General features: G+C 56.4%; 4 protein-coding genes and 1 long non-coding RNA gene across 11 annotated transcripts; 3 read left to right on the top strand and 2 right to left on the bottom strand.

The window, feature by feature from the left end:
• The first annotated feature begins 19251 nt into the window (after positions 1-19251).
• On the top strand, positions 19252-86516 carry DAGLA (diacylglycerol lipase alpha). 4 transcript variants are annotated; one of them, XM_054439106.2, is made up of 20 exons: positions 19252-19402; positions 58952-59090; positions 59520-59731; positions 61719-61820; positions 62294-62432; positions 64871-64958; positions 67035-67169; positions 67813-67890; positions 70493-70617; positions 74033-74186; positions 74745-74828; positions 74923-75000; positions 75454-75534; positions 76366-76508; positions 76870-76938; positions 77310-77382; positions 78644-78840; positions 79638-79767; positions 80337-80524; positions 83040-86516. In XM_054439106.2, exons 2-20 carry the CDS (start codon positions 58996-58998, stop codon positions 83998-84000), a joined length of 3132 nt encoding a protein of 1043 aa, XP_054295081.1. In that variant the 5' UTR covers positions 19252-19402; positions 58952-58995; the 3' UTR covers positions 84001-86516. The 4 variants fall into 4 exon arrangements, with proteins under 4 accessions (XP_054295081.1, XP_054295080.1, XP_054295078.1 ...); XM_054439105.2 differs by lacking the exon at positions 19252-19402 and adding an exon at positions 19615-19730; XM_054439103.2 differs by lacking the exon at positions 19252-19402 and adding an exon at positions 57555-57827.
• Positions 86517-92216: 5700 nt separating this feature from the next.
• On the top strand, positions 92217-128208 carry MYRF (myelin regulatory factor). Of its 3 annotated transcripts, none has more exons than XM_054439101.2 (27): positions 92217-92400; positions 105366-105453; positions 105699-105962; positions 108972-109033; positions 109958-110237; positions 111238-111488; positions 111567-111690; positions 113725-113920; positions 115819-115895; positions 116084-116194; positions 116548-116638; positions 117024-117224; positions 117499-117610; positions 118164-118273; positions 119028-119188; positions 119263-119335; positions 119608-119696; positions 119988-120056; positions 120480-120560; positions 120710-120795; positions 120889-121080; positions 121325-121576; positions 123230-123317; positions 123551-123625; positions 123980-124085; positions 125500-125574; positions 125762-128208. In XM_054439101.2, exons 1-27 carry the CDS (start codon positions 92355-92357, stop codon positions 125840-125842), a joined length of 3441 nt encoding a protein of 1146 aa, XP_054295076.1. In that variant the 5' UTR covers positions 92217-92354; the 3' UTR covers positions 125843-128208. The 3 variants fall into 3 exon arrangements, with proteins under 3 accessions (XP_054295076.1, XP_054295075.1, XP_054295077.1); XM_054439100.2 differs by having other exon boundaries at positions 123215-123317; XM_054439102.2 differs by lacking the exon at positions 120480-120560 and having other exon boundaries at positions 120707-120795.
• On the bottom strand, positions 108123-116847 carry LOC129007818 (uncharacterized). Its single transcript, XR_008492395.1, has 3 exons — positions 116709-116847; positions 113737-113905; positions 108123-108485 (listed from the first exon to the last, which is right to left on the bottom strand). It is a non-coding gene; the product is annotated as an uncharacterized LOC129007818 (long non-coding RNA).
• Positions 128209-128821: 613 nt separating the features above from the next.
• Positions 128822-132367, bottom strand: TMEM258 (transmembrane protein 258). The gene is made up of 4 exons (XM_054438252.1): positions 132231-132367; positions 130193-130302; positions 129485-129621; positions 128822-128933 (listed from the first exon to the last, which is right to left on the bottom strand). The coding sequence occupies exons 1-3, from the start codon at positions 132231-132233 to the stop codon at positions 129495-129497; spliced, it is 240 nt and encodes a 79-aa protein (XP_054294227.1). The 5' UTR covers positions 132234-132367; the 3' UTR covers positions 128822-128933; positions 129485-129494.
• FEN1 (flap structure-specific endonuclease 1) lies at positions 130956-136928 on the top strand. Of its 2 annotated transcripts, none has more exons than XM_054438251.2 (2): positions 130956-132004; positions 135030-136928. In XM_054438251.2, exon 2 carries the CDS (start codon positions 135051-135053, stop codon positions 136191-136193), a length of 1143 nt encoding a protein of 380 aa, XP_054294226.1. In that variant the 5' UTR covers positions 130956-132004; positions 135030-135050; the 3' UTR covers positions 136194-136928. The 2 variants fall into 2 exon arrangements, with proteins under 2 accessions (XP_054294226.1, XP_054294225.1); XM_054438250.2 differs by lacking the exon at positions 130956-132004 and adding an exon at positions 132438-132703.
• The last annotated feature ends 1029 nt before the right edge of the window (positions 136929-137957 follow it).

Below are 137957 nucleotides of genomic sequence, written 5' to 3'. Positions count from 1 at the left end.
TCTAAAAAGGGGAGGCATGAATAATCCATCCCTTATTTAGCATATCCTCAAGAAATAACCGGTTGGGCATGGTGGCTCACTCCTCTAATCCCAGCACTTTGGGAGGCTGAGGTGGATGGATCACCTGAGGTCAGAAGTTCGAGACCAGCCTGGCCAACATGGTGAAACCCTGTCTCTCCTAAAAATACAAAAAATTGGCCTTGTGTGGTGGTGGGTGCCTGTTATCCCAGCTACTCGGGAGGCTGAGGCAGGAGAATCTCCTGCACCCGGGAGGCAGAGGTTACAGTGAGATGGGATCACAGCATTGCACTCCAGCCTGGGCAATAAGTGCGAAACTCCATCTCAAAAAAAATAAAGAGGCTGGGCTCGGTGGCTCACGCCTGTAATCCCAGCACTTTGGGAGGCCGAGGTGAGGATCAAGAGCTCAGGAGATCGAGACCATCCTGGCTAACACTGTGAAACCCCATGTCTACTAAAAAAATACAAAACATTAGCCGGGCATGGTGGCGGGCGCCTGTAGTCCCAGCTACTCAGGAGGCTGAGGCAGGAGAATGGTGTGAACCCAGGAGGCGGAGCTTGCAGTGAGCTAAGATCGAGCCACTGCACTCCAGCCTGGGCAACAGAGCAAGACTCTGTCTCAAAAAAAAAAAAAAAAAAGAAAGAAAAAGAAAAAGAACCATAAAAATGGTTAACCGGCAGCCCTTTTGTTCTCTTATTTTTCTAATAAACTTGCCTTCACTTTACTCTATGGATTCGCCTCAAATTTTTTCTTGCACAAAATCCAAGAACCCTGCCTTGAGGTCTGGACCGGGGCCCCTTTCCGGTAACAAAAGGAGCAGGTTGGGGCTACAGTCTTCAAAAAGTGGCTGGAAAATTGGCAAAATTGAAAGGAATGACAATACCAACTGTTGGCAAGGATGTACAGCAACTGAAACCCTCACACATGGTTGGGGAGTGTGTTAGGCCGTTATTGCATTGCTGTAAAGAAATACCTGATGCTGCATAGCTGATAAAGAAAAGGGGTTTAATTGGCTCATGGTTCTGCAGACTTTACAGGAAGCATGGTGCTGGTACCTGCTCAGCTTCTCATGAGGCTTCAGGGAGGTTTTTTCATGGTGGAAGGTGAAGTGGGAGCAGGCACATCACATGGCCAGAGGGGGAGCAAGGGGAAAGGAGTTGCCACAAATTATGACAGAACAGAGGCTGAGTGCAGTGGCCCACGCCTATAATCCCAGCACTATGGGAGGCCAAGGCAGGTAAATCACTTGAGGTCAGGAGTTTGAGACCAGCCTGGGCAACATAGTGAAACCCTGTCTCTACTAAAAAAAAAAAATACAAAAATTAGCCGGGCGTGGTGGCAGGTTCCTGTAGTTCCAGCTACTTGGGAGGCTGAGCCAGGAGACTCTCTTGAACCCAGGAGGTGGGGGTTGCAGTGAGCCGAGATCGTGCCACTGCACTCCATCCTGGGCAAGAGAGCAAGACTGTCCCCCTAAAAAAACCAAAAAAACAAAAAAACAAAAAAAAACCCAAAAAACAGATTTTGGGGGAACTCACTCACTATCAAGAGGACAGAAGCAAGCCATGGGGGATCCACCACCCAAGCACCTCCCACCAGAACCCACCTCCAACATTGGGGATTACATTCCTTTTTTTTTTTTTTTGAGGTGGAGTCTGGCTCTGTTGCCCATGCTGGAGTGTAGTGGCCGTGATCTTGGCTCACTGCAACCTCTACCTTCTGGGTTCAAGCGATTCTCCTGCCTCAGTCTCTGGAGTAGCTGGGATTACAGGCATGCGCAACCACACCGGGCTAATTTTTGTATTTTTAGTAGAGATGGGGGTTTCACTATGTTGGCCAGGCTGGTCTCGAACTCATCTCGTGACCTCGGGTGATCTACATGCCTTGGCCTCCCAGAGTGCTGGGATTACAGGCGTGAGCCACTCCACCTGGCCGCCTTTTCTCTTATTAATCAGCTTTTTGTCAGTTGATTTTTCAGCAAACCTTCAGTGGGTGAAGGGGAACTTGTCCCATGGCTCCTACAAAAGACCAAAAGGACAGGATTTCGGACAGTTGAACACCTGGAGTTTCCTGTAGAGTGGCGTCTAGGGGAAAGCATGGAAGCTCAGAGCCCATACCTCACCCAATGCATCCCTTTATCTGTGTCCTTTGTAATCCTCTATAATAAACTGGTTAACGTAAGTTTCCCTGAGTTCTGTGAGCCGCTCTAGCAAATTAATCGAGGAGGTCAGGGAACCCCAACTTGAAACCAGTCGGTCAGAAGTTCTGGAGGCTTGGACTTGCAGGTGTCTGAAGCGGGGACAGTCTGATGGGACTGAGTTCTAACCCTGTGGGATGTGATGCTATCTCCAGGTAAACAGCATCAGAATTGAACTGAATGAGAGGACACCCAGCCGGTGTCTGCTGCTTGGTGTGTGGGAAAAAAAACCCCACGTATTTGGTCACAGAAGTATTCTATGGTGTTGAGGTGTTGACTGTGGTTGTGTTGAGTGAGAGGGCAGAAAAACACTTGTGTGTGTGTTTCCTGAGAAATACCTGGTGTGGCCGGGCACGGTGGCTCACGCCTGTAGTCCCAACACTTTTGGGAGGCCGAGGTGGGCAGATCACAAGGTCAGGAGTTTGAGATCAGCCTGGCCAACATGGTGAAACCCCGTCTCTACTAAAAATACAAAAATTAGCCGGGCGTGGTGGTGGGCACCTGTAATCCCCAGCTACTCGGGAGGCTGAGGCAGAAGAATCCGTTGAACCTGGGAGGCAAAGGTTACAGTGAGCCGAGATTGCGCCACTGCACTCCAGCCTGGGTGACAGAGTGAGACTCCGTCTCAAAAAAAAACAGAAACAAAGAAAAGAAAGAAAGAAAGAAAGAAGGAAGGAAAGATGTGAATATCTGGGTGTATACATATGTGAAATAAATTCATTGGCCAGGCGCGGTGGCTCACGCCTACAATCCCAGCACTTTGGGAAGCCAAGTCAGCCTGATCACGTGAGGTCAGGAGTTTGAGACCAGTCTGTCCAACATGGTGAAACCCCATCTCTACTAAAAATACAAAAAAAATTAGCTGAGCGTGGTGGCGCGCGCCTCTAGTTCTAGCTACTTGGGAGGCTGAGGCAGAAAAATCACTTGAACCTGGGAGGCGGAGGTTGCAGTGAGTCAAGATCGTGCCACTGCACTCCAGCCTGGGCAACAGAGCAAGACTCCATCTCAAAATAAATAAATAAATAAAATAAAATAAATTAATCAAGACCTTCACTTAGGATTAGTATGTAACTTTAATAAAAAAGAAAAAATCTTTCTTACAAATAGCCAATAAGTACAGGAAAAGATGTTCAACATCATTAATCATTAGAGAAATGCAAATCAAAACCACAATGAGACACCACTTCATACCCATCAGGATGTCTATTAGAAAACAAAGCAGGCCACCGTGGTAGCTCACGCCTATAATCCGAGCACTTTGGGTCGCCAAGGCGGGTGGATCACCTGAGGTCAGGAGTTCGAGACAAGCCTAGGCAACATGGTGAAACCCCATCTCTACTAAAAATACAAAAATTAGCTGGCATGGTGGCGGGTGCCTGTAATCCCAGCTACTCAGGAGGCTGAGGCAGGGGAATTGCTTGAGCCTGGGAGGCAAAGGTTGCAGTGAGCTGAGACTGCACCACTGCACTGCAGCCTGGGTGACAGAGAGAGACTCCATCTCAAAAAATAAATAAATAAATAAATAAATAAATAAATAAATAAAATTAAGGCCGGGTGCAGTGGCTCACGCCTGTAATCCCAGCACTTTGAGAGACCGAGGTGGGTGGATTGTGAGGTGAGGAGGTCGAGACCATCCTGGCTAACACGGTGAAACCCCGTCTCTACTAAAAATACAAAAAAATTAGCCAGGCGTGGTGGTGGTCGCCTGTAGTCCCAGCTACTCGGGAGGCTGAGGCAGGAGAATGGCATGAACCTGGGAGGTGGAGCTTGCACTCAGCCAAGATCGCGCCACTACACTCCAGCCTGGGAGACAGAGCAAGACTCTGTTTCAAAAAATAAATAAATAAATAAATAAATAAATAAAATAAAATAAAGAAAACAAAGCAAAGCAAAACAAAACAAAAAACAGGAAATAACAAATGTTGGCAAGGATATGGAGAAATTGGAAACTTTGTGCCTGTCAGTGGGAATATAAAATGATGTAGCCCCTGTGGAAAATGGTAGAGTTGTTCCTTAGTAAATTAAACATAGAATTATCATAAGATCCAGCAATTCCATTTCTGAGTATTTTCTTGAGTCCAAAAGAATTGAAAGCAGGGACTTGAACAGGCATTTGTACACATATGTTTATAGTAGCATTAATCACAATAGCCAAAGGGTGGAAACAACCCAAACGTCCATCAGTGAATGAAATGTGACTTTCAGACATGGATGAAAATACAATACATATGGCCGGGGGCAGTGGCTCACGCCTATAACCCCAGCATTTTGGGAGGCTGAGGCGAGCAGATCACCTGAGGTCAGGAGTTCAAGACCAGCCTGGCCAACATGGTGAAACCCCATCTCACCAAAAACACAAAACTTAGCCGGGCATGTTGGTGGGTTCCTGTAATCCCAGCTACTCAGGGAGGCGGAGGTGGGAGAATCACTTGAACCCGGAAGGTGGAGTTTACAGTGAGCCGAGATTGCACCATTGCATTCCAGCCTGGGCAACACAGCAAGATTCCATCTCAAAAAAAAAAAGAAAAAAGAAAAAAAAGAAAATATGATACATACAATGGAATGTTATTCAGACTTAAAAAGGAATGAAATTCTGATACATGCTATTACATGGATGAATCTTGAAGACATTATGCTAAATGAAATAAACAAACCAGTCACAAAGGATAAATATTATATGATTCTAGGCCGGGCGTGGTGGCTCATGCCTGTAATTCCAGCTCTTTGGGAGGCCGAGGCAGGTGGATTGCCTGAGGTTAGGAGTTCAAGACCAGCCTGACCAATATGATGAAACCCCGTCTCTACCAAAAATACAAAAATTAGCTGCGCATGGTGATAGGCACCTGTAATCCCAGCTACTCGGGCGGCTGAGACAGGAGATTCGGTTGAACCCAAGAGGTGGAGGTTGCAGTAAGCCAAGATCACACCACTGCACTCCAGCCTGGGTGACAAAGAGAAACATTGTCTCAAAAAAAAAAATTATATATATATATAAAAAAATAATATGATTCCACTTCTATGAAGTATCTAGAATAGTCAAATTCATGGACACAGAAAGTAGAATCCTAGTGGCTGAGGCTGTGGGGAGAGAGGAATGGGAGTTAGTGTTTAATGGGAACAGAGTTTCAGTTTGTGAAGTCGGAAAATTCTGGCATTGTATGGTGGTAATGATAGCACAACAATGTGTTTTTGAGACAGGGTCTTGCTCTTTCACTCAGGCTGGAGTGCAGTGGTGTGATCTTGGGTCACTGTAGCCTCAACCTCCTGGGATCAAGCTGTCTTCCCACCTCGGCCTCCCAAGTAGCTGGGACTACAGGTGTGCATCACCATGCCTGGACAATTTTTGTATTTTTTTTTTTGTAGATACAGTGTCCCACCATGTTGCCCAGGCTGGTATCAAACTCCTGGGCTCAAGGGATCCTCCCACCTCAGCTTCCTAAAATACTGGGGTTACAGGCATGAGCCACTGCACCCAGCCCAAACTCTACACTTAAAAATGTTTAAATGGGCCAGGTGCGATGGCTCATGCCTGTAATCCCAGCACTTTGGGGGGCCAAGGCAGGAGAATCACTTGAGGCCAGGAGTTTGAGTCCAGCTTGGGGAACATGGTGAGACCATAACTTTACAAAAATAAAAATGTAGCCAAGGTATGGTGGCTGAGGCAGGAGGATCCCTTGAGTCCAGGATTTCAAGGCTGCTGTGAGCTATGATTACATCACTGCACTCCAGCCTGGGCTACACAGGGACACCCTGTCAATTTTTTTTTTTTTTTAAAGGTTAAAATGGCAAATTTAATGTTATGTATATTTTAGCATGATCAATTTTTTTTTCTTTTTTTTTTTGAGACGGAGTCTCCCCCTGTTGCACAGACTGAAGTGCAATGGTGCGATCTCAGCTCACTGCAACCTCCACCTCCTGGGTTCAAGCAATTCTCCTGCCTCAACCTCATGAGTAGCTGGGATTACAGGCACCCACCACCACACCCGGCTAATTTTTTGTATTTTTAGTAGAGACAGGGTTTCACTATGTTGGCCAGGCTGGTCTCGAGCTCCTGACCTCAGGTGATCCACCCGCCTTGGCCTCCCAAAGTGCTGGGATTACAGGCGTGAGCCATCATGCCTGGCCTCAATTTCTTTTTTAAAGCTACAAAGAAAAAGGTTCTGACAGCTGACGCTGCCCTGAGATTTCCTGGATTTCCCCCTCCTCCTCTAGCCCATCCTGTTCTTTGAGACCCCATCACAAACCTGCCTTCAGTGCCCTGGAGTTCAAGGGCTTGCGGATCCTTCTTGACATCAACTTTCCAAGGCAGAAAAGTATCTGAAAGGTGCTTTGGCCCCTTTGGGGGCCCATTAGGAAGCCATCATCATTCATGAATTTACCAAAAAGGCCACCTTCTGGCTGACACCTCAGGAGAGGATGGCATGACATCAGTTTGCCCAATCAAGGGATCAGCCTTGAGTTTCTGCTAACTGCTCAAGCTCAGCCTTGAATGTTGCCAGTACACCAGGTCAAAAGCTTAGGGAAAGCACCTCGACTGAGTACCTACCATGCACCAAGCACCACACCTAGAATCCTTACCAGCACCCAAGGAGGACATTATTGAACCCATTTCCCTGATTAGGAAACTGAGCCTCATAAAGAGTCCCACAACCAGAAAATGAGGGATTCACAGTTTAGAGCCAGCTCTAAATCCCAGTTAGGGACCTTCCAGACTCATGGCTGGCCTTGGGGGGTGCAGCAGGCTCTCTGAGCTTAGAGGCAACAGCAGCCCTTTCTCAGAGATAAGAGGCAGGAGAGAGAGGGCAAAGTCCACTCTCAGCCCCCTCTGCGAGGCCTATCAAAATAGAAGCCCTGGCTCCCTGCATATCCAGCAGGGTCTCTTCACCCAGGAATCTTTCAGGTAGAGGAGGCTTCTGGCTAGAGGGACTTCTGTGTCTCCCACAGGATACAGTTCTCCTCCCCTTTTTGCCTACCTCCTTGCCAACAGCCAGGGTCACCCTGATCCTTTCCAGAAAGGGAAGCTTTGGGAAGAGAGAATGTACGCGTGTTGGGGTAGTGAGCGTATCTTTTTTATCTTTTTTTTTTCTTTTTTTTTTAAGATGAAGTCTCGCTCTGTCATCCAGGCTGGAGTGCAGTGGTGCGATCTCAGCTCACTGCAAACTCTGCCTCTCTGGCTCAAGCAGTTCTCCTGCCTTAGCCTCCCTAGTAGCTGGGATTACAGGCTCCTACCGTTGCACCTGGCTAGTTTTTGTATTTTTAGTGGAGACGGGGTTTCACCATGTTGGCCAGGCTGGTCTCGAACTCCTGACTTCAAGCAATCTGCCACCTTGACCTCCCAAAGTGCTGGGACTACAGGAGTGATCCACCATGCCCGGCCTCTGGGGAGCTATCTTGATTGGAGAAGTTGATGGCTCAGAACACGGTGAGAGGGGTGGGGAGAGTGGGCATAGGAGTCAGGGCACTCCTAGTGCTCTTGAGTGGAAAGAGGCCTGGAGTGGGAATCAGAGCCGTGAGTTTTATTCCTAACTCAACCCCACCATGCTGTGCAACCTGAAGCAGGTCCTGTCCCTTCTCAGTGTCTCTGTTTTCTTATCTGTACAACACTAGGATTGGCGTTCATGGTTGCTAAGGGTTCATGTACTGGTTACACAAATATTGATTAAGCCCCTACTTCACGCAGCAGCCAAGCTCCGGGGATACAGTTTGGAGCAAGACTGACCTGTCCCTTGCTCCAGAAGTTCATTCTAGTAGGGAAGACAGATACTGACAAGTAATCACAAGGACACTGCACTCTGGAGAGAAGTCTAGGGCACTGCAGGGGCCCACAGCTGACAGATCCAATGCAGCCTTAGGCATTGGGCTTAGAACAAAGCAGCAGCTCAAAGAACAACTCAGCTTTTGCTTGGGCTTTGCCTTGGAGCCCCACATAGCTCTTTCTTCCCCAATGCTCCAGATCCCCAGTACCCAGAGTCAGTACATCAGGGGCTCAGATCCTGAGTTGGGGGCTCCCATCCCTGCTTTCCCGATGAGTCTGAAGGTAGACATAAACTGTCATCCTTGGAACTGGAAACTCCTCGAATCAACCAGAAAGGGGTGAGAAGGTCAAAGGCAGAAGGGTCCATCCCAGGGAGGTTTGCAAATGGGAGAGCTGGGACAGACTGTGGAGCTTCCTGAGGCTCCTCCAACAGGTGAAGGCAGAGCCCATTCCACATTAACAGCGGAGAAGCAAGTCTTCTGTCAGAGGCGTTCAAACCAGAGCGACTCCATCTTGATTGAGGGCTAGGAAAATGAGGCTGGGATTTGCTGGGCTGCATTCCCAGAAAGTTAGCTATTCCTAGCCTCTAGATGTTACGGTTAAGGAAACAGATTGATAACGTTTACTAAACAGACCCAGACTTAGAGGAGTGTCCTGATATCCTGATGCCTTGAGAATAGAAGCATTCCTAATTTTGCTTTGAAGATAATAATATCGATTCTTGCAAAATACAGTAATTAAGAAAAGTAATCTTTTATCACAAACCATTGTAGCAGAGCACATCTCCCCATGATCTTTTTTTAATCCTATATATAAATGAGTATTGTACCTAGGGTGGACACATTCCTCTTTTTGCTTTCGAGAACTCTCTACTCTGTCAATGGAGTAGCTGTTCTTTCACCACTTTACTTTCTTTCTTTTTTTTTTTTGAGAGAGAGTCTCGCTCTGTAGCCCAGGCTGGAGTGCCGTGGCATGATCTCGGCTCACTGCAACCTCCACCTCCTGGGTTAAAGCAATTCTCCTACCTCAGCCTCCCGAGTTGCTGGGATTACAGGTGCCCACCACCACGCCTGGCTGATTTTTGGATTTTTAGTAGAGATGGGGTTTCACCAAGTTGGCCAGGCTGGTCTTGACCTCAGGCGATCTGCCCGCCTCTGCCTCCCAAACTGCTGGGATTACAGGCGTGAGCCACCACACCTGGCCTTTACTTTCTTAATAAAATTGATTTCACTTTTGCACTGTGGACTCGCTCTGAATTCTTTCTTGCATGAGATCCAAGAACCCTCTCTTGGGGTCTGGATTGGGACCGCTTTCCGGTAACACTTCCAGCACAGTGGTTTTCACCCTCAGCTGTATGCTGGAATCAGGAGTTTTAAAACTCCTGATGTCTAACCCCCAGAGTTTCTGAGGTAATTGGCCTTGGGTGCAGCCGGGGCAGGGGATTCTAATGTGTTAAGTTGGGAACAGTGGCCTGCCTGAAGGCTGGAGTATCCTCAGAGGTCAACAAGGAAGGAGGCCAAACAGGTCAGAGGGTGGCCAGCTCAGTCCAGGGAACAAACAGGCTGTGTTTTGGGTAGCATGGGCAGGGTCCCTAGAAAGGACTGCTTGGTAGTGTAGCAATGATTATCCCCACCACCACCCTGAAGCCCTACCCCGACCCCAGATAAAATACAGAATGCCCAGGGAAATTTGAATACTGGATGGACAGGTAAAATTTTAGTATAAGTGTGTCCCTTGCAATCTTTAGGGGTAGACTTATATTAAACAATTATTTGTTGTTTATCTGAAATTCAAATTTAATTGTGTGTCCTGTTTTTTGATTTGCTGAATCTGGCAACCCTACCTCACCCCATCCCTGAGCAGGGAGTCAAGAGTCCCAGTTGCGGGTCCCAGCCCTCTGATTCTAATGGGTTGGTGACCTTGGGCAACTCACTGCCCCTCTCTGAGTCTTGGTCCCCTCACCTACTTATGATGTCCCTCCTGCCTCAGGGACAGGGCCAGCTGTTCCGAAGGACAGTAAGCATGGATCACAAGATCCCTGGAAAGGCATCGAGTTGTCTATAAAGGAATACAGGGCCGTTCTCACTAAGAAATCAGCATTTTCCTTCTGTGGTTTGATCCCATCTGTCCATCCATCCATCCATCCATCCATCCACCCACTCAAGATTCTTGAATGGTTTTCAAGAATCTTCTTGTCCTGGGGATGCTGACCTGAGACTAAAGCTGAGGGCAGAGGTGATCTCCAGGGTGTAAGTTTATTTATTTATTTTTTTTGAGACAATGTCTCACTCTGTCGCCCAGATTGGAGTGCAGTGGCACGATCTTGGCTCACTGCAAGCTCCGCCTCCCCGGTTCACACCATTCTCTTGCCTCAGCCTTCCGAGTAGCTGGGACTACAGGCGCCTGCCACCACACCGGGCTAATTTTTTGTATTTTTAGTAGAGATGGGGTTTCACCGTGTTAGCCAGGATGGTCTCAATCTCATGACCTCGTGATACGCCCGCCTCGGCCTCCCAAAGTGCTGGGATTACAGGCGTGAGCCACCGCAACCGGCCTCCAGGGTGTAAGTTTCTCTCTCTTTCTCCCTTCTCCTCTCTCCTTCCTTCCTTCCTTCTCCTCCCTCCTATTCTCACGCTCTCTGACATCCTCATGCATCCAGTTGACAACTCCCCCTCCCTACCAAACAGAAAGAGTTCACCTTACATCGAGCAAGTGGCTGTGGTGGGCCTACTATGTGCCAGGCACACAGCCTACTAAGTGCTGAGGATACCATGGTGGCTCAGTCCCTGCCCACATGAAGCTTCTAGTCTGAAGGTGGAGTGTGAGGGGACAAAGTTAAATAATCACTGAAGTGAAGATGGCATGGCAAACCTTGGCAAGCGCCCTGAAGGAAAAGAACAGAGCACTGAGAGAGTACAAAACAGAGAACCTGGCCTTGATGCCTTGAGGGAATATTCTTTGAACTGATAACTGAAGGGCAGGAAGGGGAAAAGGCACCTCAGCAGATGGCACTCACATGCAAAGGAGACCTTTGAGGAATGGCGAGAAGGCTGGCATGGTGGGAGTGCGGACGGTGGGGCAGAGAGTGGCAGGAGATAGGGTGGACATGTTGGCAGGGCTGGCCGTGCTGGGTGGTGGAGACCATGCAAAGAATTAGAGTTTTGGCCAGATGCTGTGGCTTACGCCTGTAATCCCAGTACTTTGGGAGGCCGAGGCAGGCAGATCACGAGGTCAGGAGATTGAGACCATCCTGGCCAACACGGTGAAACCCCGTCTCTACTAAAAATACAAAAATTAGCCAGGCGTGGTGGTGCGTGCCTGTAGTCCCTGCTACTCGGGAAGCTGAGGCAAGATAATTGCTTGAACCCGGGAGGCAGAGGTTGCAATAAGCCGAGATCATGCCATTGTACTCCAGCCTGGGCAACAGAGTGAGACTCCATCTAAAAAAAAAAAAAAAAAAAGGAGTCTTTAGCCCATTCCAGGACTCAGCAATCCTACTCCTAGGCTTCTTCCTGTTTCAGTTTCCTATTGCCATCATAACAAATTGCTGCAAACTTGGTGGCTTAAAACAAATCTACTATCCTACAGTTTCGAAGGTCAGAAGTCAGAAACTGGGTGTCACTGGGCTGTCATCATGGTGGCGGCAGGACTGCTCCCTCTGGAGGCTCTAGGGGGAGGACCTGTTTCCTTGCCTCTGCCAGCTCCCTGAGGCTGCCTGTGCTCCCTGGCTTATCCTCAAAGCCAGCAATGGCCGGCTGAGTCTTTCTCACGCTGCCATCTCTCTGGTCCTCTCACTCTGCTGCCCTCTTCCACTTATAGAGATCCTGTGATTACATGGGGCCCATCCAGATAATCCAGGATAATACATCATCTCGAGGTCAGCCTATTAGCAGCTTTAATTCCATCTGCAACCTTAATTTCCCTATGCCAACCAGGCGTGGCAGCTCATGCCTGCAATCCCAGCACTTTGGGAGGCCGAGGCAGGCAGATTACCAGAGGTCAGGAGTTTGAGACCAGCCTGGCCAACATGGTAAAACCCTGTCTCTACTAAAAATACAAAAATTAGGCAGGCGTGGTGGTGGGCACCTGTAATCCCAGCTACTCAGGAGGCTGTAATCCCAGCTACTCAGGAGGCTGAGTCAGGGAGAATCACTTGAACCCGGAAGGTGGAGGTTGCAGTGAGCTGAGATTGTGCCATGGCACTCCGGCCTGGGCAACAGAGCGAGACTTCATCTCAAAAACAAAAACAACAAAACAAACAAACACCCCCAAAATTAGCCAGGTGTAGTGGCATGCACCTTTAATGCCAGCTACTTGGGAGGCTGAGGCACAAGAATTGCTTGAAGCCGGGAGACAGAAGTTGCAGTGAGTTGAGATTGTGCCACTGCACTCCAGCCTGGGCAATAGAGTGAGACTCTATCTAAGAAATAAATTAATTAATTAATTTAAAAAAATTCCCTATGCCGTGTAACCTAACACATTCATGGCTTCTGGCAATTAGGACACAGTCATCTTTGGGGAGCCATTATTCTGCCTACCACACTAACTCAAGAGAAATAAGTATAATATCTACCAAAAGACTTGTATAAGAATGTCCATAGCAGGCTGTCTTAGTCTGTTCCTGCTGCTATAACTAAATAACTTAGACTGGGTAATTCACAAGTAACAGAAATTTATTTCTCACCATGCTGGAGCCTGGGAATTCCAAGATCAAGGCGCTGGCGGGACTGGTGTCTGGGGAAGGCTAGCTTGCTGTTTTCAAGATGGTGTCTCTTGTGTTCTCACATGACAGAAGGGACAGAAGGGACAGAAGTTCCCTTGTACCCTTTTATAAGGGTACTAATGCCACCTGCCCTTATGGCCCAATTACCTCCCAAGGGCCTCATCTCTTAATACCATCACTTTGGGGTTAAGTTCCAATGTATGAACTTTGGAGGGACACATACATTCAAACCATAGCAAAGCTTTATTCATAAGAGCCCCAAACTGGAAAAAGCTCCAAAATCCACCAACAGCAGAATAGATTATCAAATTATGGTGTATTCATCTCACGAAATATTACACAGCAATAAAAAAGAATGTACTACTGATACACACAATAACATGGATGAATCTCACAGACATAATGCTGAGCTATAGAAGCTAGACACAAAAGACTGCATACTAGATGATGCCATTTATAGGAAGTTCAGGAGCAGCAAAGCCAACGCATAGCACAGAAATCCAAATAGTGGTTACTACTTGGGGGTAGAAATTGACTCTGAAGGGCACAAAGGGCTGGAAATTATCTGCATCTTCATCTGGGTGTGGTCACAGGTATGCACATATATAGAAGTTTGTCATGCTGCATGCTTTACTGTCAGTGAGTTGTAACTAAGAAAAATTGAAGTCTGTATTTCTTTTTTTAGTAGAGGTGGGGTTTCACCATGTTGGCCAGGATGGTCTTGATCTCTTGACCTCGTGATCCGCCCGCCTCGGCCTCCCAAAGTGCTGGGATTACAGGTGTGAGCCACTGTGCCTGGTTGAAGTCTGTATTTCAAAACAATGGGAGATCACAGCAGGGTTTCAAGCAGTGACTTGACATAATCTGGTGTTCACTTATAAAAGGTCACTCTCTCTGTTGGGTAGAAAACAGATGAGAAGTGAGAGCAGCTGCTGTTGCCCTGAAGACAAAGGTGCCTTAGGCTTAGGAGGTACTGAGGGAAATGGACAGAAGTTGGTGGTTTCAAATATATTTAGGAGGAAGAATCAATAGGACGTGATTTAGGAGACACAGTAGTTGAATAGATGGATGGACGGGTTGAGAGGTGGGTGAATGGATGGATGGATGGATGGATAGGTGAATGGATGGATGGATGGGTGGACAGATGGATGGATAGGTGAATGGATGGATGGATGGATAGATGAATAGATGGATTGATGGATGGATGGATGAAGGGATGGATGGATGGATAAATGGATGGATGGATGGATATGTGAGTGGATGGATGGATAGGCAGATGGATGGATGGATGGATGGATGGATGGATGGATGGATGGATAAATGGATGGATGGATAAATGGATGGATAGGTGAGTGGATGGATGGATAGGCAAGTGGATGGATGGATGGATGGATGGATGAGTGGATGGATGGATAAGTGAATGGATGGATGGATGGATGGATGGATGGATGGATGGATGGATGGATGGATGGATAGGTGAATGAATGGATGGACAGATGGATGGATGGGTGAATGAGTGGATGGGTAGGTGCATGGGTGAATGAACAGACTGGGTGGATGAATAGGTGAGTGGATGGTTGAGTGGGCAGATGGGTGGGTGGGTGTGCAGGTGTGTAGATGGGTAGATGGGTGAAAAGGTAGGGGGGAGAATGAGTGTGTGGTGAATGGGTAGATGGGTGAAAAGGTAGGGGGGAGAATGAGTGTGTGGGTGAATGGGTAGATGGGTGAAAAGGTAGGGGGGAGAATGAGTGTGTGGGTGAATGGGTGGATGGAACACCTTCAAGAGGACAGACTCTCTCCTCTGGTTGTTGGTGTCCAGAAAGTGCAGATGAATCACACTAGTCAGTAAATACCCCAGTTTTCCTTTGAGACATCTGTGTTTACTCTCCCACAGCTCCCCAGTGCCCCAAGGAGAAAAACTATTTGCTACCATACCCATCAGCGAGCAGACACAAATAGGCTGGTTTAATGAGATGCAAGGATCTCCCAATCCTCTGGGCATTTCAGGGGAAATGCTGGTGATACCCAAGCTAATGGGGATTAGGCAGAGGTGGAAAAAACTCCCAGAACTTCTCCTAGGAAGCCATCAGTCCTTGTTCTCCTCCCTCTTGTCATGACCACCAAACTGCCATCACTGTCACCACCTCCAGCATCTCTTATGTCACCACCCCCATTACAACCACTACCACACAGATTTTTGAGACTCTGACTGCAAATTGTGTTTACCAGGTAAAAGATAGGGGCTCACAGGTGCCCCTCTGGCAAGAGAGAACAACTTATCTCTTGGTGGTGGCTAACATTTTAACCCCGGGGCTACCAGCAAAGCCATGTGGTCCAGTTCCCACTTCCAGCCTGTTTGGTCCTGTGATCCATTCATGTTACCTTATAGCATGAGGGACAAGGAAGGCAGGGAGAGAAAAGTTCCGGCAGTGCAGGGAGAGTCGCTGTTTTCAGAAGCAAGAAGGTCTGAAATCCTACCAGGAGAAGCCCTGGTGATCCAGAGCTGGCTCCAAGTGTCCCGAGGTCCATTTCACATGGATTTCCTAGACCTTGCAACTGGCTAATTTCTCCCTCTGTGGGAGTCTGCAGCCCAGCCTCCAGAGCTTTTCTCTGGCCTCCCCAGACAGGCTGACTTTGTGCTATTTGGGTAAACAACACTCCCCATGGTTGTCAGAGACAGACTTATTTACCTGGTAGCAGTTCCTTCCTACCCACCTAGTCAGACGCATCAGGACTCAGGGTGGGAACCAGCACTCATCACACTCAAAGGTGGAAGACCCAGCATTGGAGGGGTGGGCGACAGACCTCACACAGACTGTGGGATCTAGAGCTGTGTATTGCAAAGTCACATTCACTGTTTAGCTCGGAGGCCTCTCTGGACTTTCTATGTCTGGGAATAAGCTAGGCTAAAGCTATCATGCCCCAGAGCTGTGATTTCATCCAGTTATCCTATACGCTGCATCCAAGCTAAAATATAGTCACTGTATCTCCCTCGGCCATGAGCAGATACTTTATACTTTAAAATGCTGCATGCTTTGAATTCCCCTGACTGCTTAGCCAAGGTGTCATATTGGCTCCCCCTATCTCAGGCAGTGGGGAAAGGTGGTCACTCAATCCCTGCCTCCACAGGGCAATGCAGTCAAGGGGTGGTGCTCAGCTTAGGAATTCCGCAGTTGTCTTTCTGCAGGCAGCTCTACCCTACTGCAGTTACTGACCAAGCCATCCCATCCTGCAGCTGCTGGGAGCTGAGTCGGGGCAGGGTACAGCTGTGCCAGCTGTCGGAGATAGATTACACTATGAAGCTCAGCCGTGACTCACATTCCAGCACAGGGGAAATGCGCAGAAGTTCTCTGCTGTCTTTGGGGTGCTAAAAATCATCCTAGCTTTGTCTTGCAAGATGTTCGGCTTGCGGAGCATGAGGCAGATGGAGGACCCTTCCATCTGGGTCCTCCATGGGGAGGAGGCAGGAGGCAGATCTGTCTCCAGCCAACTGCCTGTCACACAACTGCCACAGCTACTAATAACAACACTCAGCATTTAATCAGCCCCTTTGTGGATGCAGACGCTGTCACACTCATTAATTAGTTAATCTGCACAGCCCCCCTGGGAGGAAGAGTCATGTTATTATCCCCACTGGGACTCAGAGGGAAACTGAGGCCCACTCCCAAGAGTGGGAACTTGGCACAGAGCGGAGGGAGCACAGCCTGACAGCTGGACTGGGACCAGTCTATGATTTGTTGTCTGTTCTGATGCCCTCGCTCTTGTCCCCCTCCCCAGCTCCTGTCTGCTCACAGTGCTGGTGACTGTCTCCAAAGACACCTGGCCAAATGCTGTCAGAACTGGGCCTGAAGATGCTCAGAGAGAAGGCGAGACATGGCTTTGGCGTGGAGAGGATGCAGCTCCGGTAGCTGGACCAGGTCAGGCCTGTGGGGAGTGTGTGCTCTGGAACAGCCACCCTTTCTGATATGTTTCTTCCAAAGCGTCTTGGAACTAGAAATAGAAGTGATGAGGGTGCCTCTCTCTCATCAAAATGCCTGTTTCCTGTGCAGGCGGCTCTGGGTTTTGATTGTGTGTCTGGTGGTTTTAGAATGGAAGGGAGGAACAAATCCATCAGGAGGCACCATTATGGTTCCACTACAAACTGGGACTGGCCATTTGGGGATCTTTGACATACACAGACACACACACACACCATGGGTAGAACCCACCCCCCGTGAAGGACCTCTTACATCATTGTACCCAGTGGTCAATGTCGCTGAAAGCCTGCTGAGATGGCTTACAGCCACGGCTCAGCCCTCAAGAAGAAGACTTAGGTCAGTCTGTCAGGCAAAGAATCCTGACCGAATAAGATGCAGGCAGGAGACCTGCAGAACACAGAAACAAGGCGTTAGAGGATGGAACTCGCTAGTACCTTCTAGGAGTTTGTGACCAATTGCAAAAATAAAGACTGCAGTCCCTCCCTGTCTTTCCTTGCTTGTTACTAGAGTTGTTGAAGATTAAATAGTTAACTATTTCCGCCTTTAAGAAAATATGAATCACAATTTGAAAATGTTTTTGTTATCTTTCCTTTTCCTTTCACCTAACATTTATGTATGTATGTATGTATGTATGTATTTTTTTGAGAGGGAGTCTTGCTCTGTCGCTGGAGTGTAGTGGCGTGATCTTGGCTCACTGCAACCTCCGCCTCCCAGGTTCAAGTGATTCTTCCGCCTCAGCCTCTTGAGTAGCTGGGATTACAGGCACCCGCCATCATGCCAGGCTAATTTTTGTACTTTGGTAGAGATGGGGTTTCACCATGTTGGCTGGTCTTGAACTCCTGACCTCAGGTGATCGGCCTGCCTCTGCCTCCCAAAGTGCTGGGATTACAGGCATGAGCCACTGCCCCCGGCCAACAGTCTTTGGACTGGCTGTTCAGGTCATGATTCTCCTCCTCTGGGAGTGTCTCTCAACAGGGAAAAGTGGACTGACATGTTTGTATCACAAAGCACTTTCTGCCCTGGTCATAGCTGATTGACCGTGGCCTGATCTGGACTAATAAGATTCTTTTTTTCTGGGAATCTGGAACTTTGAACCAAGAGACATCCAGTCTGGCAGTTTTGATTCTGATGAATGGCAATGATCTAGAAAGAAGATCCCTAAACTGATAACTGCTACAGTTGGCCCTTAAAGCCTCCCCGATCTCTGCCCTTCCTGAGCCTTGAGAAATTCAACTCCTCCTTGAATCCCCTGAGGTGCCCCACTGGGTATATGTGCCCACTCCTCATTTTCCTTCTTACCTACGTGAGTTTGCTTTCTAAATAATCACAGGTAACACAGAACTCCTTCCAGAAGTGGCTCCATCTGCTTCAATAAAAGGCAGTCCTGGACTCACAGTCTCGTTTCCAACCCAAATGTCCACGTAATTTTCGGACTGAGGCTTCTGCTCAAGCCGGGCACCTCACTACTCACACCTCCTTGTTCACCTATGGCTCCCACTTGTACTGAACTGCGTGATCACTGTGATTTTGGGGGTGGCAACAGGGCCTAGGAAACATTTTAGGGGCACTTCTCTTGCCTGAAAGAAAACTTTCTTCCCCTTTTTGTCTCTGATGAATCTTTACTGGATCTTTGGGACCCAGCTGAGTCATCCCGACCTGCAGACTGGACTCCCACCCCCAGGCTTAAACTCCTTTCCAAGGGCTCTGTCTGTCCTCTCCGCTTAGCTCCTATGTTAAAACCCCCTCCGTCTGCGTCTCCTCCCCAGCAGAATGAGCTCCTTGAAGTCAGGGCCCGCCTTCTGCTCCTCTCTGTCCTCCACTCCCCCAGTTCAGCACAGCGCTCCCAGGGAGGTGTAAGCGACTTACGGTGAATGAATGGGCGTGAAGGGTAACAGGAGGGGCGGTTTTCTTCATTTACCAGAAATTCAAAATTGACCAAGCAAACCCCTTTGGAGACCAGGCACGACGCTGGGCACTGGGATCGCGGGTGGGGGTGGGGGGTAGGGGGGTGGTAGGGGGGAGGGGGTACCCAGGGTACCCACGGGCTCTGTCGCCCGTGGGGAAGGATGGGCATTTTCCTTTCCCATTCATCAGGATGGGAGGGCCACAGACTCCCCCCATGGCAGTGCCGGGTAGCCCCCTGCATCACACCATGCCAAGGCCCTTTCTCACAGTCACGCCAGGAATTCTAGCCATGCTCCGACTTCTCAGGCAGAGTTCAGTCACCCCGAGGAGGTGGGACCCGTCTCTCTCCTCCCCACAAATGAACCAGTTCTCCAGTGATCCTACTTCCTTTTTTCCCTCTCCCACGCTAAAACTGGTCACGAGGGACCTAAAGGAGGGGCAGGCACCCAGGAGGCTCCCTTCCCCGCACGCAGCGCGGCCAGTCCAGCCCCTCCCGGCCGCCCACGGGGCCCCCGCCGCGGCCTGAGCCGGGCGCCCACCGCCCCCACGCGCGGGGCCTGCGCCCGGGGAAGACTCGGCTCTCTCGGGCCTCGACTCCGCTCCCCTCCCTGGCGCCAGGGGGCGCTGCCGCCCCACGACCGTCGCCATGGTCACCGCTGGCGGCGGAGAGGGGTTTACGTAAAGGACGCAGCGTCCCCCGGGGGGCGGAGGCGGCCTTCGCGCCGGCGCCGGCGCCCTGCGGAAGCGGCGTTAGTGAATCGGGGCCTTGGGGAGCCCAGGATGGAGGTGGCGGTCGCGGCGGCGGGCCGAGCCCTGCGGCGGGCGGGAGGTAAGGGGGGCCTCCGGCGCGGCGGGCCGGTCCCGGGCGCGGGCGCGGTGCGAGCGGCGCGGCGGGCTGGGCAGTGTCCAGGGCGCGCGGTGGCCGGCCCGACGGGTCGGCGGGCGGAGTTGCAGCTGCCACGCGCGCCCGTGGCAGGTGTGAGGTCTGTGGAGCCTCTGGCACCGGCGTGGGGATGGTGACACGCGTGGCATGGGCGTGGGCAACGTGGGTCCGGCACAGGCAGCGTGGTTTTCCTGGAACGGGTCTCAGAAGACTCGCCTCCACCTTGGTGCGGTGGTGGCCGCGCAGGTGTGAGGTAGTGCAGCTGTCTGCACAGGTAGGTGATGGGTACGGCCTTCGGACTGGTTCTGGGGTAGGTGGCCAGCTCGTGCCGGCATGGTGGTGCCGCTAGCATGGGTGTGAGGAAGTGCTGCCATTGCCTGGGTGTTGAGATGGTTCTGGCCTTGGGCTTGACATGGTCTAGGGTGATAGCACTGGGGGCTTGAAGAATTGGTGTCCTCAGCATGGCTAGAGTTCCTGGCGTGACTGTGAGAAAGGGCCTTGGCACGGTGTGGTGCGGGGGGCTAACCGGCACTGCCGCGGGGGGAGTCCGTGGCCCTCCCATCCTGATGAATGGGAAGGGTAAATGCCCATCCTTCCTCACGGGCGATGAAGGGGACACTGCCTCTGTCATGGGGGTCCAGTTTTAATGCCTGTTGGGTACACTGGACTGAGGAGGGCAGAAGGCTGGGAGAAGGTTGGTGTCTTTTATAATGGGCATAAACAAGAGATGCCAGGAGAAGCCTCTACCACAAGGGCCCTGATGGTAACCCAGATAGAGACCTTCCAGGCACTACCGTTGTCCTGGGCTAAGGTAGAGAGAACCATTCATCTACCTTTTCATCTAGCTTTGGGAACGAAGGGAGGGGTGGATGATTTTCAGTGGTGATCAGTGTCCCAGAATATGTCCTGAGAAACAAGCAGGACCGAGAGGTAACCCGGGTCAGCGAGTGAGGGAGTGGTATGGCGCACCATCTATCTGTAGTCACGGGGTCCTGCCTTCTCCCTGGGTTGATGGGTTCACTCCAGGGTATCTGGGAGTTGCCCTTCTTCTTTGATGCTGGGGAGCCTTTGGGTCCAGAGGATTGGATCGATTGGGGTATGCTTGAAAGATGATTCTGCAGCCACTGGGAATCTGCTGGGGCCACCGGGACTCCCACCCCCAGGCTTAAATTCCTTTCCAAGGGCTCTGTCCATCCTCTCTGCTTAGCTCCTATGTTAAAACCCTCTCCATCTGCGTTGAGATTGTGTTTGCTCTCACCAGTCCTTTGGGAAGCTTTGGGTGAAGGTCTCACTCAGCATCACCTAGTACCTTACTTTACAGAGGAGCAATTTGCAGCTCCCCCTAGGGAAGTCTTACAGTGTAGGGGAAATCTTCAGTTCTTTGTGGATCTCTTGGGGGAGTGAAATCAGTGGTAGGAGAATCACAGGGTTGAGCTTGTGCTGGGGAAGGCACTTATGAGTCCAAAAAGATGATGTTGAGGATATTGGAGACTAGGGTGGCAGGTGGTCGCCAAATTGCCAAGGTGGGTGCTTGGAGATGCTGATGAGTTCCCTATAACCAGAGCACTGTCCAATGCCTTTGGAGCCATATCACTTTAATTCCAGTGTTGGCTGTGTGACCTTCAGCAGGTGACTTCACCAATCAAGGCATGTCACATGGTGGTCTGGTAGTAAAGAATGAAAGGAAATGGTGCACGTGGAAACACTTTGCAAACAGCGAAAGACTGTACAAAGGTCAGAGAGTCTCATCAAGTAAAGAGACCAGGGCTGGAGGCAGGAGCCATAGGAAATGGTGGCGTGGGATGTGATTGGGAGGAAGGGAGCCGGAAGGTTGAGGGCCTGTCATAGGGAATTAGAGGCCCTGAGCGCACATGCTCCCGGTGGGGGCAAGTGGGATCTGTTGACACTGTGAGTCAGCTGCTGAGCTGGAACCAGGCCCCCGGTCTCCCGAGGACGGTCCTGAGCATGGCCCCGGCAGCTGTGAAGTCCTGCAGGAGTGGCCCAAGCAGGAGGAAGCACTTTGCTTGGGCGGCAGACGTGCCTCATTGCCAGGGTAGGTCTGGGAGGTGTCTGTGGCTGACAGATCTATGGTACCTGTGTGGGAGGAAGACTTGGGAAGTGTGTGTGTTTTCTCTTGAGAATTTCCTTTGGCTCTGGGTTCTGAGAACGGGGGTGGGGAGCAGTCACATCAGCATCTTTTGGGCTGTGGCCTGAAGGAAATGAAGTGGGTCAGAGCATCCACAGATTGATGTGGCTCAGGTCTGGATGGTTCTGCGGGAGGTCGAGGCTGGATGGCAGGGGGACCAGGGGGTGTGGAGGATGCCCTCAGACACATGGGGGAAAGGAAAGGGGGCTACAGGTACCTCTGAGGGCAGACAGGTGTGGCACCTCTCCCAGTGTGGCCCCACTTCTGGCTGAAGTGCCTTCCCAGGTGGGGAGGATGAGGGTGGCTGCACAGTGCTTTGCTCTCTGCCACCAGAAGCCTAATTCCCAACAACAAGCTGCAGAGCCTGAGTTGCAGACCCTGCCCCATGGCGCTGGAAGTCCTGTTTTTCTCTCACCCAGGCGGTTTCTCCAGCATTCCATGCGGGTGTCTGCCTTAGCCAGCAACCTGTTTCACATCCTTGCTCCCTGAGGAAGGCTTTTGCCCTGTGCCCAGGCTGCAATGTCAAGCTATGTGGGTGGAAGGAGGACACAGCCCTCCCAGACCCAGGGTTTTGGGCTGACTTTTCCATGCTATGGACTCGCCCTGTCCCCGTTGCTGCCACCCAGACACTGTCCAGCATTGCAGGTGCTTCCCTGGTCATTCCCATGTTGCTCTGAGGGGTGTCCATGGCCCGTCTCACCCGCTCCCTGCAGTGCCTTCATACCTCCCCCGAGAAGTTGCTGGGCACTTCGGCTCATGTCTGGAAAGCTCTCTTAAGTGCAGAGTCCATTAAGGAGGAAGCCTCCAGCTTCCCTGTTGTGAATATTCAGTATTCAAGTCTCCTCAGCTCACCCTCCACACCTCCTCCTGTTTGTTCTGATTTGTGGCTCAGCCTTATGGTTTGGGGCTCCAGGAGCCCTTTTCAGCCACCCTTTGTCTTCTGCTTGGGATGCTGGGACTACACAGCAGAGCTGGGTGGCAGGCAGGGCAGATCTGAAGACACCGAGAGGAGGAGTTGGCCTCTGTTCCCCAAAAGGAGAGCTGAGCTTTCTTCCCAGTCCTGGGGTTTTGGGGCAGCAGGGAGCCCAGCCAGGTTAGCACTCTTGTCATTGTGCACAGATGCTGATTTCGAGTAAGTTCCAGCTGAGGCAGGGGGCCAGTCACTTAGGAGTGGACCTCGAGGGCAAGCAGCTCCCTGGAGCTACAGTATCTCAACTCTGGTCCCCAGTCATATTCCCATTTTCCTTGTCCATGTTTCTCTGAAAGTTGCTTTACTCAGCTCCTGGCAATTCCTCAGCTGCCCCATAAATCACAGTGCCTGGCTGCTGTGCTTTAGGGGTGCCGGGGAGCCAGGCATCTGTGGCCAGAGGATGCTGGACCAGAGCTGACAGCAGCAGGCCAGAAGGCCGCAGCTGAAGGCACAGCCTGTCGCTGGAAGCCACTCCTCCCCCAGTCCCTCTCCTCCAGACCAGAGGGGAACCTCAGTGTTTAATCACCTGTTGGCCCATCACTCCATGATTTCAATTTCTCACCGGAATAGCTTTACATTACACTCCAGTGGACTGGGCAAGTAGCGCTGGGGGAAATATCAATGAGCATGTGGTCAGAGGAAGATAAATCTTTTAGAACCGCGGAGCCCAGGACATTGCAGGATGCGGTTACCTCCCCAGCGGGCAGGGCTGAAAATGGTTTATTTTGATTTTCTTTTTTTGTTTCTGATACTGACTTGGGCTGGGCGTGGTCTTTCTGGGTTGGATGGGAAGTGTGAGTGTGGATGTGGATGTGGGTTGTGTGTGTGGGCAGGAAAGACCCAGGAAACTGCCTTATCTGTGAGGACCTCTTTGCTGCTGAGGAAGGAGTCCAGGGAGATGCTGTGGAGGGGATCGGTGTGACCACGGGTAAGGGTGTTGTTTTCATGGGGCATTTGGCAGGAACGCCCAAGTCCTCTAGATGGGGATGGGGCTGTTATCACCGCGGGGCTGCCCGGGGAGTGCATGTGTGTAAAGTCGCTTGTGCCCGTAAGTGTTTCTGTGGGAAGTGAGGGCAGAGGGGGTGTGGAGCGCCTGGTGGTGTGGGAGCACACAGGCTCCTGTGTCTGGCTGGCCTGGTGTTGGTGGGTGTGCAGAGCCGGGGGTTGCTGGGCTCTTCACAGCAGGAGGGAACAGTGGGAGTCGGAGGAGGCTGCCTTCAGGCTGTGGGAGGGCAGAGGGTGGGTTTCATACCTCATGTTATGACTCTTAACATGAGGAGCTGAGTGCTTTCTCAGTATTCCTTAGAAGGAAGCTGGGCTGCAGGCGGGGCTCTCACACACCCTTCTGTGCGCTACCTGGGGGTGTCTCACACGCCTGCTTCCATGCTCCTCCTTGAGCCACCTGGAAGTCAGCTGGGGACAGTCCCCTCCCCCCATGACAGAAGATAGCATTGTAGCCCATGGGTGGTTATGACTTCAGACTCTGGAACCTCACGGACCCAGATTGGATGCTGGCACACCTCAGTTTCCTAATCTGTAAGATGGGGACAGTAAAACCTCCGAGGGCCGAATGGCAAGAATTCTCCCAGGTAATGCCTGGCGCATAGAGAGATCCTGATGAAAACATGCACTGAAAAAATGTTTTTGCTCTTGCGGCCAGAATCCTTTCCATAGAGAAGTGGTTATGTCGTGATCTGCATATATTAGCAGCAGGGAAGATGTAATGGGTCTCATTACTTGATAAGAAGTTAGCTCCCCACATCCTTGGGATAGACAGAATCTTGCGTATCCGTTAACAGTGTCATCAGCAAGAGTATATCTTAGCCTTGAGGAATGTTTCCACTTGGACATAGTTGATAGTTATTTCTTGAGCACCTGCTGTGAGTTGGGGGTTAGTGAGGGCATGCAGATGAGGTGGGCATACCAGAGCCTATAAGGTGTAGATTCTGACCTCAAGTTGCTTAAAATCTGTTGAGAAGATATAATTAATTTCTAGAAATGAGTGACGCCAGAGGTCAAAGGAGGGAGAGTGACTCGAGCCAGGGAGGTCGGGGAGACTTGGGTGGCCACGGCCTTTTTATGTGGGCCATGGGGACCGGTGGGAGTGAACAAAGGAAGGTGGTTGTAGAGGAACTGGCAGCAACGGGGGCGGGTTGTGGGGGGTGACTGGTGGCTGGGAGGGGAAACTGCTGCCCGTCTGTTGTATGCTGTAGGGTGCATACAACAGAAGTGGTGAAAGCTAAGGTTGGAAAAATGAGCTGGAGCTGGGTCCTCGGGAGCCATGACGGCAGGGCTGAAGGTTTAGTCTCCAATCTGTGAACACATGGGCATTTACTGAAATGTTCTGAGCAAGGGTTTGGGGGCTGGTGCCACCCACCAGGAAGAATGGTATGGCAGCAGGTGCCAGGGTACTGAGGGACAGGAGTAGGGGGTGCCCAGGTACAGAGGGCTTGAACCAAGGCAGTGGCCACTCTGCGGGGGAAAGGGGAGAGACAAAGCCTGGTTGATTATGGAAGGGAGACAGAAACCATGAGACTGGTCAGTGTGGCCACTAGGAGGGGAAGGGGTGGGAAGTGGGCCGGGAAGCTGAGCTGGGCCTCGGAATCGCTGCCTAGGATGTGTTGCCCACACTTGACTTTCAGCGGGTCTGACTCCCATCAGTGCTGGGCGGGAGTGTGAACGGCAGGCTTTCAGGGCTGCCCTCGAGGCCGTTCCCATCCCCGAGGACCCACTGAGGGGGTTCCAGTGTTCACAGCACTTATTTCCAGGCATTTGATCATTTTCTCACCAAATTACCCCTTGAAATTTCGCCTGCCTGAGTTCAGCCCAAGAGGTTACTATTCTGGGAAGTTTCATCAAAACCCTTTCAGTGTTTGGGAGTTCTCTGAGCCTGGAGGAGGATGGGGGAGAACAGGGCTTGCCCTCACCTGTGTTTGGGGGCTGCTTCTGCGAACCAGTCCTACACCTGGAGACGGTCCTGGCCAGGGAGCCTGCGGCTCTGGGGTGGAGGTCGGGACGGTGGCCCTCCGCTGTGTAAGGTGAGACAGGATGCTGCCTCAAATTCATCCCGAATGGGCCCCTCGTCATTGTCTCTCCTGGAGCCATTTAATTAATTGATGATTGATGTTCCTGGACTTCCTTGAGGTTAATCTATTATTGATGTCCCTTCGTTTATATAATATATGCTGCACCTCCCAGCCCCTGGCTGCTCCTGATGGGCAGGCCACACCGTGGAGTGGGCTCCCTGGGGCTGCACCTCTGTCTCCTGGGGACAGGGCCCTGCACTTAGCTTTCTCAAAGCCTTTCAGGTTTGGGGTCAGGGAGGGCACCAGGGCATGTCTTTAGGAGGCTTTGCTCAGCCACAAAATAATAGTAATAACAATAACTTCCATTTTCTGAATGTGGATGAACTGAACCCAGGAGAGTGTATAGAGGATGTCATTTACTCCTTGCAACAGCAACCCCCTGCACACTCCCATCCATCCAACCTCCGTCTTACAGGCGGCTTAGGGAGCTTGCATCACCTGCTCAGGGACACTCAGCGAGGCAGGGAGCCAGGATTTGAACCCAGGATGGGTTCTTTTTGGTGTCCCTGTCCATACCCCACCTCTCCCTCAGGTCCCACAGAAGCCCACCTCCTCCATGAGGCCTTTCTCCGTGCTCCACTGACTCTAGCACTCTTTTTTCTTTTCTTTTTTTTTTTTTTTGAGACGGCGTCTTGCTCTGTCGCTCAGGCTGGAGTGCAGTGGTGTGATCTCAGCTCACTGCAACCTCCGCCTCCTGGTTCAAGGGATTCTCATGCCTCAGCCTCCCCAGTAGCTAGGGTTACAGGCACCTGCCACCACGTCCGGCTAATTTTTATTTTAGTACAGACAGGGTTTCACCATGTTGGCCAGGCTGGTCTCGAACGCCTGACCTCAGGTGATCCACCCGCCTCGCTCGGCCTCCCAAAGTGTCGGGCTTACAGGCGTGAGCCACCGCACCTGGCCAAACAAAGGCATCTTCTAGCACTCTCTTATCTGAATAGCGCTGGCTCCCCTCAGAGAGAGCATGTGTGTTCCCCTCACTGATCTGTATCCTCATTGAAGCATAACAATCATGGTGAAATAACATTTAGAGAGCACAGGTGCCAGGCACCAAGCTCAGCACTTTTTGTACCTTCTCTCATTTAATCCTCATGACCATAACAAGGAGCATGGGACTGCTGGGCCTGGAGTGTTCCTGGCTCTGCTGGGCAGCTGTGAACAAGTCACTTTTCTTTTGTTAGCCTCAGTTGCCCTGTCTGTATAATAGCAGCAATGATATTTGTCCTGTCTCCCTCACTGTTCAAAGGCGACACTGGATGGGAAAGGCCTTTGGGAAAGACATCGTACTAACAAAGGATTAGGGATGGCCGGGTGCAGTGGCTCACACCTGTAATCCCAGCACTTTGGGAGGCCGAGGAGGGTGGATCACGAGGTCAGGAGATCGAGACCATCCTGGCTAACATGGTGAAACCCCATCTCACTAAAAATACAAAAAATTAGCCGGGCATGGTGGTGGGTGCCTGTAGTCCCAGCTACTCAGGAGGCTGAGGCAGGAGAATGGCGTGAATCCGGGAGGCGGAGCTTGCAGTGAGCCGAGATTGAGCCACTGCACTCCAGCCTGGGTGACAGAGCAAGACTCTGTCTCAAAAAAAAAAAAAAATAAAATAAGGATTAGGATTGCTCATACATGAGATTCAAGAGCTGGCATGAAGGCCGGGAATACTTAAGACTGGGCACATAAACCCAAGCCAAGGCATCTGCACCCACCCTCTAAGCCACCCCAGCCCGGCAGATTAATTCTGCAGCTTGCCAGCTGCCAAGAACTTGCTTGAGGAACCTGTGTGGCCAGGAGAGGGGCGGGAGATCCTTAGAGTGGCTGCCGGGCCCTGGTCTGTTGTCCTGGCTGGATGAGCAGTGCCTGGGTCCTTGGAGGCGGTCCCTCCCACTCTGGGCGCCTGGATTTTGTGGAAGTTCAGGGGGCCCGCGGGGGGTTCTGGGCCCTGCTTCCTCTCCCATCTCCCACATGCAGCCTAACTAGGTCAGTTCAGGCTGGGTGTGGGGAGGAAGGAGGATAGCTCGCCAGGCAGCCGCCCAGACCTCCCCTCACCCCTCAACACATGCGGAAAGCCTTGTGAGGAGGTAAGCCCTGTGTCTGTTCCGGAAAGCGATGGGGCCACCAGCCTCACAGTGGCAAGTCTCCCAGGGCGCTGGCTGGGAATCCTCTGCTTTCTCATCAGCTTTACTCGGAGCGCATTTCAGTGCTGGGCTGGGGCTGGGGAAGATGACACGTGCTGCCAGGGCCTGAAGAAAAGGGCGGAGCCCTTGGACTTGTGAGTGGGGGCAAGGCATGCCTGCCATCGCTCATTGGAAATTGTGGCCAGGCTACCGTTAGGGGATGTTTTGTTTCACTTCCCAAGTTTCCGCCTTCTGCGGGCCGGGATTACATCAGGCTCCCCTGGCACGCCCTTTAGCCAACTCCCACTTCATCCAAGCTCCTCCACTGCCCTGGGACAGCTGCCCCGCTGCAGTTTTGGGGCAGGCTGCAGAATCACTGCACAGCCCTAGGCCCAGTGGCTAAGGGGACTGTCTTGGCCTTTTCAGCCTCAGCTGCAGAGGCTGGGAACTCCCAGTGCCCTGCCTCCTATTTAGCACCTGCCCACTTCACCCACTCGAGTCTGCCTGGTCTCCAAGATTATCCACTTCTGATTCATTCTCTCTCCCTCTTTAAATTCAGCATAGCATAGGCCTTCAGACACGGGTTTTAGCATAAAGACAGAGCTTTATATGAGACCACTACTACTTGTGCAAGTCACTTGACCTGTTTGAGCCTCAGTTTCCCCATCTCTTTTTTTTTTTTTTTTTTGAGACAGAGTCTCGCTCTGTCGCCCAGGCTGGAGTGCAGTGGTGTGATCTGGGCTCACTGCAAGCTCCACCTCCTGGGTTCACACCATTCTCCTGCCTCAGACTCCCGAGTAGCTAGGACTACAGGCGCCCGTCACCACGCCCGGCTAATTTTTTGTATTTTTAGTAGAGACAGGGTTTCACCGTGTTAGCCAAGATGGTCTCGGTCTCCTGACCTCGTGATCCATCCGCCTCGGCCTCCCAAAGTGCTGGGTTTACAGGCGTGAGCCACTGTGCCTGGCCTCTTTTGGTACCACTTCTATCCCCTGCCTTTTCTTTGTCTAACTTTTCCTCTCTGAGGCCTTTGGGGGAAGCCAGTTTCTTCCTCAGACTCTCTGAGTCTCCCAGCACAAAGCCCCTCAGCCCCTTCAGCTGCCCTCCTAAGAGTTGGGGGGTCATGACTTGGCCTAACAGAATTCCATGCCAACCTCTCTGGTCTGGGCAGCCTCTCCAGGGCAATGCGAGCCCAGCCCACCGGGTCTGCAGAGCCCCAGCTGAGGCCTGAGCTTCCAGGCACCGCAAACTCTCCTGGGCTGCAAGGCCAGAGTCAGCCCCAGTGCACCCCCAGGGCCAGAACACCAGCCGTATCCAAGTCTCTTTCCCCCTAGGAACTTAAGGAATTTTTCTTAAGGGTTGTTTCAGTTTCATACCTTTGAAAAGAACTTGGTTCTCCTTTGACACCTTTGCTGGGACTGGGGCCAGACTGTGGAGCAGAGAATAGTTTTGCCACATGTAGTCTCCCATCTCCCCATTTATTCAAGGACATTTATTGAGCACCTACTTGCTAAGCCTTGTGCCTGGAGCTGGGAATAATGGTATCACTTCATCCTGAGGGAGTTCCTGGGTTGGCATAAGCGGACACTACCACTCTACCAGCAGCCACAATGGCAAATGCTATGTGGTGAGTCCTCTCTGCTACACAGTGCTTTATGTGTAGGGACACATTTAATGCAATGAACAGTGATGGCTTCCATTTTCTAGACACTCACCCCTCTAGGCTCTGTGCTCAGGACAGTCCCATGGCACCCATGGAAGAAGCATTCGTTTCACAGCAGGGGTCCAGGTCTAGGACCTCAGCTTCCTTGGGGAATTGAGGGACTCTGTTAGAGGCTGTGTGTTTGTAGCTGGGACTCAGGTCCCGTCTGTTTGGCCCCTGCTTTCAGGGTGTTCTCATTCCCCTCACCTGGCATGGGGTTTGGAGATCCTCTGAGCCACGGGAGGAACAGCCTCCTACAAAAGGAAGGCCCCCTTTGGCTGTCCTCTTGCTGCGAAGGCCAGGCCCCGCTCCCAGGAAGCCCTCGCCGCTCCCCACGTGTAGACCCGTCTGTGGCTTGCACCACCTTGTTACTCCCATTGTCCAACCGACTTCCACCGACCCCGTACCTTGCCGGCCGTGGCAGGCGGCTTTCAGGCTTGCACGGCATGGCTCCTCTCACCCCACATGCCCCTGCCATTGCCACTCCAGATTGTTCTCTTTGCTGCCTGCCTGCTACACCATGCAGTTTAGAACACAGCCTAATGGAGGGCTCGGGGCACCTGAGCAGCTGCCTTCTCCATTTCTTCGCCCCTTTAACCCCCTCCCTTCCCCAGGTGAACCCTATTCAGCAGGCTTCCGGCAGCAATAACGAAGCTGGGCGCCCAGCCCACCAGCTGCTCAGTACTTTATAAAAGTTTAACCTTAATGGTGTAATGAACTCCCATCATAAAGCAGCTGGAGCAGTGCATCCTGGGATGTATAAATTATAGGAACCCTCTGAAATTGTAATTGGAAATGGCAGCAACAAGAAGGTTGAAAGTGGCTGGCCTCATTGGGCCGAGCACAACTATTCTCTGTCTCCTTTCAAAAGGCACACGAAACTGAGTCTGGCTGTGAAGAAAGAATATCCTCAGCCCAAATCGAGCTCCTGGTTCTTCCGCCCCGGTTCCCACTTCCTGCCTCCAACTGTGTCTGCAGAGCCTGCAGCCTTTGGAGGTGGGACCCCCCCAACCTGGCCCTGTGCTCTGGCTCTGTGCCCGCAGACAGAGTGGGCTGAGAGGGAACAAACACAGCCACAGGGGCAGGCTCCACCATGCTCCAGGGAGCGCTTTGGAGCAGTTGTTTGACCTCCTCGAGTCTCCATAAAGTGGAGTGAACCCACCTTGGAGTGCTGGTGGTGATTGAATGGGAAACCGCAGGGGGTGTTGGGATGTAGGGTTGAGAGCTCAGGCCAGACGGTCTGGCTGCCTGTTGCAGCTCCTGCTGGGGGTAGTCTTGAGTCCTTAACCAGGTCCTTTCACCTCTCAGCTGCAGGTTCCACCTGTGAAATCAGGGAATAATTGGCCTCTGAGGAGTGTTAGGAGGTGACATGAGATGATGCTGGCTTGTGACAGACTCAGCATCGTGCTTCTTTGATGGGCACACAGATCACTGGGGAGCATGCTAACGCAGATTCCAGTTTAGGCTGGCTGGGCCCAGATGTGCGTTTCTAACAACTCCCAATAATGCTGCTGCTGCAGGCCCTGGAGCACACCTCACCTTGAGTCTGGAGGGCAGAGTGTTTGACCTGTAGTCAGTGCATTAGAGCCTGCTGTGATCGTACGTCCAGGCAGAACCCAGGGCCTGCACAGGTGCCCACGTGGCCCATGAGCCGGCAGCTTCAGCATCTCCTGGGACCAGGTTAGAAATGCAGCATCTCGGCATCCCTTCACCACCACCCTCCTTCACATCAGAATCGCTGGGAGGGGAGCCTGCAACCAGCTCTGGAAGTTCTGCTTATGCACACTTGAGCAGTCCCGGCCAGGACTCATCCTTCAGAGCAGGATTTCTGAGTGCAGATGGGTTAACTCGAGCCTCAGAGTCTCCTGGGGTTGGCCATGGTAGAACTTGGAACCTAAAAATATAGGTTCCTGAGCCCTGCCTTGGGCTTACTGATTCAAAATTGCTGGGTGGGGCCTGGGAGTCTGCATAAGTTTGAGAGTCACTGGCGACCACTCACTGCCTGAGAGATGGGAAGAAGGGCAGAATCCCCACTCCCCACTCCCACCCTTTATGCATAAACCTTTGCCTCTGCCAAGGGGAGAAGGAACACCAGGCTGGGGTCAGGAGTTCCGGGTTCCTACAGGATCCTGTCACCAAAGCCCAGGACCCCAGAGCTACTCTGCCTGGGGCCCAGCTGTGGGGTTTTCTCACACTGAGAAGAGAGAAACAACCCAACATCCCCCAGTAGAGAGTTGGCTGAATGAACTTCCCTACATCTTGTATGTGGACTACTCCACAATAATGAGGAAAGATGGCGGTAGGAAAATGTTTAAGGAGAAGTGCTCACCTTTTAGTTCAGTAAAAAAAAATGGTAGATGCCGAATGGTCCCACAATTAGATAGAGGAAAAAAAAGACTAGAAGGATGTTAGTAGTTGATAGTTTTCCTAGAGGGATCATGGGTGATTTATATTTTCTTCTTTTTGGTTTCTATTTTTTTTTTTTTTTTTGAGATCGAGTCTTACTCTGTTGCCCAGGCTGGAGTGCAGTGGTGCGGTCTGCCTTCTCAGTTCAAGCCATTCTCCTGCCTTAGCCTCCCAAGTATCTGGGACTATAGGTGCCCGCCACCACATCTGGCTAATTTTTGTATTTTTAGTAGAGATGGGGTTTCACCATGTTGGCCAGGCTGGTCTTGAACTCCTGGACCTCAGGTGATCCAGCCTCCCAAAGTACTGGAATTACAGGTGTGAGCCACTGCGCCCCGCTAGTTTCTATTTTCTATAGAGAACATGTATTTTTGTAATAAAAAGGTAAGTCTTTTTCTTTTTCTTTTTTTTCTTTCTTTCTTTTTTTTTTTTGTTTTGAGATGGAGTCTCACTCTGTCACCCAGGCCAGAGTGGAGTGGCGCAATCTTGGCTTACTGCAACCTCTGCCTCCTGGGTTTAAGCGATTTTCCTGCCTCAGCCTCCAGAGTAGCTGGGACTACAGGCGCCCGCCACCACACCCAGCTAATTTTTGTATTTTTAGTGGAGACCGGGTTTCACCATATTGGCCAGGCTGGTCTTGATTTCCTGACCTTGTGGTCCACCTGCCTCGGCCTCCCAAAGTGCTGGGATTACAGGCATGAGCCACCATGCCCGGCCAAAGATAAGTCTTTTTCTTATGCATAAGTCAGCATGTCTGGTCTGGGGTCCCCGGTCACAGTGCACCTGCCCTGCCTGAGGTGAGGCCTCCTGCAGCCAGGGGCAGCCCAGACTCCCCCACTGGGGTGACTTTCACCATCGCCTCCCTCACCTCCAGGGTATGGCTGATGATCCCCAGGGTTTCACACCGCTTCTCCTGCTTTCTTACTTCCTCTCTGCTTTGAGTCTTCCCTGATGATGGCCAGCACTCCTCCCGTTTTACATAAGAGCAGAGGGTGGGGAGGGGACAGCTGAGAGGTGGGAAGCCCCCAGCTTGCAAACCTCTGAGGCCAAGTTTAGTTTGGCATCACCTAGGCGACTAAATCTACATTCCAGAGTCTAGGCACATAGGATATGCTCGGAGAGTAATGGCTGCATGAATGAGGCTGGGAAGGCAGCCAAGGATGGGGCAGAGGCCCAAAGCTGTGTGACCTTGGCACGTCAGCATTCCTCTATGAGTTTAGGGTACTCATCTGTAGGATTCGGGGAATCAGGGAGGCGTGGCATCTGAGTTCCCTAGGCCTCTCCAGCTCTGAACTTCTGGGGACTGTCACATGTCTTCAGTCCTGCTTCCTTTCCTGTTTTTTTCTAAGCAATTTTTGCTGCCCAAGAAGACCTCACCTGCGTGTTCCAGCTACCCAGTGAGTTTGCGCGTAAATGGCTACTCAGGGCAGGGCTCTCCAGGCAAGGGCCTGAGCAAGGCCACTGCTGTCCCCACAGCCAGGTTTCCATGCTGTGGCAGGAGGAAGGGAGACCAATGCTGGGACATGAGAGCGATCCACCACCCATAGCAGAGGGCCGGGGTGCCTGGGTGTGCTTGGACCTGACGTTGGCCTCACGTGCACCATTTGTGCCTCTGCGCCAGCTGCCTGTCGGTTGTCAGGTGTCTGCCTTTCATCCTCTCCTGGCCAAAGCTGCCTTTATTCAAGTGCCCCCTGCCAGACTTTGTGTCTGATACCCCATTTCCGGCAGCCCTGAATCTGTGGCCCTTTGAGCTGCTGTTTTCCATTGAGTGGCTCCGTGGGGAGGAAGGGTGGGAGAAATCCATTCAAGTCATTTGTTTTAAAGACATTGAAGTTAAACCCATGGGATTCATGTGGTCACATGTTTTCAGTCTTCTTTCAAAGTAATAGTTGGGTTTCTGGATCACTCGCATTACCCACTTCCCTGCCTGAGAAGAGCAAGAGGCCTGGTCTTCAGGAAGAACCATGGAGAGGGGAAGCCTGGAAGATAAAAGCTGGGGGCCTGGCAAAACCCGAACATGTGCACGTCTCCCCGCCAGTAGAAGGGCTCTGCCTGGGGAGCACCAAGCACCGGTGTTCTGGTGATTCCAGGAAGCAGCCCCACGGGCCCTCTCTGTGTGCTGGCAAGCATGTTTTTCCTAGCCCAGGGAGCCTGCAGAAACTACCTTTGCCAGCAACTGAGAGGCAGGGTTGGGAGCTAAAGTGGTGCCCAGCCTCTCTGCTGGCTGGAATCTGGCCCTGCACAAGGTGCATCTGCTCACAGGCTCTGGGGAACTGGGTGGGAGGAGGGGGAAGAGGAGGGTAGCTAGCTTTGCTTTCCCCGCTCTTTCTGTTCAACCATCAGGCACCTCTAGGAAGCTTTCTCTGTCTGCCTGGGGCTGAGCAGTGGTCCGGGCATCAGTGTTGGAGCTCTGTGCTCACTGACCCGCCCCGGTTTCCTTGTTATTCTGCAGAGCTACTTGAGGATAGGGCTTGGCATCCTCGAGTTCATGTCCCGAGAAGCTCCTGCCTAAGGGCCTGCTGAGTCCAACCCACCCCCACTTCCCAGCGGGGAGGAGCAGTGGGAGCTTCTTGTCTGGGAGCTTCCAGGTCCTAGGTCTACTATCTGGCCCTGGTCTGAGCCTCCCACCCCCCTCCAGCCAACCGGTCTGGCGAGTTTGTGGGGACCTGGCCACAGGCGCTTCTCCAGGGACAGGATGTCCTGCTGTAAGAAGGCTTTGTGCCTGGCTTTCTGTTCTTGGCTCCTCTTTGCTCCTCCTCTCTCTCTCTCTCATCCCAGGGAGGGTACTGACTTCTGGCTTAAGTCTGCTCTCCATCCTGCCTTTTTGGGGTCCAGGACAGCATATAGTGGGGGTGCTGGGCTCAGGCAGAGCAGTGGCCTTGCCTGGAAGGAGGGCAGGGGCAGGGCCCTTCTGGAATGAGGTAGGATGTGCATCCCTGCGTGCCCCAGTGAGACCCTGGAAAGCCAGATACCCAGAGTGTGGGTTGACAGGCTCCAGGCCAGAGCCCAGGGGCTATGGTGACCGTTCTCCCACCTCCTCCCCCGCTGATGTTCAGGGGTGAGGGACCAGAGGCCCAAAGACAGAAGCAGCCTGCGGAGGCCTCGCTCCAGGACTCCGCCCCCACTGAGACTCCTCCCTGCCCCCACCACCAGGCTCGCTCTCAGGGAGCAGGAAATGGGAGTGGGGGAACCCGGGTGTTCCTCTCACCCTCTGCGGGAGGGGCTGGGCACCCCGTTCCGTAGGTGTCAGCAGAACCGTCACCAGCGGTGGGCGCCAGTGCCGGGATTTCCCTGGCTGACTCACCCTCGGCCTGGCTGTGCCTCAGCCTAGGCATGAGTTCTTTGTGAAGGTGTCTGGATAGTGACAGCGATTCCCATGGAGTCCTGGGAGCGGGGGTGGGGGGGTGGGGGTGGAGGTGCCCACCACCCTGGCTGCCTGTCTTCCACTCCCGGTGGACCTGACGCCCAGCCGTCCATCAAGCACACCACCCCCACTTCCCAATGGGGAGGAGCAGTGGGGCCGGGGCGCTCCTTGAAAGATCCCCCCAGGGGCCACATGCCTCCCCTCCCCTTCCCCTGTGGGAGAGGCAGGAGAATAGGGAAGCCATTGATTCCCTCCATTCCTCCCAGAGTAAGAGGCATTTCACAGACTGGGCGACCTGGGGTTGGGGGTGGGGTGGGGTGGGGTGGGGAGCTGTGAGAGAGGCAGGAATTGGGGTCAGCACCCAGATCCAAAGACCCCTTGGAGAAAAGGGGAAAACTGTAGTCCTTTCCCCTAGTAAGATTTGCATGAAGCACATCTTTGGGCCATCCCAGCCCCCTTGGCAGCGAGCAGGCAGCGGCAGGCGCTGTCAGTGGGGCGGAGGTGTTGCAATTACGGTGTGTAGGGGGCTGGGGGAGGACTGAGCAGACAGAAATGTGGAGTGTGCGGCTTGTGAGCTGGCCTGTGGGGGCAGTGGCAGCAGAGCCGCGTGGGGTGGGATGGGAGGTGTGGATCTGGGTGGTTCACCCCAAGATCCTCACCTTCCTATCGCCAAGGGGAGGGAGGTCACCCTGACCTCCCTGGGATGGCATAGCAGGGGATGGTAGCCTCTGGGGACTGGTCTGCCAGGGCTGAGGGCACAGGGTAACATTCAGGACCCTGGCATGGTTCCGTCTTGGCAGGCAGACTTCTCAGCCCCCTACCTGCTCACCTGGCCAGTGAGAAATGAAGCGGTTTCTGTGCCCCAGTGCCATGGACAGCTCCAGTGACTCTGATGAGGCTGTTGGCTGTGCTAATTCCTTTATGGGTAGCCCCAGGGTAGGGTGGCCCTGGAAAGGAATGTGGTTGGTAGGCCCAGCCCTACCCAGCCTCCTGAGCTTGGCCCGCTGCTGTGGTCAGGAGCATAGAAGCCGGGCCAGGGCGAGGGAAGGCCTGGCCTAAACTGAGATGGGCCCTCCAGGCAAGGCCAGCATTACCTCAGTCCTCGGAAATGTGTCGCTCTGCTTGGGGGAATGGCCCCACGTGGCTGAGCCCCTGGGTGGTGCCAAGGACAGGAGGACAGCAGCCATTCCTGCGCAGGAGTGCACCAAGGCCCCAGGAGCCTGGGCTGTGGGGCAGGGTTCCAGGTTCTGCTCCCAGCCTGCTGCTGACCTCGGTGTGGCCTGGGGCAGCTGTCTACATCCTTCCTCACCTTCCTCCCTCAAATGAGCATTTGTGACTCAGTGGCTCAGAGGTTCCTTCCCACTCAGATATTCTCCTGGTTTTTTATTTTTTATTTTTAATTTTTTAGACAGGGTCTTGCTCTGTCACCCAGCCTGGAGTGCCGTGGTGCAATCATAGCTCACTGCACTCACTGCAGCCTTGAATTCCTGGGCTCAAGTGATCCTCCCATCTCAGCCTCCCAAGCAGCTGGGACTACAGGCATGCCCTGCCATGCCCAACTAATTTCCTCCTGTGATGGCCCTGGGTAGCCAGGTGTCTCTGCAGTGAGGAGCAGTGCCAGGGCCCTTTCTTGGACCCTCCATTTCCTCCTCCCCTGGGAGTCATGGGGCGAAGTGAGATAATGACTGGAAGTTCCGAGTACCAGGTCTTCTGGCAGCTAGTTGGGCTCTCACTGAGCAATGGCTGGTACTACTGCCCTTATCACCCTTATGTTTACATTATCATCAGCCTTATTGTGGAGTTGCCTTCTCAGAGCCTGTTGGGGGCTCCCTGGAAAAGGCAGTGTGACTCGTGTCCTGGGCTGGCATCCTGGCCCCCAGTCTGCTCAAGAATCGGAAGGTCAGACTGGGCCAGCCAGAGGGTCAGGGCAGGCAGGCAGGCAGGGTCCCTGACATCTCTCCTGTGGGGCCTCTGCAGCTTGGCTGAGCTGCAGGCTCCCATCTGCAGAGGGGCGGCCCAGCTCTCTGCAAGTTGGCTGGGAGACCTCAGAATGAGGAGTGCATGTTCTCCAAACATCTTGCTCACAGCAGATGGCAGCCACAACTGCCTTTCTCTCTGCAGTTCCGGTGCACTTCCCTTTCCTTTGCTCACCCCCCTGCTAACTTTGGTTTCTGCTTTTGGAGATGGGGAGGCAGCCTGCAAGCCTCCAGAGCCACTTCTGATAGTGGGTGAAGCTTGGTGCATGTAGCACGGACAGTTTCCAAAGGAAAGGAAACCTCATGCCCCACCTGCTTCCCTGGGGAAGCTCACTCTTGCCGTGCTTCCCACATGCCATCTCTGAGTCTCTTTGGCCAAATGTGCTGGCAGCGTGGTCTGAGAGGAGCAAGGGAGCTGGGCCAGGGGCCTTGTCTGACATTTCTTGAGCAGCTGCTAGGCACCAGGCGTGGTGCTGGGTGCCAAGGACACAGAGATGCAGAGTGTAGTCCTGCCCTCCTGGAGCTCCCAGCCCAGTGGGGAGCCCGGAATGGAGGGGGCACTGATTAGGTCTGCCCTTGGGGGTTGGCGGGCCCTGGCAGCTTCACAGAGGAGGTTGTGTTTAGGCTGAGCTTTGGAACACTGAGGAGTTCCCAGGGGAGCAAGATTGGAAAAGGCCTTTTAGGCAAAGAGAACAGACTGTGCAAGGGCACAGAGGCATGCAGACCGCCTGCAGAGCACGCTCAACTGTGGTGCGCAGCAGAGCAGAGAAAGCAGGACATGCTGTGCACCCTCAGAAAGACAGGGCCTCCTCTGGCTGCATATGGGTGGGGGCCAGCCTGAAGCTGAAGCCCTGGATGGGAGCCATTGGGGGAACACGCCTTTCTCAGCTGAGGGGAATTCTGCCCTGAGTTTGGGGCCAGTAGACGCAGCAGCCCCTGCTGGTAGAATAGAACTGGACCATCCTTCCCTCCTGGCTGGCCCTGCAGCCACAGGCCAGAAGTCTGGTGTTGGCCTTACTGCCCTGGAGCTGAGGCCAGGGGGTCACAGATCAGCCAGGTGAGCATGCCCTGGGAGAGTGTGTGGGCCAGACCGCCATGGCACTGCCTCTCCTGCTGCGACCCGCCCTGGCTCCACCCCACACCCACAGGTGGCACTAAGCTGAGCACCCACGTATCCAGACCCTCTTCTGTGCCAAATCCTTTCTCAGTGGTCCCACATGGGCCTCATCCCATTTAACCTTCACAAAGGCCATGTGCAGTGGGCATCCCTGGCCCTGAGGTCCTTTGACTTGCTCCAAGTCACCCAGCCAAGGCGTGGCCCAGCAGAGACTCCAGGCCTAGGTCCGCCTCACCCTCTGCAGACTCATGCCCTGACTGTTCTTCCCTGCGCTGCTTCTGTCACCTCACAGTCGGGCCCCTCCGGGGAGTACAGTGGAGGGAAGGCCAAAGCATTCATCCTGGAAGACCCTCCAAATACTGTGGGCAGAGTGCTGGGGACACCAGTGGCAGTTGTGGGCAGGGCCACCTGAATGCCACCCCATAGGGCAGCGGGCCCGCAGCGTGGAGGCCCTCCGTGTTTGCTTTTCCCAGCCCTGCATTAGCTGTGCTGCTCACACCTGGCTGACTGTTTGCCCAAGGATTTCTCCCCTGGAAGGAGGGTGGGGCTGGGGAGGGTGGCAGGCAGGTGGCCGGCTGCCTCTGGGCACCCAGTTTTTCTGCAGACCCACACTGCCTGTGAATGCCACACCACCCTGCATCCCCAAGGCTGCCCCAGCAGTGCCTGGCCTCGCCCGCGCAGAGCATGTGACTTGGCAGTGCCTGGGCCTGGCATGCCTGGCGTGCCAGGGCAGCGGCAGCAGCAGCTGGACTGTCAGTAAGGAGCTGGAGAGGCCCCCAGAGCCCTCCTGTTGGGGCACTGGTCCTGGGTTGTGGGGGTGACGGGATGCATCAATGAGACTTTTGTATGGCAGGAGGCAGAGGAGCACATGATTGAATCTAGGAGTATTTATGGACACATCTGCTCCTTTCTTTTCTGCAGCAGCCTGTCTGCAGGCCCTCCTGCAAGGAGAGCCTGTCTTGATTCAACCAGTCCCTGCCCTGACCTTCTCTTCACCCTCTTTCTGATGAATCAGCCCCAGGAACTTGAACTTGGACTTCTCCAGCCTCTGGGCCGGCCCTGGAGGCAGAAGCCCTGGACCTGCCTCCCCAACACCTGCCCTCCTGAGGGTGTGGCCTCCAAGCGTCCTTTTCTGTCAGACTCAGCTCATGGCCAGTGACTCCTTGAGCCTGTGATCGTGGTCTTCAGGCCAAGGGGAACAGATTAGATAATTAGCTGCTGATGGATCTGGCATCCTAGGGAAGAGGGAGCCCTTTCTCTCCCACAGCTGGGACCCCAAAGAGGGGCTTGCATTAGCCAGGCAAGGAGCCAGGTGCCTCCCTCCCTGCAGTCCCACACAGCCCCTTCCTTCTCTTGCTGCTGTGGGGATCTGCTTAAGGAGAGCTGGCCCAGCATACCCACCTGGGACACACCCAGAGAGTGCCAGCCTGAACGGCACTGCCAATAGCCTGATCCTCAGGCCTTTCACCCTGCACCTCCCTGCTCCTCCAGCAGCAATAACGAGACCCCCTGCATGTCACTCACATGTGGCCCCAGGCCAGGCACTTGGCCACCTCACAGTGAGCGATGCCAGGAGGCTGGTGTTCTTGCAATCCCACTGACAGGTGAGGAAATCTGATTTGTGTCATGCTTTCTCCAATATCGCTCAGCTGTTGTTCATCCCCTTTTTCCAGGAACTGGGGCTCAAAGAGGTTGTGACTTGCCCACACCTCTTGAATGGCCAGGCCCCATGTCCAGCCTGGATTCTCTGACACCAAGCCCCATGTGTTTTCCACTGTGCCCTGCAGTAAACAGAAGTGCTAGTAAAGAAGCATGTTAATGCATAATTAATCCCACCTCCATCCCTTGGGTCTTTTCTCTCTCAGACTCCCTGAGCACCGCCCAGACGTGATCTCATGTGTCCTGCCAAGGCCCCAGAAGAGCAGAGAGGAGGCTGGACTCCGAGGGGCCATGGGGACTAGGAGCCAGCCTGTCCGCTGCCAGGCCCAGCCCTACTGCATGCCCGCTGCCCGCCTCTCCCTCTGCTCTGAGTAGGGAAGCTGCTGAGGCTCGGGCACGTCTTCCTCTGGTCTCCTGGATTGTATGAACCCGGAGGAGGAAAGCAGCTGGGATTCGATGAGCTCCCATGTGGTGGGGATGTGTGCGCGCAGGAGCCCAAGGCTCTGCTTAAAGGGAAGGAGTATTGCTGAGGCTTGTTCTAGTGCCTTCCTCTAAGGAACCCTCAGTATATCTTGTTTGTTCTCACATTCGAGGGAAGTTGGCAAGGGGCAGTTCTGTGTCACAGGGAAGAGGGTGGATGAGGACCCCGAGAACCTGCCCTTTACCGAGTCTCACCCCTGAGCCTGCTGAGGTCACACAGCGGCAGTCAGTGGGGGGTTAGGTTTTCTTGTTTTGTTTTTAGAGACAGGGTTTTGCTCTGTCACCCAGGCTTCAATGTAGTTGTGCAATCACAGCTCACAGCAGCCTGGAACTCCCCAGCTCAAGTGATCCTCCTGCCTCAGCCTCCTGAGTAGCTGGGACTATAAGCATGCACCACCACATCTGGCTAAATTAAAAAATTTTTTTTTTTTGTAAAAATGGGTTCTTACTAGTTACCCAGGCTGGTTTTGAACTCCTGGCCTCAGTGATCCTCCAGCCTCGGCCTCCCAAAGCATTGGGATTACAGGTGTGAGCCCCCACACCTAGCCCATGTTAGGTTCTCTCTCTTTCTCTCTCTCTCTCTCTCTCTTTAACTCTGATAATTACAAGCTGAACATGTTAGGTTTCAAACTTAGTTCTGACAGATTTCAAAAGTGGGGATCATCAAAGCACTGGGCCATGGTGTGCAAATTCCTGGCCTCTCTACCTCCAGGACAATGTTGGGGCCCAGAAGAAAGTGGGTGAGAAAGATGGTAGCACCTTAAGGCTCCGAGTCTTCTGTGGGATTATATTCCTGAGCCAGAGGCTGCAGACCCTTATAAACTGAGCATTGGGGGGTGGGGGGAAAAGTGGATCCTAGGGAAATTAGAGATCATCTGGTCAACCCCCTCATCTTCCAGATGAAGACACTGAGTCTCTTAGAAGAGAAGTCATTTCCCCAGGTCCTTCCCCTTCTCACTTACAGCCAGGCCATGGCTGAGGCGCCCTCCGGGCCCCCGGTTGGGAAAGGGCTTGAGTCTCCTGGCTGCATCCTGAGAGCGTAGCTTTCTGTGCTCTTTCCTGGAGGTGCGCCCTCCCTCCCACAGGATGCTGTACAGAGGTGGACGCAAGTCACACTCGCCCAGATGCACAGGGAGGTGGAGGGGAGCCAGGCTTGTCAATGCTAGGGAGCCCTCCAGTAGCAGGACCACTCACTGCATTACCACAGGCAAATCACCCCACAGCCCCTTCCTGCCACAGTTGCCTCATCAGTAAAATGAAGATGCCACATTTCCTCCCTGCCTCGCCCACAGCGTGGTCGTTGGTAGCCAGTGAAGTCGCATATGTGGGCAGTTCAGGATAGGGCTTTGGATCCCAGGCATGGCCAGCAGATGGTGTGGAAAGAGGCCAGGGCTGGGAGTCAGGAGCCCTGGGTTCTGGGTGCAGCTCTGCCGTGGCTCCTACAGTCTCCTGTTTCTGTCCTTCTCAGGCCATGCTCCGAAATGGTTTCTCTTTCAGGCAGCAGGGACGTGGTGAGCTCCCCCAACCTGCCAAACCTTTACTCAGTGCAGGGAACCTGGCAAGGAAGAAAACAGGCGAGACCCCTCCCCTGAGAAGCCACACCCTGGTGGAGGGAGCCAGACGGTAAACACATTAACCAGAACTTTAGATGGTGAGAAGTGCTGATAGGAAAACAGAGTCCTATGATAGGGGCGCTTGGGGTACCTGAGATTTGGCAGGCAGGTCCCAGTAGAGGATGTTTGAGCTAGGAGCTGAATGACAGGAGGGAGCCAGCCACGCAAAGCTCTGGGGGTGGTGGTGGGGTTGGGGTTCTCTCCAGGCTAGAGGAGGAGTGAGGACGAAGGCGTTCGGCACGCCTGGCCTGTTGCAAGAGTAGAGAGAAGGCCAGGGTGCCTGGGAGGCGGATGAGGGCAGGCAGAGGCCAGGCCACAGGGCTGGCAGGCCGGCGTGAGAGGGAGAGGGCTTTCTAAGTGTGATGAACAGTGTAGAATGACTGGAAATGGTGAGTGGGTGGATGGAGGATGGAGGAATGGATGGATGGATGGATGGATGGATGGATGGATGGATGGATGAATGGATTGTAGGTGCAGCTATGGGGTGATTCCTTTTCTCCCCATCATGAGGGTCATAGCCAACACTCCTGTAACAAAAGACAGGTTAACAAGAGGAAAGCATAACAAATGTATTTAATCAAAGTTTTACGTGACATGGGAGCCTTCAGAATGAAGATCCAAAGATCCAGGGAAAACTCCATTTTTATGCTTAAGTTTGAGGAGGAATGGACAACCATGAAGAGCTGTGATTGGACACAAAGAGTAAGACCCCATGGGAGCAGACTGAGTGGGGAAACCCAGCAAGGCCTGCTCTCAGATCCTTCTTGGCCTCTCTGTGCTGCATTCCTTCCTTCAGGGTATGGGGCAGGATTCCGAGTGGGGGTCTTATGATCTACTATCAAACAAAGTAGGTCAGACAATTTCTTTCTTTCTTTTTTTTTGAGATGGAGTCTCACTCTGTCACCCAGGCTGGAGTGCAATGGCACGATCTCGGCTCATGGCACCTCTGCCTCCCGGGTTCAACAGATTCTCCTGCCTCAGCCTCCCAAGTTGCTGGGATTACAGGCGTGTGCCACCATGCCCAGCTAATTTTTTATATTTTTGATAGAGACGGGGTTTCACCATGTTGGCCAGGCTGGTCTCGAACTCCTGACCTCAGGTGATCAGCCTGCCTCGGCCTCCCAAAGTGCTGGGATTACAGGCGTAAGCCACTGTGCCCTGCCTGACCAGAGGATTTCTTTATGGCCAGCTCTTACACAGAAAGGCAGGAGAAGGCTAATACTTTTAGGTTTTATGGGTGGCTTTAGGGGAAAGGAGTTCTGGTTTCTATGACCTGCCTTGGGAAAGAGGAATTCTAGTTTCTATGGCTTGCCTCTGGGGAGAGTAAGGGGTGGGGAAGAGAATTCTAGTCTCTGTGGTTTGTGTCAGGAGAGTGAGGGATAGACACAGGAAGGCAGGAGAAGGTCAGAGAAAAGCTTTGCTTCTGAGGCTGTTTGTGAGGCCTTCACTTTGGAGTACCATTTTCTGAGCCCCAACACGTGGTTGGGAGAGTGGGTGACTGGCATACGGAGACCCTCTTTCCATTCCCCTCCTGTAGTAGGTTGAATTAGCTCTGAGAGCTCCTCTGCGTAGTCCTATTCATGGTTGGGGCTAGATGGCAGGAAGAGTGGGGAGCTGAATGTTCAGGAGAAATGCCTCAAACCCCCCCAAGCACATGATTGGGAACCCTCGGCGGTGGGAGCAGAGCCCACTGACTGCTCCTGAGTGGGACTCCTGGACTGACGTCCTGACCTGCTGTGCCCGGGCTCGCCTGAGCTCGGGACTGGGCTGAGCTGAGACTGGGGGAGGGGGAGGACACAGACTTCACCTGTATTCACAGAGCCCAGGGCTGACTCCCGGAGCTGTTGCTCTGAGGGTGGGGTGGGCAGCCCCAGGCCTCCGTTCTCAAGGCGTTTCTCTGGGATCCGGTGCCCCCTCTGCCTGCCCAATTGCACGGGCCAGACAGCTGGGGTCGTCTTTGACAGCGCCAGTGTTACAGCGAGCAGTAAACATCCTTAATACCCGCCCTGTCTGTCCCCATTTTGTCTGCTGAATTTCCATCTGGGCCACCCACTTCTCTTCACCCTCGCACCCACCTTGGCTTGTCGTTCCCAGGCTCAGAGCCCAGGGCCTGGCCCTGCCAGTCTGCCTGCATTGGCCTCCTCTCTGCTGGCCTGGCCCTGGCCTTGGCTCCATCCTCCAGGCCTCCACTGTCCTCACATCCGGGCCCTGCTGCCGAGGGTATCCTCCAGTGCTTGTTCCCCGCCGCCCTCTCCTGTGGTCGCTTCCCTCTGCTAGTCCTTCAGAAGCAGCTCCAGCTCCTAGTTCTGTAGGCAGCCTCCCCGTCTGAGCACGTGTCAGAGGATTTTTCTTTGCTGTATGTGAAGGTTCACTTGAAGTCTCTTTCCTTCTGGTCTGCAGGCTCCATAAGGGCTGGCACCATGTTGGCTTTTATTTGTCACCCTCCACCCAATCCCTGGCACATAGTAGGCACTCTGCTGATTTGTGGATGGATGGATAATGGCTGCATGCACTAACTTGACTTTAACCAGATTTCACCTGTGTTCACACCACCCAGGGCCCACCCCCAGAGCTGTTTCCAGCCTTTTCTACTGTGAGAGCCTGCCCCTGCTCTAAACCAGGGACCCTGGAACCAAGCCATGGCCATCTGTGGGTGTTGGTGTCTTCACACCTGCCGGGGCCAGGACCACCTCCTGTCCTTGCTTCTGGGCCAGCCCAGCCTGGGGTTTGAGGCCTGGGCCTGTCTGGGATCTCTGGAGGAGGGAAGGGCTCACTCAGAAGCGTGCTACCAAATGGAAGAATGAAATTGTCAAGGACTCATGTGAGCAACTGCAAAACAGTCTAACAGGGCCCCTTTCGAAGTAGAGTACACCCCAGGGAAGCTTCCAGGGTGGTGACAAGTTTGGAAACCAGGCTGAATCAAGAATCGAGGACAACCGTAGGACTGAGAAGTTGGGGGCGGGGAAGGGACTCGGGATCAAATGGCTTTGGAGCCTTCATCCTTGAGCTGGGCTCCAGAGGTGGGTGGGTATGGAGGAGAGTGAATGGCAGCAGGTCTCAGGCTGAGCCAGTGGCCCTGGATGCCATGTCTCTTTCGGGTCTTGGGCTGGCCAGGGCTCTGCTCCCAGGGACCTGGTGTCTGCACCCCGCTCATGAACATGTCGAGGTGCAAGTTGGAGGAAGCTCTAGGTTTGGAAGCCATCTCCCTCAGTGTTGGGGTTTTATCTCCTGGCCGAGGGCCCTGCTCATGGTTGGGGGTGGGCTCTAACCTGCGAGGATTTTCTGGTCAGGCAGGCTCTGTCTAAAACAGGCGGGGGGTGCACCCAGGAGGCCTCAGAGCCCATGATTCTAGGTCACCTCCTACAACATCCAGAGACAGGAGTGGTATTTATAGCAGCCGGCGGCCACTGAAGGTGGAGGAGTCAGCATGAGCTGTGACGCAGGCTGACCCCGCCGAGGTCCCCTAGCTCTCGCTGACTCCCTTACCGCCACCCCCACCCCAGAGTCTTCCTAGGACTGGGCCTGCTGAGGAAGCAGGCATCAGATTGCCTCCCCAAACCCTGGAGGAGACGAGCTGCCACTTTCTGCCTGGCAGGAGCCTTGGCCTCTGCTGGTCTCACCAGGACCTTGTCTGGCTTGACAGCCCCAGCTGGGCATCCCATTAGCACTGCTGGTCTGTCTCAGACGTTGCCGTCAGCTCCTTCACGGAAAGGTTCATCCCTTGGAGTTACAGCAGCTTCACTGACCTCTCCTGGGCCAGCAGGGGTTAGCGGGAGCCTGCCTCCTCCCCACTGCAGATAGTTAGGGGGGCCGAGGGCACCAGCCCCTGGTTGACACGGATGAAGCCCTGCCAAACTCCTGCCACCTCCCTGCCATGTCCTCGTGAAGTGGGAGTGGAGTGCCACTGGGGCCAGAGGGGCTGTGCTGAGCACGTGGCCCCAACTCCACCTCCCACCACACCCTGAGCAGGTCGGGAAGCAGAGGCCACAGAAGTGACAGCGTGACAAGGCTGGGCGAGTCTCTTGGGAAGGAAAGTGATGCCAAACTCTGGGGTCAGAGGTCGAGCAGATGGGCCCTTACCTACCCAGAACAGAGTGGGTCAATGGCCCTGCTCAGGCATGGGCAGGCAGAGGCTGGCACTTGTCAGGGGCCTGATGGGGTTCCCCTCATCGTGGAGGCCTGTTCTCCCCTCTCCTTTCCAGTCTCTGTGTTGCCCGGAGCCTCCTGGCCTATTTCCCCACAGGCTGGGAGAGAGGCAGGTGGAGGCCAGGGTCTTCTTGGGACCTACAGTGTAATGGAGGAGGCGAGGCAGACACACCAGAAGCATGCAGGAAAGTGGGTCACGGGCTTACCTGGTCATTTGTGGGCTGGTTTGCCAGGGCTGGGACTGAAGGCCAGCTGGGACAGGCACCGAGCAGGCCTCGCAGGCTGTGGAGGCCATGTCGGGGCGGAGTGCCCGAAGCAAGTGGGGCCATCTGGAGAGGAGGAAGTGCCCGGGCATGGGGCGCACTCAGTGGCTGAGCAGGTGGAAAGACAGGAGCCGGGAGTGGGTGTGCCCAGCCGGCAGGGACAGAGTCAGACAAGGTGGAGGGTATGGGTGCTTGTGGCAGGCAGGGCTGGGCAGGGCGGGGTAGGGGTGTGGTTGGTGGAGAGCTTTATAGCTAATGGTTGGGAGTTTTAATTTTATTTAAAGGGCATTTAGGAGTCATAATACGCTCTTGAGAAGGGAATTTAGTTGTGTATTTATTTATCTTTTTTTTTATCGTTTTGAGACTGAGTCTTGCTCTGTTGCCCAGGCTGGAGTGCAGTGATGCAGTCTCGGCTCATTGCAACCGCTGCCTCCCTGGTTCAAGCGATTCTCCTGCTTTAGCCTCCTAAGCAGCTAGGACTACAGGTGCCCCCCACCATGCCTGGCTAATTTTTGTATTTTTAGTAGAGATGGAGTTTCGCCATGTTGGCCAGGCTGGTCTCGATCTCCTGGCCTCAAGTCATCCTCCCGCTTAGGCCTCCCAAAGTGTTGGGATTACAGGCGTGAGCCACCGCGCCCGGCTTAGGGGTTGATTTAATTAAAGCTCTATGTCACCAATCGCCTCCTCTGAGCCAGAGCCTGCTTTCAACACTTTACAACTTTTTTTTTTTTTTTTTTTGAGATGGAGTCTCACTCTGTCGCCCAGACTTGAGTGCAGTGGCGTGATTTCGGCTCACTGCAAGCTCTGCCTGCTGGGTTCATGCCATTCTCCTGCCTCAGCCTCTCGAGTAGCTGGGACTACAGGCGCCCGCCACAACGCCTGGCTAATTTTTTTGTATTTTTTAGTAGAGATGGGGTTTCGCCGTGTTAGCCAGGATGGTCTCGATCTCCTGACGTCATGATCCACCCGCCTCGGCCTCCCAAAGTGCTGGGATTACAGGCGTGAGCCACCACGCCCGGCCTAACACTTTACAACTTTTAACTCTCTTTGTCCTCCCAGCCACCCCAAGAGGGAGGCACTGTCATCATCCTCATCCTATTTTATAGACGAGGAGAGGGCTGCATTGTATATTGAAGGTCACAACTCTGTGGCTGTTTGAGTAAATCAAGGCACTGGGACCAAAGCCGGGTCCAGTCCTGTCCTCCACCCAGCAGCAGGGGGCCTTCTGAGCCCCTGCCCCTTCCTGGAGGCCTTGTGCTTGGGTCCAGCTTTGCCATGCCTGGAGTGATGGGAGGGAATAGGGAGGTCTGAAGGACAGAATAGTCAGCTATAGGCCCGGGTCTCTAAGCTTCTGGGTCAGTGACTTTTTTCTGTGACCCCTTTTGCCCTCCTGGCTCAGGCAAGGGGAGGAAATGGAAATGCTGTGATCATCGTGTGAGCTCAGACACCTGTGTGGAGCCCCCAGGCTCCCTCCTTGGCCGTTCTGCAAGTAAAACTCTAAAAGTCCAGACTAGAATGGACCTGAGAGCACATCGTGTTTAGTGGCTTTCAAGCTTTTCTTTTTGTTTGTTTGTTTTTTGAGACAGAGTCTAGTTCTGTGGCCCAGAGCTACTTTGGGAGGCCGAGCCTGGCTGGAGTGCAGTGGCTCACTACAACCTCCGCCTCCCGGGTTCAAGCAATTCTCCTGCCACAGCCTCCCAAGTAGCTGGGATTACAGGCGTGCACCACCACGCCCGGCTAATTTTTTGTAGAGATGGGGTTTCACCATGTTGGCTAGGCTGGTCTCGAACTCCTGACCTCAGGTGATCCAGAGCAGCTGAAAGCTGCTGTGGTTGACATTGCCTGCAAGCCCGCTGAAGCCTGCCCACTATAGCCACCTCCCCTCATCTGGGGTCCCTGAGGGCTTCTGGAAACCCACTGAAGAGCACTGAGATCCCCCTCATTGAGCACAGAAGGAGAGGAGTGTGACAGAGGGAGGGGACGGGGCCGCAGCCTGTGTGCCGTTGGTGGTGGCAGGTGCCACCTCCCTCTCCAGTCTCTATGGGGGCAGGGGATGTTGGCCCTTCCTGTCACATACTAGAGCTCTGCAGAACCTCTTCCCCTGGGGAAAGAGCTCCTGTTACGAAGTCACTTGATCCCTGCTTGCTTCTGAGATGCCCGGGGTACAGTCGAAGGGAAACCCAATAGCCCAAGCGGCCAGCCTGTGTCCTAGATGGCCATGCAGCTTAGGGAGGTGGCCCACGAAGCCTCCCCACCTTTGAGCAGCATGCACCCACGCCAGCCAGACCCCGAGGGCCAACCCACAGCCTGAGGAGAGGAGGCAGCAGGACCAGGGCTCAGGGTAGGCTGGGCAAGGGGGGGGGGCCCAAGAGAGGAGGTGTCAGGCTAGGTGTGCCCACTTAGCATATCATTAACAGCTTCATTAGGGGGCCCCTAATGAAGTGGAAGGTGCTAATTCTTCACTGAGGCGTTGCCAGCACCCAGACGGAGTCTCCTCTCGAGGAAGTTCTGAGAAGCCAGAGCACTGGGATTCGTGCTGGGAGCTGATGAACTGCCTGGCAGGGGGGCCATCTGGGGAGTGAGCTCCCAGCAAGTGGCTCCAGGAGAGGGGGTGACTCTGGGCGGAGGAGTAGAGGGTGGGGCCAGTGGAAAGCTGGAAGGGCAGATGGGCTTAAAGGGAGGGGGGACCACTACCTCTCAGGGCATCCTGCATTTGAGCTGGGAAGGGGTGTGCAGTGAGACACCCTGAAACTCAGACATGCAAGCAGATAGATGCGGGGCATCCTGGCAGGATCTCAGGCTTTGGAGTGTTCTAGAGTCTTGTGGCCTTGGGCGGGAACTCTGTGGTTCAAGCTGTCCCAGGGGTGTTGGGTCCCCTCTCCCTGGGTGGTTGTGGATTAAAGGAGGCAGTGCCAGTGCAGCCCTGCTGGACTCCTAGGAGTTGGAGCCCTCCCTTTCCAAGAAGGCAGGTCAGAGGATTATGCAGGCTGGAAGGGTGAGGGCAGGTGCGGGTCAGCCTGCTCACCTGTCTGTTTGGGAGGGTTGACTTAGATCGCGGAGAGTTATTGCCCCTGCCATGCAAGGTGAGGCAAAGGTTCTGCGCACACTGGGGAGACATGGTTACTAAATCACAATGATGGCAGCTCCTGTTTTCTAAGAGCTGAGCACTTTATGTGTGTTATTTCGTTAACTCCTCATGACTCACTCCCTATGGAGTGAGTACCTTCATTATTCCATCTTACAGATGAGGAGACTGACGCTCAGTGAAGTGACAGTCATAGACAACTAGAAGTGATGGAACTAAGATTCAAATTCGGGGCTGCTCTGCTCCGGGGCCAGAAGGCAGGCCTCGGTCAGCTCATTGGATGGCCACCCGCTCCAAGTCGATGCCTTTGAGAGTCGCGTTCCTGGGAGAGTGGGGTAAAGATATGTTCGGGCATGAGGGGACTGACTGAGAAGACCGCAGGGGCAGGTAGAAAGGATGTAAACCACAGACACCCTTCCCCACAGACAGGCAGGAGAAAACAGCCTGGTGCCACCCAGTGTGGGGCGGTGTCAGCCTTTGCGTGAGGGCTTGGAGATCCAGGCTACCCGGCCGCACCCTTCACAGAGGCCAGCAGAGCCTGCCTGTCTGGGCCTCTCCAGAGGGGACGTGGACATGTGGGACGAGGGCTTGTTCCGAGTTTCAGAAAAATGAATAATCTCCAAGGAAGAATCCAGAAGCCAGACCTGGCCTGGCCAGAGCCTGGGGGACTCCTTCCACTGTTGGAAAACATTGTCGGAGCACAGGACTGAGTGGGCTCTGATGTGAATTGCCCTGGGAAGAGAGGTCAGAGGAAGGCTGGGGGCAGGAGGAGGGCCCAGCCTGGCCACCAGGGAAGGGTCCTGCTGCCCTCCTGGCCCTCACTCCCCGCTCCCCAGCAGCTAGCCATCCTTCCAAAACAACCAGCAGGAAACGAAAGGCCTCAATTGATTCCCAGGGAGTTGGCTGGTGTCAGTAGCAGGGCTGGTGGCAGATGGCAAATTCTGCTCATTGTAGACAAGTAGAAAATAATTAGCGTGAGAACGAGTAGCTGGAGCCTTAGTAATAAATGGAGCCCTGGTGAAGCCTTCTGGGGAGAGGCCTGGAGCACAGGCTCTGCAACCTCAGGCCTGGCTCTGCCGCTGAAGAGCTGAGTGGCCTTGGGCAACTTATTTAGCCTCTCTGGGCCTCCATTTCTTCATCCATAATACAGGGCATAAGAAGTTGTTAAAAGGATTACATTAAAGGAAGTAATTTTTGTGAACTGCTTGTTAAAGTAACCAGCATGTGGTAAATGCTATATGAGTTTGTTTTTAAATAAACACGGTGGAATAATTGTTGGAACTGTTTCTGGGTCCGGCCCAGGCTGGCATTGCCCCCAAGTCACTGCAGCTTCTCTTTCCGTCCTCCTCCCTGAACTCTGTGCCCAGCTCCCTGACTGCTGTTTTATAGGGAGGGGTCTCTGGCCAAGAAGCACGAGGAGGGCGCAGAGAGAACACAGCAGGTAGACCTGGCTTCAGAGCTTGACTTGGCCACTCACTCGCTAGCTTCTTTAAATTCTTGGAGCCTCAGTTTCTCGATCCACGACATGCGAACAGCTAGACCCACCCCTGGGGTTGTAGTGAGGATGGTTATGTGGCTGGCACATGGTGAGGGGTGGAGGAGGTGCCTCCTCTGGTCCTTCCAGGCCATCCTGGGGGAGAGTGGGAAAGGCGTTTGTTAGCCTAAGACCCTGGGTAGCAGGTAGGAGGGGACAAATGTCAGTGGCCTCCCACTCCTGCCCCCGGCTGCACCAGGCACACTGTTTTCATCCCTAGGCCTGGGCGTGTGAGGACCTATCTCATGCTGAAATCTGGCCCCAGCCCTGGGCCGGCTCCGCTCTGCCTTCTGCTCTAGCGCAGCTGACGTGTGAAAAGCGACAGCTTTCAGGCCCCTAACTTGGGTTGCACACACCCGGGTACAGGCTGGTGGCGCACGTGGCCCCCAGCCCACACGTGCTTTCTCTCCATCGTCTCCCTTGTCACCTTCCCCTTCCTGTGCTTTCAGAGGCCAGCCTCTTGGTCACTGGGAAGAGGGGAAGGTACTGTAGCCCTGTGGCCTGGGGTGGGACCTGTGGGTCCTACTGTCTCTGTGTTTGTGAAAATAAGGAGTCAGACTGACAGGCAGAGAGGGTATTTTTTTCTTGCAAGTAATTCAAGGAGGCTACTTGAAATCCCAGCTCTGCGATGTCCTCGTGGAGGGATCTTCGGGCAAACCATTTTGCCTCTCTGAGCCTTGGTTTCTTCATCAGTAAAGTTGGGATAATACCCTGTGGCCTGATGAGGCTGGAGTTGGATGACACATAGTGTTTCTAGTGCCGTGCTCTCTCCCGACTCCACAGCCTGCTCCGTGGAATTCCCCTGGGCTCAGTTTTCCTCATCTGCAGAGTGGGTCCAGTGCTATCCCACATGATGGTAAGTCCGAAGCTAGATGAAGACCCAAAGAGCTCCTCAGTCTGTAATAAGAGGTTTAGAGCCAGCTTTTGAGTTCAGGAACAGGCATTTAGCTGAATCCTGCTTCTCAGAAGCAGCATGCAGAGGTAAAAACCTGGGTTCTGGGCCTAGGCTGTGTTGCTGTGGGCAAGTCACTTCAGCTCATCTGTCAAATAAGGGCTGTCAAATAACAGAGCTGTTATGAGGACTAGGTGAGTTCATGTTTGTAAAGGGCATAGATGTGCGCCAAGACCTTGTAGGCAATTCATAAATGTTAGGAGAACCGAAGCAGCCCAGTCCCCGACTTATAGATGGCTGAGATCATTCTGTCCCTGTCACCACCCAGGATCCGGGAGCCTGCAGTTTCACCAGTGCAGAGAGGTTAACTCGCTACCACAGTCCTGCAGCCGCAGTGAACAGCTGGAATCTCACCACGACCAAAGCCTGTGCTAAAGAGAGCAGGACCCAGCGAGGCCAGACAGCAACCTGCTGGTGGGCCCACCCTAGCTGGGGTGGAGCCTCTGAACACAACGCCTCTGCTGGGGGGCGGGCCACCAGTGTCCTGCGGGGCACCACCGGGGGGCCCAGCCTCACTGCGCTGAGTCCCCCAAATCAGATGCCCACCCCCAGACCAGATAAGCTCCAGTGCCCAACAAGGCACATTCAGAATCGGATGGACCACGAGAGCATAGCAGGCAGCAGGCATCAGTTCCTCTCAACTATTTTGGACCACCTTCCAATTTCAAAGCCCTTTCACATAGGAATCCCATTTGTCGTGGAAATGGGAATCCTGGGCTCTCCCTTCAGGACACCAAGGGTCAAAAAACCCTGCAGAGTGAAAAAGAGCCCTTATAAACTTGCCAGTTTCCACATTTACTTTGGCAACCAGGAAGTGTGGCGTCCAGTGCTAGTTTTACATATACCAATCGTGGGGGCCCTTATGTCTCACATGCGTGCAATGGACTCATCCTCCCGGCCCTCAATTTTGATTTACTGGGGCCTAGAGGGGTCGGGACTTTCTGTCCTGGGGACACTGCTCTTTGTTCAGCACTAGGCAGCTCTAGGATGTGGCTGGACCTGGTCCCCATCACCAGCCCCAGGAGGCAGGAGTAAAATGGGGGCCCAGGGAAGGTGGCTCTCTGGATCTGTCTGAGAGTCTCCTCTCTGTCACCACAGCTGCTACAGAGCAACAGGGACTCCACTGCTGGAGGCAGGAGAGCCAGCCGCCGCAGGTGACTGAGGTAGGCACATGGTTGATGCCTCCCTGCAGATTTATCTCCTGTGAGGGAGCTTCTGTGGATTTTGCTGGCTTCTAGGAGGGTTAGGCATCTCCAAGAGCGTGAAAGAGAGGATCTCAGCCCAGGCTCCCTGTGGTGACACGCTGTTAATACTGTTGTCACTGAGGAGTTTGAGTGGGGTATGTAGTGAGGTAGAAGGGAGCAGGCTGGCTTGGGGGCTCGGGTTGTGTGTCCAGCACCCAGCAGTGACGCTGCAGGGATGGATATCATGGGAAGAGCTAGGGCCTCTGTGTTCTTTCTGAACCTCAGGTTCCTCGCCCATAAAAGGGGACAGTGGGACTGTTCTGAGACTCCTTCTAACTCTGACCTTTGTTAGGTGTGGGCTTTGGATGGCAGCAGGAATGACCTGCGCCTCCTGCCTGCCCGGCCTCTTGATCCTTGGATGGTGTCAGTCAGTCTCTGCATCTCAGTCTCATTCTTCAGTAGTAATAGTAATGGCAGTGGCAGCATTTGCTGAGCAGTTACCAGATGACAGGCGCTGTTTGAAGTGTTGACTGATTTAACCCTCCTGATAATTTGGAGGTAGGTACTCTTCTTATCCCTGGTTTAGAAGCGAGGAGACTGAAGCACAGAGAGGTTAAGTAACTTGTCCAAAGTCACACAGCAAGTAAGTGGCAGAGCCAAGACTCAGATGCAGCCTGTTTTGGAGTGCAGAGTCTTAACCACCCCTTGCACACACTGTGGAATGAGAGCGACACTGCGACCCTGTGTTACTGCTGTGAGGACTGAAGCCAGTTAGTCTAGGACTTGGGACACAGAAGGTGCTCAGCTAATGTCAGATGGATCCCTACGGCTGGACCTGGCTGTCATCCCCTCCTTCAGGCACAACCTCTATCCCATCCCCAGGCCAATGACCAAAGCCATCTCTGGCCAGATGGGAAATCTCATGGGCTGGAGGTGGCACTCACGGGGGTTCCCAAGCTCATTGTCCAGTTCCCTGTGGACACTCCAGAGGGCTGAGCCAGTACCTTCTTCCCCCCCCCATCCCCCTGGGAGCTCTTGGAGCCCCATCTGCTGGGAGTCTTGCTGCCAAGGGACTCTGCTCCTTAAAATCTGCTCCCAGGGCCAAACCCACAGGGTACCTTAGGACGAGGGGGCGAGGCCCAGCCTGGGATGCTTTTACCAGCAGCACCGGAGCACTCACGGTGGGGGCAGGCTCCTTGGTCAGGGCTTCTGTTTGCTCACTCCAGCCCTTTCCGACCAGCTGGGCACCAGCAGCACCTTCCAGACCCCAGCACCCAGTCACAGGTCACATCACAGGAGGTCCCCACAAAGCCCCTCAGGTGTCTGCTAATGCAACAGCAGCCATCAGCAGATCCTTGGGATGTGCAGGACCTGTGCAGAGTCCTGTAGTGACATCACCCCAGTCTGTTCTGACAACAGCCTTGAGAGGGATGTTGTTAGCCCCATTTTACAAGAGAAGAAACTGAGGTCCCAGAACAGTTCATCTAGACAGAGGAGGGGGAGAGGGTTCTCCCTGAGCTATCAGGGAAGGCACTGGGGTGGGAGCCCAGCCTGGCAGTCAGGAAGGGAGGGACATTTCCCCAGAAGGGAAGGGTGTGAGCTCAGAGGGGGAAGGAGCCACTGTCTCAGCCCTTGTGACTGGGAGGGGAGCTGTGCTGAGGAGGCCATGGGGTGGGACTGAGGTGCTGGAGCCAGGCACTGCAGCTGGCACCCAGAGGTGTGGCGATGGGTACTGTGAGACCCTGGCCCTGGGGACTGTCTATTGAGCTGGGGTGGGGATGGGCAGCAAGGAGTCAGCAGGTTAACCGTAACACGGTGTGACCAGGGCCACGCTGGGGGAAGGGGTCTAGGGTTCCCATAACGGAGCAGCCTGTTTCCCAGGAGGAGAGTGGGGTGCATGAGGGCTGTCAGGGAGGGCTTCAAAGAGGAGGTGACTTTTAGCTGACCTAGAGAGATGAGTTGGATTTCACCCATCAGAACTGGAGTAAGCAAAGCATGGACCCTTCCAGTGATGTGTTTCTGGGGAGCAGCACTTCGGGGGGTGTCGAGAAAGAAGGATGTGGCAGTGTTAAGAAGGTGCTGGAGAGCCTCCCCAGCCAGAAGGATTTGTCAGCTGAGGGTGGGCTCTGTGCTGGAGTCTGTCTGCACTGGGATTGCTTTCTGCTGAGGGGATAAGGGAATGCATGGATTCAGAGAGGGCAAGGCATATGCCTGAGGTTGCACTGCCTGTCAGTGCAAGGGTAACGGAAGCCTTTAGCTGCCGCCCGAGGGGCTTGGACTTTGTCCTGCAGGCCATGGGGAGCCAGGAAGGTTTTTAAAGTAGGGGGCAGCATGTGCATTTTTAAAAAGAGTTTGCATTTTTAGAAAGAGGAACTCCCAGAATGGTTAGTACTTAGTCCAGGGGCCTGAATCACCAGCAGGAAAATTGGGCTGTGTGGGTGGGGGAGGAAGGAGGCTTCCTTGGGCTGCTTAAGTCATTCCATCCATGTGAGAGGGGTCCTGGCACCCCATTCACACTTGCCTGTGCTGGGGGTCCAACCAGAGGCAGGAGGAGCCCCCAGCAATGCCCCTGTGGCCCCTGCTGGAAGGTATGCCGTGCCTGCCCTGGAAGCCCCACTGGTATGGGATAGGAAGGGCAGGCAGCGCCTACCCCCGCCCCACTGTGGCTGTTAGAGGGGAGGACCTTGTGCCCCAGGGGAGGAGAGCCAGAAGAGGTGCTTTGTGGCAGCCCCAGACCAGGAAGTAGCCTCTGCCCTCTCCGCTCCTGAGACATTTCCTCCAGATGAAATCACATCCCCAGCAGGGGAACAGGCCCTTATTGTGATGGGCTGGGGTCTCTAGAGAAAGGGCACCATTCAGGCCCTTAAAAATAGCAGCCCCAAGAGATGTATGAATTGGCCTGGAGAGTGGTACAGCCCACCCCCAACCCTCATGCAGCACAGGCCCTGCCACCCCCACCCCAGACCTTGACTTGTTGGTGACCAGCCGGAGATTCCACCAGCCCAGGCGGGAGGGGTGGCTGGTCCAGCAAGGGGTTCCCTGCACTCCCACCGCCTCGCCTCCCCCAGCTAAGACAGCTAGGGCCTCTGCAGACCTTCTCTCATGTGATTCTCACCAGGACTTTAGGAGGTAGGGATAATCGACATTTTACAAATCGACATTTTACAGTTGAGGAAACTGAGGCACGACTAATAAGTCACACAGTGGGTATGTGGTAGAGCCCAGGTTCAAAACCAGCCAGCCTGGCACTTGCGTCCCAGCCTCTGTGCCTCAGATTCTATGGTGGTGGGCCGGCCACTGGTGCAGGCCTGTTACTGGGTACCCAGCAGGGTCGGCCCCCAGGAGCCCTGCCGCATGCTCTAGGTAGGTACTGGTGTTGACCATGGCAATTGGCCTCAGGCTGGTCACCCTGAGGTGGGGGCAGTGGTTACCACTGGTCATATCCCTCCAGCATCTTGACAGTCCTGCAGCCACCTCACCTCTGCAGGGCCCAGTGCCAGGTTCGGCTCACTCCTTCCAGCATGAGAGCTAGGGCAAGCGGGCATTGTTCGGGCAGAGGAGGGGAGTGCAGAGTGAGTGTGTGTGTTGGGTGGATGGTGTGTGATCTCGAGGAGTGTTAGCTATCCTGGGTTCCATGGGGCCAAGGGTGGGAGTGAGAGGAGGGACCTCCCAGGGTGACTGAGAGGGGCCATCCATGGGGTGGACCTGAGAAGGAGATATTCTGGGCTGCTGGCAGAGGCAGGCCTGGGGGCAGGCTGGGTAAGGCCAGACCCTAGCCCTCCAGCCAGCCCCTCTGGGACAGCACTGCTCCCTCCTCCCCTGGTCTGGCCAGATCAGAGCAGGATGCGGCTCTACAGCACCTGCGGGGGCGTGCTGCCCCCCCCCCATCCACTAGATTCATTCCATTTCATTCCGTTCCATTCATGTGAGGGGCTCCTGGCAGCCCGACAGCCCCCTGAGCCCGACCCAGCGCTGCACCTTACCCTCTGTGAGCCACCTGGAGACAGGGAGGGGGCGGCAATACCAGCTGTTGGCAGCTCTGTTCTGCCCCAGCCCAACTGCCACCCGCGGTGCCCCAGCCCCCGTCCTGTCCTATCATGTCCAACCCTAATCTGAAGCTGGTGCTGTCAGCCACATGTCACAGGCACTGCTGATGCCCCGGACCCCTGCAGTCCACAGACCACCCCCCACCCCCAAAACCCAGCCACCCCATCACCACGCTCCCTCACTCTCCACCCTTCTCCCCGCTTCCCAGAAGCTGAGCTCCGACTCCTCCTTGGAGAGAGAGTGGGATGATGTCACTTCCTGAGGGTGGGGGGAGGAGTAGGCACGACCCCGGCAGGCTAGCCCGCCAGCCCGCCAGGCCACAGCTCGCCAAGTGGCTGCACCGGGGACATGCGGGCTGGCCACCCGGCCCCACGCCCTCTCGCCCACCCTGAGGGCTATGCCCACTGGCCAAGGGAGACTTGGCTGCTTCCTCCCCGAATGATGCCGGGCTCCTCGGACACACATTTTCCCTGGAGCCGCCACTGGGGAGAGGAGGATCTGCCGCCTGCCCCGGACCAGGTGCCATGTAAGCCTCTACTGGCCTTGGGGGGGCAGCTGCCCACCAACTTGGTCCCCAGCCCCCTGCAGCAGGGCTCCCTCTGCACAGTTTAGTGCAGGGCTACCCTGGAGCCCTTTATGGGTATCTCTGGGGACCTAACTCCCTGTGGGGTCACCTCCCACCCATGCTGCTTCCTTTCTCTTTGGGGTGCTGAGGAGTGAGGGCCCTGAGTTCCTGGGCACTCTTTCCTGAGCTTGCTCGGGGCTGATTTGAATTCAGCTACTTCAGAGAGTTGAAAATCCAGCTGTAAAAGCTGCATGGCTCAGGGTGGGCTTGGGAGGTACGGTTGCCAGGAGGGGTGTTACCCTGCAGGGCTTACCCCGTCCTTCCAGCAGTGTGGGGTGGAAGGTGTCCCAAGCCCTACTCCTGACCCTGCAGCTCAACCGTGCCCTTCCCTCCCTGGAGGCACAGCTGTGGTGGGGACTTCTGTCTGATGGGTTCAAAACCAAGTCATAGAGCATGCTCTTGGCTTCCAGCAAAGCAGGAAACTGAAGACCTCCTTCAAGAAATACTTATTGAGCACCTGCTCTATGCCGGGCACTCCTCACCTTCCATGTTTGTCAGTCCTAGCTGCCAACCATACAGGGTCCCTTGCCCCCACCTTTCCAAGGCCTTCAGCCTTCCTCCTGCCCTGCTGGGCTTTGTGCTGTTGGGTGGGCTTATTCTTGGTCTGGGAAGCCCCTCCCTTGACTCCAAGGACAGTGTGCACTGGGCCAGGTCTAAAGATTATAGGGTTTGAGGGCTGGGCTGAGGGTCCCACTGATCCCATGAAGGAGGAAACAGGGGGTCTTTAATAGAGCTGAACAGTGACTGCTGGGGTAACCCCAGGTAGAAGCCGATCCCTAGTGGCCAGTGCCAGTCTCAGGGGACAGGCGAGACCCCAGGGGGAAGGCTGAAGTCTGTATCCTGCTGCTGAGGTCCTTTGTGTTGGCTCCTGCCTGGAGATGGGTCAGCACTTCCAGTGGCCAGCTCCAAAAATGCCTGTGCTTCTGGCCACACCAGAGACTGGTCCCGTGGCCCAAGGAATGCAGTGGCCCTAGGTGCCTTCACCTCCTCCTCAGGCAGCTACAAGGTCCTCTGCTTTCTTTCAGGAGGTGAGCGCCAGGCCCTCTGAGCCTCTGCAGAGCCACCAGCCATGCCCGGGATCGTGGTGTTCCGGCGGCGCTGGTCTGTGGGCAGTGATGACCTCGTCCTACCGGCCATCTTCCTCTTTCTCCTGCATACCACCTGGTGAGTCCCCAGGCCCGGGGCCACAGGCCTGGGTTTGGAGAGAAAGGCCTGGAAGGAAGCTTTCTGGCCATTTGTTCCTCCCTGCTTGGGCCCAAGTCCCGACCCTGTCATGCCCCCAGCTGCCCGGAGGAGGTGCCTGAAACATCTAGCCCCTTAGGGCAATGAGACCCCTGCTACCACTGCTGGCCCTGACCCCAACACTGGGGGGGAGTTGCTGCCGCTGTCTCCCCATGGCTGACCCTGAGTCTTTTACTGGCCGCCCATGCCCTTCTAGGCATTTGATGCCAGGTGGACAATGGTCTTATGGAGGAGGCGCCTGCTGCCACCCCTCCTGCCACTGAATCCGGGCTGGGGAAGGGCCTGCCTGCTAGTGGCATCTCGAGGTGCAGGGGCCGCCTGGCCTTGCTCACATGGGCATTCCTGTGACAGGTTTGTGATCCTGTCCGTGGTGCTCTTCGGCCTGGTCTATAACCCGCACGAGGCCTGCTCCCTGAACCTGGTGGACCACGGCCGCGGCTACCTGGGCATCCTGCTGAGCTGCATGATCGCTGAGATGGCCATCATCTGGCTGAGCATGCGCGGGGGCATCCTCTACACGGAGCCCCGTGACTCCATGCAGTACGTGCTCTACGTGCGCCTGGGTAAGGGCCACCCACCCTGGGGTGCTGCCCCAGACAACTCCCACCTCTCCATTCACTCAGCCAGTATTTACTGGGCACATGTTGCGAGCCAGGCCCTGTTTTAGCACTGGGGTACAGCAGTGAACTAAGGCCTTCTATAGCTTATATTCTAGACTGGGGCCAGCAAACTGCAGCCTGAGGGCCAAATCCAGGCTGCTGTATGTGTTATTAAATAAGGTTTTAGGCTGGTGCGGTGGCTCATGCCTGTAATCCCAGCACTTTGGGAGGCCGAGGCAGGTGGATCACAAGGTCAGAAGTTCGAGACCAGCCTGGCAAACGTGGGGAAACCCCATCTCTACTAAAAATACAAAAATTAGCCAGGCGTGGTGGCACACAGCTGTAATCCCTTGGGAAGCTGAGGCAGGAGAATCACTTGAACCCAGGAGGCGGAGGTTGCAGTGAGGTGGAGGCGGAGGTTGCAGTGAGCCGAGATCGTGCCACTGCACTCCAGCCTGGGTGACAGAGCAAGTCTCCGTCTCAAAAAAAAAGAAAATAAGGTTTTATTGGAACATATCCATTCAGTTAGGTATTGTTTCCAGCTGCTTTGCCCCTACAATAGCCGAGTCGAGTAGTTACTACAGTGACTGTAGTACTCCGAGAGTCCAAGATATTTACTCTCTGGCCCTTTACAGAAAATGGTGCTGACCCCTATCCTAAACCATGTGCATCTCTTCAAAGCACATCTTCCTTGTGATCCTTCTCAAAACAGGCCCCCTGCTTCCTGGGAACCCCCTCAGGAGTCAGGGCCAGCTCCCCAGAGGACTAGCCTGTGTCCTCTTCTTGGGCTCAGGTTGCAGCCCCTTCTTCTGGTCATTTCTAGTGAACACTGTCTTGTGCTTCTGTGCACTGGGCTAAGCCCTTTTTCCTGTGTTAACTCACAGGGAGTGGGTGTTATTGGTCTCCATTTATAGATGAGGAAACTGGGGCCCAGGCCTAGCCCTCACACAACTAGTAAGCATGTAAATTTCGGAGCTGGGATTTGAACCCACGCTGTCCGGCTCCAAAGTCTGGTCTCTGAGCTGCCACACTGCTGCCCGTGGAGCTGGGGCTTTCCAGGCTGCCCCCGTGAGGCCAGCAGATCTCCTTCTCAGCCACCACTCCATACCCTTCCCCTCCAGTCTCAGCCCCTGAGGGGCCTGAGCTGGATGCAGACCAGCTGCTGGGCCCTTCGTCTCTCCTCCATCAGGTTCCAGAGGCCTCTTGTTGGGAAATAGTTTCCATGAAGTGAACACGCTCTCATCTAATTTTTGCACAGTCCTATGACATAAATGTCGTCACTCCCATTTTACAGATGAGGAGATGGAGGCTCAGAGAGATTAGGTAACTTGCCTAAGATGTGTCTGATTCCACAGTTCAGACATGATTCTGAAATCCTGATAGAGTTAGGACATGGGCCAGGCGCGGTGGCTCATGCCTGTAATCCCAGCACTTTGGGAGGCCGAGGCAGGTGGATCACTTGAGGTCAGGAGTTCAAGACCAGCCAGGCCAACATGGCGAAACCCCTTCTCTACTGAAAATACAAAAATTAGCTGGGCCTGGTGGTGGGTGCGTGTAATCCCATCCACCCTAGGGGCTGAAGCAGGAGAATCACTTGAACCCAGGAGGCAGAGGTTGCAGTGAGTCAAGATCGCACCATTGCACTCCAGCCTGGACAACAAGAGCAAAACTCCATCAGGGAGGCCCTGGGGACTTGAAAGCACAGAAGCTAGGAGAGGTGGTGGGCACATTGCAAGTGGTCAGTCAGGGGCCAACAGGACCAAATGGTGACAGGACAGGCTTGGGGCCTGGGAGGTGGGGGGTGGGGGGGTCTGCTGCTGGCCTGCTGCCTCTGCCTTTGCTACTGAGCTGGCTGAAAGCCCAGTGATAGGAAAGGCCAGGCCAGGGTTCTAGGCCCTTCCCTGGAGGGCAAGTGGCAGCTATCCTTCAGCCAGGCCTGCTCTCCTTGCAGCCATCCTGGTGATCGAGTTCATCTACGCCATTGTGGGCATCGTCTGGCTCACTCAGTACTACACCTCCTGCAATGACCTCACTGCCAAGAATGTCACCCTCGGTACGTCTGGGTGAGGCCTGCTGGAGCCTCAGCAGCCCCGGGGCCACAGGGGACGGGATCGGTTTAGAGAGGAAGAAGCTTGGGCATTGCCAGAGGGCAGTGCCTTCTGTGGGGGCACCAGCAGGTTGGCTGGGCGAGGCTGCTTCCCTCACCCTTGAGGCCTGCCAGCTACCTGGTCTGGGGTGGGCTGTGGCAGGCACAGAGCTGCTCAGGTCAAGCCGAGGCTCCTCAGCACCTCCTTGGAAACCCACAGAGCTGCCCGCTCTGAGCCAAGAGTGGCCCTTGGGGTTGTGGGTGGGCAAGAGGGTGGCCACGTATGTGGCCAGAGACTGGGACCAGGGGCTTTGGAGCCTGGCTTTTGTCCCCAGAAGCATTTGGGGTTAGGGAGGCTCCAGTGTCCCTTTTTTCAGAGCGGGTGAGCCAGAGAGGTGTCCCCAGCGCCTCTACCTATTGCCTCCCACTGCTGCCCACAGGAATGGTCGTCTGCAACTGGGTAGTCATCCTCAGTGTGTGCATCACTGTCCTCTGCGTCTTCGACCCCACGGGCCGCACCTTTGTGAAGCTGAGAGCCACCAAGAGGAGGCAGCGTAACCTGCGGACCTACAACCTGCGGTCAGTCAGCAGGCTGGGTGGGCAGTCCCAGGGTGGGCTTTGCCGTCTGGTGGGCAGAGGTCTCCATTCTCCAGGAGGCTACCCCAGGCCTCCCAGACCGCATGCCAACCTCGTGTGAGCCGTGAGCATTAGTCAAAGGGCTTAACTGCTCCCTGCCTCAGTTTCCTTGTCTATAAAGTAGGAATAATAACAATTCTTGTCTCATGATGTTGTTGTGAGATTTAACTGAGATAATACCTGCAGAGTGACTAACACAGTGCTCATACTGGGTAAGTGCTTGGTTAATAGTAGCTGTTGTCATCATTGTCCACTGCTGATAATAACAGTGGTAATAACAGTGAAGCCAAGCATTGCGTGTAGTAAGTTACAAGTCCACCAGGCAGCTGTCATCTTCCCCATAATATGGGTGGAGAAACTGAGGTACAGAGAGATGATGGGACTTGCCTGAGGTTACACAGCTAGAAAATGGTAAGGCTGGGAACTAGCCCAGGCAGTCTGGCCTTAGATCCTCGCTTAACTAGCTATTAAATTAGGCTAGGCTGCCTCTAGGATTCAGAGATTGGGAGAGGCGAGTCAAGGAAAGCTTCCTAGAGGGGGTGAGTTTTGCATGATGTTTTAAAGATGGGGGAAAGGGTGCCATGGCAGACAAAATGAGGGAGGGCATCCAGGCAGTGTCACAATAATTTCTGTTTGTTGAAAGAAAAAGAGAGGGGCTTCCAGGGTGGGTCTCAGTATCTCCTGTTAATGGGGCTTCTACAGTGCATTATATAAGGAGCTCCCCATGCCAAGCCCTTTACGCAATTCATCCATTTAATCCCTTTGTGAACCCTGGCATGGTCGTGAGATCCATTCTACAGATGAGGAATCCAAGTCCCAGAGAGGGCAGGTCACCTGCCCCGGGTCATGCTGCTGGAGTGCAGAACTGGCACCACACCTGCAGCCCAGAGCAGCTGGCTCAAGCACCCTCACCTGGGGAGCAGGCTGTCTGGACCCCCGCTGCCCGGCAGGAATTCTCACCATCCCACCCTTCTGTGCTGCTGTGTTCGGCTCCCGTGGACCTTCCACGTCAGCTCAGCACTGCAGCCAGAGCCACACCCGTGCCTGCTCTGGCCACGTCCCAGCCCAAAATGTCAGGTCTGGGAGCCAAGGCCCCAAAGCCCATTTTCCCTCCCAGCCCAGCTGGCCACCACCACCCATCCCACAGTGCTCTGGGAACCCTGCTTGGCCAGCACACTGTCCCTTCATGTCCCTGGAGGGTGGGACATTGGTTTAGGATGTACAGCTGTCCAAGTCCCTAATAGCCAGCAGGTCCCCCCAGAGTAGCAATTCCCTGCACCCTTCCCTACCCGCCTCCTGTAGCCCTGGAAGACCCTGTTGCCCTCCTTCTCCTCGTGGCCATTTGCCTTATGAAGCCAGGGTTGGAGAGCGGGAAGCGGTCCCTAGACACACGGAGGAGCCAAGAGGCTCAAAAAGGGCCTGGCCTGTCACTCCAGATGGATGTTAAGTGCCTTGAATGCATCTGAGGGCCACCCTTGCCTTCCTCTCCTGACCACCCAGCATCAGGCTTTTAAGGGGCCAGCACATGGCACAAAAGCAAGCTAGCCCCTTCTTGCTCGGTTTGGAGGTCTGCACTTTTAATGTTGGATCTGTTATCTTTATGCTCAAAACACACTGACTGCAGACATCCAGCCTAGGAGGAACCTCTGTGAATAACTGGCCCATTGCTCTGCCTTTGGGTACAGACTCCTGGAGAGACCCTGATTCTCCATCCGAGCAGCCAGACCCACTGGGGGTGGGGTTGGGGGGTGAGAATAGACAAGGGCAACCATGTGGGTGAGGGGTAGAGCCCTCTCCCTACCTAGGTATCAGATCCAAGGAATTGGGAAATGCAGAGCCTTACTCAGCCCCATACATTTCCGTAAGTAGAGTATGTAAGTATGTAAGTGTCTGAAATCCTTTCTGGGGAAAAGCAGGTCTTTCTGGAAGGTCTGTTCCAGGCCTTAGAACGAGACGACAGAGAGGCCCAACACCCTGCTGACCTCCCAGGGTTTGAGCCTTTGGACACCTGAGCTGCAGGGTAGCCCCCACTTTGGGCTCCCAGCTCTGAAGCCCCAGAGCCTGCCTGTGTTCAGTCTTCCAAAATCCAGGGAGCCTCTCCACCGCTCCCCACCTCCCTCTTCCACCCACCCACCGTTGGCCAACGGCACACACCATCTTAGGCTAGCAGGAGTCTGTCAGGGAGTGCCCCTGCTGGCCAGCAGCCAGGCCACTGGCCACCAGCTCTGGCAGGGCCTGGGCCCTGTTCTCCCCCAGAACTCACTGTGGGAACCCTTTGGTAGGGTCCTGGGAACAGGCTGCCCTGTTTCCATAATGTCTGGGTCCCAGCTCTTCTGGTCCAGCCCTCTGACCTCACACATACCGCCTCTCCTGCTTTTCAGGCACCGCTTAGAGGAGGGTCAAGCCACCAGCTGGTCGCGCCGGCTCAAAGTGTTCCTCTGCTGCACGCGGACGAAGGACTCCCAGTCAGTAAGTACTGGGAGGTCGCTCCCCTCTGGCTCACATCCTGTGGTCAGGTGATTAAGGGGCTGTTTGCTCCTTTGGCAAAGCAGGATGGGGCAGGGCTGGTGGGAAGGAGCTGGGTTTCCAGCGTGAGCAAGTACGGCCTGCTCACACAGGGCCTGTTATTCACTAAGCCACTCGCTCCAGCACACAAGACCACGTCCACTTGCTTTGTCAAGGGAACAGAAAGCTGTGAAGACCGCATCGACTCCCTTGGAACTTATACTCTAGTTTAGGAGAAGAAATACGCAAAGTCAGGGTGACCTGAAGACAAAGAAAAGTAGCGTTTCACCAGCAGCAAATTAATCAAGAAGGCCTGGCAAAGCCGATAGGCATTTAGCACGGTCCTAGATGGGGACACATAGCCTTCGGCACCTGGGAGCTCAGAGGAGTGACCAGAGGGCTGGACTTAATGCCAGGGCACTGCAGAAGGAAGACAGGGCCAGCTGGGGGCGGCCCCCAAGGGGAGGGAAGGGAGGCAGGCCCTGGGATCATCCAGGGGTGCCCCGCAGCGGGCAGGGACCTTAGAGATCATCTAGTCCCACCCCTCATTTTACAGATCAGGCAGCTGAGGCCCAGAGAGGTGGAGTGACTTGCTCAGCATCCCACAGCTAGTTAGTAGCAGAGCCAGTGAGGTCAGGAGACCACTCCTCCCTGAGGCAGACAGCAAAGTGCCTTCCACGGAAGCCACCGGGAAGCCTCGAGTGGCTCCTGCCCACCAGCGTCCCCTGGTGAGCCGTAGAGTGAGTAATCAAGTGTAAGAAAGCCCCCAACGTTCTCTGGTGGGCGGGGAGCACCCCCTTGGGTCTCTCTGGGGCGGTCTGAGGGGTCTGGGCTGCAGGCAGGCCATGCAGAGGGCAGAGAGCCGGCCCCTGGCGGATGGAGGCTGGGGCTGCTGTGTGGAGGGCATGCCCGCCCCTCCGGGTGCACAGGCAGAGCTGGGGCTGTTGTCAGAGTCTGGGGAAAAGATAGCACATCACAGCGGTGCCCCAGGGCAGAGGTCCCGTTAGACACTGATGGCCTCAGGGGCCAGGTCCGGTCCCAAGCATGTTTTGGTCAGCGTGTGTTGTGTTGCTTACACATTTTAATTGGATGCCAGCATTTAAAAAATCAGGGGTGTTTCCATAAACTTCTGTATTTCTGAATCTGGTGAAGTGGGCCCTGGAGGGCCTCTGGTCAGCTGGAGCCGAGCAGTAGCTGGCTCCATTTGGCTCCATTCGGCATTTGAATTTGCAGCCCTTGATTTATTCACTTACGAGTGCCAAACACTCAGGGGTGAGGCCCAGTGAGACAGACTTCATTGCCATGTGGTTGTTCCCACCTCAGCGTCTCCTGACAGGTTAGGGAAGAGGCTCTGGGCTGCAGTGTGGGGCCGGGAAGGGAAGACTAAGAGTGCACCAGCCAGCAGGGCTCGCCTCCTGCCCTGAGGCCCACACATGCACTGTCCTCAGGCCAAGGACTTGGAGAGAAGCCATGGGGGGCCACTGGGCCAGAGAGTACACCCCCTTCTAGGGCACGTTGTGGGGGTCACTGAGCCAGCAGCCTGTGGGTAGCTGGGGGAGGGGGCCTGAGACCTGGCAGGCTCCACAGAGGCCTTACGAGGGACTTCCAAGGTCCCAGCTGGTGGGGCGGAGGCAGCCAGGAGCTTAGTTTGGTTTCTGTGCTGGAGAGAATGGCTAGAGGAGAAACGAGCCAGAGCCACCCGGCCTTGATCCTAGCATCTGGGAAAGCAAAAAGGAGCGGCTCAAGTTGGTGCCTGCTCTTGGTAGACAGTGGGCACCATGCGAATTCCAAGGAGAGGAGAGGGCTGGGTGGCTACTGCCAGGTCTAGGAGCCCAGAGCCCTGGGCAGGGCCCTCAGGGTCACAGGGCCGCATGGGGTCAGGCTCAGCAGGCGCCGAGGAGGTGCCGGGGAGAACCTGCCCAGGGGACCCCGAGTAGACACCTGCTTCTGCAGCCTCCCAGCCCTGGGGGATTTACTCCTGGCCTCTCGTCCTCTCTCCTGCTCCCCTGCCACTGCCGCCTGCCTTCCTGGACCTCGTAGGATGCCTACTCAGAAATCGCCTACCTCTTTGCGGAGTTCTTCCGGGACCTTGACATTGTGCCATCCGACATCATTGCTGGCCTGGTGCTGCTCCGGCAGCGGCAGCGGGCCAAGCGCAACGCCGTGCTGGACGAGGTGAGCACTGCCAGCCCCTTCTCCAGGTCACCTCTCCACACCACCCTCCTTTCAGGCCCCTTCCCTGTGGCCCCTGCAGCGGAGGGCTCGGCTCCCATGCAGCTCCCCAGTGACCACGCACCCTCTTGGACCCTGGAGGTCACCTTTACCTCTGGCTCCCCCTGCCTTCCTGAGCTTGTCCTTCGGCCAGGCTTTCCGTGACTACTACTCGAGGGACTTTCCGGGTCATGCACGGCTGCTTCTGGGGCTGGCCCTCAAAGGACTTCTAACTGCAGGCTTAGTGGACGTGGCGAGCTCCCGAGTCGGTCTTCTGCATGGCTGCTCCGCCCACCCCACATCCCCACCAGCACACCAACCCCAGTTAGGGTTTCTCAGTGTCTCATACAAAATACCTTTCGCCTGCCGTGAGCCAGGAATGTTCTCAGGGGCTTGATGTTTTGGGTGGAAGGGGAGCATCTGGAAATATGGGGAAACCTCAGATTTTGGAAAAGTGGCTGAATCTTGGAAGAACTAGAAGCTGCATGCTCGTTTAGGCTTCTCGGCCTTTGGGAAGCATGTGGACGCCAGGGCCTGGGCCCCCTTTCCCGGCCATGCAGCCGGGCCTGGGCCAGTGTTTGTCCCTCTTCACCTGCCTGTCTTACAGGCAAACAATGACATCTTGGCCTTTCTGTCTGGGATGCCGGTGACCAGAAACACCAAGTACCTCGACCTCAAGAATTCGGTGAGTCAGACATCAACTCTCACCCCACCCCGTCCCCATCCCTCCCACTCTGCCACAATGACCTAAGCAAACTCCTCCCAGCTGCCCTTGCAGTGCCAGCCACATTGCCCCCGCCTGGTCTCCCCCCGGCTCTCCGGAGAGCCTCTCTGCTCAGATCATGCCCCTCACGAGAACCACCCACTTCACACCGGTTCTACAAACAAATCCCCTGAATTCCTTTACCAAGTTCAGAAGTGTCTGGTCCTGGCCTCTTGAGATGACAGAGTGCTTCACCAGGGTGAGCTGCTAGCATTTTTGCTGCTGCTGCTGCTGCTGCTATTAATGAAACGCAACGGGCGTAGTACTTGGTTTCCAAACTTTTTTAGTAGTGGAACCTTTTCTCAATCGCCTTTCATAGAAATCCAGTGTGTAATAGGGAAAGGTGGTGCCAGTACCATGGTGGGAGAGCCCCAGCCCAGGGCCCAGCATAGCCCAGGGCCCAGCATAGCCCAGGGCCCAGTACAGCCCAGGGCCCAGCAAAGCCCAGGGCCCAGCACACAGCCCAGGGCCCAGCACACAGCCCAGGGCCCAGTACAGCCCAGGGCCCAGCACACAGCCCAAGGCCCAGCACAGCCCAGTGCCCAGCATAGCCCAGCGCCCAGCATAGCCCAGGGCCCAGCATAGCCCAGCGCCCAGCATAGCCCAGGGCCCAGCACATAGCCCAGGGCCCAGCACACAGCCCAGGGCCCAGCATAGCCCAGCGCCCAGCACCCAGGGCCCAGCACAGCCCGGGCTGAAACCACAGCTGGCAGCCGGGAGAAACAGGCCCTGCCTCAGGAAGCAAACAACTGGAGCGTGCGTCTGCTCTGATGCCTGTCGCTGCGACCTCCAGCAGGCCCCTCATCCCCTCCGAGCTGGATCCTGAATCTGTGAAATGACACTGGGCACACCTTCTACCAGAGCTGTGCTGAGAGGACATGAGCCATTCCCATCACGGTGCCAGGTAGCCTCAGTGCCAGCCAGGATGCTGGTGGAAAGGATTCCGTCTCTTAGAAATCTTAGTCCTTTAGGCCACGTGTGCTGTCTTGTACCTGCAATCCCAGCACTTCGGGAGGCCGAGGTGGGAGGATTGCTTGAGGCCAGGAGTTTGAGACCAGCCTGGGCAACATAGTGAGACCCTGTCTCTACAAAAAAAAAAAAAAAATAGCCAAGCATGGTGGCACATGCCTGTGACCCCAGCTACTTGGGAGGCTGAGGTAGGAGGATTGCTTGAGCCCAGGAGATCAGGGCTGCAGTGAGCTATGATTGCCACTGCACTCCAGCTGCACTGTCCCTTAAAAAGAAGAAAAAAAAACCCAACACTCAGCCCTCTAGAAAAGCCTCAGTCCTCCCTGCCTGTCCCTACTCCCCACTAAAGCAGGCATTTGTATCCTCTCTGAAAATAGCCACATCCATAGTAAGTGCCCCAAACCAGCCCATTTCTGCTTGCCAGGCTCTGCCCTGGCTGTTCTCGCCACCCTCTCCCTCCCACTCCTCACAGGGAGCGGGGAGGGCAGGCAGCTGTGACTCCCATCAAGTGACTCCCATCGAGGTGCCAGGGTCACACCTGCCACCTGGCAGAGGCTGCCAGGGCCCACCCCGCCCCCAGGGCTGCAGGGAGCTCCTGACAGGGAGAGGATAATTACCTCTCCACTCTCGTTCCTGAAGAGCAGCCGAGCTGGCCAGGGATGTTTCCACCCCTCGGGCCCTGATCAAGGTGCACCTATTTCACTTCACAAGGTGACTAATCACCCTCCTTAACTTTTACAAGGTGACTAATTCCCTCTCCCGGTGCCTGGGGCACTCGGGAAACACTGGAAGCTGGCAGACACTTTGCTGGGACACCCCTGCCTCTTCCTCCCTCCACCCCAGCAGCCAATAACCTCCTCGGTGTCAACAGTGGCCGCTGGGCCTCAGACACACTGGCTTTCAAACTGGGGCCTTTCTCCCAAGAGATCCCAATCTCCCGCCAACGCAGCCCCTGCCCGGAGCCCTGGGAGCCTGCAGCTGTTTGAGTCAAGTTGAAGGCTCCCCATATTTGCAGTCAAAGAACCCAAGGGCCAGAGATTTGGTGATTGGTCTCCTGGCCCAGCGTGGCTGCCCTGTTGCCCAAGGCCCACACACCCCGCCCAGCTGGAGGGCTGGGGCCTCTCAGGGCTACATTTTCCCAGGATCAAGGGCCCTTCTTAGGGCTGATTGCTGAGGTGGGGGGATTACTACTCACGTCCCTCAACTCTTTCCTTCTCTGGAAAACAGGCAAGGAAATGGACCAAGTGATTTTCTGTCCCCAAATCATTAATTCTGAGACTGGAGCAACAGGACAGGTCTCTGAGGATTCGTGTCCTGGTTGCATGGAGATAATTAGAGAAATGCAATTATCACCTGGAGGAGTGTCCTTCCTCCAAGGCCTGGCCCCCACACCTCAACAGGGGACCAGCAGCCCCTCCCTGCCAGGGGGTGGGTCCGCAGGCCCCCTCCCTGCCAGGGGGTGGGTCCGCAGGCTCCCACCCTAGGGAACTGCTGGGCCCTGAGGCTGTAGGCAGGAAGGGCAGGAGGTGACTGCCCTCTGCCTCCTCTTTTCTAGCAAGAGATGCTCCGCTACAAAGAGGTCTGCTACTACATGCTCTTTGCCCTGGCTGCCTACGGGTGGCCCATGTACCTGATGCGGAAGCCTGCCTGCGGCCTCTGCCAACTGGCTCGGTCTTGCTCGTGAGTACCCCTGTCCCATCCCCAGCGATCGCACCTCTCCTCCCGGGTGGTGTGTGAGGAAGGGCTACCGGGCTGCGCCCACTGCTTTGCCCTGAATGGCTTCTTTTCTACACCTTCTCTGGGCCTCAACCTTTCTAGTTCTGTGTTATCCCTGAGCAGTGAAGTTGTAGGCTTCGGAGTCACACAGTTATGGGTTCGAATCCAGATGTTGTCACTTGCAGCCCGGGGCAAGTGGGTCCACCTCTCTGAGCCTCGGTTTCTTTATCTGCGAAGTGGAGATGTTGATACATACCTCGTGGAATTTTTTGGAGAGGGCTAGATGAGATATTGCATAACACCCACCCTGCTGCCTCCCCTCCCCTTCTGGCGTTCTCTCTCTGCCCCCTCAGCCATTCCCTTCTGCCCACATCTTCCCTTCTCTCGGCTCCCCTCATGTGCTCTGCCTTTCTAGAAGAAAGGACTTTCCTAGTAGGGAGGCCCAATCCGTAGAGGTCTCTGAAAAGGTACCAAGAAGGCCTGTTAGTTAAAGGCTCCAACCTTCTTCGTGGGATCTAGGAAAGGCCTTAGCCCCAGACCTGGCCTGCAGCCTGGCTCTGCGCTCAGCCCACCGCTTGGGGGCTGGGTGGACTCTGCTCTCCTAAGTGGGCCAGAGAAGGGCGCCTGCTCCAGGAGGAACCCCTCCCTGTCCTGGGTGTCTCTGCCCTCAGCTCATGCCAGGCAGAAGGAGGACAGTTCCCTGGGCTCCCGTTCTGGAAAGGTTGGCATGCTGGGCAGCAGCTTCTTTCCTTGACACCCCTGCCCTTGGGACCCACAGCAGCCACACCCACTCTGCAGCGCCCTCCCTGTCCTCAGAAAGCTGGGTGGCTCTCGGGGTCTTATTCTCACCATCCCTCCAGCGACTGATCAGAGAGGACTAGAGCACCTCATGCCCCCTTCCCATCTTTGTCAGCTGCATGTGCCTGGCATTCTTGCCTGCATCCCTGGGAGTCCCAGCCATGGCAGAGAACTTTTCAAAATGAGCACCAGGCTCCATACTCACTGCCAGTGTGGGGACATCTCTTAGAGCCTTAGTTTCCTAAATTGTAACAGGTGGTATCTGTCCTGCCTGCCCATAGGGTGTTTCAGAACCCAGGGCGTCACTGGCAGGCAGGGCTCTTTGGTGCTCTGCAGACAGGAGGGGTGCTAGCATTTGCATTAGGTGCCTTAGTGCTGCGGAGAGAGCAGAGTCCCTAGACCTCAAGAGGGCCCAGCCAGGCCCCTGCCTGGAAGAACCAGGTGCCTGTGGGGCAGAGAGAGGCAGGCCTGCAGCCCAGGGTGTTGGAAGGAGGCCAGAGTCCAGTGCCCTTCTCAGTGCCCCAGCCTGTCCATAACAGCCTGGCCAGAGGGAGAAGGGCTGCCCATCTGCCTCGGGCCCAGGCCTCTCTTCCCCGGCAGCAGTTCTTAGCCCATGCAGAGCACAGCAAGCCAGGCCTGCTTCTGGCTTGGCCCCAGCCCTACCCTGGATGAGCCCCAGGGCCCTCCCGTCCAGGGTGCTGGCCCTGCTCCCCTGACTGGTCCCCCTGGCCCACAGATCACTGACTCAGAGGCAGCCCTGTTACTGGAGAAGCGAGGAGCCACTCGTTATTAAGAACCTATTATAGGCCAGACCATTTCTGCATCTTGGACCCTTGATCTCACACCAGCCTTGTGAAGTAGCTGTCACCACCTGCTCTTACAGAAGAGGAAACTGAGGCTTAGAATGGCTGAGTGACCTCCAGGCCCTTGCGGTCAGGAAGTGATATAGCAAGGGTTCAAACTCAAGCCTCCAGTCTCCAAAGGCCACACTGTTAGAGCCTCATGCTCAGCTGAGGTTGGAGAGGGAACAGCTGCCGAGCACAGGAGCTCAGCCCCTAGACCCTGGCCCGTCACCACTTGACCTGCAGTGTGGGGGACCATGCTCTCCCATTGTACGTCGGCGTTGTCCCCCCAGCAAGCACTGTGGCTTTCTCAGCAAAGTCTCTCACCATTGGAAAGTGTGTAATAGTCACTCAGGTGATGCTCCGAGTGAAGACAAACCTCCCAGTATCACCAGAATCCAAGCTTCTTAATAAAATCTCAGCTGTCATCCCGTGACAGCTGGCAGGCCCAAGTCACGTGGGCTCCAGCACCTGGTGCCCTAGCAGTTGGATGCTGGCTCCCTCTGGTGGCCTGAGGTGCAGCTGCACCTAGCTGGGTGCCCAGCTCCCAGGCTGCCTCATTCATTTCTATGGGGAGGCTACTGTGTGCCTGGCCCTGTTTGGCACTGGGGATACAGCTGTAGACCTCTCTGCGGTGCTCACTGCCCAGCAGGGAGGCGGACAGCACATAGACAAGGCAAATAGGGCATATGGTGGAGCGGATGGGCACTTTGGACCCACATAAACCCAGGTGCCTGGGATGAGGAGTGCTGGGGGCCTGGGGAGCCCTGGCTGTTAGATGAGGTGGCAAGAGAGACCTCACTGTGACAGGACGTTTGAACAGAGGCCCAGAGGAACAAGGGCCAGGCCACGCTGTCTCAGATGCTGCTGAACACGCTGGCAGCAGGTCAGAGAGACCAGAGCCAGGTGGGGTAGACGGGGCATTGCTGTAGGGTCTTAAAAAGAAAATGATGTGGCTCGACTTATCTTAAAAGGGCCACTCTGTTGCTGAGCTGAGAGCGTAGGGGCAAGTGCAAGGAGGCCAGTCAAGGCCACCATGGCAGTCCCAGGCAGAGCTGCCAGGGCAGGGGTAAGGGAGGTGAGGGAGCGCCTGGAGTCCAGCTCTGAGTCTGAAGGGAAGCCGAGCACGTGTACTGACTGAGTGGCATGGCCGTGGGGGTGAGGGCTGAGGAGCCACAGACAGCTGCAAGCCAGAGGCCAAGCCACCGAGGGGCCTTGGGAAGACCTCAGGAGGGTTGGGGTACACAAGCAGGAAAGGGGTTTGAGAGCTGGCAGGGTGTCAGGTGTCCGAGAGAGGTGCTGGCTAGGCCATTGGATGGAAGCATCTGGGTGTTGGGACAGGCCTGGGGTGGATTACTGAGCGTGCAGATGGTGTCTAAAACACAAGACTGCATGAGTGCATGGAGGAGCCAGTGCCCCCAGAGGGACCCCAGGGCCTCAGTGTTGGGTGCATCGCTGAGTAGGCCCTGCCTGGAGGGGAGATCCCAGAAAGGAGGGGGCCCCAGCCAGGTGGGGAGAGGGAAGGGCCCACAGGGTCAGGTGCTGCCAACAGCTAAGAGGAAGGGTAAGAGTGGCCAGTGGATTTGGTGACGTGGGGGTCACCAGGACTTAGCAAGGGCGATTTGGTAGAGGCAGCGGGGCTGAATGCCCAACTGGAACTGGTTCCAGGGACGGCAGCAGGAGACAATTGTTCCCTCGGGGACTCCCTGGCCCTGAACTCTCTTGTCACCCCACCCCAGGTGTTGCCTGTGTCCTGCGAGGCCGCGGTTCGCCCCTGGAGTCACCATCGAGGAAGACAACTGCTGTGGCTGTAATGCCATTGCCATCCGGCGCCACTTCCTGGACGAGAACATGACTGCGGTGGACATCGTCTATACCTCCTGCCATGATGCGGTGAGGCCGGGCAGGGCTGGGGCCTGGTGTCAGGAGCAGGCAGCTGAGGGCCTAGGGTGCCGAGGCTGTCCTTCCAGGCCGGCAGGAGCCCTTGCTTGGCTGGCGCTGGCTGACTGCAGCTTCCAGGCATCCCTAGCTGGGCAGACCAGAGGTGGCCCCCTCCTCTTCCCCAGACCCTGGCTTGCCTGTACCACCTCTGGGGCTGGGAAACCAGACATCAACCCCACACCCAGTGTTTGGGTTGCCGAACCCTAGCCCTTTGGGGAAAGGAATTGAGGGCAGAAGCAGGGAGGGGCAGCCATCACCTGGACTCAGGGGCAAGTGGTGGCACTCAGGGCTGCCAGAGCCAGCAAGGAGCTGGGAGGGCAGGGCAGGCCTGTTGCTGGGGTCGGGAGGAGATCCCCAGTGACCCTGGGAGCCTGTCAGCCTTTCTGGCGGCAGAGGCCCTGTGGCTGGTGGAGCCAGAGTTCCTGGCCAGGAAGGAGACCTGCCTAGGTCACTTTCCCTGAGTCTGGCCCCACCAGGGCCGCTCAGGCTCACGAGCTGCCCGCCTCCTAGGTCTACGAAACGCCCTTCTACGTGGCGGTGGACCATGACAAGAAGAAAGTGGTGATCAGTATCCGGGGGACCCTGTCCCCCAAGGTACGCTGCCCATGGCTCCCAGCCCCCGGGGGTGCCTGCCTCCTTCTTCCTGTCCTCTTTAGCCCACCCCTCACCTGTCTCCTCTCTCCCCAAGGATGCCCTGACTGACCTGACGGGTGATGCTGAGCGCCTCCCCGTGGAGGGGCACCACGGCACCTGGCTGGGCCACAAGGTAACCCACGTCATGGACCCCAGGACCCCTGGGCTTCTTCCCTGCCCTGCCAGTGTGCAGAGGCATGTATGGTTGGGGGTTCCTCCCTGCTCGCTGGGCTCACTGGAAGAGATTGGTCAGAGAGGCATCGATTAGTCTGGAAGGCCCATTGCGGCCCACTGCTGCGACCCCACTGCCCTGCGCAGCCCAGAGCCTGACCATGGAAGAACCCGAGAGGCAGCTAGGGAGAGATCATACCAGCTTCATTAGCCACACTGCCCCTCTGAGCCTCAGTTCCCACCTGTGAAATGGAAGTGACATGATCAGCGTGTCTGCCAGCCCCCACCGCCGGGTTGTCACGAGGCCCAAAGGGAAAAATGGATGGGGCAGGGTTCCTGAGCTGCAGGTCACTGTGGGTTTGCTGGTCACTGGGAGGCCTCCCACCAACACCTCCTTCTGTTCCTGCCCACCCAGGGAATGGTCCTCTCAGCTGAGTACATCAAGAAGAAACTGGAGCAGGAGATGGTCCTGTCCCAGGCCTTTGGGCGAGACCTGGTGAGGCATTTTCCATGGCACCAAGCCCTTTCACACCTGGGTCCCCCTCCTCCAACGCAGCAGAAAGAGGAGAGGATGGATGGGTGATGGAGCCTTGCACCTCCCACACAAGCCAGGCTCCTGCAACCCCTTCGAGCCTGGCTTCCAACCCCTCCTCTTTTGTGCCAGATCCTGTGGGCATCCTGCTCCGCCCCACCTACAGTCATTGGGCACCTGATTCATGCCAGACACTAGAGGCACAAAGATGATTCAAGGCAGGCGGCTCTTAAGCCTCATAGCTGCAGAACTGTTTGTCAGAAGGAAACATGGAGAGGCTCAAAATACAGAGCAGAGAGAAGGGGTGCTGCTCTACCTAGGGGGGAACTGAGTCCTGCCCACTGGCCACGGTCTGTGCAGGTAGCTCCTGAGGTGCCACCAGCTGCCCTTTCCAAAGCAAAGCAGGCTCTGGCCTCAGGAGACTTCAGTCTAGTAGTGAGGGTAGAGAGATGGGGTCAGGTAACCACATGTTTATAGTGATAAAAAGCTCCATCCCAGGTACAGATGCAATGACTAGAGGGAGTGAGCCACTCCTGGAAAATCAGGAGGGCTTCCCCAAGGACATAACCTCTGAGCAAGGTTTGGAAGCGTAAATAAGAGTTTATTAGAACAGTCTGCCTAAGCAGTCGCTCTGTGGGGCCCTGGCTTGGTTCTCTGTGCCCCAGCATTCACACAGCACAGACATGATCCCAGGACTCTGGGAAGATGGGAAGACCCTCTGCCTCCCTTGGGTTGGCTAAGACAGTCGCTTGGCAGGCAGTGGGGCAGGGCTCTCAGGCTTCTCTCGGTCTCCAGGGCCGCGGAACCAAACACTACGGCCTGATTGTGGTGGGCCACTCCCTGGGCGCGGGCACCGCTGCCATCCTCTCCTTCCTTCTGCGCCCACAGTATCCGACCCTCAAGTGCTTTGCCTACTCCCCACCAGGGGGCCTGCTGAGGTGAGCCATCTGGGGCCTCAGAGTTGGCTGGGGCAGTTGGGACCAGTGGAGGCTGAGGGTTGGCTGGTGCTAGGGGCTGGACTGGGAGTCTGACTTCTGGTCACATGGAGGTCTGGGAGTGGCCTGGAGGGTGGAAGGTGGGGGCTCTGAAATGCCATGCGCCCCCCAGGATCTACCCAGCAAAGCCTTACCAGTGGGAAAGACAGAGCAGGGAGCAGGCAGCCCAGCCTGCCACCAGCCAGCTCCCCGGGAGCCATCCCAGGAGTGCAGGAGCAGGGCTTGCTTGTGGCTGGGCCCCCGATTCCGGAACACCACCACCCCTTCCCCTTGGCCTTAGCTTCTGCTTCGGCTTCCCTTGCAGTGAGGATGCGATGGAGTATTCCAAGGAGTTCGTGACTGCTGTGGTTCTGGGCAAAGACCTCGTCCCCAGGTGAGTCCTTGGCCCCGCTCCATGGTCCCTTGCCAAGCTGTTCCTCCCTCCTCCAGGCCTCTCCCCACCCCCTAGCCCCCGCGTCTCTCTCACTTCGATTCCTGTCTCTCAAAGGACCCCACGCCACCCCCCCACCCTTAGTTGCCTGGTGGTGAGAAGCCCAGGTGAACGCACGTGCTGGCTCCCGCCCTGCCTGTCCTCTCGCTCTTCGGCTCTGCTCTGGGGAGCTGCTCTGTGGACGCCTCTCCACCCCATGCCCCTGGCTGATGTGTCTTGTCCCAGGGGCGTGTGCCTGCCCCTCTGCCCCGCCCCAGACCTCTCATAGCCCCTGACCAGGCCTGGCTGATGGCCCTGTCTCATTCCCTCCCCAGGATCGGCCTCTCCCAGCTGGAAGGCTTCCGCAGACAGCTCCTGGATGTCCTGCAGCGAAGCACCAAGCCCAAAGTGAGCCCCCACCTGGGCACCCTGCCTCTGTGCAGCCTCATCTGTCCCTGCCCTTGACCCCCACCAGTTTCTTGGGACAAAGCACAAGAGGCCCTGCCATGGGAGGCCAGGGCAGGGTGTGGCTGGTGTCGTGGAAACTTCAGGAAGTCAGACCCTCAGCATCCCCAAGCTCAACCCATCCAACCCCTGTCATTGTGCAGATGGGGAAACTGAGACCCAGAGTGGGAGGGACTTGCATTTGCTCACATAACAAGTTAGAACAGAATCAGGACAGGAACCGAGAGGCTCCCATCACACAGAGCTGGGAGCTGCACGGTCAGGAGAAAGCGATCCGGAGACTTTGAGCGGTGAGGAAAGGCCTCTGCCGAAGCCTCTGAGATTCCCCAGGCTCAGGGAGGGCTGGAAATGACCTGTGGAGAGGATTTGGGTACAGTTTGTTCTGATTTTCTGCTGTGACCAAGAGGAGAGGGTCAGCCCTTCCTAATCCGCATCAGGTCTCTGGAGGACACTGGCGGGCGGGTTGGCCAGGTGGGGGTGGGGGTGGGGACATGGTGGCCAGGCACACTGAGGCAGGCCAGCACAGGAGGAGAGGGTCCTCTGTGTGGTCACCCCTCCTCGCCCCCTGCCCCCTGCCCCCTGCCCTGGGCGGGCCCTCAGCCCATTCACCGTCTCAGCCCCATCTGGACTGTTCCCAGCTTTGGTGCCCTAGACCCTGTGGCAGGCAGGGCCCTGGGCCAGGTACCAGGTGCCAGGCGGTGAGCAGGGCAGCAAAGCTTTGTGGGACTTTGCCTGCCTGGAGGAGCCTGGTTCTGGGGAGGTGGAACTGCTCCCACCAGATTAGTCCTGGGCTTTTGTCAGGCCAGGCCTGGCAGGTCCAGCTGGACTCAGCTCCAGGGAGTGTTTGGCCTTGGACTTGTGGAGTGACCCAGAATAAGTCCCTTCCCCTCACTAGGCCTGTCTCCCCATCTACTAGATGAGGGGTTGGCTGGGCTTCCAGCCCCTTGCCAGCCCTGAAATTCAACAATTCCATGTCATCTGTCCTTGGCACCTTATTGGCCGTCTGGCCACCGTGCACCTCAGCCACTGCCTCTTCAGGTGGGCACCGACCTTTAATACTCTGGCCACTGCCCTTCCCCTGCCCCTTTGCCATCTCACCGCCCACCTCTCACCTGCTGAGCCCCCCTTCTCAGTCCCCCTGCCCCTGCCCCCCAGCCAGTGCCACTTAGCTCTGTCCCCATCTCTCCCACTCCACCCCACACAGTGGCGGATCATCGTGGGGGCCACCAAATGCATCCCCAAGTCGGAGCTGCCTGAGGAGGTAGAGGTGACTACCCTGGCCAGCACGCGGCTCTGGACCCACCCCAGCGACCTAACTATAGCCCTCTCAGCCAGCACTCCACTCTACCCGCCCGGCCGCATCATCCACGTGGTCCACAACCACCCTGCAGAGCAGTGCTGGTAGGTTCTGCCAGGGTCTGCTGCTGCAGGGGGTAGTGGCCAGGGCAGGGGCAGTGGAGAGCAGGGCCGGCCTTGGCTCAATCACCCCTCAGGGCTGGGGGTGGAGGCTGGAAGAAGATGACCCAGGGCCTCCATGGAGGGGTTTCCCCAGCATCGGGCTCCGGAGTGGAACAAAAGGCCAGCCCTGAGCAGGACTCCAGGCGTCTTTCTCCATAGTTTGGCTTTGCCTCCAGTGTCAGCTCTTCCCTGATGTCCCCCAGGGCAGCTCTCCCGAGGTCCATTTAAAAGTAGGTGCCCTGGAGGGCTCACCCCTCAGGCCCTGGCCAGCTCACACCTCAGTTGTCACTTGGCTTCACCAAGGGAATTCCTCGAAGACAGCTGTGAGCAAGGTGGGGGCTGCGCCAGGAGAGAGAACAGGAGCAGGCAAGTGGGTAGACCTTTCCCACTGTGCTCCTTCAGACGGCTGGGCCCTGGCTCCTCCCTCCAGGGTCGGCTTCCTCCCCTGACACAAAGCTGGTGAGCTGGGCCATGCAGCAGGTGGAGCAGGTGTGGACCAGGCCAAAAGCAGGTCGAAGGCTGTGGAGGGACCATGGCTGAGGCCCAAGGTCAGCCTTTCCCAGGCTGAGAGCAGGGCAGGAGCCAGGCCAGGGAACAGAGCCCTGCTGCCAGGCAGGCCAGGGGCCTCCAAACCATGCCGGCTCTGCTGAGCAGGGCAGAGAACAGAGCCAGGAGGCCCTGGCACCGAGGGCCAGGCCGCCACCCCACCCTTAACTCCCCTCTGTCCATGTCCCTCTCAGCTGCTGTGAGCAGGAGGAGCCCACGTACTTTGCCATCTGGGGCGACAACAAGGCCTTCAATGAGGTGATCATCTCGCCAGCCATGCTGCATGAGCACCTGCCTTATGTGGTCATGGAGGGGCTTAACAAGGTGAGGCAGCTCCCGGCAGGGTATCACCAGGGAACAAGGCACTGTCACCCCATCAGAACCCCGTAAGCACTGTCAGATCACTGCCCAATTTTACAGACAAGGGTGCTGGGGCTCAGAGAAGTAGGTAGCTGGGCCAGAAAGCCCCACTCAGATACTTCAACCTCACACCCCTGGCTCTATCCACATCACCACGTTGCCCCATGGTGGGGAGGAGATAAGGAGACTCCCAGGGGCCTGTCCCTGAGGCAGGCTCAGCTCAGAGGCCCAGAAGGCCACCTGGCCCTTAACAGATGCATGGGCAAGCAGCGACAGCCACAGCTATCTCCTGGCTGCGGAAAGGCTGAAGGCAGGCAGGGCAGGAGCACTCACCGGGCTGTGGGGTGAGTCGTGACCAGATGGGCAAGTCTCAGGCCTTGGGGAGTGGTGACCTCAGGAGGAGGAGAGTGGGACCCAAGTGACTCCATGAGGCTCTGCTTGGCCTGAGAGGCCTGGGCCCTGGCTCCACATCGGCCCCACGATGGGGCCTGATGTCCCTCCACCACCCCCAACCTCCTCTGTCCTGTCCTCAGGTGCTGGAGAACTACAACAAGGGGAAGACCGCTCTGCTCTCTGCTGCCAAGGTCATGGTGAGCCCTACCGAGGTGGACCTGACTCCTGAGCTCATCTTCCAGCAGCAGCCACTCCCCACGGGGCCACCCATGCCTGCTGGCCTCGCCCTGGAGCTGCCGACTGCAGACCACCGCAACAGCAGCGTCAGGTGAGCCTTGGTCACTCCCGGCCCCACCCCGGGGTGAGTGTGGTTCAGAGCACATAAACTTGTGTGCATGTGCGTTTGTGCATGCACTGCGCTCAGCTCTGCACACGTGCACAGGAGGGGTCAAACTCACCCTCTGTGCTCTAGGGCTCTCTTGCTGTGCTCCAGCTGTCCCCCAGCCTGCTGTCCCTGAATCCCACATGAGCCAGGGGAGGCACACAGACCCACGAACCCCGGGGCACAGAAGCACAGATTCACTCTTTTTTTTTTTTTTTTTTTGAGACGAAGTGTCGTTCTTTTCCCCCAGGCTGGAGTGCAATGGCACAATCTTGGCTTATCCTGCCTCAGCTTCCCAAGTAGCTGGGATTACAGGTGCCTGCCACCATGCCCAGCTAATTTTTGTATTTTTAGTAGAGATGGGATTTCACCATGTTGGCCAGGCTGGTCTTGAACTCCTGACCTCACGTGATCTGCCCGCCTCAGCCTCCCAAAGTGCTGGGATTATAGGGGTGAACCACCGCGCCCGGCCTGCACAGGTTCACTCTTACACACTTAGACCCAAACAGATGGACACCCATTTACTTACATATTTGTGTTGAAGCTTACACACATACATGTGCCCACAATTATTAGTTATAAGTACACAGGTCACCCCCTACAGACATGCACATGTACAAGACACACACCAAGACAAAGGTGGAGACACATATACAAGGACACACGAGGACAGGCAGCTGCTCATGGAAATGCATGAATACACCCGTGCGCAGACCCAGACACACAAGCCAGCTGACATACGCAGACATCTGGTCTACACACTCATACACATGAACAGAGGCATGCACACATGCTCACAGGGGTGTGCACACATGCTCACAGGGGCGTGCACACATGCCCACAGAGGCACGCACATGCGGGCCGCAGTGCCCTTGCTATTCACACACTCTTTAAGGGGTGCGAGGCTCTTAAGTGGTAGTCCTTCCAGGGGAGGATTGTCCTGCCTTTGTAGGACCTTCCCACACAGGCCCTGTGTGCTTGGTCACAGATCTGGTCAAGAGGCTGCTTCCTGGCCCTTGATAGGGACACCAGGACGTCTCTCCCTGCCATTTGTGCATTTCCTGTGGCAGCTGCACAACCAGATGAAGAAGCCAATGTCCATTTCTGGCTGCGGTGACTGCTGCAAGCCACCCACTCCCCGCCCCATCACTCACTCCCTGCAGGCTGGTCTTCGGAGCCAGGGGCGCCAGGCTCCCCACCCAGCAGAGGGCTGCGGCCCATGGGAGAGACAAGAGGAGACCCGGATGAGGAAGGAAGTGATGAGATTCCTGGGAGTGGCACCCAGGGTTGCTGGCTCTGAGATTGGGGTGGAACCAGTTGGGCAGCTCTGGGCAGGGCTCTCTCCCTTCCCTGTCTCCCTGCTGCCCTCTGTCCCTCCCTCCCTCCCTCCCTCCTTCCCTCCCTCTGTCTCTCTCATTCCACTGTGGCCTCACGAGTGACCTGGGGCGGCCTCACGAGTGACCTGGGGCGGCCTCACGAGTGACCTGGGGCGGCCTCACGAGTGACCTGGGGCAGCCAGTCTCTTGGCGCCTCATTCTCACATTGGTACAATGACAGGGGTTCTGGTGCAGAGAACCCCAGAGGCACTCTTGAAGTCCTAGTGCTGCCAGCAGAGCCTTAGCCCCTCAGGGACCCCCCCACCTCGGCTCAACCCAGCATCAACTCTTTTGTCTTCTATCTTGGGTTCTTATGAGTTGTTTTTAAAAAATAATCATTCCTGGCTGGGCGTGGTGGCTCACGCCTGTAATCCCAGCACTTTGGGAGGCCAAAGTGGGTGGATCGCCTGAGGTCAGAAGTTCAAGACCAGCCTGACCAATATGGTGAAACCCCTGTCTCTACTAAAAGTATAAAAATTAGCTGGACATGGTGGCGCATGCCTGTGATCCCATCTACTCAGGAGACTGAGATAGGAGAATCGCTTGAACCTGCCTGGGAGGTGGAGGTTGCAGTGAGCCGAGATCGCACCATTGCACTCCAGCCTGAGTGACAGCAAGACTTCGTCTCAAAAATAAAAATAAAAAAAAATAAGCAGAAGCTGGGCGCGGTGGCTTACGCCTGTAATCCCAGCACTTTGGGAGGCCGAGGTGGGTGGATCACCAGGTCAGGAGATTGAGACCATCCTGGCTAACGTGGTGAAATCCCATCTCTACTAAAAAATACAAAAAATTAGCCGGGCATGGTGGCGGGCGCCTGTAGTCCCAGCTACTCGGGAGGCTGAGGCAGGAGAATGGCGTGAACCTGGGAGGCGGAGCTTGCAGTGAGCCGAGATCGCTCCACTCCAGCCTGGGCGACAGAGCGAGACTCCGTCTCAAAAAAAAAGCGTTCCCTGCCCCCGACCATCAGCAACTGCTAAATGAACTGTACCCTTTATTCCCCGCAAGTTCCTTTTAGCCAGGGAGCTGAGGTTCAGTCCCCTCTCCCTTCTGAGTCTCATACCCCTTGCTCTCCCCTCTCTCTGCAGGAGCAAGTCCCAGTCTGAGATGAGCCTGGAGGGCTTCTCAGAGGGGCGGCTGCTGTCGCCAGTGGTTGCCGCGGCGGCGGCCCGCCAGGACCCAGTGGAGCTGCTGCTGCTGTCCACCCAGGAGCGGCTAGCGGCGGAGCTGCAGGCCCGGCGGGCACCACTGGCCACCATGGAGAGCCTCTCGGACACTGAGTCCCTGTACAGCTTCGACTCGCGCCGCTCCTCGGGCTTCCGCAGCATCCGGGGCTCCCCCAGCCTCCACGCTGTGCTGGAGCGTGATGAAGGCCACCTCTTCTACATTGACCCTGCCATCCCCGAGGAAAACCCGTCCCTGAGCTCGCGCACTGAGCTGCTGGCGGCCGACAGCCTGTCCAAGCACTCACAGGACACGCAGCCCCTGGAGGCGGCCCTGGGCAGCGGCGGCGTCACTCCTGAGCGGCCCCCCAGTGCCGCGGCCAATGACGAGGAGGAAGAGGTTGGCGGTGGGGGTGGCGGGCCGGCCTCCCGCGGGGAGCTGGCGCTGCACAATGGGCGCCTGGGGGACTCGCCCAGTCCTCAGGTGCTGGAATTCGCCGAGTTCATCGACAGCCTCTTCAACCTGGACAGCAAGAGCAGCTCCTTCCAGGACCTCTACTGCATGGTGGTGCCCGAGAGCCCCACCAGCGACTACGCCGAGGGCCCCAAGTCCCCCAGCCAGCAAGAGATCCTGCTCCGTGCCCAGTTCGAGCCCAACCTGGTGCCCAAGCCCCCACGGCTCTTTGCCGGCTCAGCCGACCCCTCCTCGGGCATCTCACTCTCACCCTCCTTCCCGCTCAGCTCCTCGGGGGAGCTCATGGACCTGACGCCCACAGGCCTCAGTAGCCAGGAATGCCTGGCGGCTGACAAGATCCGGACTTCTACCCCCACTGGCCACGGAGCCAGCCCCGCCAAGCAAGATGAGCTGGTCATCTCAGCACGCTAGCACCCCAGATGTGTGGCCAGCCGGGCCCAGGCAGGAGCAGGTGGCCCCGTGGGCACCTGGTGCCTGGCCCCTGCCGGGCAGCTTTGAGGACAGATCCCCAGGGGCAGTTTAGCCTCAGGCATAGGCATCGCTGCTGAGCTGGGGGTCCGCATCCCTACCTCAGCTTAGGACCCCCAGAGCCAAGGTGGCTGGGATCTGGTCTCACAGATGGGGAAAGATGGGGAAGGGTATGGAGTGGGGAGGAGCCTGGGCAGCCTGCTGGGTAGGCCACACTCAGCCTGACTGCCCTCCATGGGGGCATTCTGGCACCCCCTGCTCCAGGACAGGCCATGGGCAAGCTGCCTCCCATCACTGCCTGCTGGCTGCTCTCCCAGGGGCCAGGTGGAGAGCAGTGTCCCCCAACACATGTATTCTCGTCTGTGGTCCAGGCCGGCATCTGCCCTGGCCACCCCCCAGATCTGGTGCCTGCTGGCCGGCCCCCTGGGGTGCTCCTGCCGAGGTGGCCTGCAGTGCTGTACATGTTTACAGAAGCTGCTGGGCTTGGCTCAGGATGTGTTCTGGGCTTGCAAGCCCCCAGCCCAATCATGTGTTCAGTAGCCATCCTCCAAGCAGGGCCCAAGGCAGCCAGGGGCCTGGAGGGGCCAGAGGAGGGTGGGGTCAGGGCTGCCCCTTCTCTGCCTTGTGCCTCTCATGCTGCCTCCTCTGCCCATGGGTCCTGGGCACCCAGGCCTGCCCTGCCTGCTGGCTACTTCCTGGCTTACCTTCTACCCCCAAGGATCCTCGCCACCCAAAGGGTGGTGGGCACTGCTGTGACCACCCCAGCTGCAGAGTCAGTGCCCTGGGCGGAAGGAAGGCACTGAGAGCCCCCTTCCTCTGAGGGCCCCACCTGACTCCTTGGTGTCACCCCCACCATGCCTAGGCAGCTCTGGGCCCTGGGATCTGGAACCAACACACCCCTGTTCCCCTCAGCTTTCCCTCCTCGCTGGCCTGGGCACCCTCCTGGGAGCAGGCCTTCCTCCCTCCCACCCCCAATGTCCTGTTGGTTGGAGGTGGGGCCAAGAGTGGGGTATGGTGGGCCTTGGCTGGAGACCTCTGTCCACTGCCCAGGGAGGGGCCTGGGGCTGGGAGCAGTCCCGGTTTAGCCTGAGGTCCCCACAGGGCTTCCTCCCCTGCTGGGTTTGGGAAGCAGTTAGGGAGATAGCGACCCGGAGTTTCCCCAGAAGCGGGGTGGGAGGGTGTGCATGCTAGTGTTGGCGCGTGTGCATGTGCATGAGTGTGCACCGTTCCTGAGGAAGGGGCCTCTGGGGCTGCCCACCCTACCTGCCCTGCCTGCCTGCTGCCCCTCCCAGCCTGCCAAGAAAACGGTAGGGGAGCATGATGGGGCCTTTGAGGCAGGGTCGCAGGGACAAGCTCAGCTTTAGACACCATCTGTCCCCATCGCGCCTGCTGCTGTGACCCCTGTTTTGGAAAACTGGTGTGTACCGAGGCGCTGACTGCACGGCTGACCGCCTGCTCGTGCCTTCATTCTGCAGTGGCATGGTCCCTCCCACTCTGGCCCCGCCCGCGGCCTCCCTGGGTGGCCGAGGCTCCCCTGACCAAGAGATCCCCATCTCATGATCACTGGTACCTGGGGGCCTGAATTCTGGCCCCTGGCTCCCCACACAGCTGGGACTGGCCTGGATGGCTGTCCTGGGAACCCCTGCCCACCCTGACAGAGGGAGCTGGGCCTCCCCTCATCCTCTGTAACTCCCGCCTTCACCAGGCTCAAGGACACCCTGGCCCTGCTGAGGCAGACATAGCTTCAGCCCAGCACAGAAGCAAGACAAAATCAGTGGCTCTTAGAGTTTAGAAAACAAGACAGACTCTCAGAGGAAAGATCTGACAAGCACCCCGGCCAGTCACAGGGAGAGACTTGATGTCTGGCCTTTTAATTCCTCCTCTGCCAGGGTGGGTCCTGGGACCTCTAATGTGGGCATGTCGTCCACCCCAGGACTGAGCCATCAGGGACAGACCCCCCACCCCCAAGGCTGCAGCCACACCATGTTTCAGGCTTGGGGCTGGGGCAGGCTTGGGCTCAATCCTGGGCACCCAGGGGCAGCCCACCCCTAACCTGGCTCCTACCCACCTCGCCCCTGAAGGATGGGCCTGCTGCACGTCTCCCTTCTCCACCCCATACCACACTGGGGGGTCTGAGCCACCCCCCTCAGCCCCGTTGGGCTCAGACCGACCCCCACTCCATCCCCAGACCTGCAGCACAAGTGCGCGGGCCTGTCCTCCCCGGGGCCTGGGCGACTCCATATGCAATCAGTAGCGAGCAGCCGGGCCCCACAGACCCTCACGCACTCTCTACGTGCCATTCTCCCCAGACTCTTTTTGTACTTAATGTATGAAAGATCCAAACTAATATTGCTGTAAAAAGGAGAGACAAATTAATATAGCTTATTCTATAAATATATCTGTATATAAAGGTTTCTGTATATTGTATAGAGCTGTGTATAAACTGGATGTAGAAGCACGCTGGCTGCCTCCAGTGTCTTTGCATCAGGTGGGGACTGGGTAGAAACTTGATGTCGAGGTTGCAGCCGAGCAGGGGGTCGGCATGGGGCAGGGGGCCGGGGGGGCCTCTGCCACTGTTCCCTGGATGGAACAGAAAGCCTAAGGGGGAAACAGATTCCTTGGGACCAGAGCCCGTTTCACCCCCAAGACGCAAGGTGTGTTTGGGTGGTTCAGGTCCAGCCCTTTGTCTGCTTTGAGAAACTTTGTTTCTCAAAGTTCACAGTGCTCATGACTCACTGGGGCGCTTGCTAAATGCAGGTGCGGGTTCAGTGGTCCGGGGTGGGGCCCAGGTATAGATTTCTCACCTGCTCCTGCCCGGCTAGTGCCCTGACCCAGGGCCACACTTTGAGTTGCAGGGAGGGAGTAGAAGACCCTCGAAGCCCCCTGTGAATGAGAGCAGCCACTTGCGGAGTCCTGCCTGTGTGAGAGATACACCAGCGGGTGCATGTTCATACTATAGCCCGGAAAGATACAGCTTGCTGGCCACCCCTTCCTCCTTGAGGGGTCTGAGGCTCAGGATTAGCTGCCCAAGACTGCCAAGCCAGCGACTGGGGGACCAGGCTAGTCTGATCATGTCCACCTCCCTCCCCAAAAATGCAGACAGCTAGGGCAGGAAGGAGTGGAAGATCCCAGTGGGACAGCACTGAAATGCAGGGGCCACTAGAAGTCTTTGCTGAGGGCTTTCCGAAGAGGGCGCGAAATACCTGGCCAGACCCAGTGCAGCCCAGGAACCCCAGGCCAGCCTAGCTTCAGGGCAGTGAGGCCTGGGGAGTGGCTGGAAGGCCCAGACGGTGGGGCCTGCCCCCTCCACACAGCAGGTGGCGCTGTTCAGCCAGCCAGTCCCGCCTTGGCCGCAGAGTCCGGCGTCGGCACTGACCCAGCCAAGCTGACTGGTCCTTTCCCTTCCCCCTACCCTGCGCCCATCTCGGCCCCCAGTGTCCAGTGGCCCTACTTGGTGAGGGGCTGGAGAGGGTGATAGAAGAATGCCCTCGGCCTTAGAGCCTGTCTTCACCCACAGCCACTGAACAGAAGCAGAAACGGGCCAAACAAAGGTGAAGACCTGCCCAAGGTCGCATGGAGGTGGGGACAGACTGGGGACCAGAATCAGGGCCTCCCAGCCTAGGACTCTGGCCTCCACCACACCTGATGGCTTTCAGAGGTTCTTTGCCCTCAGTGGTCTCATTGGTCTGCAAATTATCCTGTCCAGTGAGCACAGCACAGGCAGAAGAAACTGAAGGCCAGGGAGGCTCTGTGGCTTGCCCGGCGCTGCAGCCAGGGTGTGGCATTGGGGAGGGTCTTGAGAGGGCAGTGCTGGGAAGGGCTAGAGAGGCACTCTGCCTCCAAGCTCCACTCAGTACCTGCAGCAGCCCCCTTCTGTCCCGGTGCCCCTGCATTCAGGAAGGGGTCTACCCTGCAGGCCCCCACACTCAGGTGTGCCCTTGGGCCTTAGTCCAGGGAAGCTGGACCACCAGCCTCACTGGCTTGCTGGATTGACACTCACCCCACTTTGAGCCCTCCTCTTCCTCTGCGAAATGGCCTGATGCCAGTGCTGTGTGGGTCCACAGGAGGCCAGGAGAGTCCCAGGGTGGGGAGGACAGGGCTCTACCTTCTCCTGGGCTGGCCTCTACGCCCATTACCCATTAACCCTCAGGTGCCAGCATCCCTCTCCCCAGTGCTGCCTTCTGTCTGCCACCTCCTCCTGGCCCTGCTCCCACTCAAGGGCCAGTGATGGGTGCTGGGAGCTGATTGGAACTGGAGAGGGCACCATTTACTGATCACTGACCTGGCATTTTACCTCCACTGTAAGGCAGGGATACTGAGTGTGCTTTATAGATGAGGCCTCTGAGGACAGAGGGCAGGCCTTGGGGACCAGGTGGAGCTGGCCACAGGGGACAGCCATGTCTGCTGGGCTAGGGCTGAAATCTCAGCCCCTCACTCACTGTGGCTTGGTAGAGAAGCTAGGGGCACAGATGAGGACTCGTCTCCATTGATGGGCCCCCCTAGGTCCTGGTATGCAAGTCCCTTGGGCTACTTTCACCGGCCCAGCCATCTTCCTGCCCCAGCCTCTGCCCCAGCGCTGCTTGGGACCCAACTTCATTATGGAGCTGGCAGATGGCAGCCTCGACTTTTGGCTGAGCCCTTGAGCCTGGGATATTTCAGCCACCTCTTTCCTCCAGTCCAGAGATGAAAATCCCTGGGGACAGCTGCTCCTTTGCTCAGTGACCTAGTGTAACAGGGGAGATGGCAGGGCCTGAGCTCCCTTAGCCAGGTCAGCTCCTATAGGGTTAACAGGAGGCTCCATTCCACCCCTTCCAACTTCAAGGCTACCCCAGAGACTGAATAATCTATACTCTTAATTGATTATAATGCAATGAAGTTGGGGCGTTAGGGACAAAATGCGAGTCTTCCCTTCTACCTCCAGCCCTTGCTGACCAGGACAGGGACAATGTGTAGCTCAATGGATGGTGGTGAGACCTTAGATGATGGTCAGTTATGCAGCACGCGGGATACAGAGGAAAGATCCATGGGTACGTGGAGGCTTGTAGAGAAGCTGGTTCTGTGGCTGGTCCCAGGCAACTCATAATGTAAATCCATTTTTAAGAATCGCATGGTGTAGGCGGGTGTCTACTTTGTCCGCAGGCAGGCCTGACCCCGGGTGGAGGCGGGGCAGGGTGGAGAATAACAATTGTCTTAAGGGAGTCTGCGGAGGGAGAAAAACCTCTGGGGTGTATCAGCTGGAAAAGAATAGGAGTCTCAGTGTGGCCCCTCTCCCCCCTCTCAGCCCAGCCCCTGTGGGGGCGGTGGGGGAGCTGTGGTCAGCACACACAGCTGGGGCCTCCAGCAAAATCCCATTCTATATATCTAAGAGCAACAGCTCTGAGAGCGGCCCCCAGAGGGACAAAACCTCATTGTGAGGCACCCGCCGGCCTCAGCACCCCCTCCCCCAACCCCAGAACTGTCGTGGCATTGACCCTCTTCGGCGGGCCACCGTGGGCCTGCTGACTGGGCCACATCTGGGGCTCAGGCATTGGCTGCCCCTCCCCCACGGCTGGCCACTGAGAACTGACAGGGAGGCTGGGGTGGGAGCGGCTTCCAGGCCTCTCACCCCATCCCCACGGGGTGGCCTGGCTTGTGCCCCGCCCTCCCCGGGGATGCTGCAAGGCAGAGGTGAGAGTCCGAAGCTGGCTACGTTGGCATCTTGATCTGCCAGCATCCCCCACACCTCTGGCCTCTGTTCAGTGGCTTGTCAAACAGTGGTTGGGTGCGGTAGGTTTTTCCAGCTTTTACATGCTGCCTTGAAGGGTCTCGAGAGGCATCAAGTTGAGCCACTCTGAAGCAGGATGATTCTCTAGGTCTGGGATTCCAGAATTATCTGCTCCCAAGGTTTCAGAGGTCCGGGATTCTGTAGATTTTTGTTTGTTTGTTTTTTTGTGTTTGGAGACAGGGTTTTGCTCTGTCGCCCAGGCTGGAGTGCAGTGGTGCAAAAATGGCTCACTGCAGCCTCAACCTCCTGGGCTCAAGCGATCCTCCTTCCTCAGCCTCCCCAGTAGCTGGGATCACAGGCATGTGCCACCGTGCCTAGTTAATTTTTTAATTTTTTGTAGAGACAGGGTCTTGCCATGTTGCCCAGGCTGGTCTCGAACTCCTGGCCTCAAGCGATCCTCCTGCCTCAACCTCCCAAAGTGCTGGGATCACAGGTGTGAGCCACTAGAGCCTGACTGGATTCGGTAGTTTGAAGATGCCACCGTACATTCATTCAACACATTTATTGAGCACCTACTGTGTGCCAGGTCATGTTCTTGGTGTTGAAGCTATAGCAGTGACCAATACAGAAAAATATCTTGCCCTCTTAGGGCTTCCATTCTGGAGCAAGAAGGATAATAACAGAAACTAAATAGGAATCTTTTACATGGTGAGCAAGAAAGGCCTAGTTAGGGAGAACTGCTTTAGGTAGGGTGGTTGGGGACATGACATTTGAGCTGAGACCAACTGCTACAAAGAACTAGCCATGTGGAGACAAGCATTGTAAACAGATGGAATAGCATGTGCCAAGGCCCTGTGGCAGGTGTAGGCCTCGCATGTTTGAGCAATGGCAAGGAGGCCTTGGTGGCTGTTATTCAGTGAGCAATGGAGAGAGGGGAAGAGCTGAGGTCAGTGGTAGAGGTGGGGCCTGAGAAACCAGAGCAAGACATTCAGATGTTGTTTTGAGTGCAAAGGGAAACTTAGTTTTGCAAAGGAATGACATGATCGGATGTATGTTTCAGAAAGGGTGATTTGGGAGAACTGAAGGGGATATCGGTGAGACGAGAGGCTGTGCAAGTTGGGCAGGACAGAGATGCAGAGGCAGTCAGTCATAAGGGTGAAGGCAGGGGCACAAGGACAACCGCTTTATCCTGGACATATATCGAGTTAGAACCTCCAGGTTTCATTATACCAGACAGGGCCACGGCAAAGGAGAGCTCGGATTCTTGGGGCAGCCAGGATTTGGCTCTGAACTTTAATGACCTTGAAACTCTTAGCCAGGGCCGGGAGCGGTGGCTTATGCCTGTAATCCCAGCAGTTTGGGAGGCCAACGTGGGCTGATCACCTAAGGTCAGGAGTTCGAGACCAGCCTGGCCAACATGAGGAAACCCCGTCTCTACTAAAAATACAAAAGTTAGCCCAGCGTGGTGGCGGGTGCCTGTAATCCCAGTTACTCGGGAGGCTGAGGCAGGAGAATCGCTTGAACCCAGGAGGCGGAGGTTGCAGTGAGCTGAGATCACGCCATTGCACTCCAGCCTGGGCAACAGAGCAGAACTCCATCTCAAAAAAAAAGGAGCTTTTAGACCTGCATTGTCCAATACCACAGCCACACGTAACTGTTTAATTACAATTAAACAAAATGAAAAAATCAGTTCCTCAGTCTCAATAGGCACATTTCCAGTGCTCACTTGTGGCCAGTGACTACCATACTGCACAACACAGGGAACATTTCCATCACCACAGCCACAGGACAGGGCTTCCTGGCAGTCCTTAATGCATTGAGCCTCAGTTTCCCCACCTGTAAAATGCGGGTAACAATAGCATCTCCTTGATAGGGTGCCTGTGAAGATTACATGAGATAACGCCTGTGTGGCCTGGCACGTAACACACGTTCCCTAAATGCAGGTTGTTATCGTTGCTGAGCTGGGTGGGTGGGTGGCTAACGAGAGGGTTGGGGGCTGTCTCTGAGGTTTGGATTCGGAATCGTGACATCTTGTCCTGTGCAAGACGAAGGCGAGGATGGCGAGGGCACACCCTTCCATTCCCGACCCCACAGAGGCCAAGCGGCCCTTCGCACCCACCCCGACCCGGGAAGGCCCAACGCCCCGCAAACCTGGGATGGCCCCCCTCCCCCGGCCCGAGACGGCCCCGCGCCCCGCAAACCTGGGACTACCCCGCGCCACCCCGATCCGGTAAGGCCCCGCGCCCCGCAAGCCTGGGAGGGCCCCACGCCCCCCGACCCGGGACGGCCCCGCGCCCGGCAAGCCTAGGACTGCCCAGCGCTGAGCGCCGCCTGCAGGAGTCGGGAGCGTGGTGCCCGCGGCCGGGCTGGGCGCGGCGCGGGCCGGCAGGGGGCGCTGGGCGCGGCGGGCGGAGCGCGTGGGGCGGGCAGGGGCCGGGCCAGGGCCGCGCGGGGGGCAAGCGCGGCAGCGGACCGGGCGGGACCGCAGCCGGAGCCCAGCCGGGACTGTCGCGCGGGCCGCGCCGGCGATGCCGCGCCCCCGGGCCGGGCTATAGCGGGGCCGCGGCCGGAGTGTGCGCCGGGCAGGCGGGACATGGAGGTGGTGGACGAGACGGAGGCGCTGCAGCGCTTCTTCGAAGGTGAGAGACCGCGGGCTGGAGGCGGCGACCCTCTGGCGCTGGGAACCCCCGGCTGATCTCCCCGGGGACTGGGGCCCCTCGCTGTGTTTCCGCCTCCTCTGGCTGGGACCCTCCTTCAGGCTGGCACCAGCCCGCCAAGACAGGCTCCCGGGGCTGGGAGTCCCCTGGGCAGTTACCACCCACCGCCGCTGAAGTTGGGCTCCCCCTCCCCGCTCCTCAACTCGCAGCTTCCTTGGGACTGTGTCCCCTTCCAGGTCCGGACTCCTTTGAGCCTTCCAGGACCCGGAACTTTCCCTAAATTGTGACACTCTCGCCCCCAGCAAACTTCCCGAGTCTGGGGACCCTCTACTGTGCTTCCCCAGAACCCCAAGCGGGATAGAACCCCCTTCAAGACCCAGACCCCCGGCGTGCCTTCTAGGACCTTCCATACCTCTTGAGGCTGGACCCCAGCCTGCTTCCCAGAATCTGTGATCCCCGCCTAGAGACCAAGACCCCCTGTGTGCCCTTCAGGTTGGCGCCATCCCCCCTGACTTCTAGGAGCTGGGACCTCCCCACTGTGCTTCCATGAGGGTAGGACCACTTTCGAGACTGGACCCCCTTGGAGACTGCCACCTGCTTTCCACAATGCTGCCCCTAGTGACTCCTCTCCTGTTTGGGGCTGGGACCCCCCCTCCCTAGCATGCTCTCCTAGGGCTGGAACCTTCTTGAAGCTGACATCCCTGCCACCGGTCACCTCTGCTCTCCGAGACCCTTCTAGTGCTGTGAACTGCATCCCACCAGCCCTCTGAGGCTCCTCAGCACTATGTCCCCCCAACCCTGGAGCTGTGCCTCTCTGACTTCGCCCCCTCAAAGAGCGACCTCACCCCCCCTTGACCCCGAAAGGAGCCCTCTGGGGTGGAATTGACATACACTCCATAATATCTTCTTCTGTCCCCACCCCTACATTGGTTTTGGAGGTCTGCTCCTACATCTAACCAACTCCCTGTGTTTTCCTGGACTGCCCCTGCCCCTCCTGCAGGGCCACCACTCCTCCTGGTGCTGGGTTCTGGAGGGATGGGACAGCAGTGGGAGGGGGAGGGGAAGTTCAGGCTGACTGCCTCCCAGCCCACTCTGCTTCTCAGAACCTCCCTGGAACATCTAGCCAGACCCTCTGGCCCCCCTTTGTGCCCCTGTCTACCAATGTAGCGCGCCCAGCCCCTGCCCCGAGCTCCCTCTAGTCCCTAAGGCCACATCCTGCTCCTTGGTGCATTGAGAACCTTCCCTTCATGTGTGAACCTATCAGGGCTACAGGGCAGGGAACCAAGGCCCAAGTTTCAAGCCCCAGATTCCTGTGGAGTCCTGTGGAGGAGAGAAGCAGGTCTTCTGGTGCCTCAGTTTCTCTCCCTCTGTGACTTGGGAGGCAGGGCCTGAGCAGCCCAGGCAGGGGCACCCCCAAGCCTCAGTCATCCCACTGCAGGATTCTGGACACCCCACAGACCCAGACCCCAAGAATTCAGGCTTAGACTAGATTGAACGGTTGACTCTGTGTCAGTTGGGCCATCTGAGGGTCTTAGGCAGCCCCGCATCTGTCCCGGGGCTCTGGCTCTCCCCAGACACTGTTGATCCATAGGAGCTCTCGAGGGGCCTGACACGGTTTGAGACCTTCAGGGAAAAGGGGACCAGACATTCGTGCTTGCTTGGGTTACTGTCTGGGGTGCCTTGAGCCTGCTAGGTACCCAGAGGACCCTTAGGCCAGGCTCCCTTGACCTCCACACTGCCTGCCCCAGGACGCTGGGCCCGGACAGAGAGCAGAGGGGTGGGCCTGGCTGGCCTGGACTCCCTGGCTCCCTCCTGACCATGGGTTGGGGGGCGGGGGCTGACGCCACGGCTTAGCCATGCAGCGGCCTGGGGGGGGAGGCTGCGCTGCTCCCTCCAGAGAGATAAGAGGAGACTCAAGAATGTCTGTGGGGAGCAGGGGAGGGGTGTGAGGCTGCCTGCCTAGGAGGGCTGGGCTGGAAACAGCTCCCAGCCCCTGCGATGGGGGAAGGTGTGGGTGGGCCCTGAAGGCTAGGGTCTCCAGGCCACTTGGGAGGGGAAGGCCCATGTGGGGGACCCACTGTAGGTGTGAGAGAAGGCCGGGGAGCGGCAGGGCCTGGTGTGCTTGTGAGTGTGAGTGTGAAGTGCGAGGGAGCGGGAAGCTGTGCTTTTGAGCCGTGGCTGCGTCACTCTTGAGTGCTGTCACACTTGGGGCTGGGGCTGGGGACACCTGAGCTCTCATTCTGGTCCCGACTTGGCCTTGGTCATCCCTCTGGACAGTGGGTAGTAGACCCTGTGCTCTCAGCTCTGGTCTGGGAGACTGGGAAAGGGTTTTACTGAAGGGGCTGCAGCACAGCGCGCCCCCTCACCTGACGTGATGCCCCTCCCTGGTCACACCAAGCATAGGTGCTGGGTCCTGCCCTGTGCCGGTGGTGGGCTGGGGGCTAAGGCGCTTTGGACCTCGGGTGGGAGGCCGGGACAGGGCGGCCCCCTCGAGGCTGGTACAGCCGGGCCCCCGTGACCGCCCAGCTAATCCCCTAGAGAGAGGCAAGGCAGCCCAGTCCGGCGGGCACAGGGCCTGCAGAGAGGGGACCCACCGGGCAGGATGCACTGGCTTCCAGCAGGTAACCGGGCCACAGTGTAAGGGGGCCTTGGACTCCAGAGCCAGGGCAGGCACAGGACAGGGCAGCGTCTGAGAATCCTGCCAGGACCTCAGAGTTCTGGTGCAGGCTGGACCACTGAGAGTGGGGTGACCGTCTGTGCCTGGCAGGGAACCCCCAAAGAGCTCTTGCCCTCTTTAAGTCCTTTTCCCTCATCTGCAAGATAGGAGGGGGTGGCAGAGAAGAACCTTAGCTCTGAAGAAGCTCACTGCCCAGCCCTGGGGAGGAGAGACATGTTAGAGTATGAATGGCCGAGCCTGGAAGGGGTGCCTGCTGGCCCCAGATTCTAGGGGCACGTGAGGCTCAAGTGAGCAGCCAGTGTCCCCCAGAAAGCAGGTGGGTGTACAGGGAGCCTTGGAGGATGGAGGGAATTTGCTTTCCAGCAGGTGCTGGAAAGACCACTTGGAGTTTAGTGGGCCTCTGTCCAGCCTCTGGAGCCCCACCAGGGCTGGAGGAGGGAGGTCTGGGATTTTGCCCCTTCTGAAGCTGATGGGTGGCTTGGACTGGTGACTTCCTTCTCTGGCCTCATTCCCCTCCCAGGGTAAGTAAGTGGGTTGGACCAGAGCAGGGGCTTCCAATGTGATTTTTTAACCATAAAACAAACTCATAGTCTCCTGATAAGACAGATACGGTGGATAAGGGGGCTGGGCTCCCCACAGCCCCCGGAGCACCAGGATACTGTTTTGAAAGCCACCCTTCCCGGCTGTGGGATGGGTGAGGGGAGGGGAATGGTGCTGGCTGAGGCTCAGAGAGAAGGGAGTTGGCCAGAGTTAGCCAGAGTGGACAGCTAGCCCCCAGCTCCCTACTCTGCCACCAGTACCTTGGGGTGGGGGGCTACCTGTCAGGGACCAACATCTCTGCCTCCAGAGGGCAGGAGGAGGTCCCAGGTAGAGACTACCTGACGATTTGGAAGAGAAGACCCCCACCTGGACAGGAATCCGGGGGCTGAGCTGGGCTTTGTGATGGGGGTGGCACTGTGGCCCGTGTCAGCCTGTCTGTCTCTGTCTGTCCCTGGTGCACCCAGGGAGTAAGTAGATGGGAGGGGTGGCCAGGCACAGGGTTTCCTGACCCCTGACTCCCAGGAAGAGGACCTGCCTCCTGGGTCCATCCAGAGCCCCCCTGAGGACTCCTGTCCTAGCCCCAGTGCATGGAGCTGATTGCCAGACCCACCCCAGGCCCTGAGCCCAGGCAGGGGAGGAAATGGTAGTGGGGGGTCTGACTCATCACCATGTCCCCAGCACCCAGTGCAGGGCAGGGGTAGGGGGTGGGCAGGAAGTGTTCTCAGGGTCAATGGAGACAACAATGGGTATGTGAATAGAGGCGGCGGGGGTGGGGGACGCACCCCAGAAAGCACCTCTCTGGAGGGCCTGGGGTCAGTGCAGGGGTGAGAAGCAGGCAGTTACTAACCCTTTAGTCTCAGGGACTCTCCTGAGACTGGAAGGCCGGACAGAGTGCTCCCTGGGGTCTTAAGTAGAGCCAAGGAGGGCATTTGAGGGCAGAATGGCCTTTTCCTGGGGGGCTGGCTCCCCACTTACCAACTCCCAAGGGGTTACAGACTAGAGGGCCCTGGCAGCAGAGGCTGCTGGGTAACAGCCCAGCAGAGCTGCTGATTGGCTGCCACCCTTGGACTTTGCCCTCCCTGATAAGGAACTGGGAGCAGAAATTATTAACTGAATCATTAACTGGGTGGCCCCGCCCTACCCAGGCAGCCTGCCTTACCTTGCCACCTTCCTCCTCACGGACCTAGCACCTTCCTGGGCCTCAGTTTCTCTCATTGCCTTGGGTGCTGGAGTATGTGGGGCCTCCTCTCCTATCTCCGGGCCTTCAGCCCCTGCTACCACGGGGTGTGGGTACCTCTTGGTTGGGTCTCGGGGTGGGATGATGTAATGGTTCTGTGCATTCGCCAGCGAGGGCAGCTGGGGTCTGTTCCTAGCTCTCCTGCTTACCCACAGTCCTTCTCTTGGCCGTATCAGGGCACCGCTGTGCCTCCGCTTTCTCATCTGTAAAATGGGAATGCAGTTGTAATGGCAGGGCCTCCGTCCCAGGGTTTCTGGGGTGATTAGGTGAGATAGTGCCTGGCCTGGTGAACACTCCATTGGTCCATGGCAGGTGTTCTGCGGCCTACCTTGAAGATTACTGGTCCCCAGGGTAGGTCAGTGCCCCTAAGCTTAGGGGGCTTGTTGAGCGTGTTCTGTGGTTCTGTGCACAGGGCCTGCACCGTGACAGCTCTGGCCCAGCGTGGCCTGGTCCTGGTCCCTGGCACATCCAGTGGGCCCGCCCCACCTCCCCCTCTGAGATTTGGGTTCTGTTCTTGCTGCCAGCAATAGGGAGGGGCTTGGCTGTATTGTGGCTTCATCTGCTGCACCCAGGCTCTTTGCACGTTGTCTTCCTGGAGTCCTGGGGTGCAGTGGAAGCGTGGGTGATGGCCTCCCATTTCTGAGGGAGACTGTGAGGCAGGAGAGGAAGGCGATGATGTGTCAGGCTCCCTCAAGGTGGCCACAACAGAGTTGGGACTGGAGCCTGGGTCCCAGCTGGGTGCCAGCCTGGGGTGGGCAGGGAAGGGGCCTCTCCTCCTGACATGCTGAGGGGTGGCTCCAGCACGGGTGGCCGTGCCAGGTGATGTCCGTGCAGCCTCCTTGACCTCTCTAGACCTCAGAGCCCTCACTCACATGGTCAAGGTTGCATGACGTGAGCAGTTAGACCCCACGAGTGCCAAGGCCTGGAGTGAGGCGGGGGGGCAAAGCCCCTGGATGGGGAGTACAGTTGGGTCCGGAGCCCCCTGCAGGCCTAGATTATGGAGGGGGCTCCCGGACACTCTGTCCTCCCTGTGCCCCAGGTCACATCAGTGAGGGAAGTTCTCCCTCCAGCTGACCCGGGTCCGTGCAGCCACCAGAGTGCACAGCCACAGCCTCTGTCTCTCCTTTGTGGAGTTTGAGGATCATATCTCCCTCCGGCCTCCCTCACTCCCCTCTGTTCTCCCTCCATGGCTGGGGCAAGGGGATCCCCATCCCCTGCCCTGCTAGCTTGGAGGCAGGGGGCTGCCCTTAGGGAGGGAAGTTGCGCCTGTGACACTGAGTTCACTCAGTGGGGCCTGGCTCCAGCCGGAGCTGCTTAGGGAGGGTCTGACAACAGGTGGGGAGGGGGCTTGGAGGGAAGAAGAGGAGGCGGGAGCTCTTCCTGGGTGGCCACTAACCTAACCCACGCATGTGACGCTGTGCCTGTGGGCCTGGGCCTGCCGTCGGGTCAGTGAGCATTTGTGTACATGCGTGTCCTGGCATATACACCTGTGAAGTGTGCTGAGGTGTGAACATGCACAGGCATGCTCGTACCTTAGGGCTTTTGCACCGGCTGTCCCCACCATCTGGAACCTTCTAGAATGCTAGGCATTTGGCTGCTCTCGTCATCTGACTCTGCTCCCTAGAATGTCAGCTCCATGTGGGCAAGGCTTTTGTCTCTTTTGCTCACTGCTGTAGCCCCAAAGCTGGGCACTATGCTTGCCTGACACATAACAGGTGCTCAGTAAATAACTGCTGAATGAATGAAGGCACACGGATGAACGCTGGTGTGCGCACGTGTGTGGGTATGTGTGTGGGGCGTGCCACTGTGTGTGTCAGTACTGTGTATGCATGAGTAGGGGGCATGTGGTACGTGATCATGTGCATGTCAGTGGATACCTGACTGCGGGGTGTGCCATTACGTATACGTGTGTGTGTTGGCAGTGTGCCTGCATGGGGCCACACTGGTGTGTAGGCACAGATGGGCACAGGTGACCCTGGTGGAGACCTGTGTCCACCCCAAGCTTCAGGGTCTCTACCTGGCACCTGGTGGCCTGCCTGCCCTGGTCCCTGTGGGAGAGAGTAGGAACAGGTCGCAGCCGCTGGCCTTGGTGCTGTTGGACCTGGCTTTGGAGCATCTTGGAGCTGTGAGTTCAGCCTTGTGTTGACCTGAGGACAGGGTGGCAGCTTCCTGGGGACTTGGAGTGGATGTAGCCATAGCCCAAGGATGGCTAAAGATTCTGGGTCTCCTAGAAGAGAGGGTTGTCCGGCTGGGCCAGTGGCTCATGCCTGTAATCCCAGCACTTTGGGAGGCCGAGGCAGGTGGATCACCTGAGGTCAGGAGTTCGAGACCAGCCTGGCCAACATAGTGAAATCCCATCTCTACAAAAAATACAACAATTAGCCAGACGTGGCGGCAGGTGCCTGTAATCCCAGCTCGTTGAGAGGCTGAGGTGGGAGAATCACTTGAACTCAGGAGGCGGAAGTTGCAGTGAGCCAAGATTGTGCCACTGCACTCCAGCCTGGGCAACAGAGTGAAACTTTGTCTCAAAAAAAAAAGGTAAAAAAAGAGAGGGGTCTCTGTAGGCAGCCTTTGGGGGCTCTTCTGCATGTCTGGTAAGAAGCTGGGAGAGAACAAAGACTACTGTGACTCAGATCGAAGAACCTGATAGAAAAACGGCTCAAGAGCCCCATCTTTGTCAGGTGTGGCTGCTGGGCCCAAGCTAACTGAGATTTGATGCAGAGAGGCAAAGGATTGCTTGCACAAGCAAACATCTGACCTGAGGCATTTTGACTAAGAAGGTTCTGGTCACAAGTTGAAGTCTGAAGCAGGGCAGCTAGCAGTTATAGATTTTTTTTTTTTTTTTTTTTTGAGACAGTCTCGCTCTGTCGCCCAGGCTGAAGTGTAGTGGCATGATCTCGGCTCACTGCAACCTCCGCCTCCCGGGTTCAAGTGATTCTCCCGCCTCAGCCTCCTGAGTAGCTGGGATTACAGGCAAGTGCCACCACGCCTGGCTAATTTTTGTATTTTTAGTAGAGACAGGTTTTCACCATGTTGATCAAGCTGGTCTCGAACTCCTGACCTCGTGATCTGCCCACCTTGGCCTCCCAAAGTGCTGGGATTACAGGTGTGAGCCACTGCGCCTGGCTATAGATCATATTAATAAAGAGAGAAAGCCCAAACCAAAGGAGGTGAGGCCCACTGTGCCTTGCCCCCATGTAAACTGGTTGGGAGATGAGCCACAGCACTGGGGGCCCTCTGTGATTGGGGCGATGGGGAGGGGCTGCCAGGGCAGGCAGGGAGGCAGTCGCAGAAGGCTGGCCCACTGGAAGGGATGGCTGGGACCGAGGCCCGGAGGCTGGACTGTGCAGTGCATGTGTAAGAATAGCAGCAGAGTGCTGACCATGCCTCAGAGGGACTTAGGAGAAGGCGAGGAGGTCCCTCGGAGGCTCTGGAGCAGGTGTGCAGCAAGGCGGAGAGGCCTGGGGGAGAGGGGACAGCCTGGGCGGGGGCGTGAGGGCAGGAAAGGAGATGGGAGTCCCAAGAGAGATGGAAACAGGGCGGTTCACCCTGACTGTGGAATGGCCTCCTGGGGGTCACCTCGTTTAAGGCTCACTCCATGGCAGAGATTCGTGCTCCATCTGATGGAGAAGGAAGCCAGGGCTCAGGTCACTTGCTGAGGGTCACAGCCCTCATTAATGAAGTGGGAAGTCCACATTAGAAACCAGGCCCCTTTGACTCTGGAGGTCTCTCTGGGCATCATGGTTGTGCCCAGGTGGGCTGTCCCTTGACTGCTACCACCCTGGTCCTCAGCTGCTGCCTGAAGCTAGGGCAGCCCTCAGGTTCAGATGCCCCGAGTGGACACTCAGAGCTACTGGGGTTCTCGGAAATAGGCCTGGGCCCTGGTGTCCTCTGCACCCCAGGTTCAGATCCACCAAGCCTGGCCGGCATCCTCGGGCCCCGGCCCACCCTACCCACAGCCACGTGGCTGACGGGATTTCCGCCATGTTTGGGGCATGAATTGACAAGTGCCCCATTGACGGGGCAGGGGAGGGGGTGGGCAGGGCACAAGCCTCCCACTGTGCCATGTCCCCACCCTCCCCCGTTCCCCGGGACAATGGCCGAGACTCAGCCAACAGCCACAGCTGGTGGGGGGTGGGGGGGGGCACATGAGCACAAGGAGGGGCGGAAGGGAGGGGTCCTGGGTGGAGGGACCACCTGGGCCCCTGCCTGCTCTCATCCTGCACCTGGCTTGGGTGCCCTCCGTTCCTTTCCTGGCCAGCTGGGTGGCCTTAAGGAGACGAGGAGAGAAGAGCGGAGCTGAGGGGAGGGGGCTGCCTTCCCATAGTCTGGATCGCAGCCTGCCTGGGAAGGGGCAGTGTCTGGTTCCTGTTCCAGGCAGGTAATAAAGGGCCTAATTAATGAGGAGCAGCTGAGGCACACAGCTCAGCAGGGCAGGGGCAGGACCTGGAGGGGCCCCAGGTAGCCTCAGCCCTGGCCACAGCATGGCCTGGCCGAGGTCCCTCGCTGGCCACTTGGTTCACTCCGTGAACATTTCCTGGGTGCCTGCTGTGTGCTGGGATACTATATCCCAGAGAGACAGAACAGGACAGCGCTCATTGCCCAGCGCCTGCCCCGTAAGCTATGGGCACATGCCCATCCTTTCTGAGCCTCAGTTTCCTCATCTATAAAATGAAGAAAAAGAAAATCACCTACCTTGTAGGGTTGGGATGAGAATTCAATATGAGTCGTGTAAAGCACATGGCACAGGGTTGGGTACAGAGTGGCCACTGGGCGTGGTGGTGAGCGGGTGGTGGACAGACACTCATCCTGCCCAGCGGGGTGTGTGTAGGCGGGAAGGTGAAGAGCTGATGAGGAATTACAACGCCCCTGCCCATCCCGTGCTAAACAGAATGGGAGAGTCAGAGATGGCCTCTTGGGGGAATTTACATTTAAGACAAAACCTAAAGCCTGAATAGGACCCGGCTTTCTCAGGCTTAGGGAACAGCATGGAATGGCATGTGCGAAGGCCTTGATGCGGGATGGAAAGGAGGCAAGGGCCGACCACGGAGAGGAGGGGAGGCAGAGGACCTGGGGAAGGAGAAAAGGCTGTCGGGGGCAGGCAGGGGACCATGTCAGGCCTTGGACTGCCAGAGGGCTCCGGATTTCTCCCCAGCAGTGGGAAGTTGTTGAAGGGTTTGAGAAGGGAAGGACAGAGATGCTGGTTTGTGAGCTCATGCTGCTGTTTTTGGGTTATTGGGCCCTGGGCAGCCTCGGGCAGCCTCTGGCGGGCCCGGCTTCCCTTCTCTCAGAGAGGTCTTGAGGATCAGAATGAGCCATATGGCCCATATTCCGCTTTCTGCCTGGCAGGTACCTCTGGTTGGGCTCCAGTGATGTTCTGGGGCTCTTTTGGGAGCAGTGGGGAGGGGCGCTCCCAAGAGTGTGCCCATGGGACCCTGCCCCCGTCCGGGGTTCTTGGGGGCTCTATCCCAGCCTCAGCAATCCCTGGGCTTTGGCAAGCCCCCACCCTTGTCTTGTCCACCTGGAATGTCTGTTAGAAATCTCCAGTGTGGTTCGTGGGCGGGCTGGGGGCCGAGCGGCGTGGGGAAGAGACGACGCGGCCTCCAGGGCTTCCAGGAGGAGGTGTGGGGTCAGCGTTCCTCAGGAGGCCCTCCGAGCCCCCAACCCTCAAACTTCTTCCCCACCCACTGGCCTCCCCCCAACGCTGCCCCATCAGCTCCCTCCTCCCACCTCCTTCCTCCATCCTCCGTCCGCCCGGACCCTGGCACGGGAGGGTCCCTCCTCCCCCAAAGCACATCTGGTTCTCGTTAGGGTCTCCCAGGATGCCTCTGCCTGAGGCCCCCTATCCCGAGGGAGGTGGACAGGAGGATTAGGGGCGATTAGGAGTGCTCCTGGCCAGGAGAGGAGGGGGCTGGGTCTGTTATAAATAGCAACACCATGACTGCATCAGCCCATCATTCCCCGTAGATTCCAAGTTCAGGCTCAAAAACTTGCAGCTTCAGCGGCCAGGGTGGGGGGCGACACTCCAGGTGGGGTGGGGAAGGCACAGCAACCGCCAGCCACACTCTCCCCCTTGGAGTCAGGCCTCTGCACCTGGTTGGATTCCTCCTTGCTGTGTTGCCTTGGGTAGGAGACTTGACCTCTCTGAACAGTGGGGATGGTGATTATGTTACCTGTCTGAACATCCCCACTGTTTAGAGAGGGAAAATGCATAAAGCACTTAGAATCGTCCCTGGCCTGGTAGGCAGTCAGTGTGAGCTGCAGTCACTGTCACCGCCACTGTCTTTGTCATCATAACCATGATGAGTTAAGAAGCACTGGGAGATACTCACTATGAGCCACTGTCAAGTCACTGTCTCTGTCACGGTCAGCATTCTGGGCTGGGAGGATTGAGTGACACACCGCAGGGGAAGAGCCTGCAGGATGCCTTGCGCATAAGAAACTCCTGTGATTAGGCCGGGCGCGGTGGCTTAAGCCTGTAATCCCAGCACTTTGGGAGGCTGAGGCGGGCAGATCACCTGAGGTCAGGAGTTCGAGACCAGCCTGGCCAACATGGTGAAACCCCATCTCTACTAAAAATACAAAAAATTAGCCATGTGTGGTGGCGGGCGCCTGTAATCCCAGCTACTTGGGAGGCTGAGGTAAGAGAATCGCTGGAACCTGGGAGGTGGAGGTTGTAGTGAAGCAAGATTGCACCACTGCACTCTAGCCTGGGAGACCAAGCAAGACTCCGTCTCAAAAAAAAAAAAAAAGTAAAGAAACTCCTGTGATTATTAATATATTTGACTCACAAAGTGCCTGGCACACAGTAGGCACTCAATAAATGGGACCCGTGGTTACGGCAGGGTGGGGCCTGAGCAGAGGCAGGGTCCTGGAACCCAGGCAGGCAGACTGGCCACGCCCAGCTCGAGAAGCTGCTCTTGCCCCGGCCACACCGCCCTGGAAGGCCATTGGTGGTGCCTGGTGGGTGTCCCTTGTTCCTAGCTGGGCGAGCTGGGGGTGGGGGTCAGCAGGAGGGCCCTGGCCTGTCGCAGGCAGCGCGTGACTCCTAGGAGGGCTTAGCCGCTCATTAATCACCTAAGCGGGGCTCAGCATTCTTGAAATGCCGGCTGAGGCCAGGGAGGGGCCTGGGCGGGGGGCTCCTGGGGACCCCAGGGCTCTGGGGCTGGGAAGTGAGGACGGCTATTCCGACTGCCCAGCACCCACTAAGTGGCCGGCACTTCACACACCTCATCTCGTTTCATACTCAAAACAGCCCCGTGAAGCCATAGCTGTACATGTCCCCATTGCACGAATGAGGAGACTGAGGCGCAGAGAGTGCATGTGACCTGCCCAGGGTCACTCAGCAGGGAGTGGCTGAGCCAGGATTTGCTCCTGGACCTGTCTGAGCTCAACAGGAGAGGGCAGACCCCAGACTCAGGCTCCAGAGGCCTGTGGGAGGGGCCCTCCTGCCTCAGTGGGGCTGGCCAGCCTGGGTCAGCCGTGTGGGTGGGGCTGTCCTCCATTATCGGGGTTGACGCATCTCCCACGTCAGCCCCCTTATCACCCCGCCCTCTGGCTCCCCCTGCAAGGTGACCCTGGGAGGGGAAAGGCCGGCACCTCCCCCGTCCTCCCTCATGATGCCCAAGAGCCCTGGCTGCCTTTCCTCTAGGGGCCCCTCCCCTTGGTGGGGCTGGGGCCAGCGCAGAGGGCCCAGGAGAGGGCGGCAGGCAGAGGAGTGGAGCTCTGGCGGCCATCATTCCCTGCTGGGAGGCCGGGGCAAGCCCTTCCTTCTCTAGGCTTCTGCCTCCTCTGGAAAAAGGGGGCTAAGTTCCCCAGCCTGTGCCCCAGAGCGTGATGGGCATATCCAATGAGGGTGCAGGGAGCTCTCCTGATTCTGATCCCCACTCTCCACTGCGGCCAGGGCCTGGGTGCAGAAGGCTCCCACAGCCCTGTGGGCCCCCAGGATATATGGTCCCACTCAGCCAGACCTCGTGCTCCTGCGTGCCTGGAGCTGGGCCATCTGGACTGACCCCTGGAGGACAGGGCAGGACAGTGCCTGTTGGGCCCGAGCCATCCCATCGAGGGCAGTGGGCATCCACGGGACTCTCGACTCAGTAAGCACCTCATTTGTGCCTCACAGCACCCCATAAGACAGAGGCACAGTGACCCCATTTGACAGATGAGTGGAAAAGACTTGCTCACTGTCACACAGCTAGAAAGAGGCATGGCAGGATCAGCCTCTCTGTACCCAGATCCATGCCCTGGGCCCCTCTCCTCCTCTGAGACTCAAGGTGGCCTTGTGGTGGGATGGGGGGGCATTATCAGTGCTTCCTGGAGGGGGGCCAGGCAGTGGAGGGTGAGAGCCGACCCCCACATGGATACCTGGGTGGGAAGGAGCAGGGGCATCTGTTTTGGAGGGCCAGCCTGGGCAGGGATGGAGGGCTGGGCCCGGAAGCCCAGGGTCTGCAGGGAGCTGGGCCCCTTCCCTAGCCCACCTCTGCTGCCCTGCAGGCCACGACATCAACGGTGCCCTGGAGCCCTCCAACATAGACACCAGCATCCTGGAAGAGTACATCAGCAAGGAGGATGCCTCTGACCTGTGAGTGGCCCCCTCGCCTGGCCTGCACCTGCCCAGCCCCAGCCCTTCGCCTCACTTCTGTCACCAGGGAGGTCTGAGGGCCGGACCTGGGGTCTGCTGTGGTCCCACCTCTGAAAGCTGCTCCTCGTCCCTTCCCAGCCACTGACTCCTCCGAAATCTCCATAATTCCCTGAGGGGAGGGGGTGGCTACTTCCCTGCTGGGGCTGGGGTCCTGGCTGGAGCTGAGCCACCCGCCTTCCCCGCAGCTGCTTCCCTGACATCTCTGCTCCAGCCAGCTCGGCCTCCTACTCCCACGGGCAGCCCGCGATGCCCGGCTCCAGCGGGGTCCACCACCTGAGCCCCCCTGGGGGTGGACCCTCCCCGGGGCGCCATGGTCCCCTCCCACCCCCGAGCTACGGCGCCCCGCTGAACTGCAACAACAACAACGGCATGGGCGCTGCCCCCAAGCCCTTCCCGGGGGGCGCCGGGCCCCCCATCAAGGCCGAGCCCAAGGCTCCCTATGCCCCAGGGTGAGTGAGGGCAGGGAGTAGGGGGATACAGCGGCATAGGGGCAGGCAGGGAGCAGGGCTGTGGCCGTGACCTGGGAGGTGCTAGACACTGGCCTGGTATGGGATGGGCTGGGTGACTGGCTGTGCGTGGGCAGGTGAGGGAAGGGAGGATGAGTCCAGGCCAACGGGGGGACGCCTGGGCTTTGTTCTGAGGCAGAGGGCAGCCACGAAGCTTCTAAGCAGGGGAGTGATGAGGGCTGACGTAAGTGCTAGAAAAATCTTGACGCTGCGTGGAGAGTGGACAGGAGGCAGCGGGACTGGAGGCTGTGACTGTTTACCTTCATGGGAACACCTGCATACCCTTGCACGCGCGCCGAGCCCACCCACTCACGCATCCAGCTGACGTGTACTGTGGCCACAGGAGCTGGCCCATGGCTCAGATGTAGCACCTCAGTTCCCCCTACCCAAGCAAGCCTCATGGGGCCCAGAACCCAGGCCTTTCCTCCCGTCTTTCTGAGGAGTCCACACCAGGGGCCTGACCCAGGGCTGAACCTTAGGCCTGGCTTTGACCAAAGGTTCCAGGCAGCCACCCGGCCAGCCAGACTGCAGGGCAGCCCCTGGGGCACATGCTCACAGCGTGGGTCTGCAGGGGAGCTCAGGGCAAATGTAGGGGCCCCTGTCTCTAGGTGGAAGAGCATTAAAACACTAGGTGCATGAACTCTGTGTTCAGACAGCCTGGCTCCAACTTCAGCTTCCCCATTTATCAACCCTCTGCCTCGGTAACCCATGGCCTCAGTTTCTTCTGTGGAGTGAGCCCTCAAATGCTTACCCCTCAAGATTATCGTGGGAAGCAAGCAAGGGCACAGAGGACACCCTGGGTGCATGGTGGCCACGGACACATGGCTGACCGTGCTTCCTGAGCTCCCTGGCTTCTGGGGAGAAGGGAGTGGAGGCCAGGCTTGGGGTGCCAGGGGTGAACCTTTGCTGCAGAAGGCAAACTGTTTGCTTGAGGCTGTGAGGCTGTTCCTAAACTACAGGCCCCTGGGGGCAGAGGGAGGAGAACTAACATTTGGTAAGCGCCTGCTGGTGCCCGCTGCTGTATCATGTGCCTATGATTGCGTGAGCTCATCAGCCTTCCTGGGTATCCAGCTCCTGGGAGACCCCACAAGGAGCCCTGGCCACTGCTCCCGTCAGGATTTTAATGGCACACTGAGGCTCAGAGAGGGAAAGGGGCTTGTCCAGAGCCACACAGGGACTCTGTGGCCAGGGCCACTCCAGGGAGGGACCCAGGGCCAGGCCTGGGTCTAGGTGATAAACAAGACAGACACGAGGCTGGGTGTGGTGGCACACACCTGTAATCCCAGCACTTTGGAAGGCCAAGGTGGGCAGATTGCTTGAGCCCAGGAGTTCAAGAGCAGCCTGCAACACGATGAAACCCCATCTCTACAAAAAATACAAAAATTAGCTAGGTGTGGTGGCGTGTGCCTATAGTCCCAGCTACTCAACAGGCTGAGGTGAGAGAATAGTTTGAGCCAGGGAGGTCGAGGCTACAGTGAGCTGTGATCATGCCACTGCTAGGGGCAGAGTAAGACCCTGCCTCAAAAAAAAAAAAAAGGCCAGGTGCGGTGGCTCATGCCTGTAATCCCAGCACTTTGGCAGGCTGAGGTGGGCAGATCACTTGAGGCCTGGAGTTTGAGACCGGCCTGGGCAACATGGTGAAACCCCGTCTGTACTAAAAATACAAAAATTAGTCGGGTGTGGTGGCGCGTGCCTGTAATCCCAGCTACTTGGGAGGCTGAGGCACAAGAATCGCTTGAACCTGGGAGGTGGAGATTACAGTGAGCGGTGATTGTGCCACTGGACTCCAGCCTGGGTGACAGAGTGAGACTCTCTCTCAAAAAACAAAAAACAAAAAAAACAGACACACGGCTCTGCAGTGGCTCCTAAAGCCTAACTGGGGAGAGGTATTCACGAATACATCTCCAAGTAGAGGAATAATCAGATGCCAGAGGAACTTAAGAGGAGAGAACACAAGGTGCTGTGGGCTTGGGGCATGTGACTACAGGGACTGCAGGGTGTGAAAGACCTTAACACATTACAGAAGGCCCGGCCATTGTCAGGGAAGCGCGGGACGGAGTGGCAGCCCAGGGGGCCTGAGGCTGTGGCGAGGAGTATGGATTTGAGTCCCCATACACGTTTTTGTATTATTCACATAAAACGTGCAGGGTCTGTGTTCTTGAATCATTGTATAGGTCTCTACATGAGGCCCCGAAGGTGGGTGGGTGGGTGGCTGGCACAGGGATGCAGGTGGACTCTGGAGCCAGCCCCGGGGCTGTGTCCACAACAGGGCCATGCCCTCTCTGGCAGTTCCCTGGGCACGGGAATGGGGAGTTGCTCCAGATGTGGGGACCAGGGATGGCCAAAGAGCTGGATCCCATATGGCCACAGCCTTCCACTTGCTGGGTGAGCACAGGGTTCACGCAGGACGTGTTGACCTCTTGGGCTGAGTTTGTTCTTTTTCCTGAACACTGATAAAAGTGAAACCTGCAAGAAAAAAATAAACCCAGGCCCAGTGGTGCTGGCTCCCTTCCCAGTCCACACCTGCCTCTGGTGGGGCAGCCCCCCATGACCTGCTGAATGCCCTGAGGCCCAGCCCCCTAGGGCCCTGCGTTTCCAGGAAGCTGTGGGGCTTAGTGGGTGCAGGAAGAGAGAAGAAGGCCTGGCCCTCGGTCTGGGGCGGGAGTCTTTGAGTCCCTGTGCCATCATCAAGGACACTAGTAACTGCCCCCCAAATGCCCTGTAGGTCTGAGGGGATCCTGGGTGGTCCCCTACCCACAATTCGGCCCCAGGCCCTGCCAAGCACCCCAATGTGGATGGTGCAGAGAAATGCCCCTAAGGGTGGATGTGACGAAACCTCAGTGTCCCCAGCTTCTGGGGGGGCTGTGGGACCCTACCACGCAGAGGAGCTGCCCAGCTGGAAGGCAGAGGCTCAGCTGCTCACCCCCCGGCCCCTTCCCCTGGCTCTCGCAGCACACTGCCGGACTCTCCCCCAGACTCGGGCTCCGAGGCCTACTCCCCCCAGCAGGTGAATGGTGAGTCCAGCGGGCACCGCCCTCCTGCTCCAGGGTTTGGGCAAGTGGTTGGGGCGGCCTTATCAGGGAGGTAGGGGAGGAGGGAGGGGGCCAGCGGCTGCCCAACGGGCCGAGATTATCGCTGGTCAAATACTCCCTGGCGCTTGGCTATTGTTTCCCCACGGGCGGGTGGGGAGCCTGGCCCTGCCTCTGAGCAAGTATCCCCGCGGTGATGCCACCCGCCTGCCCGCCTGCGCCATCATGGACGCACCCTTCGGCGGTAAGTGGGTGGCTGGGGAAGGCCGTGGGTGCAGCCTGGGCGCAGGCTTCCCAGGCCGGGCCCACCTCACCTTAGAGGGTGCTCAGGGGTGCCCTGGCCCCCAGGTGGCCAAGAGCAGAACCACCGCGGGAGCAGGCTCCCCGCAGTCCGGATTGGGGTCAAGAGTTCTGTTTATCTTACCAAAAACATCCCTGGAATGCCTCCTGGGGAACAAAGGGAGCTGGGGCCTCCCCGCTCAGGCTGGGGGGCTGGCCCCTGAGAGCCCAGAAGAGGGGCTGCCTGCCGGAGGGGGGAGCACTGGGCAGGCCTGGGCTGGGGGTCTCCGGAGATGCCTTCCTGAGGCCCAGAGGAGGAGCAGGCCTCAGAGGAGATGGGGACTGAGGGGGACCTTTAGATCTGGCTTGGATTCTCCTGGCCCAGCCTGGGGGCAGGAGGTGGCTAGGATGAGGTGAAAGGCTGCCCCTCCTTGGGCAGGTTTGCGCCTCCCTGCCCAGGCCTCTAGTAGGTGGCTGACCAACAGCCCTCCCACCTAGGGTAGGTGGGGGGCAGCCCCCGGGCTTGGCTCAGGACGGGGTGGAAGCAGGAGACTCTGCCTTGGGGAGGACGGTGCCCAGGAGCCTGAGTGAGGTTGGTCTCAGATGCCCGCTCCCCCATCTCTCCTGCAGAGCCCCATCTCCTGCGCACGATAACCCCTGAGACGCTGTGCCACGTGGGAGTGCCCTCCCGCCTGGAGCATCCGCCCCCACCTCCAGCCCACTTGCCAGGCCCCCCGCCACCCCCACCACCCCCACCTCACTACCCTGTCCTGCAGCGGGATCTGTACATGAAGGCCGAGCCCCCGATCCCCCCCTACGCTGCCATGGGACAGGGGCTGGTGCCCACTGATCTTCACCACACCCAGCAGTCCCAGATGCTGCACCAGCTCCTGCAGCAGCACGGAGCTGAGTAAGACGTGGGTGGCTGGCTCCCTGGGGTGGGAAGGTGGGGTGCAGGGACCAGGGTGGGCAGGGTGGTGGGCAGGCCAGAGAGGGAGGTAGGGACCGGGAGGCACCCAGGGAGGGCAGAAGGCTCTGCAGGGCAGATGGGGGTCAACATATTTACACATGTTTACCCAGCAATACCTTGAGGGGTTTACAGCCATGGCTAATTGCTCACAACTACCTTATCTAGTGGGCACAGGTAGGTAAACTGAGGTTCTGATGGGGGAAATGTCCCGCCCAGATCATGAGCCAGGGGCAGAGCCAGGACTGGGCCTGGGGCTGTGCTCTTACCCAGACCCCAGTGATTTTGCAGCTGTCTCATGGAACCCTCAGGTTTCTGAGGAGTCTTCTTCCTAGACCCAAGCCCCCCACTCTGACTCAACCTGCATGATTGTCTTTTCATCTGTTTTACATGTGGAGATTCCATGAAAGGTTTAGTTCAAAGGAAGGTTCTGCTGTCAAAACATTTTGTAAACCAGAAGGGGAAGGAGTGCGGTGCAGTCCCCTTTAAACTCCCCACCCCAGGAAGCTCCCCTTCCCTGGTTTTTGTGGCCCAGGCCCTCTGTGGCTTGTTTCCGATCACAGGGCCTGCTCTCCATAGAGCCCCCACTATAAAGGGTGACCTTGAGTGTGACACTGCAGGCAGGGACAAACTCATTCATTCCTCAAGCGATTGCTGTGATTCTGTGAGCCAGCCCTGTTGCTGGGCATGATGGAGACACCAAGTCAGGTGTGGCTTCTGTCCACAGTCTGGGGGAAGTGAAGAGTGATGGAAGCAGAAAATGACAGCACGGAGCAATGGGGAGTAGGAGGAGGCAAAGCCTGAGGGCTTCCTGCAGGAGGTGTCCTCTGGGCGGGGCATATCCTGGCCCAAACAGGCTAGAGAGGGGAGAGAGGTGGACACTACCCAGTGGGAGGGGCTCGGGGAGAGTCAGCCCCCACGGTGCACACTTCTGTTTCCCCAGGCTCCCCACACACCCCTCCAAGAAGAGGAAGCACTCCGAATCCCCCCCCAGCACCCTCAATGCCCAGATGCTGAATGGAATGATCAAACAGGAGCCCGGGACCGTGACAGCTCTGCCTCTGCACCCCACTCGAGCCCCATCGCCACCCTGGCCTCCCCAAGGTCCGCTCTCCCCGGGCCCTGGTTCCTTGCCTCTCAGCATTGCCCGTGTCCAGACACCACCTTGGCACCCGCCAGGTGCCCCCTCCCCAGGTACATAGCTGGCCAACTCTTCAAGGTGGGGTGTGGGACCCAAGGTGCAGGGCCCACATGGGCGTTCCCTCCCTCCAGGCCTCCTGCAGGACAGTGACAGCCTCAGTGGCTCCTACCTGGACCCCAACTACCAGTCCATCAAGTGGCAGCCCCATCAGCAGAACAAGTGGGCGACCCTGTACGATGCTAACTACAAGGAGCTGTGAGTGCCCTACGACATTCCCCACTCCTCCAGGCCACCCCATCTTGGGACGCCCCAGCCCAGGACCCCATCAAGGTCCTGGAGCAGGGCCTGGGAGCACTCATTTCACAGAAGAGCAAACAGGCTCAGGGAAGAGCCAGGACTGGCACTCAGGGCTCCTGACTCCTAGGCCAGCCCCAGGCCTCCCTGAGAACGTGATGACTGCCAGGGAGGGGCAGCTGGGAACCAAGTCAGGGAGAAGTGGGCAGATGGGTGTTTTTTCCCCCGGCTCCTCCTTCCCCACCTCTTCCCTCTGCATTCCAGGAAGGTAGCCGGAAGCTGAGCCCAAGCTGGGCCCTCCTGGCAGCCCCCTCCCTAGAGGGAGGGAGTTGGGGCTGGGGAGGATCAGGTCAGAGGCTGCCCGAGCATTCCAAGTGCCCCCTCAACACCCAGATGGCTCCATCTTTCCAGGCCTCAGGCTGGGAGCCCTGTGGGGACCACTCCTCCGGCTCCCCCCAGAAGGCCAGTGGGCGGGTGACAGGGTAACTGCGGATATTGCCAGGCCTGGGCCAGTGGATTAGACCAGCTGCATGGAGCTGGGTGCTCCAGGCTTTGGGGGAATTCTTAGCCAGCAGCCCCAGGGCTGGGGGCGTCTGGCTGCTGGAGTGGCTGAAGAGTCCCATGAAGTCCTGCCTGGTGGGGGTGCAGTCATATGGCACTCCAGCCTCCCTGGCATGGGGGGGAACCCCCTACTCTTACTCCCATACTCTTTGGGCCACCCTTGCCACCCCAGGCCCCAAGGCCAGGAAGCTTGGCAGCTGCAGCCCCAGAAGTGGCCCAGGCACTTCCTGGGTGCTTTGCTAGGTCAGGCAGGTGGGTGGAGCTCCGGGAGGGAAGAGGTGGTGAGCCCAGGCCTTTGGCAACACTGGCCAGGCCCAGAGGCCTCTACCCACAAGTTTGGAAGCATTCTTCCTGCTCAGCTTCCTCCAGGCCAGCACTGGGCACTCTTGTGACCACTCTTGTGCCTGGGGACCTGAGTGAGGGTGCGCTAACACTCTCAGTTAGAGCAACAGGCCAACAGTTGCTCTTTTTTTTTTTTTTTTTTTTTTTTGAGACAGGGTCTTGCTCTGTTGCCCAGGCTGGAGTGCAATGGCATGATCTTGGCTCACTGCAACCTCCGCCTCCTGGATTCAAGTGATTCTCCTGCCTCTCAGCCTCCCAAGTAGCTGGGACTACAGGCGGCTGATTTTTATATTTTTAGTAGAGGCGGGGTTTCACCGTGTTGGCCAGGCTGGTCTCAAACTCTTGACCTCGTGATCTGCCTGCCTCGGCCTCCCAAAGTGCTGGGATTACAGGCGTGAGCCACCGCACCTGGCCCAGTTGCTCTTTTTACTGTCAACTAGAGGTGTCCCAAAGGGGCCAAACATGGGACACTAAACCCAGCAACAGATGGGCAAACTGAGGCTGAGTCTGAGGGGGAATCCAGGAGTGCCCCTTCCCTCCCCCGGCAGACGGAGGGAGTAGGAATGAGGAGGGAGTGGGAATGAGGGCATCTGGGGGCTTGAGCAAGCCGGTGGGCAGGGGCTGGGTCTGCAGCAGAGCAGGCGCCTGGTTCCACCGTTTCCAGGGCAACTAACTGTCAGGCTCTGTGAGGCTCTGCAGACACAGTCCCTCTCGGGTGAGTGAGGGGGCTTCAGGCAGCCTTCTGGGAAGGAGCCAAGTGTGGGGAGGGCAGTCAAGCCCTCCCCTGCTCAGGAGTTCCCTCCCGTCTGGTGGGCCTCAGGGTCTGGCCCTGCTTCCCCCATCACCAGGGCAGGGCGGTGGCCTAAGGCATGGGGTAGAGGAGAGAATGTTGTCTGAGGAGTTTGCAGCCCTGTACTAGAATCCTCTCCGGGACTCAGTTTCCATTTCTCAGGAGTGGGGGCAGCCGCATTGGTGGTTCGAGGATGCAGGGGTGTGGGGTGGGAAATGGTTTGGGAACCCAGCAGGTGGGAGGAACCTATGTTCCAGGCCCGGCTCTGGGGCCTCAGGGGAGTGCCCTCACCCGCCCCCCAGGCCCATGCTCACCTACCGCGTGGACGCGGACAAGGGCTTCAACTTTTCGGTGGGCGATGACGCCTTTGTGTGCCAGAAGAAGAACCACTTCCAGGTGACGGTGTACATCGGCATGCTGGGCGAGCCCAAGTACGTCAAGACGCCCGAGGGCCTCAAGCCCCTCGACTGCTTCTATCTGAAGCTGCACGGAGTGAAGGCAAGTTTGGGGCTCAGCAAGGAAGGGAGGGCAGGAGGGCCCTTTGGGGGGCACTGAAAGACCCCAGAAAAAGCAAGGGTTGGCTGGGTGCTGTGGCTCGCGCCTGTAATCCCAGCACTTTGGGAGTCAGGCAGATCACTTGAGGTCAGGAGTTCAAGACCAGCCTGGCCAACATGGTGAAACCCTATCTCTACTAAAAATACAAAAATTAGCCAGGCGTGGTGGTACGGGCCTGTAATCTCAGCTACTTGGGAGGCTGAGGCAGGCAGGAAAATCTTTTGAACCCGGGACGTGGAGGTTGTAGGGGGCTGAGATCACGCCACTGCACTCCACTCCAGCCTGGCAACAGAGCGAGACTTCATCTCAAAAAAAAAAAAAAAAAAAAAAAAAAAGCAAGCGTGTGTGTGTGTGTGTGTGTGTATGTGTGTGTAAACTAGATCCCACCCTGCCAATGCCACCCCGCCCTCCCGCCTTTTCTCCCTGTGCCTGCCCCTCAGCCTGCCTCCCCATCGCTCTGCGCCTGCCTCCCTCTTGTTGGGCTGCTCAACCTGCCTCCCTGCCTCCCTTTCGCCCTGTGCTTGCCCCTTAAACGTTAGACTCCTCAGCCTGCTTCCCTCTCGTTGGGCACCTTACCCTGCCTCCCTGCCTCCCTGCCTCCCTCTCGCCCCGTTTCCTGCTGCAGCCTGTGATTCCCAAGTCTGCAACCCCAGTCAAGACCCATCTCCTGAGCCCTCTACCAGGTGCCTCAGCTCCAGGTCCCAAACTAAACTCCCTGCACACTTGTCTCCCGCCCTGGGCTCCCCTCTCAGGGAATGGGCGCAGGGCCTTGGTTACCTGAGCCACAAATCTGGGTCAGGGCCCTCTTTCCCCAACCTCATCATGCATCTGGCCTTGCTATTGCCCTGGAAGGTCCCTCTACCTGGTCCGGTCCTCAACTCTTTCCTGTCCATCCCCTGGTCTGGGTTACCTCCCTTCCTTGTTGGAATGTCCACGGCAGCTGGGACCTCCAACTCCTGCCCCACTTGAGACTCAGGGGACCACGGCATTCCCTATCCTTCCAAGGCCCCCAGTGTCCTCCCAGCAAAGCCCCAGCTTCCAAGCTGCGCCACGGGGGCCTTGGGGGCCCTGCCCTCCGCTCCAGCTCTGCCACTTGTGGTACCATCGCAGCCCCTGCCCTCCACCCTGAGGCTCCCTTTGCCTTGGATGCCCTTCCCAACACCCATCCCTCCTCTCCAGGCAGACTCCATGTTGGTCCCCTCCCCAGGGGCCCCTCCCCTGAGACCCATTGGGAGGCACCACAGCACAACCCCAGTAGTGGCTGATTTTGAGTCTATGAGCTCCCTGGGGGCATGGCTGGGTCTGTCGGCTTCGGTGTCATGAGTGAGCCAGGCATGGTACCTTGGCATGGCTCTCCCAGTGCACATGGAGGAGTAGAGGAGACGTGGGTATGGAGAGGATCTGGGGAGTGAGTGGGCCTGGGTGCAAGTGGATGGGCTTGGAGGCTGCTGTGAGGTGTGTGGGTATGGACATGAGGGAGGGTGGGGCTGTGAGTGTATGTGTGTGTCTGTGTGTGAGTGCATACATGCAGAGGTGGGGGGAGCGTGTGGGTGTGGAATGGGGGTGTGGGTGTTTGGGGAGTGGCTGTGCATGCGTAGCTGTGCAGAAGTTGGGGGAGTGGTATGCTGTGAGGGGGTGAGGAGGGTGTGGGTGTGAAGTAGGGTGTGGGGAGTGCGACCATGCAGAAGGCATCTGAGCTTGTGGGAATCGCGGCTGAGGGCTGGGTGCTACCCTGTTTCCTGGTGAGCTCTAGCTGGGCCAGGCCTGGCTGAGAGGGGGCAGGAGGGCAGGACCAGCTGGGTAGCCCTGTCCCGAGGTGCCACTGGCTTCACTCCCCACAGCTGGAGGCCCTGAACCAGTCCATTAACATCGAGCAGTCCCAGTCAGACCGGAGCAAGCGGCCCTTCAACCCGGTCACGTGAGTGTCTGACCGTGTTGGGGGTGGTACCTAGAAGGGTCCACACTAAAGCTGGCTTGGGAATGGAGGGGCCAGGGAGGTACCCAGGGTGTCTGCCTCGCCTACATTGCTGGCCTGGGTGCCCCTCAGCGGCGTGGCTCTTGCAGCCTCCCTCTCTGCCCCCTGAGCACCCTGCCTCTCCTCTGCAGGGTCAGTCTGCCCCCTGAGCAGGTCACGAAGGTGACTGTGGGGCGGCTGCACTTCAGCGAGACCACCGCTAACAACATGCGTAAGAAGGGCAAGCCCAACCCCGACCAGAGGTGAGCAGGTGGGGGCCCTGCCCCAGAGCCCCTCCATTTCTGAGGCAGGAAGACACCGCCCTGTGCGGCACACCAGGCACAGAGTTCTACAGGCTGAGCCATTTCACAGACGAGAGACCTGAGATTTAGAGCCCTTCATTGACTTAAGGATGGGAAGAGCAGAAGCCTGGCTTCTGGGTTGAGAAACAGCCCTGGCTTCTTGCCGTGGGCCCTGGGGAATTTCTGCCCCCTGGTGGAGGCTCGGGTTCCTCCTCTGTAGGATGGACTGAGATGAACATGCATCTGGCCAGGGAAAGGGTGGCCCTGGGGAGAGGGCAGGCCCTGAGTACTTCTGAGACCCCTGTGTGTCCCAGGTACTTCATGCTGGTGGTGGCCCTCCAGGCTCATGCACAGAACCAGAACTACACGCTGGCCGCCCAGATCTCAGAGCGCATCATCGTGCGGGTGAGGGCCACCTCCTCCCAGGGTGTAGACAGCCCTCCCCAGGACTGGGAGAAACAGCAAGCAGAAGTACCTGGGTACTGAGAGTCAGGAGTGGGTATGCTCATCCTGCTAGGCACTGGCTGTGTGGCCTTGGGCAAGGCTCCCACCCTCTCTGGGCTGCAGGGTCTCCACAGTAAAGCAGGGAGGTGGACAAAGACCTGGTAGCTTCTGGGATCCCACAAGTGACAAAAAGTCGTCACAATGGGAGGGACAGTTCAAGTTGGGCTTGGTGCAGTGAGAAACTCTGGCTGGAAGGGGAGGGGCTGCTGTGGAGTTCCCCTGCTCCCAGGGCCCTGCAGGTCCCCTCCCTATCCCCCAGGACTGATCCAGCCCCAACTCGCGGTAGGCCTCCAACCCAGGCCAGTTCGAGAGCGACAGCGATGTGTTGTGGCAGCGGGCACAGGTGCCCGACACCGTCTTCCACCACGGCCGCGTGGGCATCAACACAGACCGGCCGGATGAGGCGCTGGTTGTGCACGGGAATGTCAAGGTCATGGGCTCGCTTATGCACCCCTCCGACCTGCGCGCCAAGGAACACGTGCAGGAGGTGGGGACAGGGCTATGGGGCCCGGGCGGGGCCAGAGGCTGGAGCGGGCCGCCGGGGCGGGGCTCCTGGGGAGGGGGCGTGACCACGCGGAAAGGCGGGGCTGCCGGGGAAGGAAGGGAGGGAGGCTGGCCTCGAATCCCGATCTAACGACTCCAGGAGTGGGGTCTCCTCTCCGCACTGCAGCCTCCAGGTTGCCGCCCTCCTGGGCTCCGGGTCCTGCTCCGGGACGGCCGCAGGAGGGGAGAGGTTCATTCCCGGGCCTGGCTCCCCGCAGGTGGACACCACCGAGCAATTGAAGAGGATCTCGCGCATGCGGCTGGTGCACTACAGATACAAGCCCGAGTTCGCCGCCAGCGCGGGCATCGAGGCCACCGCGCCAGAGACAGGTAGGGACCGGGCTGGTGCGGACTGGGGTCCGGAAACCCAGAAACCTCGGGCCTCAGTGACCTCGCCCCCGTCACCTGGAAATCCTACCCCCAGAAACCCCTCCTCTTGACTCCCGGAACTGCGCCCCTGGGAATCATGCCTTCTAGAAGTCCCGCCCCTCAGACCTCGGAAAATCGCACCTCTCCAGGTCCCCGGAACCTCGCCCCATTGTCAGTGGAAATCCGAGAATCAGAATCGCGGCCCAGGGACCCTCGCCCTTCGCGCTAGATGAATCCTACCTTTAACCTGCCAGAATACTACCCACCACCCCTGGGATCCTTACCCCCAGGAATCCGCCCCACCCCAGCCCGGGAACCTTACACCTGAGCCCTGGAATTGCAATCCTGTGAACACTGGTTCGTGGGATCCCCCTGCTCCAGGGCTCCTTGGAATCCAAATCTCTGGGTTCCAGAACTTTACCCTCTCCAATCCTGCTCCAACCGTACATTACAGAGCTGTGAACAGCCCTTTACCATCCCCCCCACCCATCTTTGGCTTGTGCCCTGCCCCCAGGTGTCATCGCTCAGGAGGTGAAGGAGATCTTGCCTGAGGCTGTGAAAGACACCGGAGACATGATATTTGCCAATGGGAAAACCATAGAGAACTTCCTGGTGGTGAACAAGGTCTGTGGGTGGGGGAATGGGAGGGAGCCCAGAGGCAAGGGGGGAGCCAGCTGGGGGACACTCATCATCTCCATAGATACTGGGGGGCACTGCAGAGCAGAGGCAGGAGCACCCTCGGCTCTCATGCTGCCTCCAGAGCGCCCTCTGAACCCCACAGGGAGGGGTGAGTGTTCAAGGAGATGAGTGGGTAGGGATTTGGCCCCTGGAGCCTGTGTGATCAAGGGCAAGAGAAACCCTGCAGAGGGCCATGGCCTTCCACCCCCAGTAAAATGAGGGCGGGTAATAGAACTGCAAAGACATCCTTGTATGGTTATCTCCAGGCTGAAATACGTGGTTTATTGTGAGGACGACGTTTGTCACTTACCTGTCCTGAGTCTGGGCGCCAAGGAGGCGTGTAATAGGTCTCCACCCCAGCTGAATAGTAAAGTGCTGACAACTGAGACACCAGTCATCCGAGGGGGCAGATCCCGGGGCTGCAGCCTTCAGGCTTAGGAGACGAGAGCTCTGGCAGGGAGTGGGGAGGGCCATTCAGGTAGGTGGGACAGCCCAGGTGAAGGTGTTGCTTGGAGACAGGCACAGGAGCTGTGGGAGATGAGGCTGGATTGGAGGGGCCCGCCCAGGTAGGGAGGCTTTGAGGGCCTCTCAGTGGCCAAGGACAGTGGCTGCCCATCCTGCCCCCTGATGTCTGGAAGCCTGGGGCTCCCGGGGCTGACTGGGCCCTCTGTGTTGGCCCATGGCCCATGGCCCATGGCAGGAGCGCATCTTCATGGAGAATGTGGGGGCCGTGAAGGAGCTCTGCAAGCTGACAGACAACCTGGAGACGCGCATTGATGAGCTGGAGCGCTGGAGCCACAAGCTGGCCAAGCTGCGGCGGCTCGACAGCCTCAAGTCCACCGGCAGCTCGGGCGCCTTCAGGTAGGGGTGCGGGGTGAGGGAAGGTGAGACCCTTCTTCCCAGGGACACCCCTGATCCTGGCCCTCTTGCTGCAGCCATGCAGGGAGCCAGTTCAGCCGGGCAGGCAGTGTCCCTCACAAGAAGAGGCCCCCCAAGGTGGCCAGCAAGGTAAGGGTGAGCAGGGATGGCAGGCGGGTTGGAAAGGGGGCCCCCCTTGTGGCCTCCCTTTCCGGCTTGCAGTTCTCCAGCCTCACTGCCTCTGGCGCTTCCCTCTCCTTGTGACTCTGTAGCCCTCCCAGCCCTGTTTCTCTTTCTTCTTCCTTTGCCCACTGGGGAAACGGGGCACCCCCTTAACCGCCCCCCCGACCTCCAGCAGAGCCCACTGGGGGCAGCCTCAGGCTGGCCCTCTTTGCATTTGCACTTTTCCTCTTGGTCCTCAGTCATCGTCCGTGGTTCCGGACCAGGCCTGCATCAGCCAGCGCTTCCTGCAGGGAACCATCATCGCCCTGGTGGTGGTCATGGCCTTCAGGTGACTTGTCCCCTGGGCTCTCAGGGTGGCTGACTAGGGAAGTGGAGCTGCCCAGTGGAGTCAGCTGCCCATGGGCTCAGGCCTGGCGGAAGAGGAGGATGTAGCTTGGGAGATCAGGCAGCTGAGGTCTCGGTGAGGTGGGCCTTTCTGCCTCTTCCCCTCTGGGGTGACCCATTTTGCAGGCATCACCTGGGAGCCCAGCCTCAGGAGTAAGGACCACAGCCTTGTCCTAGAGAGAGGGCACTGGATGGTGGCTCCAGCTCTAACGGTCACCCTTTTCTGTGGCTCCAGCGTGGTGTCCATGTCCACACTGTACGTGCTGAGCCTGCGCACAGAGGAGGACCTGGTAGACACTGATGGGTAGGTTCCTGGAGGCCAAGCCAAGCCACCAGGCCAGGTGGGGCTTTGGTGGGCAGTCCCAGGTCGGAGAGCCATGAGACTGTCTTCTCTAAAGGAGTTCATCCTTAGCCTCTCAGCCTGCTGGGGTGCTGTGGGGGTCCAGGGAGGGCCTCCTTGGGGGGTGGGCAGCCTTTCCCAGTCCCTGCTGACGCCGATGTTTCTGTCTGGCCTGTTTAGTGCCCCTCCAGGTAGCTGGGCCTGCGAGTCAGGGCTGTCTGAGGGGCTGGGGTTGGAACATGGGGTAGGGGGAAGGAGGGCCAGGGCAGGGCCTTGGGCTCTGTGAGCCCACTGTCACCCCCAGCTCCTGGGGCCACCTCTGACTGTGTCTTCTCTTCTCTCTTCCCCTTTGCCTGTCTCACCCTTTGCCTTTTTGCTGCCCCTTAGCTCTTTTGCCGTGTCCACTTCCTGTCTCCTGGCCCTGCTCCGGCCCCAGCCCCCTGGGGGGAGTAAGGCCTTGTGCCCATGGTACGTGCTGACCGGCGCCCCTCTCCTCTGGCTCCTGCTGCCCCTCTTCCTGCCTCCCTCCCCTCCCTCTCTGCCTCTCCAGGACTGTCAGGCCCTCTCCCCTCAAGCTCTCCCAGCCCCTCTGAGCTCAGCCCATCCTTCCCCAGCAGGTCCAGCCAGAGCTTTGGGACCACGCAGCTCCGACAGTCCCCCGTGACCACTGGGCTACCAGGCATACAGCCCTCTTTGCTGCTGGGTGCGTGTGTGGGCAGGTCTGGGGTGGGACAGGGAGGTTGCTATGTTCTGTTTCGGGGGCTCCTCCGGCTCATACAGCCTCTGGCCTCCTCAGTGACCACCAGCCTCACCAGCTCAGCCCCAGGTTCTGCTGTCCGCACCTTGGACATGTGTTCCAGCCACCCCTGCCCTGTCATCTGCTGTTCCTCACCCACCACCAACCCTACCACTGGTCCTAGTCTTGGCCCCAGCTTTAACCCTGGCCATGTTCTCAGCCCAAGTCCCAGCCCCAGCACCAACCGCTCAGGTAAGGCTTTCTCTGGGCTGGGGCTTGGGGCGGGGGCTACCTGAGTAGAGAGAAAGGCCCAAATACTCATTGGTGGGAGGGTCTCCTGGAGCCTAGAACGAGGCTCTGGACAATGACTGGGAAGTTCCCCTGAGAGGACCAAGAGACACATGGGGTTCACTCAGTCTTGTGGGGGCCCTAGAGACAGCTGGACAGGAAGCAGCCAGCCTCCCTCTTCTTAGCCTGTCCCTGGTTCTATCCACAGGCCCCAGCCAGATGGCCCTTCTGCCAGTCACCAACATCAGAGCCAAGTCCTGGGGTCTTTCAGTCAATGGCATTGGCCACTCCAAGCATCACAAGAGTCTGGAGCCTCTGGCCAGCCCTGCAGTCCCCTTCCCTGGGGGGCAGGGCAAAGCCAAGAACAGTCCCAGCCTTGGTTTCCATGGCCGGGCCCGCCGAGGGGCCCTCCAGTCCAGCGTGGGCCCTGCTCAGCCCACCTGGGCCCAGGGCCAGTCAGGTACTTGCCGTACCCCTGACACTACCCAGCCCAGCCTGGCAAGGCTCACTGGCCAGGGCCCACCTCAGCCCAGTCATGTGACTGTCTGGGTTCAGACTTGTCAGTCAATAGACATTTGCTGAGCACAGAATAAGGATCAGGAATCACGCCTGCAGCCTTACATAGATCATCCCATTTAGTCCTCACAGCACTCCTGCGAGAAACGAATTGTTGTTCCTATTGTTCAGCTGAAGAAATGGGATGGAGACTAAGGTGAAGTGACCTGCCCAGGGTTATACAGCCCTTCCGAGGCAGGGCTTGTATTTGATCCCGAGCCTGGCTCCTCCTTCACCATGCCAGCACCAGGAGGGTGCTACACCAGGTCTCCCCTACTGTTTCCCAAACCTTGGATCTTTGGTTTTAAGAAAGCTACAGAACCTTTTATTGCAGTTTTCAAACTAGGTTCCTCTGAGGTACCCTGGGGGCTGCACTGGGGGCTGCCCTGGGGGTTGAAGGGGAGGCTGGGAGGCTTCCTGGCTTCAACCAGGCAGCTCTGCTCTCACCAACTTTGATTTGATGGGTTTTGTGGCTTCAAGAAAAAGAGAGCCTGGAAAATGTGGCTTACAGAGATGGAAATTCAATGTGATGGGGGAACCCCACGGGGGAGATGTTTGCCAGGCACCCGTTTACTGAGCTGCCTGCCACTCTGTGGCTGGCTCTGTACAGGGAACTGGGGGTGATGAAGACAGACACCCCCCTGTCCCCAAAGACCTCACAGAGATGAAAACACAGCAGTGTGATGAGGCTCTGAGGGGACATGCAGGTAGCTTTGGGACTGAGGAGGACACTTAATCCGGACGAAGGTGGGGAGGATCAGGGAAAACTTCTCTGGAGTTGGTGACATTTGAGCTGACTCTTTAAAGACCTTTGGAATTTGCCCAGTATGTATCTGATACCTGTCCTGACCACACAGGGTGTCCTGGATCCTGTTGGGGTCCTTGGGTCCCTGGGTCATGCCTCAGAGCTGAAAACGTACCAGGTCCAGCAAATGTTCAGCGGCCCCGGCTTCCCCCTTCCTGGGTGGATAGTCAGGCGGCAGCAAGACTATATGTGAACTAGATGAGCAAGAAGGCCTGTCTCCCCCATCTGGCTTGTCACACTTCAGTCCCACCCCTACCCAGCCAGCCAGCCTGCAGTTGGTTTGTTCAGGGAGGCTGCAAGGAGCAGCTTGCTGGTAGCGGTGTAATCATCGGCCTCGGGGCAGAGGGGAGCCTGATTTGTGTGATGCTGTCAACACTGCTGATTTCAAGCTACCAGTGTAACTGACGTTTCTGAACCCAGAACTGGGAGAGATGCCCGCAGTCAGGAACAGAGGCCTTGAGTGGGCTCCTGCACACCTAGCAAGGGATGTGAAGACCCATCCCTACTTCTGGGCGTTCCAGTTCTTTTGAGGCAGACGTCAGGCTCACGGGAACTGAGTAGTCCTAGGGCTGCTGAGGAAAGGGTGTAGTGTGATGCTGGCCATTGTGGAGGTCTGGAAAAAAATAACCTGGAACTTATTCATACTAAGGTGTGAGTGACTGCTCCAAGTCTGGCAAGGAAAGACTTGCCTGCTTCTCATTTGTGTCCTGCCTTGTCACCTTACTCCTGCCCCAACAGCCTCTCTCCTTGCAGAGCCGGTGCCCTCCCTGACCTCCATCCAGGTGCTGGAGAATTCGATGCCCATCACCTCCCAGTACTGTGCTCCAGGGGATGCCTGCAGGTGGGCTGGGCTCCCTCCCCTCACCCAGGGAGGTCCTCAGGTGACATGAGCCCAGGTGGTACAGATCGCCCAGAACTTGCCCTCTCAGGGAGGAGCCTCCCCCATAAGGCAGGGCAGCCCCTTTCCAGGCGTCTGTGGGGCTCCGGTACAGATTGGGGGCTGAGGAGTCCATGGCAGGGGGGGTGGTGGCGGCAGGGTGCCCTCAGGCTAAGGTGCCAGTTTTGCCCCTGCAGGCCTGGGAACTTCACCTACCACATCCCTGTCAGCAGCGGCACCCCACTGCACCTCAGCCTGACTCTGCAGATGAAGTGAGTGCCGGCGCGGGGGAGTGGGAGGCAGGAGGGGAGCTAGGGAGAATCTCCCGCAGAGCCTCAGAACAGCCAAGTCTGAGGACAGCCGGAGAGTCTCTGGTATTTCCTGCACGGTGGGATGAGTGCTGACTTCATTGCCTACTTCGTGGCTAACTGGCTAAATGACCTGGCCTCATGGGCTGAGGACCACATGGGATGGTCGATGGGAAAGGTTTTGTTCGAGGGCCCTGGTTATTATGCGGTGTTTCAGGCTGGGTGGAGATTCAGAGGTGTGTGGCAGGCTGGCTGGGAAGGGGCTGGGGTTGAGGGACTCCAGAACCTCATTTCTCTGGTAACTGGGCCTGTCTACAGCTCCTCCTCCCCCGTGTCTGTGGTGCTGTGCAGCCTGAGGTCAAAGGAGCAGCCATGTGAGGAGGGGGGCCTTCCACAGGGTCTCCACACCCACCAGGACACCCAGGTAGGTGCGACTGGGAAGCTGCGGGCTGGCCAGGCCCGAGCTGCTTCTCTCCTGGCACAACGGGGCCCCCAAATGGGCAAGGAGCAGAAGCTGGGAGTTATAGAGTGAAGCCATCTCCACAAGAGACACTCTGGGGCCTGGGCCTCTGTGTCCCAGGGAGGGGCACGCGTGCCCGTGTTTGTTCATTCCACTCTGCTGAGCATCTCCCGGCCCTGCCGTGCTGGAGACCTGGGGAAGAAAGCAGTTCGCAGGCGCTAATGTGGATGAGTGCAATGATGGAAACAGGCGGGTGTCTGGGAGCCCATGGTGGGGAGGGCTGTGGCTCACTGGAGGTGTCTGCAGAAGCAGGAAGGAGCCAACCTCATGCTCAGGTTGGGGAAGTGGCACAGCTAGATGTGCAGCATTAGAGGGCCCCTCAAGTTCCATGTTTGGCCACCTCTTCCGGGAGAACTGGATGGCGAGCTCCTCCCTGGCCAGGTAACCTGAAGTTATAACAGTCCCTGGGGCCGATGGACCCCCAGTTTCTCCTTGAGCCTAAGAGGCCATGGGAGAAGACTCTCAGGACAAATGAAGGGAAGTAGTGATTATTTTTTCTCGCCCATTCCTGTGTTTACTCAGAAAATACTGATTGGGGCCCCATCTGTCCCAGGCCCTGTGCTGGGTGGGCCCAGCTGCAGGGGAGAGAGGTGGAATAGACACAGGTTTTGACTTCCAAGAACATACTCTATAGTGAGGCAGAAAAGACGTGCAGAAAGCACCTCCAACAGAGGTGGGGGTGCTTCTGAGGGAGGCCCGAGCCCCGTGGCCCTGCAGAAGAGACAGTGTCCGAGAGAGAGGGAGAGCCCAGCTAGACATGCAGCAGACAAGGTGCTCGGGCCTGAAACCACATCACAGACACACAGCCAAAGCCTCAGGTAGATGGGCAAGCTGCCTGAGGCCAGGCTGCATGCCACCCTGTGAGGGAGACAGCCAGACAGACCTGGGTTTGAATCCCAGCTGTGTGATTTTGCCACACTGTGTGATTTTTAGGAAGTGGCTCAGTTTCCTCATCCAGAAGATGGGGCTAGTAGCAGCACTGTGTCACTGGATTGTACTGAGGATGGGGCTAATGAAATACTTTGATGTGCCCAGAGCATAATGGGTGAGGGAACCCAGCACAACAGGACTGGGAAGGAGGCTGGGGCCAGGTGGAGGTGGCTGTGGACCTGCCAGTCCCGGGCACGGTCTGCATGGAGTAGCTGCCATTGCTCCTTCTGCCAAAGCAGAACATGCTCCTTCCCATCTCTTCAAAGTTCTCTGCTTTTTTCCTTCATAAAACTCCCCACAGACTCCAGGACTGCGACAGCCGTGGTGAGAGATGCTGGTTGGGATAAGGGCAGCAGTCTGTCCTGACCCCTCTCTCCCTTCTCTCCAGGGCACCTCTCACCAGTGGCTAATAACCATCCTGTCCTTCCGTGAATTCACCTACCACTTCCGGGTGGCACTGCTGGTGAGCAGGGGCATCCCACCTACCCCGGAGGTCTGGGCACCCCTGTCTGCGACATGGGGCTTGAGGAATGGGGGGTTTGCACAGTATGTGGTAGGGCTGGGGCACAGTGTCAAGCAATGTCAGCAGGGAGTGCCGTCTGCCCCGCACCCCCAGAGCCGCCTCACCTTCCCACGTTCCTTCCACCCAGGGTCAGGCCAACTGCAGTTCAGAGGCTCTCGCCCAGCCAGCCGCAGACTACTACTTCCACTTCTACCGCCTGTGTGACTGAGCCGCCCTCCTGAGGCAGCACCACACCAGGGACCAGGGGTGCCCAGGTACCCCCAACACTGGATGCAATGGTGTTACACTGGAGCCCGCTGCAGGCCAGCTCTGCTGTTCACTGGCCCTACCCGAGACTGGTGAAACTGGAAGTCTTCACACTGGAGTTGCTGTTCCAGCTGGTCGCCCCTCACGGCACAGAGGGAACCTGAGAGCCAGAGACTTGCTGGGCCTTCCTGCCTGGTACCCCCTAGGGGCCAGGACAGGACCAGTTTACCTCTTTCCAGATGTGGTGGTTGGAGGGCTGGTTCAGGTGCCCTGGAGGGAAGGGGAAGCCTGTGGCCCTGATTTGTTCAGAGCCCACTCTCCCTTGCCTCCCCTTTTGAGACTGGAGCCAACCCTCTTGGAGAGAGGACCTGTCCACCTTTGAGATCAGCAAGGGGCTTGGATCCAGCCCTAAGAGACTTGGGTGGACCCCCATGAGTCAATGGAGGGCAGACGGCTCTCCCCCTTAAAGCTGTTCCCTGGGGGATGGCTTGGTAGTGGACTTTCTGGGGTTTGCCTGTTACGCCAGACTCGGACTTCTAAGCTTTAAGTGTGGCCCAGGAGGTTTCTTCTCCCTGGGAGGGCTTGGCTCCAAAGAAGTCCCAGGGCAGCCGAGGCCAGCCCTGGATGGGTTGGAGAAACTGACTTTGTGCCTTAAGTCTACTCAGTGCCTGGTGAAGCCACCCTCAGCCCTTCCCAGGCCTGAACCAGTAGGGGCCAGTGGGCCAGGTAAGCCCTAGAGCCTTGAACCAGGAATATCCAGGAAGAGGAAATTCCCTTTGAGCCCCCAGATGGTGTTGCAGCTTCACTGCCTGCGTTCCTGGGAGCATCTGGAGCTCACAGTGATCAGTGACCACATCATTCTCTCTGAGCAGAAGAGCAGGAATCCCTCAAGCAGCAGCCTGGTCTTGGCTGGTGGGCAGATGCAAGTAGCTTTTGCGTTATTAATGAAGTAATTACTAAATGCACTTAAACCAGGGCAGGAAGGAGTGGAAGGGTGGAGCTAGAAAGCTCAGTGGGCCAGAGCAGGGGTGTGACACTTGCAAAGACAGGGCTCTGACTCTGATCCCTCCCAGGGAGCCTCAGACACCCATCCCACTCCCGACCACCAAGACCCTGGGTTAGGGAAGAAGTTGTATCTTAAGTGCCACCTTCAAGTTTCTTAGTGGTGCCTGGTGCATTCTGAGGCTACATCCAGGCTCATGGAAGGAGGGTGGTATTCATTTAGCCATGTCTGCCATGGGTCCAGAAATGGGAAAGGGAATTGCTGTCCTTGCCCTGTGGTATGCTGCCACCACTTTGGGAAGCAGGCCTTGCCCCTGTCCCACCACTCATTCTCAGCTTTGAATGGGAGGCCTTTCTATAGTGGAGCTGAATCCTTGAAGCCTATGAACTGCAGGCCCCCTTTTGCCATTGATCTCAAAGCACTTGTCCTCAGGATAAGGAACAGCACGGGGATGCAGGAATAGCAGGGGTAGCTTCCTCCCAGCCCCCTCCCCAATTTGGTTCCGCTGACATAGGAATTTTACGATTCCCATACCATGCAGGGGCTGAGCCTTCCTTAGGATGACTTTGTTCTCCCTCCCACTGGGGGAATCCTCCCTATGCCTTAAAACTGCCGAGCCCCACTCCGTGTAATAGGATTCCTGGGCTTCCTCAATGGGGGTTCATGTTCTTGGACTGCAGCCCCTCAGTCCTTAACTGGAAAGTGACTGTCCACTACCCCCTGGAGCCCACCTGGACACAGCACAGCCCCAAACCCGTTAGCAGCTGGCTCTGTTTCCATGCCTGGGGAGGGGTTCCTCAGTGCAGGAGTTGGGGCCAGGCTGGGGCTCCAAGCTGCTTGAGGGGGTCAACCTTGGACCAAAGTTGCCTTAAGCCTGTGGTAAAAGGGCTTCAGGGAAGGTAAGTGGGCCACCTGCTAGAAGCTGCCAGCTGCCCGGCTGGCAATGGTGTGTGTCTTGGCCCCGTCCCTGCCCTGGGGTCCAGCAGGTCATCCCTCCCTTCTCTCTCCTTTGGCGTTTGTTCCTGTAGCCACTGGGCTAATCTCCCCCTAGCTTCAAGCTGTACATAGGGCCTCCCAGTGCAAATCCTCCTGCCCATACCTTGCCCCCTTAGAAGCCTGCGTGTGCATAGAGCGCCCCCTACCTCCCAGTTAACTCCCAGTTCTTCTCCCTGAGCTTGGTATTTATCGTGTGCCAACTCTGACTCTGAGGTGGGCAGTGAGGGAAGCAGCCCCGGGCCTGCTTGCTTCCTGTCCCCGAAATGTTCTTTTCTTCTGAAGTAAATATACATATATAAATAAATGTATAAATACTGCTTTGTATCTGAGCTTGCCTCCTTGTCTCTTCTTGGGATTGGTCTGGTGGGAGAGGAGTCACCTATGAGGCTACGGCCAATTGGAATTCAAAGTTCTTCCTGAGAAGCCTGGAATCTCTGAGCTCCTGAACCAGAGGGCCAAATGGATGCTTCATACCCCTTATCCTCTTAGCTTCATACTGGGGCTAGGAGTGGACTCATCAGCCCCTCCCATGGCCACACCTTCCCCTCCCCCGCACCCGCTGCTGCCCACCTGCATTAAAAGTAGCCACCGAGGGGAAAAGCCTTCTTAGAGGGACAAGCTGAGCATGGTGAGGATGTCCCAGCACAGAGAAGGGTGGCTATGTTTACGGCAGGGACTGGCCTAGGGCAGAATGGACCGATGTGGGTTCCTAGAGAAGTTTGTCCTAGAAACAATAGAAAAGGGTAGGCCCAGACCCTATCCACAGGTAAGCCTTAAATTCCAATGACAAAACACCGGTGCCACACAAATCTCATCCCCCTTAAGTAAATCAGCAGCAGGAACTGTGAAAGGCAGATGAGAAATGGGAAAGGGGAAGAGATTGGGGAAGCAATGTAGGTCCCAGCACCCCACCACCCCCGCAGAATGGGCCCCAGACAGGACTGCCATACATCTGCATTTATTATGAGCAGCAGGTGGGACACTTCCAGCAACAGTAAAAAAAAAAAAAGTAATTTACAAAAGCAGGTGTTCAGTGAAGCCATCTGGTTGTTACCTAAAAGAGGAGAGGGGTATCAAAATGAGACCAATGGCCCTTCTTTCCTCCTTCTCTCCCTGCACCCCTGTGCTCCTGGGGCAAGGGCTATCGAGCACACACCTCTGAGGATGAGCCACCACAGCTGATTCCCAGTGGCCTGTTTGGTAGATTGTCTGCAGCAAGTTTTAAGCCCTGGATCTTGACCCCCTTTCAGCCAGCTGACTTCCCAGAAGCCTCTCCAAGTCACTGGGGTCTGACTTCTAAGAATGTAAATGTACAACCATGGGATGCCTGCGTCCACACTTCTACGTGGTACATCCCAAAGGAAGATCAAGGCCTTGGGCCATGTAAGCTCAGAACTGACAAAGTCACATTTGGCTCAACTCCATATGAGGGGCAGGGAAAGAGGCACAAATGTCTAGTGTCCCTACCCATTCCACTGAGTCTGTCTCCATCAACCAAGAGGTCATGCTGGCAAGAGCTTTAAGGACCCTGCTGACCTGACTCTGGGGAGGCTTCCCTGGGCTATGCCTTGGAGGCTCACGTGTCCATCCCATTGCAGCTCTTACCCTTGGGTGATCACACATAGATGCCGACCCAGAGCAGAAGGAAGAGGACTCCAAAGCCCATGAAGAGTGAGGCCACCAAGGAGATGAGGAGCTCTTTATAGATATCACGAGTGTACTTGGTAGAGGTGACCTCGTAACTGGGCACAGCAGTTAAGGCAAAGCGAAGGGGTGGACTGTGGAGTGCACAGAGCCCAGCCCACGGCACTCTGAGGAGAAAAGTATTGGCTCAATGCCTTCTGAGAGGCCTATCTGGCTCAGAGCAGCCAGGCAGAGGGGCCTAAGAGATGCCTTGGACTCTGGTACTCCACTGCCATGAAGAAAATGAGACCCAGAGGAGTTAGGTCACTTGCCCCAGGTCACACAGCTTATGAGGGCCAGAGCTGGGACTAGCCCTCAGACCTCCTGACACCTGAGTGCACCCTTCCTTACACCACCTTTCCAACTGTAGCACCCCTATTCCCCACCTCCACTCCAGCCAGGCCCCCTGCTCACCGTCTTGGAAATCCAAAGAACAAACTGAGCTCACCTGAACTTGGGAAATAAGGCCATAACCTGCCCCTGGGCATCACCAGCCCTCCTCTCCTCCTTACCTTCTCTCAGCCCCAATCCAATGTACAAAACCGGCGGGGTCCATGTACCTAGCGTGGTTTCTCCCTGAGCTTCCCACATCACTAATGCTGGTCCTCTGGCTGCTCAGTGAAAGGATACACGAAGAACCAGGCGGTGAAGAACATGCCGATGGCCAAAAGCACCACAGTCAGATGGGGGAAGACAGCTGGGTTCACTGGGCTGGTATATCTGCTCATAGCCTCGAGCTCCTAGAGGAGGGCAAGAGATCACAGCTATCAAAGAATCCCATGATTTCAGCCTGGAGAGAACGCGGGGTTATCAAGGAGCCTGGTGCTGCTGTGAAAGAGGCTGATTTTAGCCCAGAAATATAGCTGCAGATCAATGGTCCTTAGCATTTTCTGAGGCCAATGATCTGACCACTATGAAAATGTGACTAAAGGTACAAACTCTCTGCCTGAGAAAAACCACATACAAGAAAAAGTTTGCCTACAATTTCCGGAGCTTTGTGGACCAGTGCCTATAGACACCAAGCTGAGAACCCCTGCTGTAAGTCACTGACTGGTGGTACCCAGATCTCAATATCTCTTTTTTTGACGGAGTCTCATTTTTTGGACAGCGTCTCACTCTGTCGCCTGGGCTGGAGGGCAGTGGCACGATCTTGGCTCACTGCAACCTCTGCCTCCCGGGTTCTAGAGATTCTCACACCTCAGCCTCTCGAGTAGCTGGGATTACAGGTGCGCACCACCACATCTAATTTTTGTATTTTTAGTAGAGATGGGGTTTTGCCAGGATGGTCTTAAATTCCTGACCTCAGGTGATCTGCCTGCCTCGGCCTCCCAAAGTACTGAGATTACAGGTGTGAGTTGCCGCGCCCAGGCTCAATTTTTTTTTTTTTCAGACAGTCTTGCTCTATCGCCCAGGCTGGAGTGCCTGGAGTGCAGTGGTGTGAACTCGGCTCACTGCAAGCTCCGCCTTCTGGGTTCAAGTGATTCTCCTGCCTCAGCCTCCCAAGCAGCTGGGATTACAGGCGTGAACCGCCATGCCCGGCTAATTTTTTGTATTTTTAGTAGAGACAGGGTTTCACGTTGCTGGCCAGGCTGGTCTTGAACTTCTGACCTCCTGATCCGCCCGCCTCGGCCTCCCAAAGTGCTGGGAATACAAGAGTGAGCCACCGCGCCTGGCCCTCAATTTCCAATTCAGTATTTTCCTCACTACCTATGCTATTATGGAATCTTGTGAGCTATGGTCAAGACGTTCAAGTTCTGGTTCTACTGAGTAATCTGAGTCTGAGTAAAGTGATTGCAATATCTATTTCACAGGACTGAAAAATAAGAAAGATGATGAATCAAAGCACCTAGTGCCTGGCAGGGAGTATTTTGCTCAATAGGTATTTGCTTCCTTCCTAAGGCTGTAGGGAAGATGATGAGATAATGCCTTTTATGAAAGAGGGCTGTAAACGTAAAGATCTGTACAAATGTTAACTTCATTGTCACCCGTCAGCCAATGCTTCTAAAATCCAGAACATAACAACTCTAGAGAACTAAACTGCCCCCATTGTTCTGAGACACTGGAATTCAATTCAGTAAACAATCACGGCCCCCTTCCCCCAAAATGATAAAGACAATCACTGCCATTTATTGAGCTTCCAATTACGGGCCCTGTTTGGCACTGGGAATACAAAGATGAATAGACATCATCCCAGAGCTAGATGCGCGTCAGACGGTGGTCACTAGGAGGCGTGGCCGAAAACAAAGAAGTCCATGGAACGTGGCCAGAGATCTGTAGAGGCTGTGGGCGCTCCTAGGAGAGTCTGGCCAAGTGCCTGAGAGTTGGAAGTGCTTCACCAAGAAACATTTGCCCAGGGCATTGTAGGATGGGCACGGGTTCGACAGAAGAACTTTCCAGATAAAGATAACACACCACCGATAACAGAGATATACAAACTAGAAGGTATTCAAACTTCGCCCCACGCCTCTCACCCTTAGAAAACGCGAGCTCAGAAACCTAAGGAGTTCATGGCAAGGGGCTTCCCCCTTCCCCACCCTTCAGCCCAAGCCGGAGGTTCCAGGAGCGTCTAGCCCTCTGGATCTCCGGCGTCTAAGGAGAGAAGCGCGGTGTGGGTCAGACCCCGAGGGGTCCTCGCATCTCCGTCTGGAACTCCCCTCAACGATCTCACCATTTTGCCCCGCGCAGGCTAATCCGCCGCTCCGCCACCGGAAGAACACGTCGGCAGGAGCAGGCGCCCAGCACAACCGGAAAAGGAAGTGCCTCCGGAGCAAGTGGCATTGAGGGACTTGTAGTCCTGCGATTTAGGGTGTAGAGGGAGCAGGGGCCTGCGGGGACCTGGTGTGGGTGGAGTGGGGACAAGCGGTGGAGAAGGGTACGCCAGGGTCGCTGAGAGACTCTGTTCTCCCTGGAGGGACTGGTTGCCATGAGAGCAGCCGTCTGAGGGGACGCAGTGTGCACTACACGCCCCAAGAGGCTGTGCGTGGCAAGCAGGTCACGTGACGGGAGCGCGGGCTTTGGAAGGCGGCTGAACGTCAGGCGACCCGCCGCTAAGCTGAGAAGGGAGAGCGGGTTTAGGACCGCCTGCCCGGGGCAACCCCGAACCAAGCTTTAGCCGCCGAGGCCTCGTGTCCCAAAGGCCAGGTGAGACCCCGTGGGAGGCGCCTCCGGGAACGACGGGGTCCGCTTGGCGCTGGGGGCCGTGGGGAGCCGGGGTCTGGAGTGCGCGGGATTCGCAGTCAAGCAGTCCCGCCACTTTTCCCCCTGTGAGCCTTGGGCCAGTCACGTAAACGCCGAGCCTCTTTTTCCTCCATTGTAGAAAAGCGGTAATAAGTTCCGCCTTATGCGGTCGTGTTGTATTTTTCCTAAGACTTTGGACGAGAAACATTTCTGACACTTGAGTTGTTTAGGCCCCTTCCCTGCCTACCTGTCTGTGGGACGCCGCGAGGGGATCAAGGGCTACATGGCCTGGTCCTCAGTCCACACTCCAGCAGCGCGGCCGGCTTGAGGCAAGAGCCGAAGGGTTGAACAGGCCTGGAGAGGGGACATTAGAGGTTTCCGTCTGTTGTCTCAGTTAACCCTGGCAGCAACCCTGAGAGATAGGCATGGTAATCGTTCTTCTTCTGTAGATGAGAAAATAAACCTCAGTGGCTTGGTAATGCCACACGGATGGTAAATGGCGCGCCTAGATTCAAGGCCAGAATCTTTTGCCGCTGCAATTCACAGGGGAATTACTCATATTAATCAAATGAATAATTCATTATCCATTAATTATTAATTGATTAATAATCCAGGGATGGACCTGGAAGGACGCGTGAGAGGATGGCGAGAGGAGGGCACAGCTAAGGAAAAGTGGGAAAAGGCGGGCCTTATTCCAGCTTTCTGTTGAGATCCCAGAATGTAAGGTTAGGTTGGGAACCAGAACATGAAAGATCGTGATGCCATGCTGAAGTGTTTGGACTGAATTAGAAGGAAGAATTGAACAGTCATTGATGCTCTAGAAAGAACCCTGTGAAGAAAGAGTGGGAACAATGAAAAGGCCTGATGGAGTCTTCCGTTTCTTCTTTCTCTTTTGTTTTGTCTTCTTTTCTTTTCTTGACAGGGTCTTGCTCTGTTGCCCAGGCTGGAGTGTGGTGGCACAATCATAGCTCGCTGCAGCCTGGAACTCCTGGGCTCCTGTGATCCTCCCACCACGGCCTCCCAAAGTGCTGGGATTACTGACCAGAGCCTCCGTGCCTGGCCCCAGTAGAATATTTCTTGGAGTATTGGACACATACCAACAGTGGGTACAAGATGAGTTTTTTATTTTTTTATTTTTTTGAGACGGAGTCTCACTCTTGCTAGGCTGGAGTGCAGTGGCACAATCTCAGCTTACTGCATTCTCTGCCTCCTGGGTTCAAGCGATTCTCCTGCCTCAGCCTCCCGAGTAGCTGGGATTACAGGTGCACGCCACCACACCCAGCTAATTTTTTTTTTTTTTTTTTGTATTTTTAGTAGAGACAGGGTTTCACTGTGTTGGCCAGGATGGCAAGATGATTTTAAATTGCACCCCCTAAAAATCCTTTTTAATAGTTATACATTTAACACATATTAAAATATAACTAATAGAACACAAATATTATTGCTTATGAGTTTTCCAGTTTAGTTTTAAAAAAAAAATTGTAAGTGAATGAAAGTACAGGTTTTAGTTGGAAGTAGCAAAAATCGTGAGGGTGATTTGGGAAACACTGCTATCTGGGAAACACTGAACTCTGAAGTGCAGTACTCTTTTGAGCCCAGTGACTACAGCATGCCAGACCCCTAAATCAGGACCTGGGGAGGAACCATGGAGTTAACATTTCAGACTGAGTGGTGGAGAGAAAACGCAAAGGGAAAGACTTGAAACTCTAGCAACATTATAATAAAAGTAGAAACTCTTATGTGCTGAGGCGATGACGAAAAGAGTTTAGAGAAGCTTGTGAGAAAGCCACATCACCTCCATTCAGATATGTTTGCAATCCCTTTTCAAGGCTACCTTGTTAGTCAGGGTTCTCCAGAGACTCAAAACAAATCAGATCTGTTTGTTTAGCTGGTGTATTTGCCTGTCTTTCAGGTCTGCCATTATGGTCCCTGGACTCCTCAAGCCAGGCCAAGCACCCTGGCCTTCTGTGGTCCTTGATGGAGACCTATGTTGCAGGTTTTTTTTTTTGTATAATAAATAATGCTGCTACCGTAGAATATCAACAATATCTTATTTCTCTAAGCACCTGGTTCAATTTCTGGTACTCGTTGAGCCTTACTATTGAGTAAATTCTCCTGCTAGACTGAGTTTTTTGAGAATGGGGACCTTGTTCATCTTTTTATCTTTAGCAGTGCTGACATGGTGTCCTTTTTGTTGTGTGGAATTTAGTTGAAGGCATGAAGTTGGTGAGATAACACCAGTTATAACCTTTCTCCTTTCCTCTGTCTCTGACTTGCCTTTCTTTTTTAGTCATCCCTCCTCTGTGTTGCCATGGGAATTCAAGGCCTGGCCAAACTAATTGCTGATGTGGCCCCCAGTGCCATCCGGGAGAATGACATCAAGAGCTACTTTGGCCGTAAGGTGGCCATTGATGCCTCTATGAGCATTTATCAGTTCCTGATTGCTGTTCGCCAGGGTGGGGATGTGCTGCAGAATGAGGAGGGTGAGACCACCAGCCACCTGATGGGCATGTTCTACCGCACCATTCGCATGATGGAGAACGGCATCAAGCCTGTGTATGTCTTTGATGGCAAGCCGCCACAGCTCAAGTCAGGCGAGCTGGCCAAACGCAGTGAGCGGCGGGCTGAGGCAGAGAAGCAGCTGCAGCAGGCTCAAGCTGCTGGGGCCGAGCAGGAGGTGGAAAAATTCACTAAGCGGCTGGTGAAGGTCACTAAGCAGCACAATGATGAGTGCAAACATCTGCTGAGCCTCATGGGCATCCCTTATCTTGATGCACCCAGCGAGGCAGAGGCCAGCTGTGCTGCCCTGGTGAAGGCTGGCAAAGTCTATGCTGCGGCTACCGAGGACATGGACTGCCTCACCTTCGGCAGCCCTGTGCTAATGCGACACCTGACTGCCAGTGAAGCCAAAAAGCTGCCAATCCAGGAATTCCACCTGAGCCGGATTCTGCAGGAGCTGGGCCTGAACCAGGAACAGTTTGTGGATCTGTGCATCCTGCTAGGCAGTGACTACTGTGAGAGTATCCGGGGTATTGGGCCCAAGCGGGCTGTGGACCTCATCCAGAAGCACAAGAGCATCGAGGAGATCGTGCGGCGACTTGACCCCAACAAGTACCCTGTGCCAGAAAATTGGCTCCACAAGGAGGCTCACCAGCTCTTCTTGGAACCTGAGGTGCTGGACCCAGAGTCTGTGGAGCTGAAGTGGAGTGAGCCAAATGAAGAAGAGCTGATCAAGTTCATGTGTGGTGAAAAGCAGTTCTCTGAGGAGCGAATCCGCAGTGGGGTCAAGAGGCTGAGTAAGAGCCGCCAAGGCAGCACCCAGGGCCGCCTGGATGATTTCTTCAAGGTGACCGGCTCACTCTCTTCAGCTAAGCGCAAGGAGCCAGAACCCAAGGGATCCACTAAGAAGAAGGCAAAGACTGGGGCAGCAGGGAAGTTTAAAAGGGGAAAATAAATGTGTTTCCCCATTATACCTCCTTGACCCCAGAATATTTGCCCTCTTGTACCCTTAAGAGCTACAGCCAGAGAAACCTTCACGGGGTGGAGAGAGGATTCTAAGGCTTTTCTAGTGTGACCCTTTTCAGTAGTGCTAGTCCCTTTTTTACTTGATCTTAATGGCAAGAAGGCCACAGAGGTACTTTTCCTTTTTTAGCTCAGGAAAATATGTCAGGCTCAAACCACTTCTCAGGCAGTTTAATGGACACTAAGTCCATTGTTACATGAAAGTGATAGATAGCAACAAGTTTTGGAGAAGAGAGAGGGAGATAAAAGGGGGAGACAAAAGATGTACAGAAATGATTTCCTGGCTGGCCAACTGGTGGCCAGTGGGAGGTGATGGTGGACCTAGACTGTGCTTTTCTGTCTTGTTCAGCCTTGACCCACCTTGAGAGAGCGCCATCAGGAAGGCGCATCTTAGCAGATGGGAGGAACTGCTGAGAGAAGATAGGCAGAGAGCTGGAGCCCCTGGAGTTGACTGTGTCTGTGTTTGTGACTGATTACTGGCTGTGTCTTGGGTGGGCAGAAACTCGAACTTGCTATGTAATTTGTGTCTAGTTATTCAGAGGAGTAAGATGGTGATGTTCATCTGGCAATCAGCTGAGTTGAGACTTTGGAATAAGACACTGGTTTTCATGCGCTGTTTTTGTTTTAAAGTTATGAAGAAAAAAAGTCAATAAAATTCTAAAAGTAACCAAAATGTCGTGTTCTTTGAGAACATTTGAAAATATCCCAAGTGACCATGGCTCCAAATAGCTTTCCTTTTCACTCTTAACATGCTGTCATTGCACTCGATTAACAATGGCTGGTTTGAGAGTGGCCACAAGATGGCGCCATGCTCCATAAAATGGCCATAGCAGCTAGATGGAACTTCAGCCCTTAGGAGGAGGATGCTTTGTTTATTTTATCTTGCTGGGAGAGGAGTTTTAATATGTTGAATAGATTTCTAGTCTCTCACTCCATGTGAGATCAAAGGAGTGCCTTTAAGAAAGCCTCACAATTTAGATCAACTACCTCATAACATCCAAGCATTTACTTTGCCACTACTTGTAAACTGAAAGCTGCCATTCAGAAACCATTTGCTTGTTCCTTTTGTAACCTCAAATCCAAGATATTGTTTCCCATAGAGATGGCATGTTTTTGAACTTTGAAAGTTTTATAATCCTGATAAAGCTTGGCCCATTTGAATGTCCGATGTTTTAGCATTCCTGTCAGGGCCATTTGAAGTTAACAGGGACACTTATGTAACTGTCCGAAATTTAAGCTGGCAATGTCTTGACAGATTAAACAGGTAGGGAGCCTGAAGACCAGTAGTTTTCAAGTCTTTTAATGGAGAAACCTATTCTTCAAGTGTAATCTTATGTGAAACTAGGATGTACAGGTTCCTCTGGTTGAAGCTGGAATGGGATAAAGTTTACCCAGCAACGGCCTCATAACTAGGGTACTTTTTGAAAACTGGTGTTGACAAAAAGTTCTATCCCAAGGGCAGGTAACTTTTGAAACCGATTTTCCCAGATTATACCAAGCCACACAACTTATTTGAGCTCTGTTTTCTGATTCAGGTAGATTGCTTCTAAATCTGCAGTAATGGTGATAGGAACTAAAGACGGTAAGATTTCTTTTTTTTTTTTTTTTTTCTGAGACAGAGTCTCTTGCTCTGTCACCCAGGCTGGAGTTCAGTAGTGCGATCTTGGCTCAATGCAGCCTCAGCCTCCTGGGCTCA

The sequence above is a fragment of the Pongo pygmaeus genome, chromosome 9 (genome assembly GCF_028885625.2).
Source record: "Pongo pygmaeus isolate AG05252 chromosome 9, NHGRI_mPonPyg2-v2.0_pri, whole genome shotgun sequence".
Classification (NCBI taxonomy): Eukaryota; Metazoa; Chordata; class Mammalia; order Primates; family Hominidae; genus Pongo; species Pongo pygmaeus.
This window is presented reverse-complemented; position numbering and strand designations above follow the sequence as displayed.

Excerpts from the sequence above, each read along its gene's own strand:
- DAGLA (XM_054439106.2), top strand. The coding sequence starts at position 58,996 with ATGCCCGGGATCGTGGTGTTCCGGCGGCGCTGGTCTGTGGGCAGTGAT. Across the intron at positions 61,821-62,293 it reads TGCCAAGAATGTCACCCTCG|GAATGGTCGTCTGCAACTGG; the intron begins GTACGTCTGGGT and ends TGCTGCCCACAG. Across the intron at positions 76,939-77,309 it reads GGCAAAGACCTCGTCCCCAG|GATCGGCCTCTCCCAGCTGG; the intron begins GTGAGTCCTTGG and ends TTCCCTCCCCAG.
- MYRF (XM_054439100.2), top strand. The coding sequence starts at position 92,355 with ATGGAGGTGGTGGACGAGACGGAGGCGCTGCAGCGCTTCTTCGAAG. Across the intron at positions 92,401-105,365 it reads GCTGCAGCGCTTCTTCGAAG|GCCACGACATCAACGGTGCC; the intron begins GTGAGAGACCGC and ends GCTGCCCTGCAG. Across the intron at positions 117,225-117,498 it reads CCAAGGAACACGTGCAGGAG|GTGGACACCACCGAGCAATT; the intron begins GTGGGGACAGGG and ends GGCTCCCCGCAG.
- TMEM258 (XM_054438252.1), bottom strand. Across the intron at positions 129,622-130,192 it reads TTCACCGCCTGGTTCTTCGT|TTACGAGGTCACCTCTACCA; the intron begins GTATCCTTTCAC and ends TGCTGTGCCCAG.
- FEN1 (XM_054438251.2), top strand. The coding sequence starts at position 135,051 with ATGGGAATTCAAGGCCTGGCCAAACTAATTGCTGATGTGGCCCCCAGT.